At 34.1% G+C, this 144,179-nt stretch overlaps 5 protein-coding genes and 1 long non-coding RNA gene across 6 annotated transcripts; 3 read left to right on the top strand and 3 right to left on the bottom strand.

The window, feature by feature from the left end:
* Positions 1-508: 508 nt before the first annotated feature.
* Positions 509-1,339, bottom strand: LOC147406984 (uncharacterized). Its single transcript, XR_015175804.1, has 2 exons — positions 1,123-1,339; positions 509-756 (listed from the first exon to the last, which is right to left on the bottom strand). It is a non-coding gene; the product is annotated as an uncharacterized LOC147406984 (long non-coding RNA).
* Positions 1,340-36,135: 34,796 nt separating this feature from the next.
* LOC147406983 (basic leucine zipper 4-like) lies at positions 36,136-36,618 on the top strand. Its single transcript, XM_086432579.1, has one exon. It carries the CDS (start codon positions 36,136-36,138, stop codon positions 36,616-36,618), a length of 483 nt encoding a protein of 160 aa, XP_086288705.1.
* A 14,231-nt stretch (positions 36,619-50,849) lies between these two features.
* ZCF125 (P-loop containing nucleoside triphosphate hydrolases superfamily protein) lies at positions 50,850-60,722 on the top strand. The gene is made up of 19 exons (XM_086435350.1): positions 50,850-51,062; positions 51,158-51,247; positions 51,476-51,594; positions 51,685-51,798; positions 51,880-51,961; positions 52,050-52,117; positions 52,210-52,284; positions 52,721-52,863; positions 52,946-53,048; positions 53,140-53,220; positions 54,500-54,568; positions 54,655-54,714; positions 54,811-54,963; positions 55,200-55,253; positions 56,170-56,463; positions 57,699-57,785; positions 58,711-58,869; positions 58,968-59,237; positions 60,169-60,722. The coding sequence occupies exons 1-19, from the start codon at positions 50,918-50,920 to the stop codon at positions 60,610-60,612; spliced, it is 2,610 nt and encodes an 869-aa protein (XP_086291476.1). The 5' UTR covers positions 50,850-50,917; the 3' UTR covers positions 60,613-60,722.
* Positions 60,723-67,052: 6,330 nt separating this feature from the next.
* On the top strand, positions 67,053-68,677 carry LOC147406981 (uncharacterized). The gene is made up of 3 exons (XM_086435349.1): positions 67,053-67,854; positions 67,919-68,012; positions 68,097-68,677. Exons 1-3 carry the CDS (start codon positions 67,369-67,371, stop codon positions 68,651-68,653), a joined length of 1,137 nt encoding a protein of 378 aa, XP_086291475.1. The 5' UTR covers positions 67,053-67,368; the 3' UTR covers positions 68,654-68,677.
* A 7,678-nt stretch (positions 68,678-76,355) lies between these two features.
* On the bottom strand, positions 76,356-109,765 carry LOC147406980 (pre-mRNA-processing protein 40A-like). The gene is given in 30 exon segments (XM_086435348.1): positions 76,356-85,917; positions 86,006-86,296; positions 88,568-88,670; positions 88,771-88,835; positions 88,949-89,056; positions 91,505-91,597; positions 91,679-91,726; positions 93,404-93,502; positions 93,886-94,002; positions 94,097-94,150; positions 98,172-98,264; positions 98,389-98,469; positions 100,486-100,591; positions 100,738-100,772; positions 100,859-100,896; positions 100,899-100,944; positions 101,077-101,154; positions 101,232-101,300; positions 101,380-101,478; positions 101,787-101,859; positions 101,985-102,298; positions 102,904-102,961; positions 103,092-103,144; positions 106,305-106,374; positions 106,554-106,630; positions 106,759-106,956; positions 107,047-107,373; positions 107,490-107,555; positions 107,659-107,714; positions 109,552-109,765. Coding segments are annotated over 29 exon segments (3,030 nt in total). The 5' UTR covers positions 107,692-107,714; positions 109,552-109,765; the 3' UTR covers positions 76,356-85,779.
* A 15,663-nt stretch (positions 109,766-125,428) lies between these two features.
* Positions 125,429-129,814, bottom strand: LOC147406979 (growth-regulating factor 6-like). Its single transcript, XM_086435347.1, has 4 exons — positions 129,190-129,814; positions 128,396-128,617; positions 127,741-128,092; positions 125,429-126,470 (listed from the first exon to the last, which is right to left on the bottom strand). The coding sequence occupies exons 1-4, from the start codon at positions 129,593-129,595 to the stop codon at positions 125,555-125,557; spliced, it is 1,896 nt and encodes a 631-aa protein (XP_086291473.1). The 5' UTR covers positions 129,596-129,814; the 3' UTR covers positions 125,429-125,554.
* Between the last annotated feature and the right edge of the window lie 14,365 nt (positions 129,815-144,179).

Here is a 144,179-nt window from a genome sequence, read left to right as displayed (position 1 = left end):
CACTCCTTGAAAGTGGTCTTCTACGAATAGCTTAGCATAAAATAAAGTAGAAATGATTGACATATCCCCAGCTTCAAATTAACAGTGGTGTATTCATCATTAAAATATTTATGCGATTGATTTGTTTATTTTTTATTTTTTCACAATTAATTTGGGAAGCCATTTCCCAGATAACATTTATCAGGTTTCAACCGCAATGGTGGATTTTTTCTAAAATCTCAAGATCATTAAAACTCGAAAAGTAGCCCAATAAGCATTTCAAGTAGTTAAAAACTATTAGATTTAAGCCCACATCGGATACTTATTGTCTTGTCTCTATCCTTAAACTCCTGGGGGTCTCTCCACTCATTGTCAATTGATTTTGAGTTAAACCCTCAAATTTATCATGATATCAAAGTAAATCTTTATTTCCTACACATGATTTAGCCCAATCTAGGCCACACGTGTAGGGACGTGTTAAGTTTAGTCTCACATTAGACACTTATTGTCATGTCTCTATCCCAAGTGGTTAATGTAAACACATCATTTATTTATTTAACCTAAGATTCATATGTTTACATAATTAAACCCAAATCCATAACAACGAACACAATGCGATCAAATTGAAGAATTATTTTATTAATGCCGAAGGCTCTTCAACACAAATATTCAAGGCTTGTCAATCGAATAGATATAATCAATGTCGGCCCCAAGTTCCCTCCTCTTCAAGCATTCCTCCTTCCCAAATCCTTCACAACTTTCTTCAACGTACTCCACCTTAATTTAACCATTAAAAATAAAATAAACGAAGATGAAGAAATAATTAGATAAATAAAAGGAAAAAAATTCAGCATGGTAAGAATTCGGCAGTTTTAAAGTGACTATTTTCAATTTGTCACTTTAAACCTAAACCTCTGAATTCGTTAGCGTTCACATTTTGATAATTAAAATGAACAGTAATGAGTCAGAATTGTAAATTTATTAAAAGTTGATCACTTTTTCGTAAATATCCCTAAATAAAATCACCTAAAATACAAAAAAAAAAAAAAAAAAAAAAAAATTGAACATAACCCATCAAATAAAATCGATATTAATTAAGGTAGAAAAAGTGGTTTTTTTTTTTAATCAAACGAAGCAACGTACCCCGTATTGGATTTTTCCAAGAGAAACCTTGGGAAGTGCAGGCTCAAGGCGAGCTGCGTAAGTTAGCGAGACGAAGAGGAGAAGGGCTATGATGAACAGGGATGTGGATTTAGACATTTTTGTGTCGAAATCTTCAACTTGGAAACCAAGTAGAGATGGGAGAAGAGAAAAGGATGAGAGAATTTATTTATAGGGAGAAACAGAGAAGACTCATGTCTCAAATAGTAAATATCAAATCTTTTGGTAATAAATATTATGGGCTGAGATGAGAAGGAAAAAAAAAACGGCTAGATTTCGTATGGATGAGATAAGTTTGACACAGTAGAACTTTCCTATTTTGTAAACGTAAAATTAGGGACTGAAACGGATCCGTTTTCATACGTGGAGATTCGTTGGCATTTATGAATTGAAAAGTGCTGGACTGACACAAACGGAGACAAAAGTGACACAAATGACGTGGTGGCACGCACGTAACCGTAGATGCTAATGTGCACGACACCAGGTGTTTTTGTCACCTTGTGTCACCCGAGCACGACTGGAATTGGATTTATTATGTCTAGAAGATGGATTGGGTCAAAAATTTTGAGAGTAAAAATGAAAACAAAAGTTACCAAAAAAAGAATTGCAAGTAAGGTTTAAAATTATTCGAATTTTATCTCAAATCCGAATTTAGCAAGTTTGATTTCTTCAAGTATATTTGAATTAACAAATGGGTTGGATATATGTTAATATCTCTGGACCAGAATCGGATTCAGGTTGGATATGGATCCATTTCTATTCGCTTAAATCTGAATGATATATTATTTTGTAAATTATATTTTTAAGATAATTTTCTTCAATAAACAAGTATTTCGAATGATTAACACCTCCCTCTCAAAAGGAGGGAGTTCTTGAGTTCAAATCACCTTACCTTTAAATATTTAGTCGTGATGAATACATATAGTTTGGTACACGACTGACGTGACAAATGCACATAATCATATATCTTTTTCATGGGGATACACAAGAAAAATATATGCGCTTCTTTGTCCTTGCCATGTTAGCCGTGTACCCAATCATGTGCATTTATCATTATTCTTAGACATTTTATTTGCAATAGCCTTGAATGATTTGAAACTATCCGACCCAAATCAATTAATTCAATCGGATTTGATATAGTCTCAATCTAAATAAAAATTTTGGATTCAGATATGGATATACTCATATCCAGCACGAACCTAATCCGTTTTAAGCCATAATGTTGCATGATTCAACACAAGTCTTGGGTTTGGATATCCGAAGGTTTATCGAATGCCTAAATGGGTTGGTCCGTTTGCATTAAGCTATTTCGAAAATTACTCTGTTTGAAGTGATAAAAATGTACTCAATTTTTTTTATGTGTGTGCACCATTTTCAAAGAGAAAAAGTCCTAACATAATGTAACAACTAACAACATTACCCAAATAAAAAATACGACAAAAATAATTCAATAAATCGAAATACGAAAAAATTTTAATATGTGAAAATTTTGAGTTTCATTTGATTTTGGGTTATAAAAATTTGGTTAAACATTCGTTAAATGGAAAATATGCGGCATGTACTTTATAGATCACACATCAAAAAATCGGAAACAAATAATTCGGTATACTTCGAAAAGGTGTTAACATGCATCGTAATATAATTATTATAATCCAATGGTTTGGCTCGGTTCTACGGATTGTCAATATCCTACAAACATGCTTGGAAACAAAATATTTTTAATAATAAATAAATAAATAATAACAATGAAATTTATGTCCTAACTAGATTAATGGATAGTCATTAATCTATTTATCGAGAAATGCCATTAATTTATCTATAAAAAAAAAAAATCATTAATCTATGTCTTAATTCCCAAAATAATTTATAAAAAATTAATATATATTTAGTTCTCATACAAGGGTTTGGATGTCGGGTTGGTTCAATTCTATACAAACCTTGAACCAAACCGAGTTGATCAGCTCTTCATTTTCCTAACTCAAAATCAAACAATTACTTATTCTAAACTGAATCAAACCAATCCAAAGCTATCGACTTGGTTCGGTTCTCGATCTAAATCGGACCAAGTTGCACCCCTAATACATACACAATCTTTAGGTGCAAACAAAACTCTGCCGTCTCAAAATCGAATATTTGTTAACGCTTTCTTTAATATAAAAAATAGTCGTGGTAATTTGACTCCCCCGCTAACATATGCCCTTATCATAGAATTGAAGATCATTTGTCTCGGGATACACAAGAAAAATATTTATGATTTTATGAATCCTAAGGCAAATGATCTACAATTCTGTGATGGGCGTATGTCTGAATGGGTGTAAGAAAATCATTATTCTTTGAAAAATATGCCAAGAATAACATCCAATGAGATTTTGTTGTTCGCATGCATAAGGTAAAACAAGTTCGAGCGGCCCACAAGTGGAATGAGTAGAAGCAATTGGATGGGAGGGTTGAGCTAAAAGAAAGTTAAAACTGATTAGAAGCTTCTGTACGAACTCTCTGTATCTCCCCCTCTTGGGTCAAATTTTTTTTTTTTTTTTTTTCATTTTAAAATCCATTTTTCACGAGCGGGCTTTGAAATTAAAAAATCACGACCTGAAAACACCAAACATTTGGTCGAGCAGATGTAATTATCAAATTTCAAAACCACCAAGAAAATTAAACGTTCCACGTCATAGAAGAAGAATCCTCTAGAACCTTCAATAGTTTTTGAGCTGAGCTCACTATTGAATTAAACAACTTCTTTACATCTCTGTAAACCTAACCTAGGAAGTAGAATGGTCGTAAGAAGGCAAACCTACCACAAACTAAAAGTCTAAAATCAAACAAATTAACATAAATTTGTTACGTTGAAGACCTTAATAACAAATTTAACAATCCTAAGGTCTAGGCCAGTCCTTATATATATTAACCTCTATTGTTTGAACGGGGAACAACGATTCTAGATAAAAAGTTTGTATACCGTACCGGCTAAATAGTGATTATTAGGGACCCAACTTGCTTAGTATTCATCGACTTTTGGTAGAATAAATTGGAGAAAATGACCTTCAAATAGAAAACAATTTTTAAAAAAAATTAAAAATAGACGGGTGGGGTGAGGCCAATGGCATGTGGTTAATGAAATATCAAATTATGTTTGTTTGGGCATACCTAAGGAAGTTCTCATCCTCATTAAAATTTAAAACATTTAAGGTCAAGGTGGAAAGATTCACCTATGGGTCCCATGAACCCACCCTTCGGTGAACCTAAATTCACCAAAATTCAGCTTGGTCTAGCCATTGGATTTCCCTATGATTTCTATAAGTGTTTTAAAAGTTGGAATCAAAACCGATGGTGGTCTAATTGGATGTTAAAAGAAAGCCAAATTGATAGTCAAATTATTCAAAAGGAGTAGGTGCCGTGTGCAAAGGCACATATATTATTATGCGTGATTTAAATTTTTTATAATTATTTTAAATAGATAATTTAATTTTATATCATATTTCATCATTTAACGTATTATAAGAATCTTTTAACCTTTTAAATTATTAATTACGTCGATTTTATAGATTTTTTTGTAATTTTAGAAAGCAATACACTAACTATTATGGTTATAAAGTTCTTAGGGTTGTACTCTTATTAGTTTTGGATAAAAATAACCTTGATAATAGTAAGGTTAAATGTAAAAGAGTGGACATTTCTGCTCTTCCAAAATTTTGATGTCAACAAACACTTAGTCAACTTCTCTCATTATAATGGTAAAGAAATTTAAAAATATATATATTATTTAAAATTTAAAAGACAATTTATTGTATTTAATGAAAGATTCTTTAATAATCAAATCGTAACAAAACAAATTTATTATTTATATAAGTCTTTTAGACAAAAGATATCCTTATTCTCAAGTAGTCTACTTATCTGGCCTAGTAGGAAACTTGTTAAAAGGATATGAAATTTCAATTCAAACTCTAGATTTGAAAATATTATATAACCACCTAAGGTTTGTTTGTTTCATAAGTAAACCAATCAAACACTTTTTTTTTTTTCCATAATAAGTGCAAATTGATTATACCAAATCAAACCAATTTGGTCTATACTAAATACACAATATACAAAATATTATATATAAATAGAGAGAGAGATAGCTAAATACAACAAAGTTTCAACAATTTCTTGTTTTTCTGGCTCATAGTGGGACTAATCCCACAGTCACTCACACCACCCCCTTGAAAAGTCCTACGTGCAACTGGTTGAGTCGAGGGTCAATCGGACCTCAAGGGTGGCCCATGGAATTCATAATTTTGTGGGATTTTGAACAGTTGACCTACTCTTCCTGAAGAGCTTATTAAGGAATGCCTTGCCACTAGACCAACCCCTTGGAGTTAAAGTTTCAATATATATTAGTCATAAAAATGGCATAACGATAACAAAACACGTTTTTGTATTAAAACTTAAACTAGGAAGGTTGTTTTGGGACATTTGAAAAAGAAATGACGTTGTGGAAGAGGATCCTAATAAAAGTCCCACTTTAAGTCTTGAATGTGAGAATTTCCAAATGCATAAGTGCTCGAGTGCGTGCCACAAAATGAATTGAGCAAATACTTGGCTGAGACTCAGATAAGGGAACCCTATCAAAACTTAAATTGTAATACGTATAGTCTATTAACTATCATAATTAACCTCTCACTACCAAACCAAATTCAACTATCACAATAAATTCTGCAGATTCAAGACCACTAGTTGCCCTTTTCTTCGATAGAAAAATAAATTGCTCTAAAGAGGTATAGAACAAGACAGCATTCAACTTTGACCACAAATAGACACCATTCACATTGATCTGTTGTCCGTTATATGATTCTGAATTTCTAATGAAATTCATGGGCCCCATCCTTCTTTGTAAATTATACTTGAACTCTCATGTTCTATTATATCAGTGGGAACAAACATTAGATTGGGTTCATAACGAAATTTTTACAAGTCTCCTAACGACAAAAGCCTTTTGTCCTTCGTTCAATGGTTTTTTTATGTTGTGGACTCCAACAAAGAAAAACCTTATTGGTGACATTTTTTTTACTTAGAATCCCACAACCCCAATCTTACCCATTGTCGTATAAATGTCCTGTATTTTGTTACGTTATGCAGAGTTGCGAATTTTTAAGGGATATAAAAAGGGTAATCGTATAATATTTTCGTAAGGATTTTCTTTTTTTTTGAGATATTTATTTTAGGAAATTTTACATGTTTTAATAAATCTTAGTTATATAAATAGAAATCTCTAAGACTGTAAAACTTATGAAACAATAGTGATTGTTCTTGTTCTATTCCGTAGACATAGGCACATTATCGAAACACGTAAATCCTTGTATTTTGTACGATTATGTTATCTTTGCTATTTCAATTTTTTCACACCTACAATTTTATATAATCCACTCAGCTCAATCAAATGTTTAATTTCATGTGCAAAAACCTCACAACAGCACGGTGACTTGGTAGATTTACCGGGCATCTCCTTAAATTTTTCTTAAGAAAGGCATTGAATTCATTTGGTTAGATAATACTAGGTTCTGATCTTAAATTTTCATAATCAAAATACAAAATTTGATTTTCCAAAACTCAGAAACTTGTTTTCCTGTGGTAATTATGGAATTTGAAATCACTATCTAAGATCAAAATCTCCTATTGTTGAAGCCATTTCTATATTAGTTATACAAAATATTTATACCAAATTAAGTACAAAAAATGGTAAAAATATATTCTACACTTACAACAAATATGCATTTCTGATGTTCCAGATTATAGGAGAATTATAATCCAAATCGACACCCTACCCCCTTAGATATAGAGTACTTCGACTAAACATATGGACACTATGACATTGACTCGATCTATGCGCAATAACTTACGGGTAGTTGATTTGAATTATTAGCGCTTGGATGAGAGTTGACATTAAACTGCATAATAAATTGTAAAGGCAAATGTCTGTGTGAACGCTAGGAATTAATAGGCACAGCTCCTCTCTCATGTTCTCACATATTAAAGATAAAGTAGGTCATGAGAATAAAGGCAAACAGACTGTCTCATTTGTCAAGAGCGTACGTTTGTGGTGTTTGAGGTCCTCGGCCTCATTTGTACCCTACCACATCCAAACTCAAATGATCAGGATTTGTTCTCATCAAATTCACTTATATCACTTATATTGACACTTATGCCTAATCTCTTATTAAACTCAGTTATTATATTGAGCTTGGATTCAAATCCAAGACCAACTATTTAATTTTTCAAAAGAAAATCACTAATCAATTTGGTGCTTAATGAAACCTTAAGACCGAGTCGATGACATTGGCTATACAAACACCACTTCATGTTATAGTACACAAATGGGAGAGCAAATAAATCACGGGGCCTTAAGTTTCAAAAGAGTAAGGCTCGAAAGTGAAAAGTGTGACACCATAGTAAAGAGACTTCTTTCGGTTTCATTTTTTTTAAGCCTCCCCTACCTTTAAAGACCAAGTCCTTGACATTAGCTACAACCACAATTTCAAAAGACTCATCAACCTTTATTATTAAAGCCTCCCGTCGTTTCTTTTGACTCTCTCTCTCTCTCTCTCTCTCTTAATGTCACAGTAGGACCAGTAGGGTTCCATCTCACATGGGACATCATTTTAACCAAGCAATTTTCTCAAAAACTCCATCAAATCACATTGGATTTTTTTTTGGGAAAGTCGAAGATCATGGAAATGGTGATTTATATGCCTATACATGGACCCAACTTTGAAACTTTTATAATGAGTTTTAAAAGGCTTAAGATTTGTAGACATCAAAATTACTTTAAGCCCTTTGAGGTCATAAAAATGCCAACACATCTCAATTGGGCCCAATAGCAAAAACAATGCCCAATAACTTGGGTTTTAGTTTTCATGGATGAAACCCGTGATCCAAAAAAGTTCAAGTGATATGCATGCCAACTATTGGGCCACCACACCCACTAAAGCAAGTTAGCCAATAATTGGGTCAAGAAACCTATCAAATGGGTCAGCCCAACACACAAATAGTCTGGTAATTGGCCTTATACTAAAATAGTAGGTGAGTCCCGCCAAAAGCACTACTCAATAAGCCAAACGATCATTCTCAACCAATGAAATACGGGATTCCAATAGAATAAATCTACAAGCAGCACCTCAATATTGTCTAAAAGGATTAACTCAAAAAAGCCCCTCTCCTAAAGCCAATAAATCATTCTCGACCAATCAAACGTGAAGTTTTGAAAGAAAAAAAGTTACAAATCATCACTCCATTAAGCAAGTGTATTGAGACCTATACGACCATCTTTTTGTCTAAATCATTTGTCCCCTTGTTTTTGCCATAAAACCTAGCTAGCAAGCCAACCCACCTAGCTGGTAAATCTATAGGGAATTCAACCTAAAATTCTCAACCTGTGAGAAATAAAAATATAGAAAAAGCACACGTCGAAAAAGAAAACAATCACACGCACAAAACAATATTTATGTGATTTGACAATTTGCCTACGTCCACGGAGTTGCAGAGATTTTACTATTATTGAGAAGAATTACAAAGTGCGACTCAAGTCCCAAAAATGACAACCAAGACCTTAAAAAATCCTATCACCAAAAACCGCTTCTATATACTGCGCACAGGATTCACAATGGGTTACAAAACGGGCCCAAAAAATGTTTTCGAGAACGTTGCCCCCAAGCCCCCAGGAGACTTGTCCATGAACACTCCGGCTTGGCCCAAGCCTCCACTCCATGAACTAAACCTCAGAAAATCTCTCATCAAAATACCACGCAAACATTATTTGGATCGGGTCGGGTTGTCAATCGGATCAAACATAATTAGGCTCCACAAAGCCCAACAAAATCTATGTCAAATGACCCAAAATGCCAATCAGTCCTTCATTTTTATTGCAAAAAAGTTCTACATTGTATAGGATAAGGGTGTAATTAGGGTGTCAATTTTATCAGTTTTAGGGTTTCAAATTAATGGAATCAGAATAAAAATCATCAAAAATGCTCCTTTAAACAGCTCTCGTTCTCGGATATTTTACCAATTTTTATTTTCAATTGATTCATTTCTAAGATATCCGATTCTAATTGATTCCAATAAAATGGGATCGAGAATCAAGGTTTTCAAATCAGATTTGGATCCAATTAAACGCGAACACATAGACACCCCTAAGGGTTAAATTTATAAAACCTTACAAACAGCTTATGTGGCCAAAAATTTCAGGTACCCTGACCCCTTGGTGGACCTAGAAACTAGTCTGATTGGTGATTTATAAATATGCTGGAGTTAGGTGTTCCTTTATCATGGACTTGTAAACCATCTATGAGGCATGAAAGAGAGCCACGAGGATTGTTAGGCATGTCTAATTTCTTTCCGTCAATTGCGAGAAAATTAATGTAAGGAAAATGCTGGAATGACACAAAGGGAGATATAATTCTCTAAGGCACTGGAAAAAAGTTGAAGAAATGGAAATTCCTTGCATGTGCATGTGCATATGCATATGCATATGCTTGGTTCAATGTACATTATAAAAATGTAATAGAGAAAGATTTTACAATTAAAGATATAAATGGAGAAAATTTCGACAAGTTGTAAAATCTTGGGGGAGTTACCAAAAATTTCTCAATTTGTAAAAATTTGACAAAAATGTGAAAAAGGGATATTAGAGAAAAACTTAGAAAATTGTTCGCTTTTCTTTTTCATTATTCAAAATTAAAATATTTTAGGTAAGTGGAGGAATAAATTTACTATTTTATAAAGTGGAATCGTTAATTTAAACCATTTTAACAAAATTAAAGAATAAAAAATATTTATTATTTTTACTAAACAGAAACACCTGCACCTCACAAGCATCAGGTAAGTAAGAGTGGGCTCTCGCGGGTGGTCCACAAGGAAATATTGGGTATTGAACTCACAGCCTACTAGCATTAATATTGGTCCGAAACTGCCATTGAGCCAACCCCTCGGGGTTGCTCTCTCTAAGTCTTGATCTATATGTGATATAATCTGATCTATCTAAAATTTGATCACTCGACCCTCATCGCTCATCATCAGAAAATCGAGATTCTCCCATCTTCGAATCTTTGAGAAAGATATAACATCCACCAATTTTGAAACTTCTCTGCAGAAAAAACAAAAAACAAAGGAAGATTAGGATATTTAATGATTTTATAGAAAAAAATTTTAAGCAAGAAAAAAGGAAACCTTGGATTGAGAGAATGCATATGAGATTTGGAGAAATTAAGATGGATCACCACTGAGACCAGATTTTCTAAAAAAAAGTAAATAAAATATATTGTTTTAGGGCTTTGCCAAGAAACATCAATATTTCTATTTCAGAAAAACCTCCATCTTGGATGGATGCTCACTTAAAGCGTTTCCTGACATCTTTTTGCCTCTTAATTTTGGTTCCAATTTATTTATATTTTTAATAAAGTAGGGAGAAAATTAAAACACCTTTGTAATTTAAATCCGTCAAAGATACCAAATTCGGGTTTTGTGGACATTGTAGCAGCCCATGGGCCTATTTTATCCTCACAAAACCGACTTTTAAGGTGAGGATTGCCCCAGATTTATGTATGGCCCAAGGTCATGATACCCAGGAAATGTGGGACTATCTATTATACTCCCACTCACATGGGACATGTGTCCTACATCCCTCCGATACCATGTAGAAGCCCATAAGCCTAACTCACTCTCACTCTCACTCTCACTCTCACTCACTCACTCATCATTACGAGTTATGAGGAGAGTTAGTTAGAGCAACTCCAACGCCTTAGGGCTGCCAGTACTCGCTCTATGTCTAACTGTTGGCGGTAAATAACAATGGCAGTTGTGAAGCATTTTACTGTAATTGAATTTGTGGAGAGTAATTTTGACTAGTACTGTTGGAGTGAAGATCTTTTGAATTGGCAAAATCACTCTCCACGATAAAAATGCCTAGTAGATATGCCTATTTGCGTTGGAATTGCTCTTATTAGGAGTGACAGTTATCAAATATAAGGGATGCTTCCTTTTGAAATTTAAAATTGACAGATTTACTGGGTAAACTTATTTGTTGCAATTTTATTACAAAAACTCCTTTAATTACTTCTTCGAGTTTGTTACTGAACAAACCTTACTTTATGAATCAAGTTAGTATGGATTATTAAAGTTTGATTCATAAAGTGGCAATCCATCACGACAGACTTCTTGATTTCACGGAAAAACTCAGTTTCAAAAGAAAAAAAATCACAAAATATTCTTTCTTGAGTGTTAACGATTCTATTGAAAATGGATGGCTACCAAACTCCCAAATTTAAAATTAAAATTCAACGGTGAAAATTAATTTTTTTTCAAAAATAAAAATGAAAGATCTTAGAATTATCGGTTCCCCTCTGGAAGGTTGGGTGGGTAACAAGCTTGATAAAGTAAGGTTTGGTGTGCAACAAACTTCATAAAGTGAGGTTCCCTTGCAGTTGTCAAAACTCCAAACGAGTTTTTGTAATAAAAATGCAACAGTTAGATCTGCCGAGTAAATCTCTCTTTAAAATTTAACACATCGTCTCGATAGACAGGTTCGGGCTGGGTTTGGTTGGCCCTTGAACCTGACCCTTAAACATATACCAGTGGGCCGGGCTCAGTTAAGCATTGTTAGACTCGAACCAAACCTGAATTTAACGGGTTGAAATTTTTTAGTCAACCCTACTTTCACAAGGCCCTAATCCTTCTCTCTTTTAACTCCCCCATACTCTCCTCATCGGGAGAGTATGGGGGAGTCAAAAAATTACGTCTCTAATTAAAATGAGATCGATTGATTATAAATGACTTAGTACCCAATGTAATCCGCCTCTCTACTACATTGGTATGATTGCACTTGAAAAAAAAAAATTGTACACTTCTACAGAATCTTAAATTAGTCTATGGTCTTTGTTTGGAATGATCAAGCAACAAACTGGAGAAAGAGGAGAAAGCAAGGAAATTTCCATTTCTTATATTCAAAGCCAAATATTGGAGAAAGAGAAGAGATCCATCGAGTATTTCTTACTTCAAGAGATAGAGAGACGACACCTTTTTTTTCTATCGAACATGAAGCTTTTTCTTTGAAAATAAAATAGTGGTGTTTTCCCTTGTACCCTCAGTTCTTTCACTGCTCAGGATCGTAGGGATTTTCCTTTTATGAGATTGTAGCTGATCTAGGTCTGCTTTAACCCTATTGACCATTTCAAAAAAAAATAGAAAAAGACATCCAACAATATTGGGTATTCGATTGAGATTCCAATGATCATAAAATATTTTAAAATGATAATTATAGTATTCAAGAATATTCAAAATGGATATATTCATCAAATAATATTATAAAAAATAATTACAGAGTCCTTGTTCAATTGAAAATTAAAAATAGATGTATTTATTCATGTCTTATTGCATATATTGAAGTGTAGGGTTTATGACACGGAAAGAGAGAAAACGGATCTGAAAGGATTCAACATTTGTTCAATGAGAAATAGAGAATAAGAAGAATATGGTTTGGGGTAATTGGCCACACCAATCAAGACAGAAGATGTTATTTTCACTCAATTGGTAATGAGTCGAGTGTACATCAGTTATTTAAAAATAGGAAAAATTACTAAAAAAATCTATTACAAAAATATTTTCTAAAAAAATAACAATTTTTTAGAATTTATCAAAAGAAACCAAAATCGATCTTTTAAGAATCAATTTTTTTTTAATTAAAAAATTAAAATTTCGGCCATTGAATGACCAAATTTTTTTGTTATTATTATAAAATTCAAAATTTTTACTCTTAAAAGCGCCGAAATTTTTCTTTTTTTAATTTTATATTCATGTTGCATTTATATTACTAAAATGCCTTCGGAGTTTTGAATTTGTTAGCTAACATACATTGGAATGGATTCTAACACATCAATTTTTGGCATCCAAAAACATGATCTGATTGCACAATATTATAGATGACAAAATGTTGAAAACTTAGAAAAAAAATTACTTTTCACCATTGAATTTAGTTTTAAATTTTGAAATTCGGTAGCCATTGTTTTTCAATAATACAATCAAGCTCAAAACAATTTATTTTTTCAATGTTTTCTTCTGCATACGAGTTTTTCCATGAAATATGCAAGGCTCTGATGTTAGATTTCTAATTTGATCATCCATGTGGGCCCAACATTCATTAGTAACATTTTAAATCTTACTAAGTTAGTCACCCTAGACTAATTCATAATCAGCCGTTTAAGCCCCATTTTTTTTTTTTTATGACTAAACCTCACTTTATAAAATTAGGCTAGCATGACTAATTCAAAACTCCAAGAGCATTTTTATGACTACACCTTACTTTATAAGTAACGTTGCAGTGTCAAATATTTGCGTTAATTCTCGCCCAAGTCAAATAAGTTAGGTATTTTTTTAAAATCAATTTTTTATTTATTTAACGATTCGTAATCTACATAAAGTAAGATTTTGTGATTGAGCATCTACTAATCTTTGTAGTGGCTTGGATTGAGGATTGAAAACTACTAGAATTTGTGGTGCACCAAACCATATTAATCAAGGATTGATTTCGGTATCTTGATCAGATCAAACAAACATTGATGGAAAGGGTCAATATTGTTCTTTGATGGGTGCATTTCAGTCATTGTTTGTCTTGATTCCTTGAGAAAAAAAAAAACCATGCACAATTGGATACACAATGCCACCAAAAGTTGGAATAATGTTGTCCATACTGAATTATGCTAGTTTGTAAAAACAAGTATAATGTGACCTTTTTTCTTTTCTTACTCTCATGCTTGCCATGATCATCTTCATCGCCATTATTTATTCTATTTTCTCTCAATTTTAGCTTTTATTTTAATACCCATTATATTCATTCTTCTTCTCCATCCATACCATATAACAAATCACAGCGTTTCAATGCAATATGGATTACAGATCCTAGTGATCCCTCCCCTAGCGGACTTCTATTTCCAAGAATCGTATAAACAAATTTGCAAAATTATTATTGTGTGAGAGTTAATTTATGAAAAATAGTTTCGTGGATATATGTGAATAATATTTTAATTATTAAATAAATAAAAGTATTATTTATCAAAGTAATTAATTTTAAAATTCCATCAGATTCCTGCAAACTTGGTAAGTAGAATGCAAATCAGAGTCACTTCTCTCTTTTGACCATTGTTGGCATCTCACCCATGGGAACCTAGGTAGGGCTGCAACTATTATCACCCCCTGACCCACCCCACACACACAAAAGATCAACCTAGTCGGTGATTTCTATTTATCGCCAGCATTTCTTATCATGTGCTTCATTCAAAGGCCCATTGATTGGGGTTTCAATTATTTGACGTTATATGTTCACATCCAACGATTAGGGATCAACAATCACGACGAATTTGTATAGGTGTACCTAGGTAAAATCAAAATTTTGAAATTCCTGATAAGAACAAAAATCTATATAATAAAACATAACTGAGTTATTACAGTTTTATAATTTTTGAATTGGAGATAAATATCTTATCAACCTATACCATATTATTTTACTTCCTTTAAATCATTCTATTTTTATTTTTATTTTTTATCTCTTAATCTCAAATATTTTAATAATATTTCTCTAATTTTATTTTATTTTATAATTTTACCCCCTTAACCCCAGAGAGGATACACGTGTCATTGGCACGGGTGAATTCTGGTAAATAAATAAAATTGCAAATTAAGAATGACCCAAATTGAAAAGAAACTGCATCTTTTATGAAATAAAAACCCCTGTCATCATGTCTACAATATTATTTGATTATCCCAGAGTATGTCCTACTTATGGAAGACAAAATAAAACAAAAGATTCCCCACGCCATAAGAGAAAATTCAATTACTCATTTACCCTTATTTTTTTAATTTCTCAAGTGCCGCTGGAAGGACTCGAGACATGTCTTTGAGAAAGACTCGTGGGTTATCCCCAGCTACCAGACAACCCAACCCCAAGCATGCATGCTTCAATCCCATTAACTTCCTAACTTCCATCATGAGTCCCTCTTTTAAAATTTATATAACCATCACATTTAATCATCTTGTAAACAACTCCCTCTCTCTCGTAATGAATCGGTCGAACCCAAAATTCAATCCAATGCAATAACATACGGTTTCGATCATTGATCTGGATATGATAAGGGTTCAATATGATATCTTATTGGATCAATTATGAATCAATAATATCCCAATCTTTTAAGGGTTATGCATTTCGTTTAAGCACATGATATTATTTATTAGTTTGGGTATTTTTGTTAATCGAGTCATAAAATAGCTTTAGATTTGATATGGATCTAGACCTGACCCAACTTTTATTGGATCAAATTCAAATCCATATCAATCCCAATAAGATCCGAATTGAAATCAAATCCGTTGACAAAACCTCTGTCTTGGAGAGGGAGAAAGGATTTAAAATTTCCAAAAAGTAAAATGCTTTTAGATGAAAGCTGATGAGTAGATTGGGGGTGGTGAAGGACACCCCTCTATCATGACAACCACTTTAACCTTTGGGTCTCATCATTCTATACTGCCCTGTTATTATAATTATTCTCATTCTCGTCCTTTATTGTCTTTAATTTATTTCAATCTTTTCATCATTATCTATATATATATATATGTATAAAATAAAAGAATTTTTATGATTAAAGGCATCTTTATTTTTTTCTCTCACTTCCACAATAATTTAACTATGACAATAATACCCTTGATCAATTTTTTTCCAAACTCCCAATATTTTCATAGATCGTGTGGCCATGTAATCTCGATCATTAGCTATGTATCAGTTACTTCATATAACATATAATGTGATTCTTGCATTAATTCTTAGGCAAAGGATGACTTTTGAAATATTAGTACATCTAATGGTTTCAGATTCTTAAGTAAATTCTCAAAGTGTTGTTGCTTTACAAGCTATCCTTGTTGTAATTGTGTTGGTTTTTACTTAAGTAAAGGGTGTTGTTACCTACTACTTTGGCCTCACATACAAAGAAGCTAAAACAAAATAAAATATAAAAAAACCCAACTAACCCACGGGAGACGTTACAATTTCATTATGGAATAATTACAAGTTAAAATGTCACTTTCACTGGGGATATAATTGTAATTCAATAAAAGTTTGAGGACATATGTGGAATATACCACATTAACTGTAAACAACCCTTATTAGAGGTTTTAAAGACCATAGAGACAACTTGAAACTTCTCTGCCTTTCAATCTCTCTCTGTGGCTACAAGGTTTGGTATCCCAGTAATGGCTACCACAACATCTACAAGTTGCACCAGCCTTTTCAATCTAAGGAGCAACTCGGTCGAGCCGAGGGTCCGATCTACAACGACCCATGGCTCACCCGGGTGTGGAAAGGTTGATGGTGTGGCTATGTGGTTCATAAATGGTGTGGCAACAGCTTTTTTTGCCTCTCTAGAGAGATGTTCCTGTATCCGTATCTCCACTCAAGAAGATTGTGATGAGGCCAACGACGTGCCTTTGATTCCAAATTATGGGAATTTCAGACGTGAAAGTGGGAATGGAAGCAGAAGAAGAACAGGGAAGGGAAAGAAGAGAGGTGGGTTTGTTGAGGATTTCATGGATGATAAGTAGATCAATATATATATATGTGTTATGTTAATTAATAATATAATTTCCATGGGTTTTTATGGATTTATTATTAAGTTTAATTGTTTTTAATGGGTTTTGGTAAGATGGAGAGATGATCAAGGGTTGGTTGGGGTTTATATTTACTTGTCTTGGATCTCAAATGGATTTGATGAGGATGCTCTATTATTGTTGTTTTTTCAGTTATAGATTTTACTTAAAATTGTGAATTATAATGTTGAGATCTATAGCTTTTTAATGAATTCATATGCTCTCTCTTATGTAGAAAATATGAGATTTAATGGAGAAATTATAGGAATATATTTGTTAAGTTTTTCTATCTCAAAAACCAAAACTTATACCAAATCAGAATAACATTTGACATGTTCGATGGGGAATCAGAATTAAAATTGGGTTTTTTATCTTTTTATCTTAAAAGAATTAGAGATATTTTGCTTTACACAACTATTTATTTGTTTGCTATTCTCCTTTGACTTACATCAAAATGATTTTGTTGCTCTAAGTATTAGTTGTTTGTTGAAATGAGCAAAATAGCTCTATATCACTTTGTATTATGCCTCTTAAGAGAGATTTATTAGCATAATCAAAACATAGATCATCTTAATTCACCTCAATTAACCACTAACAATTCATAAAAATTTAGGGCCATTTTAGAGATGTTTTAACACCTCAACGAACGCGGACATCGACATTCACAAATGTCTCTAATCCACAAATTAATTTCTTAAACTTGATTTAGATCTTCATTTTTGACATAGGTGGAGATACTTTCAAAAGACATTCTAACCTTCAAATAAGATAGAGAATAAACAATAATGTCAAATTAAAAAAACTACTAAAATTGAATTCTACATATATTTTATTATAATACCTTTTTATATGGATTCTAGGTGTGCCGTTTACAACTTTTGTTATAAATGGCTTTTTAATGGGTCATGATCTGGGCCTTACTTGGAATTCTGTGGGAATCAAAAAATGGTTTAAGCTTGAGATTCGTTTAGGAGTCCTTCCTCATCCATCTGAGGATGACAGGTCCCCATCTTACTGGTTAAACGTCTGTGACACTTAGATTGAACCGTCAAAGAGGGAGACACCAATAAATTAACAATGCTGAATTTGTTCCTAATTCATCTAATTCACTATGAGGGCAATGGACGAAAAAAGTTTGTCTCTACCACATCTAATTAATATAACCAATAGATGCGAATAATTAAAAATCTCATCCAAGCCAATAACTTAAGGTCTAGATTGAGTATTTGGTCTTATAAGGACATGACTGATATGTATCCAATTTGGGGATAAGATTCGGGTCTAAATGTCGATAAGCGATCTGATTAATGGTTAATAATTAATAGGTGAATATCGGATTTTGAATCTAGACTATGTTTGGTAACACTTCTGAAGTCTGAAGTCTAAAAATTAAAAATCTAACTTCAAAGTTTCATTTAATGTCCCTTCGTTACTGGTTCAAAATTTTTAAATTTTATTATTAAAATTTAAAATTTAAAATAAAATAAATAGAAATAAAATTTATGAAATCTGAATTTTAAAAGTGGACCACCTTCATTCAAACTTCAAAAGTGTTATCAAACATACACTAAGTGGTGGAATCGAAACAAGTGTCTGATTGTCTATGTCGTGGGGATATTAGCCCCAGCCACTCCCTTTTGGAGTATGAGTTGGTTCAATCCTCCTTTGGCTAAAAAGTTTAAATCAATTTGAAGTAAAGTGAGTGATCAGATAGTCAAGTCTGATCAGATTAGATTTTGGTTCAATAATTCTTCTAAGTGGGACTCCTGGTCTGGACAATCTAGATCTGTCTGAAAGGGAAAGAGAATGGCATTAAGACCCTTTTTAATTCTTCTTCTTCTTCTTCTTTTCTTTTTTCATCGAAGAAACGTTATCTTTCTTTTTTCTTTGTTTTTTTTCTCTTTTTTCATTTAATATCTTAGCATATGAATCATAGTTATCATTTCAGTCATCAAGTGGTCGATAAAAGTAAAAGAAACATATATATCTGTAATCTGTCAATAGGACGGGTTGGCGCACTAAGCCAGTCCACCCAATTAAAACTACAAAAGGGATAAGGAATTGATGTTGAATATGCAGAGTAGGTCGAAATCATAATAATTCATAAGTTCGAAAAAATCTGAATTGGGGCAAGACTTAAAAGTCAAAATCCTGTCTAACCTGATTCAAAATATATATATATATACACACACGTGAGAAAAGGTTGCGTGAACCAAAGGATAATGTAGAGCCTACACTGAGCTCCTCATTTGGGTCAAGTAGATTGACATGTCAGTCAAAATGATAAGATTTATTTTTTTATTTTTTTCGTAGATTGGCTTTGAAAAAAGTTACAAGAGAGATGGACCTTTTTTAGTTTGATCTTAATTTTGAAAATAGATATCCAATGAACTTTCAAATTAAAATTTTTAATCCAATGATAAATATAAAAAAGGTCTTTTTTTTTTTTTTTTTTTCAATTTTGTTTGTATGGGTGTTCATTGAATTTTATGCTCTGCATCCATGTGTCATCCGATCATATTTTTGGCATCACATGGACATACGATTCATCATAGATAAACGGTCCTTCAATTCATATATATATATATATAGAGAGAGAGAGAGAGAGAGAGAAGTTCCATTGGCAATATTGTAGATAATGTTCTAGACAACGTATTTTGTCTTATAAAAGTTAAAAGTTTCGGAATGAAATGATTTTTTGTGAGGATGATCTCTATAGTGAAGGGATCATCCTTGCAAAAAAATCAGCCCATTCAAAAATTGCTAGCCTCGGATTACAAGTGGAAGAATCGTGGATTGTTCATTTTCTACGGTTAATTTGTAATCAATTTTCATAGGGTTAGAAGTTTTAAAATCAACTAATCTTTTGTGAGGGTGATATCCTCACCATAGATATCAATCATCCCTGCAAAAAAATATCAACCCATTTCGAAATATTTTTGTCATTGTAGACACTCCAATTTGAATGGACCAAACTCGAAAAGGGCCAAAAAATTTATATAGTTTGTCAAAAAATCGTTAACAAGTTTAATGGCTCATATCTTCAAAATTCGACGTTTTATTCAAAATAAATGCCTTAGGACTTCTAAATAGTACTATGGGTCCACTATGAGGCTTACATAATTTCTAAAACCTACATCCCACCATAAACCTAAACCGTATCACCTCAATCCTAAACCCAACCCAATCTTATATATTACCTTAATCCAATCAAATCCAACCCAATCCCTAAGCTCATTGTACTTAAACTAATCTTAAATCCAACTATTACCCAATATTCAAATCCATAAAATTCAAACCCCAAAACCATTATCTCAACACATTCCTTAAATCACTCCACCACCCTATCCTACTCTATCCCTTACTTTACATGTAACCTATCCTCACATGTCATTCTCAGAACTAACCTCTCAAAATCCTAAGATAAATTCTATTCATACCCTCATATAATTGAAAAATTCAAAAGAAAAATAAAATAAATAAAATGTCATTTACATTTATTTTAATATTTGACCATTTTATCCCTAAAAATTATTCCCCAACTCTATATAAACTCCCATTTTCTCACAAATCAAAACACACCCTCTCTTCCCCAAAAATACTTTCAACTTCATCTAGAAACCCCACATACTCTGAACCCCTTCCCCTCTCAAGTCATCTCTCTCACTCTCAAGTCATCAACCACACACTCTTGACCTCCCCAAAAATATACTATCAACCCCTTCTTAATCTAAAATATTTACTCACCTCAATTATCTCTTCTCCAAAATTTAACACAATTATATCATCAAGATTAAGAATTTAAGAAGAAGAATAAAAAGAAATAATACAAGCTTCAAGATAAGGTATAGTAGGAAATAATTCTCCCATCTCCTAACCTCCTTTCACTTCTTCATTTTCAATTTTTTTGGAGTTCTACCTCCATAAAAATGTAAATGTTTGTTGTCTTATCACCATAGGGTCCCTCTCTTAATGAGGTGACCCCCATAATCTAGATCTAAAATAAAATTCCTTAAAATTTAAAGGTACAAAGTTTCATTTCCAATAAAAAAAATTAAATTAAAAAAAAAAAAAATGACCATGTCATAGGTTACCACCCAACGTGAAGAAATAAGGCGCCTAACACCTTCCATATTTCTTAAATGGACCTCCTAACCTAAATTTTAGGTAGACTAGTCCCTTATCTGTATGAGAGTAACTACAAAAATGATTTCTCAAAACTATTTTCTGAGTGTTCATTCACACTCTTTTTCTAAAAAACGAATGGTGACGACGCCAAATTCAAGTAGTAGAGATCTTTAGAAACGAAAAATCTATATCTACAGCCATATAAGACAAAACCTTTTCTAGAATGTTATCCATAGACAGCCTTCTGGGAAGCATTCAGAGACCTTAAAGAAAGCCAAACATTGTGACAAACAGTTTTCAAAATATGGGTTAGAAGTTTCAGAATGGGCTTATTTTTGTGAGAATGATCTCTATGATGAGGAGATCATCCTTACTAAAAATTAGCTCATTCCGAAACTTCTAACCCTAGTTTACAAGTTGAAAAATCATGGATCGTCTTATTTTTGTAAACCATTTTTGATGGGGTTAGAAGTTTCAGAATGAGCTGATCCATACATTAAAAAAATGTTTGACACAATGTTTGACTTTCTTTAGGGCCTCCGAACGCCACCCTATATTTATATAGTAGGTGGCATGTGCAAACGCACGTGAACTATTAGGTTTTTTTGTAATTTAAAATATTAAATAAAGTGATATTAACGATAATAGTAAAACAAGATATTTTTATAAACAAAAAATTTGAAAAAAAATCTAACTAATGTGGATATAGGGTGATGGGATTGTAATTTATTGATTTTTTACCAAATTGACCTCAATTGTATAAAGTTTAAACTAAGAATGACTCATGAAAAAACACATGATCCCAACCCATTAAATGCAAAATCCAATGGTTGAGATTTATCCTCGGGATAAGTATCCTTAAGATTTGTGTTATCAAGATACTACATGTATTTTTTCATGAGTCATTCTTAGGAGTCAAGGGATCCCGACCTTATATATATATATATGGGTCCCGTTCAACAACAAACATTTTGGCAAAACATTTTTCAAAACATGGGTTAGAGGTTTTGGAATGGGCTAATTTTTGGTGAGGATGATCTCTACGGTGAGGAGATCATCCTCACCAAAAATCAGCCCATTCCAAAACTTCTAGCCCCAGTTTACAAGTTGAAAAATCATGGACCATCCATTTTTTGTAAACCATTTTTTATGGGGTTAGAAGTTTTGGAATGGGCTGATTTTTGGTGATGATGATCTCCTCACCGTAGAGATTATCCTCACAAAAAATCAGCCCATTCCAAAATCTCTAACCCATGTTTTGAAAAATGTTTTGCCAAAATGTTTGTTGCTGAACATTTCCCTATATATATATATATATATGGGGGGCGTTCAATGGCAAACTTTTTAGCAAACTTTTTGGCAAAACATTTTTCAAAACATGAGTTAGAAGTTTTGGAATGGGCTGATTTTTGGTGAGGATGATCTCTACGGTGAGGAGATCAGCCGCACAAAAAATCAGCCCATTCCAAAACTTCTAACCCAATCAAAAATAGTTTACAAAAAATGGACGGTCCACGATTTTTCAACTGGTAAACATGGGTTAGAAGTTTTGGAATGGGCTGATTTTTGGTGATGATGATCTCCTCACCGTAGAGATCATCCTCATCAAAAATCAACCCATTCCAAAACCTCTAACCCATGTTTTGAAAAATGTTTTGCCAAAAAGTTTGCTAAAAAGTTTGCCCTTGAACGCTACCCTATATATATATATATAGAGAGAGAGAGGGGGGGGGGAGAGAAGAGGCGTTCGGCTTACAATCTTATTCTCACAAAAGTTGTCCTATATGGTGTAAAAGTTTTGGATTGAGCTGATCTTTTATGATGATGATCTTTATGGCGAGGGAATCATCTCACCAAACATCAGTTGAATCTGAAATTTCAAGGTCCACTAAAACTAGTTTACAAATTTTCGACAAAAAATCAACAGTCCACAATTATAAACCACTTTTGATGGACTTAGAAATTTTATATTTAACTAATTTTTGGTGAGGAGGATCTCCTCATTACAGAGATCATCCTCACAACAAATCAGTTCAATTCAAAACTTTTAAGCCACATATGACAAAACATTTGTGAGAATAAGATTGTGAGCAAAATGTCACCCATATATATATATATATATAGGGGAATGCTAACATCCAAGATCTCATAGTGACGTTAGCATTGTCCAACATTCTTTTTTCAATAATACCCTTTTTCATTTTTTTCTTTTAGTGAAAATAACAAAGGCCATGTTAGTCATTTACTCAATAAATACATTTATTATATTGGCATTGATTATCAAAGCATTTACAACAAAAAAGATATTTAATTCAAAATACTTAAATGTTAGAAGCATTTATTATGTAAACAAGTATTTGTTGTATAAAAAACCCATACACCCTTGTCTTTTTCACTAAAAGACAAAACGAGAAGAGTTATTATTGGAAAAAAAAGTGTTGCACAATGCTAAAGAATGCCAAACATCTCTTTCAATGTATGGGTTAGATGTTGCAGAATGAGCTGATTTTTTGTGAGGATGATCTCTATGATGAGAATATCATTCTCACCAAAAATCAGTCCATTCCGAAACTTATAATCCCATCAAAAGTGGTTTACAAAAATTGGACGATTTATGATTCTTCAACTTGTAAACTAAGGTTAGAAGTTTCGGAATGGACTGATTTTTTTGAAAAATGCTTAGCACAATGTTCTGCTCTCTTTAGGGCTTCTGAATGTTTTCTTATATATATACGTATATATATCATGCTTAATCATATCAGTATCACCTCCAAGGAGTTAGCTCATTGGTAAGACTAGTGGTAGGGGTTTGCTCCTTCTAGTCGTGTGTTCGAAATTGGGTGACTTCTTGACTACCTTATTACACGTACATTGGAAAACTTCCATGGGGTTGGAACTTGCAATTGTAGGGATTAGTCCATGTCTCGAAAGGAGTGTGCAGTACCCTAACATCCAAGATCTCATGGGGATTATAGCATTGTCCAACACTTTTTTTTCAATAATACCCCTCTTTGTTTTTTCTTTTAGTGAAAAAAAACAAGGGCATCTTAGTCTTTTACACAATAAATACATTTATCATGTTAGCATTGATTGTCAAAACATTTACTACAACAACAAAATTTAATTCAAAATACTTAAATGTTCGAAGCATTTATTATGTAAACAAGTATTTGTTGTGTAAAATTTTAATACACCCTTGTCTTTTTCACTAGAAGAAAAAAATGAGAAGAGGTATTATTGAAAAAAAAAAAAAAGTGTGTAATACCATACGTTATCCCCCCCCACCCCCTAAAAAAAAAAAAAGGTATCATTCTAGATGAACCCAACGATTCAATGAATTATCCATCCATTGGAAATCATCTAAAATTTCAATCCATTCCAATATTCATAAGCTCAAGAAAACTTTATTTGACCTTGAAAATTATAGATCAATCTTTAGCCATTACTCCAGGATCAACATTCATTTCTTAATAATAATGTGAGGTTGTATTGCAATTTTGGAGATACTAATTTAATAAAAATATGAAGAAAATAGGAAAGAAAATAAAGAACAAATCAAATAACACCAAGATATATGTGGTTCGGCAACAATGCCTATATTTATAGGTAGATCCAATCTTCTTCATTAAGAAAATTAAATATGAACAATAAAAAAAATCACTCAAGATTTTAATACCAAATCGAAGCCATGAAAAGCTTGTACACCCATCTCCTTTTCTCTCTTAAAACCTACCAGAAGAAAATCCTAATCATATTTTTAAAAAGATAGCAACATTGCAATTTTTGGGATTATAAAAGTGAAACTTATCCTAACCGTTCCGTTGGATTAAAGCTTAATCCAACGGCTGGGATAAAAGACGCATCATAACAGATTAGAATGATTGTTTATAGTGACATCATGGTGGGAATAATTCAATGTAAAACTTTTATTATCAATTTTAACAACCCATAACTCCAGTCCGAACTCTGTTTCAGCCCATCTGATGTGGATATGGGCTTGGCAAATTCAGACCTAATAAAGGTTTAGGCCTTTGGCCAGTAGGGCCTTGTTAGCAGTTTGGAATATGGAAAAAATTTGATTCGTGAAAAATCTGAGTTCTATTTGATTTTGGATTACAAAATCCTGGTCTAAAATCTGGCCAAAAATTCGATAAATGAAAAATATGCTACATATGTTTCACACGTGTATTATCTGATTCATTTCAATAATTGGAAAATCAAAAATTCGGCCTTATGATAGTGATGTTAATAATGATGATGATGGTAATAATGATAGTGGTGATAATGAGGACATTGAGATTATTGGTAAAAGAATACCAAAGTCAAGTGACAAATCATCAATTTGGAAAATTAAGATGCAATGTCATTATTTTTTTAAAGATAAAAAGAACATTGGTGATGTAAAGAATGTGGATTCCTCCACAACTTTGATGCATGGCTGCTTCAAAGTTGGCCTTTGTTACACATCACAACTTACAAGTTTACACTTTGCAACATACAAGAAGTTATAATAGCATTTTTTTTCCACCAAGTTTTATAAAATTTGAGCATAATACTTTCATCGAAAAAAAAAAAATTATTGAATTTTTCAATAATTAAACGGGAGATTGCTAACAAGGCGTTATGGTCAGTGCAGATTACTCAAGGAATTGGATAGATACCTAACTCCAACTTTTTTTTGTGCCATGTAGCAGTCTCTTGCTGTAATTTTCTGAAAATTAAAAATTAAAAAGTCTGAGGCCTGTAATATTGCTACTCCCTTGAAGTTGATTATTTAACAACAACAAAAAAAAATTAGATGTCATTGAGATTAACAAAGAGGTATTAAAACCGCAACAATATCCTTGAGATTCACAGAGAAACAACTCGATAATATTGAATGATCTTGATCCCAAGCTTATGCACTCAGAAGTCTGTCACGGACGAATTTCAGATGTCGTTGCCAAAAGAGGGTATAGGCTATAGCCCACAAATTAGGGGTTTCAATGGGTCGAGTTTGGTTTAGTTTCACCTATTTGCCCGGATTCGAAACCTAAATAAAACATCAGTTCAATTCTGACTTTTATCAATTTCGGATAAAGTCGTGCTGGGGTGACACAAACGGAGACACAAAGGTGACAAAATGATGTGGTGTCGCACACATTACTCTAGACACTTTTCCGCGAGATACGAGTAAAAAGAATCTACGGTTATGTGCACACCACCACATCATTTTTGTCACCTTGACGTCTCCATTTGTGTCATTTCAACATTTTCCTTTCGGGTATGAAATCAAACCTGAGCCTATCCTACGGATACTTGATTCTTAATGGGGCCCTAAGATGGCTACCCTTAACTGAACCGAAATGATTGGACCCATGACGATATACCTAAAACTGATTAATCAGTTCCGAATGCATGGGTAAGTGGAATTAGTTGCAGTTATACTTGCAAAAATCAAGAACTTCTCTTATATTAGTCGTATTTGATGTTTGTGATTTTATTGGCTGTAGATAATATATTCATCCTTGAATAATCTCAAATAATACTGTTAAAGAGCTTTACTTATAAACAATTATGTGGCTTAAGATGGTGAGTTGTATCATACTGGATTGGCTTAATTCTCCTGTTCTGCACGCAGGTTGTCACCTAGTTCTTCCTTATTTACTTTACTTAGTTAAGGAAATTTTTTTGCTCACAGAAAGTCAATCCATGATTCCACATGATCTCGAATGACCAACTGCTTGAAATCTAACAATGACAGTTTTGCTCTTAATATATGTGGGTTTGTGTGATTAGTCGATCTTAAATTATGTAAAATTTTGGATTGACTTTCTAGTGAGTAAATTTTTTTTCTCGGTTTATGCCAAATACAATATTGACCGAAATTCTTTAGATAAATGTTGTCGTTTCCTTCGTCATATTAAATACAATTATTTATTATTGAATATGTAATATATGATTAAAATTTCATTATTTCATGTATCATCTATCAGTTACTTGATATCTACTTCTATATTACTCAAGGAGCTTTTCTTAAAGTAAAACAAGAAACAAGGGAAAATCATTGACAAAATTGACGTATAAATATACTTCATCTTAATTCTCCTATTTGTTCTTCATCAATCTTTTTGATTATCTTCATTGGGTATTTCTCATTTTCAAGGCATGAGTTATACTCAATAGTTTTATGATCGGAAATATGTCACTTACAATTTTGTAAAATCTTAGAAACCTAAAATTCATCCCCTCTTAGGCGAGAAGTAGTAGAAATTAATTAAAACAATAATGCCATTCACCCAAGAAAATGATCAACTAACATGGATAAAAGGTAACCCTAAGGGGGAGGCTCAATGGCAATTTCAAATTCAACAAGTGGTGAGAGTCCATAGGTTTTGAGTTTGATACACAGTAGGAGCAGTATTTCCTTTGGACCATCTACGAGGGTGCACCTTCACTTACCCATTGTGTGTGATGTGTGGGTGTTGCACGTGACCGGGGTGGGATTCATATGCCTTGGTTCCGGCCCTGACTCTTTCAGTCCCCCTAGTCGGACATAAGTTTGGATACCACTGTCATAAAAAAAAAATCATGGGTAAAACGGCAATGATCGATTCATCAAAATACGGCCATCAGATGGTAGGCCAAAGTCATGTGACCACAACAAAATAACAACACCGCCCATCATCAAATCCAATTTTCCACAAATACCCCTTTTGGGTCCATTAATTAACATACTCTCTTCGAAAATTATATAGAACTTTTAACTAGCAACAACAAAACGGTTGAATACTTAATGTTCCCAAACAAGTAGGTTGTAGCTTTAATTGCTTTACAAAGAGTATCTCTCACATGAAGCCTACTCCAGACATTCCCATATAACCTTTAGTGAACTAAAGTGGGTTCGAACTTGCTAACATGTAGTCCAGACATTCCCATTGCTTTTTATATAGAATACTACAACTATAGATATATAGATTTTATTTTGCTAACTGAGATAACTACCAAGAATATTCTCTGATACATAAGTGGGTTATAACGTGCATGGGGAACGTAGCCATGCTATGTGTCAATTAGTGATTTAACCCCCAAAACCATTAACATAAACAAATTAATGTTATTTACAAAAGGACAAATAGCTAAGAAAAAGCTCATCATTTTAGAGAAATTAATAGCTTTCCTTACTTAAATTTGATATAACTTTTCGTATATGTATTATATACAAACTTTCCAAAATACTCTGATATTTTAAGTTAGTAAATAATAAAAATTATTTTTAATGAAAAATATCCTTCATGATCACAAGTCACAACAAATAAGATCAATTTTCATTGTCAATTGTTCATCATGCACTTTATCTGATACCTAGTATGAATAGTATTTCCTTGGGGTCACCCGTGAGTAGGGGTGCACATTGGATTGGATAAATCTGAGATCCTAACCAATCCGAAGCCTTTGGATTGGATTGGTTCGGATTAAACACACCCACGGTTTGGGTACGGATTGAAGAAAAAAAAATCCGATTAATTTGGTTCGGTTCCGGATTAGGATATAATAGAACCGAACCAATCCGAATCCGAACCAATTATATATATATATATATATATATATAAAATAAAATTTTCAATTTTTTATTTCTTTTTTCTTCTTCCTATTCGAAGAATTCTGAAAACAAAACCCTAGCAACTGTCGTTCTCAATCTCAGTTGTCTCTCTCACTCACCTCACCTCACCGCCTCGCCAACTTATCGGAAAATGAAGATTGAACTCTCTCTCTCTCTCTCTCTCTCTCTCTCTCTCTCTATGATTCAAAAAGCTTTGATAAATCTCAGAGCTATCGATCTCTCAGGCGCCTTCAATTAATGGTAAACAAATTTAAATTCTTCTCGAATAGATCTTCAATATATTTCTTATTTGTTTAGGAGAATAACATAAAATGACTTAAATGCCATTATTTTAAACCTCAAGCCAAAACCTCTTCATTTTTCTTTGAGAATTTTTTTCATTTTCAACTTATTGAATTAATCCTCTATCTCATCTTCTATAAAATATACTGTTTTCTACTTATTGAATCTCATCTACATCAAATTTCTTAAATGAAATATAGAAATTTTTTAATTTTTTTATTACCCCAAAGTCCACGCTTAAAAAAAGTCCTACTTGTTTTTAAGGTTTGAAGATTTGAGGAGATAGAATATTTGGATTGAGAAAGAAGGTATCCATCTTCAATAAGTATGAGAACCGAGAACCGATCCGAATCAATCCGAACCAAGATTGGATTGGATTGGTTCGGTTCTATAGGGTAATTGGATTGGTTTGGTTTCAAATTTGTAGAACCGATCATGTTTGATTTGGTTCCAATTTTGTCAAAATCCGAACCAATCCGAACCATGTGCACCCCTACCCGTGAGGATGCACCTTAACTTATCTAGTGCATGTGATGTGTGGGCGTTGCACATTCCCAAGGGAGGGACCCATATGTCTTGGCTCTTCCGATCTTCCTAATCGGATGTAAGTTCAGACACCCCTGTCATTATAAAAAAAATGTAATTTATCCATATTATTTGTCACGTTTACATTACCCATTTACCTCATCTACTGAATCAATTAAGAGTCCATATAGAATATTAAGTATTATTTGATTTCACCGTGTAACCATTAAATACTGTTGTTTCTAACCATCAAGTGTGTACAATCAAATTAAAATACCATTATTCCTATCTTCTATCAATCAATTGATGTTGGTTATGGTTTAGTTCTGATTAAACATCTTCCAATAAAGATGGGAGTTGAGTCTTTTTACGAAAATAATAAATAAATTAAAGTAGTAAGAGATAAAATGAATAATGTAGTAGCAATAAATATGAGAATATTTATTTCTGTAATCTCATCGTGTCTTTTTTTCTTTACTTCACAATAACTCGGGATCTAAATTGTAATTTTTTTCCCTACCAATAAGGGAATTGACTTTATTTATTTGGACAATATGACTGGTGTGTGTGTTTTGTATTAATTGTTGACTATATCTCATGTTTCATTACAACTTGGTTAAAAGTTTTAGTACATTCTTTCTAAGCAAGATGATTTACATCCTATCATACAAATTTTAGACTTCAAAAGAACAACTACCATGTACCATGGAACTCTTAAAACATTTATACACAAATATTGGTAGAATTGGTATCTAATAGATTTCATTTTTGTCCCAAAACCACCCATTATTTTCCCTTTTTTTCCAACCATGTACCCTTCATAGGACATTTAAAACAGAGCATCAAACAGAGAGCTGAGATCAGAAGATATTCCTATAATAAATTTCTAGGTATTCTTTACAGATCCTTAGGAAATGTACATGTTGTAGTACATTTCCTACCATCTCAACCGTACATTTTATATACTCTTCCTCAAAAGGTAACATTTTGTTTGGTTGATTTGTTACATCAAGAATAAACAGGAGAGATGCTACACAATAATTATGCCCATAAGCTAGCCACCCTACCACATCTCTTTTTTAAGAGGAAAAAAAAAATAGATGGGTGAGCCAATCCTAACTGTTAATCTGATTTCAAGCGAATTCCAACCGTAATCAGATTTTGATCACCCCATTGTGTCACTTTCTTGGCTGACGTACAGATCTCCAGCCAATATTCCTCTTCTCTAAAACTATCTTCCATAATATAAAAATCATAATTATATAGGAACTATATATATATAGGGTCCCGTTCAGCACCCTAAGTTTTACCACACACTTTAACAAACGCGTTTTGTCCTATATGGGTTAGAAGTTTTGGGATGGGCTGATTTTTGGTGAGGATGATCTCTATGGTGAGGAGATCATCATCACCAAAAATCAGCCCATTCCAAAACTTCTAACCTCATCAAAAATGGTTTACAAAAAATGGACGGTTCACGATTTTTCAACTTGTAAAATGGGGCTAGAAGTTTTGGAATGAGCTGATTTTTGGTGAGGATGATCTCCTCACCGTAGAGATCATCCTCACCAAAAATCAGCCCATTCCAAGACCTCTAACCCATGTTTTGAAAAAGTGTTTGCCAAAATGTTTGCCAAACTGTTGGCCACGGATAGGGACCCATATATATATATATATATATATATATATATATATATATGGAATTGCTCAGTATCAAACATTTTGGCAAAACATTTTTCAAAACATGGGTTAGAAGTTTTGGAATTGGTGAGGATGATCTATACGGTGAGGAGATCATCATCACCAAAAATCAACCCATTCCAAAACTTCTAACCCCATCAAAAATGGTTTACAAAAAATAGACGATCCACAATTTTTCAACTTGTAAACATGGGGCTAGAAATTTTGGAATGGGCTGATTTTTAGTAAGGATGATCTCCTTACCGAATAGATCATCCTCATCAAAAATCAGCCCATTCCAAAACTTCTAACCCATGTTTTGAAAAATGTTTTGCCAAAATGTCTGGTGCTGAACATTTCCCTATATATATATATATATATATATATATATATATATATGGGTCTCGTTCAACACCAAACATTTTGGCCAACATTTTAGCCAATCATTTTTTTCCTACATGGATTAGAAGTTTTGGAATGGGCTGATTTTTTGTGAGGATGATCTCCTCACTAGGGGTGCAACTCGGTTCGGGTTGGTTCGGTTTAGAGTAAAATTAGAACCGAACCGATCAAGATCGGTTCTATTATATGGGAACCAGAACCGAATTAGTTTAGAACCAAACCGACCTTAATTCGGTTCGGTTCGGTTCGGTTTCATGGGTTGCTGAGAGATTTTCTCATTTCTGATCGAAGAGCAAAATTTCCCCCATTTCAATCGAAATCCAATCGTCCAATTTATGGATTAACCATTTGAGGGGCACATGACACAGGTATAGAGAGAGAGAAAGAGCGAGTGAGAGAGAAAGAGAGAAGGAGATAAACGAACCGGTCGCAGGTTACAGCCGCATGTCTAAGGTTGCAAGTGCAGGCGTAGTCGGAGGTTGCAGGTGCAGGCCCAGTCGGAGGTTGCAGGCTCAAGCGCAGGCGCAGTCGCAATCGAACGCTGCAGGGGCAGTCGGAAGTTGCCGGAGCAGTCGAAGGGCCGGAGGTTCCAGGCTCAGTCACAGTCGGAGGTTGGAGGTCGCAGGCGCAGTCGGAGGTCAGCTGCAGAGAGAGAGAGACTGCAGGTTGCAGTCGCAGCCGCAGCTCAGCGAGAGAGACGAGAGAGAGAGTGAAGGAGAGAGAGTTTTGAAAAAAAAAATACATTTTATTTTAAAATAAAAAATCTTGGTTCGATTTTCGGTTCGGTTCAGTTATTTATAAATTCTGAACCGAACCCATCGGTTTTTATTTTTTTAAAACCGAAACCGAACCGTATTTAATTAAAACCGAAGCAACCCAACCCAAAACTCACGAATTGGTTCGGTTATCGGTTTGAACCGAATTAAGTTGCACCCCTACTCCTCACCATAGAGATCATCCTCACCAAAAATCAGCCTATTCCAAAACTTCTAACCCATGTAGGACAAAAATGGTTGGCTAAAATGTTAGCCAAAATGTTTGGTGTTGAGCGGGACCTTATATATATATATATATATAGGGAGCGGTTCGGTAGCTTTAAAGTTTGCCAAACATTTTTTGTAAATCACTTTTGATGGGGTTAGAAGTTTTGGAATAGGCTGATTTTTTGTGAGGATGATCTCTACGGTGAAGAGATCATCCTCACCAAAAATCAGCTCATTTTAAAACTTTTAACCCTAGTTTACAAATTGAAGAATCGTAGACCGTCCAATTTTTGTAAATCACTTTTGATGGGGTTAGAAGTTTTGGAATAGGCTGATTTTTGATGAGGATGATCTCCTCATCATAGAGATCATCCTCACAAAAAATCAACTCATTCCTAAGCTTTTAACCCATGTTTTGAAAGATGTTTGGCTATATATATATATATGGGGGCGGTTCAATAGTCCTAAAGTTTGCCAAACATCTTTCAAAACATGGGTTAGAAGCTTTGGAATGAGCTGATTTTTTGTGAGGACGATCTCTATGATGAGGAGATCATCCTCATCAAAAATCAGCTTATTCCAAAACTTCTAACCCCATTAAAAGTGATTTACAAAAATTGGACGGTCTACGATTCTTCAATTTGTAAACTAAGGTTAGAAATTTTAAAATGAGTTGATTTTTTGTGATGATGATCTCTATGAGTTAGAAGCTTTGGAATGAGCTGATTTTGTTGTGAGAATGATCTCTATGATAAGGAGATCATCCTCACCAAAAATCAGCCTATTCCAAAACTTCTAACCCCATCAAAAGTGATTTACAAAAATTGGACAGTCTACGATTTTTTAATTTGTAAACTAGGGTTAGAAGTTTCAAAATGAGCTGATTTTTGGTGAGGATGATCTCTTCACCATAGAGATCATCCTCACAAAAAATCAACTCATTCCAAAGCTTCTAACCCATGTTTGACACAATATTTGGTAAACTTTAAGACTGTTGAACCACTCATTATATATATATATAGGGTCCCGTTCGCCACCCTTAGTTTTACCACACACTTTAACAAACGCGTTTTGTCTTACATGGGTTAGAAGTTTCGGAATGAGCTAATTTTTGGTGAGGATGATCTCTATGGTGAGGAGATCATCCTCACCAAAAATCAGCTCATTCCAAAACTTCTAACCCCATCAAAATTGATTTACAAAAAATGGACGGTCCACGATTTTTCAACGTGTAAACATGGGGCTAAACATTTCAGAATGGGCTGATTTTTGGGGAGGATGATCTTCTAATCATAGAGATCATCCTCACCAAAAATCAGCTCATTCCAAAACTTCTAACCCATGTAGGACAAAAAACATTTGTTAAAGTGTGTGGTAAAACTTAGGGTGCTGAACATTTCCCATATATATATATATATATATATATATATATATATATATATATATATATATATATATATATATATATGGGTCAGGTTCAAAGGACAACCATTTCTACACACATATAGATAACGTGTTTTGTCTTATATGGGCAAAAATGTTTGGAATGGACTGATTTTTTGTGAGGATGATCTTTGTGATGAGGAGATCATCTTTGCCAAAAATCAGCTCATTATGAAACTTCTAGACCGTCCAATTTTTGTTGAAAAATTATAGACCGTCCAATTTTTGTAAATCAATTTTAATGGGGATACAAGTTTTGGAATGGGATGATTTTTTGCCAGGATGATCCCCTCATCACAGAGATCATCCTCACAAAAAATCAGTCCATTCCAAACATTTTTGCCCATATAAGACAAAACACGTTGTCTATATGTGTGTAGAAATGGTTGTCCTTTGAACCTGACCTATATATATATATATGGGAAATGTTCAGCAACAAACATTTTGACAAACATTTTGGCAAAACATTTTTCAAAACATGGGTTAGAGGTTTTGGAATGGGCTGATTTTTGGTGAGGATGATCTCTACGGTGAGGAGATCATCATCACCAAAAATCAGCCCATTCCAAAACTTCTAACCCCATCAAAAATGATTTACAAAAAATGGACGGTCCACGAGTTTTCAACTTGTAAACTGGGGCTAGAAGTTTTGGAATGGGCTGATTTTTGGTGATGATGATCTCCTCACCGTAGAGATCATCCTCACCAAAAATCAGCCCATTCCAAAACCTCTAACCCATATTTTGAAAAATGTTTTGCCAAAATGTTTGTCAAAATGTTTATATATATATATATATATATATATATATATATGGGTAGCGATCCATGGCCAACAGTTTGGCAAACATTTTGGCAAACACATTTTTCAAAACATGGGTTAGAGGTCTTGGAATGGGCTGATTTTTGGTGAGGATGATCTCTACGGTGAGGAGATCATCCTCACCAAAAATCAGCTCATTCCAAAACTTCTAACCTCATCAAAAATGGTTTACAAAAAATGGACGGTTCACGATTTTTCAACTTGTAAAATGGGGCTAGAAGTTTTGGAATGAGCTGATTTTTGGTGAGGATGATCTCCTCACCGTAGAGATCATCCTCACCAAAAATCAGCCCATTCCAAGACCTCTAACCCATGTTTTGAAAAAGTGTTTGCCAAAATGTTTGCCAAACTGTTGGCCACGGATAGGGACCCTATATATATATATATATATATATGATGAAAATGAGGTTCCTCACTCATTCTCACTTGCCTCCATTCATGGCTGACATGACCAACCAACCCTATCAATCATGACTGATAACCAATCAGACTTAGCTCAATTGAACTCTTTAATGAGGGGTGCTCTTCATCCAATACAAATCATTGTTATCTTTAACTATTTAGATGCTCAGAGTTTTATTGTTGTAATGTGCCAACTCACTCTCATTGATACAGGATCTAAATACAAAGACAATAAATTAGAAATATCACATCTATTATATGTAATTGACAAAAAGATTTGCAAAAAATTGATGATCGTCATCACTCTCCTATGTAACATAAGCAGAGGTGTTATTATTATTATTATCGTTGTTGTTGTTTTTTCGCGATTCCAAAGAACAATTGTCTTTGAATTTAACTTAAAGAAATGGAGTATGTTTCGGTATCACACAATTGCTCGAGGGCAGAAATTTTGTGAAAATTAATAGAAAAACCCTCAACAAGGTCTTCAATTGTAAAAAATCCTCTCACTCACGATAGAACACTAATCGAAATGGATATTTTAGTCATTTCAGTAATCTCATTCGTAGTTTATGACTTTATTTATGAAAGAGACCGACACTCCCAGGAATCCAATGATTTGTATAGTTGCATAAGTACGAAATTACCCTCACTCTACGATCTTCCCATAATTATCCAAAGAGTGCTGAAAACAAAAGCTATGAGTGACGTCGCTCTTAAAGTTTATATATCTGATCAATGATATGGCGTCTTCGTGACAACCCACGTGACTCCACCACGTCAGCAATCGACAAGTGGACATGTGGATCCCTCATCTTTGTTTCTTCGTGATTAAGCCAAAACCCGCCTTACATTATAGTGCCAACTGACTCAAAAGTTCCATAACGCGCCATTCACACGGTCTGCAATTTTTTATATTTTATTGGACGAAAATGTCCCTGCGTCAATAACTTTTGTTCCGAGTGGGTCGCACTTACTCTCCTCACTTTACTTCTATAAATGACGCTCGCCTGCGTTATGTTTCTTCCCTTTCTCCCTCTCTCCCTTCTCTCATTAGCGATTTTCTAGCCATGTTGTCTTCAGTAGTCCTCGGGATTCCATCTCCGGTTTTCGATGGCGGTTGGGAAAATCATGAACCATTTGTGTCTACACTCCAACCACAAAACCCGGTTTATTCAATTTCAAACTCCGGTTCGGATGAACCGGATCGGGCGGTTCATGTTGCGGACCAGCGGAAGGAGAGGCGGATGTTATCGAATCGTGAATCAGCGAGGCGGTCTCGCATGCGTAAACAGAAGCATTTGGAAGACCTTCGGAACCATGTGAACCGGCTTAGAATTAAGAACCGTGAGATAACGAACCGTTTGGGCTCTGTTACTCATAACTGTCACTTATTACAGAAAGATAACGATCGGATGCTATCTGAAACCTCCATTCTCCGACAAAGATTATCGAATATTCGTCAGTTTCTGCTTTTCCGACAGCTTCAACACTTGTCCTCTTCGTTGCCGTTAAATTCCATTAATGAACATTCACTTTCGTTAATTGCGTAATCTTAACGACAATAACGGCCTCGCTAAACCCTAGAAACGGATAACGGACCTAAGTCTCTCTACTATTCTTCTTTAAATTGGAGACGTTGCGGTTTTTTGTTGCTTTGGAAAACGGTGGTTTGGAAAAACAAAATGTGGTTTTGATGGAAATGGTATTATTCTGTAAATATTTAAATTTGCGTTGTGTCCTTATTTGCAATTATGGAATTTTAAAAAATCTTTTTTAAGGAGTTGTTTGGTTGCTTTTCTTTCTCACTCTCTCATTCGCTTCTCATCTCTTATAAATTAAAATTTTGGCGTTATTATAATTTAATAAGTTAAGTAAAGAGTGGCATAATTAGGGTTAAAATATCTGTTATAACGACAAAACGTGTTCTTGCATGACCGTTATGACGGTCGTTATTTACATTTTTTTTCTAAAGCCATATCTCACCATCTCACGCGTGTATTCGTGTACTTTGATTTGAGAGGAGTTCTTCTTCTGGGGTGACGGAAGATTCCATATAAATCTTTTATTTATTTATCTATTATTTATAATAACAGAGTTAGAGTAGATGGAAACTTTATTGACAGACACCATTAGATTATCTTAATTCAGTTCAAGGACTTTAATTTTGTAATATTATTCCAACAGGCTTACGTTTGAGATGTAACATAAAGTTACGCATTTCATGTTACTTTCTTTGAAGATTAGGGTAATACGAACCATATAACAAAAGCTAAAATTTATTTAAGTGTAACCTTCTTTTAAATGATATAATACGTTGCAATCAATAATAGTAGGCCACGACCACAACAAAGTCTTTATACTCGAGAATTAGGTTCAATTTACATTTTGTTGATGTGGAGGTGCATACAGAATCTTTTATTGAGATACGAAAAAAGTATTTATGATTGTGTGTGCACCTCCACATCAACAAAGTGTGAGTTGAGATCAATCTTGAAGTTACCCTAGCACGACTCCTTAAAAAATTTAACTCCTCTATCCAAAATCAAGTCTTTGGTTATTTAAAACAACTTCATATTTTATTTTACTATCTCTAATCGATTCTTTTGGACCTTTCTCTGATTTTTGTTAGACCTTCCATTTGAATATTTCTTCTAGCTAGGGCTCTGATATTCATTTGTTGAATATATGTCCAAACTATTTCAATCAACTTTCTCTTAGTTAGGATTGTCAATGATTAATTAATCTAGTCCTAAAGAGGAAAATCTTAGACCAACATTATACCCCCTAACGTGATTAGACTGAATAAAAATGACTAATTAATTGAAATATATATATATATATTTCAAACAATTTTTGTTTGTGCCTGAACATTATATCCAGTCAAATTTGAAATTTGTGACTTGTTTAACCTTTAACAGGGTTGAATTGCAACTGTACAATATATTTTACTTTTAATTAACTTTGGGCACAAAGGCATGCATCTAACTATATATTATACATCTATTCATAGGCTATGGTAGTGAGCTAGAGCAAATTTGGCACTATTAAACTTTATTACCGAACCCAAATTTGATGGGTTGGAAAATTTTGAACTGTAGATCAAGGACTTAACCCTTGTTTTCTCAAATGAGCCAAGTTAGTAGCCAGTAGGCCTGATTAACATCTCTACCTATTGCTTATTGAAGTTACTTCTATATTTTTTCTTTTCAAATGCGTACATTCCTTTTTTTTAATCATTTATAAATAAAGCATTTATTTACAAAAGCAAGATCGACCAAGATGACCTACCATGCGCAACCAAATACAAAAAACTATTCTCCAGAGATACAATATATTTGTTCCCAACTCACTACACAATCTCCAAATCTTACATTTCTCTGTTCTTTGAAGACTTTCAACCACAAGAATAACATACCTAACATGGAAAATATGATAGATTGAGAATCCAAGCTTTTTTATTCAAAATTGTGTTTGTTTTGCTCCAACCAAGGACTCTAATTCCAAAATGGGTAATGCTTCACAAATGTTCTTAACTCCAGAGAAAGAATTTTCAACAGCTAGCCAAGTCTCAAAAAGAGTCCTCACGATACCCGGTATGCTCCCCAAACGAGCTAAAGAAATTGTAGGGGCGTCAATGGATAGTCGAAAATTCGAATCCGATTCGAATTCAAAAAATTGGATACTATTCAAAAATTTTGCATATCGGATTCGAATTCGGATAATTTTATATATTTGAATCCTTATTGGATATGGATTCAGATATTAGCATCTCGAATCCGATAATATCCGATTTGAAATAATATATAATATATTATTTTATTTTATTAATTTTTTTATATAAATAATATATTTTATTTTTATTTATTTATTATATAAATAGTATAATATATAATAAGTTTTTTTTTTTAATAATGAAAAATCATTTAGATAAGGAAAAATTATGTTTTTTTTTTTAATACAAATTATTGGAATTCGAAACAGATATTATCCGATATCTAATAGGATAATTGGATTCGAATTTGGATATAATTTTAGAACATCCGTTGGATTCGAATTCGAATTCGGATATTAAATAAAAATTTCAAATTCGGATTCAGATATTGTTGTGTCCAAATCAATAAGCAACCGTTGACAGCCCTAAGAAATTGTGCCCAAACCTCTATTGCAACCTTGCAATGAAATAAAATATGCTCAACAGACTCCGCATCACGTAAATAAAACACACAACCGTTGGCTCCGCAGAACCCCCTACACATTAGAAGGTCCATTGCCTGAATCCTTGGCAACATTGTTGTATAAGTAAAGAATATTGTCACCTTTGAAGGCACTCTAGGCCCCAAATTTTGACATTCGAGAAAGAACCAGTACAAACACTAGAAGGCACAAAGTGTAATCATGTTATGGAGGAATATAAAAATGTGAATGGAGCTCGTAAAGGCAAGGATGTTGAGAAGGATACATTCACATTTTTATTTGACTCCTTGGCATGGTAACACTTTTTTAGGACTTTTAGATTTGACTATTTCTTCTGCTTCTAATTGGGACTGTAATCTACCTTTATTGATGAATATGTACAAATCACCTCATATAACTTCCTCTCAATTTATTGCATATTGAAATTATATTTACATTTTTTTAATGTATTCATATTTAATTTTATCTTTTATTAACTTTCTATTTATCCATCTCAACGTCCTCATCTATACTTCACTCAATTTATTAATATGATACTTCTTGATTGTCCAACATCACATTTTAGCTTCAATGTGGAATTGGAGTATTGTCAACTTTAGATGGACAATTGCATTTATAGTACCATATAACTCCATCATCTCCCGAAAGAAAGACAAATGCCCCTAAAATTGCACCCCCACAATCCATTAAAGTTTGATGAGGTTGGATGAGAGAACTTTCAATCAAAAAGATATACACATAACACATCTATGTTAAAATCCTTATCCATATGCTTTATAAAAAGCTCAATGTGTCACTACATCTTTAAAGTGCCTTGTCACATTTTTTCCCCAGTAAAGATGATATTCATAGGTGACATTTAAGTACTAGACTCACACATTTTTCATGATATTTCTAAGAATTTTGATAATATGATAATTTGGCTAAAGCACATTTTCTCTCTCCTGCCCATAGTAAAAAAAAAAACTTTCTGATTTTATCATCTTGTGATATTCAAAAACATGATACAATGCAATGGAATTGTAGAGGACAAAATTTATATGAATTTTAAAAAAATAAAAAATAAAAAATATAATTTTCACTGTTGAATTTTATTTTTAAATTTGGGTGCGTGTTGACTGTTCATTTTCAACACATTGGATCAAGTTTGAATTTTTTTTTTTAATATGAATATTTTTATAAAATCTAAAAGACTGTTTTGTTGGATTGTAAATGTGATAAGCAATGTGGCCCAACAAGTTTTTTTAAGATTTGAAATAAAAAATAAATAAATATGTGGGCAGCAAGCAAGAGAAAGAATCTCTCAATTATTACTGATGTCATTTAAGTCACATGTCAAACATTTGCTGGGCTGTGACCAAGGCATCAAGCGCGTGGGCCAAAATCACCTCATATTATTAGCAGTCTATTTCTGATCGTTGGATGTGATGATATAATACATACTAGATATTTATGGATCCGTGAGCCCAAAAAATGTGATATAAGCTATTTGTAGGAGTTGACATCCAACTTTAAGTGACATGATGCTTTTTGCTATATTTGGTTATGGTCGCTTGATGTTTAAAGCCATTTTTATAGCACCCATCAAATCATATGATAGAAAGGAGAAGAGGATGAAAGTGTCAGGTCTTTGCCTCCAATATTCGTTTCTTCGTTCCCACGTTCTTAAAAATTGCTGGAGTGGGATGTAGACTTTCATTAATAGAAGCTTAAAATCTTCTTTAGTTCTTTCTAGTGTCGAGTTTGGATAACTGTATGAAAAATGGTTCTTTTGAGTGTCAAGTTTGGATTAGTCTTTCGAAATAACAACGGGCATCTTTGTACTTTGGCCATGTTTTAAACACTCCCTTTGTCTCCCTCCTCCCCGCACCCCCCCGACCACCATTGTGACTAAATATTGTTTCTAATTGAAACTGTAACCAAATTATTAAGGTTATGTTTGGATTGAAAGAAGTGGAAAGAAGAGAAACATTAAGAAAAGATAAGGGAAGGGAAGAGAAATTAAAATTTTCTCCATCATGTTTGGATTGGTAGGAGAGAACTTGAGACAATTTTAAAATTTTAAAATATCTTAAAAGAGATTTAGGAGTAGAGTTGGGATTAAGAAATAATTTTAAAAGGGTTTCTCTCTTTTTCTCTCCACTTTGGAAAAAAAGAAAACTCACATTTTTTTTTCTCTTTTCTTCTCACCCATTATTTCCTCTTCTCTCCCAACTTAATAATCTAAACAAGAGAAATGGAGAGAAATCCATTTATTTTCTCTTCTCTTCTCTTCTCTTCTCTCAATCCAAACACAACATAAGAGATAAATAACATTTTTGGACTATATGATCAATGTTTTAAAAATCGGATCAAACTAGGTTCAACCAGACCCACTAGCTTTTGTGGACTGAGTCATTCGAAAAAAAACCAATTTTAAAAAATCAATTAGCCCACCCAATTTGATCTGTCTAGTCGATTTGACCAATGATCCGAATGGGTTTAGGAACAGACTGGTCCAACTGTTAGGTGTTTTTTATATACTCCGCAATTTGGTGAATATTTGAGATGCTTCATGTTTAAAATTGCTAACATGCCCTCTTAACCTAAGGTTTTTTCTCATAAAATAACTAAAATTCAATTGTGATTGGCATGAGCATCTTCTTTAGGGTTAGGGGGGGGGGGTGGTTAAAAGTGAAAAAATAATAAAATGGCAAGAAAATTATTATACAATATTTCGATTGAAAGGGTAAAAGAGATAGAATAATAAAGTTGAAGAGGTATCAATAGAAAAGAGGAGAAGAAGAAAAACTATAAGGTGGATTAAACAGGTAAAAGAAGAAAGATAGTGAAGTAAGAGGAATATTATTGAAAAAAATGTTAAAAGAGGAAAAATAATAAAATTGGAGGGATGTTATTAAAAAGTGGGAGGAGAGAAAATACAATAAAATTGAATGGGTGAAGAGAATAGAGAATAAAGTGGGATAATGTGGACCCCGTTTCAATGTAACTAAAGTGGGACGTTTATACCCACAAAACTATAGTTAGGGTAGGACCCACAATTGTCTTTTATTGTGTATCTGGAAATTGATCAATCTTAGTGGAGTTTTAATTGTTAGGTCAACATGGACGGCCACAGTGGGAAAATAACACTACCACTAGAATTCATGCATAGACTAGATTTAAAATAAAGAAATTATATAAAAACATATTTTGCTTGATCCATGCTTTAAAAATGAATAACCATTAAATTCTTAAATTTCAAATTCAAATCCAAATACAATGATGAAAATTTTTCTTTTTAATTTATCATTTTTTTTTTAAGTTTTTAAAATCTTTTATTATGCATCTTGCGACACTGGATCATGTTTTTGAAGTTGAAGTTACTTGATTTTGAGAATAAACCCAAAAATACGCACTTGATATTTCATTTTTTGGTTCAACTATTTTAACCCGTCGGTCCTTTTTACCAACTCAATCAATCATACGAGTGAATGATCGGTCTGGTCTTCAAAACATTGTATATGATGATGTCTAGAGCATACATTGGATTATATATGTATATGGGATAAATGAATATATAGAAGATGGAGGTCCTCATTTGGATAAGGTAGATTGTTTCATTGGACCAAGTGAACTTTAGAGTAAGCATAATTTATATAGATGCTAAAGTGCGCCCGTGCCTACGGCATGGGCATCCTCTTTTGGTTTAAGGGGGTAAAAATGATCAAATAAAAAAGTTGGAGGGAAATTTGAGGTTAATGAGAGTAAAATAGAAAAAATAATAAAGTTGGAGAGGTATTATTAGAAATGAGAGACGAGGAAAGACAATACACTGAGTGAAAGAGGTAAAAAATCAAACTCCCCTATCCAAAGTCAAGTATTTTGTTATTGAGAATGATTCCATATTTAATTTTACTATCTCTATTCAATTCTTTTGGACCTTTCTCTGATTTTTGTCGAACCTTCCATTTGAATAATTCTTCTAACTAGGGCTATGATATGCATTTGTTGAATATATGGTCAAACTATTTCCCTCAATTTTCTCTTAGCTAGGATCATCAATGGTTAACCCAGTCCTAAAGAGAAAAACCTTAGACCAACATCATACCCCTAACGTGATTAGACTGAATAAAAATGATTAATTAATTGAAAAATACATATTTCTAACAATTTTTGTTTGTGCCTAAACATTTATATCCGGTCAAATTTGAAATTTGTGACTTGTTTAACCATTAACAAGGTTGAATTGTAACTATACAATATATTTTACTTTTAATTTAGTTTTGGTACAAAGGCATGCATCTAACTATATATTATACATCTGTTTGTAGGCTATGGTAATGAGCTAGAGCAAATTGGGCACTATTAAACTTTATTACCGAGCCCAAATTTGATGGGTTTGGAAATTTTTGAACCAAAGATTAAGGACTTAACCCTTATTTTCTCAAATGAGCCAAGTTAGTAGCTAGTAGGCCTAATTAACATCTCTACCTATTGCCCATTGAAGTTACTTCTCGTTATTTTTTTTTCAAATGCGTATGCTGGTGAATCGTAGCCACAATTTCAATATTCATCGATGATCTCTGTCGATCGAGAAAGAGGTGATCCCTACGTCCCCTGCGGAAATGACTATAATCGCAATTTTTTACTGTGTTTCCCAGTTTTGAACGTGGTTAGTTGTTCTAGTGGTTCCTGTGCAGATGAGATAGAAATATTGGTTGGAGAATGAAATGATCAACAATTTCATTGCCTCACCCAACGAGTGAAGTCGTCGAAGCGAGTCTAAAGGCCAAAAAATAACAAGCGGTAAGCAACAAGCGTGCAAGTGTAGGCGCCTAACGAAACTACATTCTAAATAAGTCAATCAAATCGGGGAGCCACAACGTGTCAGGTTACCCATAATGACAGAACCAAGATAGAAATCACTATGCATAGTTACATTATGACGATGAGAGCGCAAGATCAACCGAGATGACCTACCTTGTGGAACCAAATAAAAAAAACTATTCTCCAGAGATACGACATATTCATTCACAACTCACTATAACATCTTCAAATCGTACACCCCCATATTCTTGGAAGACTTTCGATCACAAGAATAACATACCTGGAATAGAAAAGACGATAGATTGAAAATCCAAGCTTTTTCTTTCAAAAATGTGTTTGTTTCGCTCCAACCAAGGACTCTAACAAATTGAAAAATGGGTAATGCTTCACAAATGTCTCTTGACTTCAAAGAAAAAACTTTCAGTAGTTAACGAAGTCTCAAAAAAGTTTGAATAGTACCCGATAGCACCCAGATACCCCAAACAAGTTAAAAAAATATGCCTAAACCTCTACCGCAACCTCGCAATGCAATAAAACATGTTCAACAGACTCTGCATCACGTAAATATTAGCATACAACCATTGGCTTTGCAAAATCTCCTGCGAATTAGAAGGTCCATTGTCTGAATCCTTTGCAACACTGTTGTCTAAGTAATGAACGTCACCTTTGAAGGCACTCTAGGCCCCTGAATTTCGACATTCGGGAAAGAAACTAGAAGGCACAGAGTGTAATCATGTTATGGAGGCATGTTCAAAGTATCCATCTCAACATCCTTGTCTTTACAAGCTCCGTTCACATTTTTATATGCCTCCATGACATGATAACACATTTTTAGGACTTTTATATTTGAATATTTCTTCTACTTCTAATTGGGACTGTAATCTACCTTTATTGATGAATATGTACAAATCACCACATCTAACTTTCTCGCAGTTTATTGCATATTGAAATTATATTTACATTTTTTTTAATGTGTTCATATTTAATTTTATCTTTTATTGACTTTTTATTTATTCATCTCAATGTCTTCATCAATATTTCACTCAATTTATTAATATGATACTTCTTAATTATCCAACATTATATTTTAGCATCAATGTGGAATTGGAGTATTGTCAACTTTAGATGGACAATTGCATTTATAGTACCATATAACTCCATCATCTCCCGAAAGAAAGACAAATGCCCCTAAAATTGCACCCCCACAATCCATTAAAGTTTGATGAGGTTGGATGAGAGAACTTTCAATCAAAAAGATACACACATAACACATCTCTGTTAAAATCCTTATCCATATGCTTTATAAAAAGCTCAATGTGTCACTACATCTTTAAAGTGCCTTGTCACATTTTTTGTCCATTAAAGATGATATTCATAGGTGACGTTTAATTACTAGACTCATGCATTTTTCATGATATTTCTAATCATTGGATGTGATGATATAATACATACTAGATATTTATGGATCCGTGGGTCCAAAAAATGTGATATAATCTATTTGTATGAGTTGACATCCAACTTTATGTGATATGATGCTTTTTGTTATATTTGGTTATGGTCGCTTCATGTTTAAAGCCATTTTGGGAAAGCCATGGATTATCAAATCATGATTGAAAGGAAAAGAGGATGAAAGTGTTGGGTATTTGCCTCAAATATTCGTTTCTTCGTTCCCACGTTCTTAAAAATTGCTGGAGTGGGATGTAGACTTTCATAAATAGAGGCTTAAAATCTTCTTCAGTTCTTTCAAGTGTCTGAGTTTGGATAAGTGTGAAAAATAGTTCTTTTTAAGTGTCGAGTTTGGATTAGTCCTTCCAAAGAATGATGGACATCTTTGTACTCTGGCCATGTTTGAAACACCCCCCTTTTTCTCCCTCCTCCCTGCACCCGACCGACATTGTGATTAAATATTGTTTCTAATTGAAATTATAATCAATTACTAAGGTTATGTTTTGGATTGAGAGAGCTGGAGAGAAGAGAAACTCTTTAAGAAAAGAGAAGGGAAGGACAAGGAAGAGAAGAGAAATTCAATTTTTCTCCATTATGTTTGGATTGGTATGAGAGAACTTGGGATAATTTTGAAAATTTTAAATATATTAAAAGAGATTAAGGGGCAAAGTTCGGATTATGAAATATTTTAAAAGGTTTCTCTCCATTTCTCTCATCTTCTCTCCACTTTTGGAGATAAAAGAAAACTCACCTTTTTTTTCTCTCTTGTTCTCTCCAATTCTTTTCTCTTCTCTCTCCACTTAACAATCCAAACAAAAATAAATGGAGATAAACTTATTTATTTATTCTTCTCTTCTCTCGATCCAAACACAACATAAGAGATAAATAAATATTTCTAGACTATAAGATCAATGTTTTAAAAATCATATCAAACCAGGTTCAAACAGACCCACTAGCTTTTGTGGATTGAGTCATTCGAGAAAACCCAATTTTAACAAATCAATTGGTCACCTGATTCTATCTATCCAACCGTTTTAACCAATGATCCAGCTGGGTTTGTGAACAAACCAGTCCAACTATTGGGTATTTTTCACATACTCCACAATTTGGTGAATATTTGAGATGCCTCGTGTTTGAAATTGTTGATATGCCCCCTTAACCTAAGGTTTTTTCTCATAAAATAACTAGAATTCACTCATACCTGGCACAAGCATTATTAAGAGATGGGGAGAAGAAGAAGATAGTAAAGTTAGATGAGTGTTGTTCAAAAAAAAAAAAAAAGGTTAAAAAAGGAAAATTAATAAAATTAGAGGGATATTATTGAAAAGATGGAGGATAGAAAAGACAATAAAATTGAAGAGGTGAAGAGAAGAGAGAATAAAGTGGGGTATTGTAGACCTCGCTTCAGTGTAGTTGAAGTGGGATGTTTATATCCCACAAAACTATAGTTGTGTTGAGACCCATAGTTGTGTTTTATTAGATAGATGGGAATTGATTAATCTTAGTGGAATTTTAATTGTTAGGCCAACATAGATGGTCACGATGGGAAAATAACACAACCACTAGAATTCATGCATAGACCAAATTTAAAATAAAGAAATTATATTTAAAAAAAATTGCTTGATCCATGCTTAAAACATGAATAACCACTAAATTCTTAAATTTCCAATTCAAATCCAAATACAACGGTGAATATATTTTTTTTTTAATTTATCAAAATTTTTTTTTTTTTTTTTAATTCTTAAAATCTTTTATTATGCATCTTGTGACATTGGAACATGTTTTTGAAGTTGAAGTTACCTGATTTTTAGAATAAACTCAAAAGTACTTACTTGATATTTCATTTTTGGGTTTGACAGTTTTGACTCGTTAATCCTTTTGATCGACTCAATCAATCATACGAGTGAATGACCGGTCTAGTCTTCAAAACATTGTATATGATGATGTCTAGAGTACATAATGGATTATGGGTCCCGTTCCCCACCCTAAGCTTTACCCTACACTTTAACAAACGTGTTTTATCCTACATGGGTTAGAAGTTTTGGAATCGGCTGATTTTTTGTGAGAATGATCTCTATGGTGAGGAGATCATCCTCACCAAAAATCAGCTCATTACAAAACTTCTAACCCCATAAAAAAATGGACGGTCCACGATTTTTCAACTTGTAAACATGGGGCTAAAAATTTCGGAATGAGCTAATTTTTTGTGAGGATGATCTTTTAATCATAGAGATCATCCTCACCAAAAATCAGCTCATTCCAAAACTTCTAACCCATGTAGGACAAAACACGTTTGTTAAAGTGTAGGGTAAAGCTTAGGGTGTTGAACATTTCCCATGGATTATATATGTATATGGGATAAAATACCATATAGAAGATGGAGGTCCTTATTTTGGACCAGGAGGATTGTTTCATTGGACCAAGTGAACCGTAGAGTAAACATAATTTATATGGATGTTAGAGTGCATCTATGCCTATAGAATGGGCATCATCTTTTGGTTTAAGGGGGTAAAAATTATAAAATAATAAAGTTAGAGGGAAATTTGAGGTTAATAAGAGTAAAAGAAGAAAAGTAATAAAATTGGAGATGTATTATTTAGAAAGAGGAGAGGCGATAAAAGACTATACATTAGGTGAAAAAGGTAAAAAAGAAAATATAGTAAAAATAGAGAGGTATCATTGAAAAATAGGTAAAAGATGAAAGGTAATAAAATTAGAGAGATTTTATTTAAAAAGAGAGAGGGGGTGAGAAAAGACAATAAAATGGTTAATGTGGACCCTACATAAAGGTTGGATGAGACGTTTATCCCCCACACCATAACTGTAACAATATTTGAGCTACAATTGTATTTTATTATATAGGTTGGAGGTAGGCACGAGCATCCTCTCTGGGAGTAAACATGATAAAAGAGAAAATAATAGTAAAATTGGAAATATATTATTAAGAAAATTTCGGGGTTAAAGGCGTAGAAAAGATAATGTAATAGTTAGAGAGATATTATTGAAAAAAAAATGGAGGGAGGAAGACTAGGAGTGGGGGAAGTGGTGAAGACGGAAGGTAATAAAGTGGGGCCCACATAAAAGAGTGGATGAAACATTTATCCACATGACTATAGTAATTGTGGGGCCAACAATTGTGTGTGTGTGTGTGTTTTTTTTTTTATATTTTAAATATTTATTTATTGAACCCATAAGTTAAAAATGCATTGATCAATGGTGCAAAAAATCATTTTTGACATTTTATTTTTGTTCTTAAAATTTTATATTCTATATCATACAAGCCCGAGCATCTCGAAAGAGTGAGAGAGAGAGAGTCACATCTCAACCTTGCAACTAGAGGAGTAAGATTATCAAATTGGCTCATTGGTCGATTAGCTTGATTTGTAAATTAGGAATATGCCCTTTGAAATTTTGGTATCTTTTCTTCGTTTAATACTATTTCTTGCTTGATTAGCGACTTTTTAGAAAATGTTTAAATCCAATGAATAGAAATCATCTGTGAAAATTATCTGAATCCAAATAGAATTCATTAATGACCCTTTTTTTAATGTGTTGACCAAACATGAAGTCGACCAATCATTGTTAGGGTTAAGGTAGGTGATCGATTGTAGATCTTGCTAAATAAATGCAGAGATTAAGATGTGAATTAAGACTTTAGGCAAGTCGAATTCGTTCCACAGGGACAATGAAGATTCAAAGATTCATTCGGTTAGAAACAAAAACAGAATTAGAAAACAGATTTTTCTTAAAAACAAAATTGATTTGTTGCACAAATGAAATGAAAATTACTTGCAATTGAAATTAACAACAGAAAAGAAAGATTGAAAATCTAAGAGAGAGAGATTAGAGAAGTCAATCAAACCATTGCAATTCATCCAAAATGCTGATTTATTCTAATTATAACTCAATCCACGTAGCAAGTCATTGCTCGTGGATCGGATGATAAATTGAATTAAACATTGATGGTAACCGAAGAGTATTCATGAAAATCCCAACTTCAAACAAGTGTAGCTGACTTATACTTCAATCCTTCACATAGCATGATTGTTCTTGAGCTTATCTAAGTAACAATCATCTAAGCTTGATTTGAATGTATAAGTTTGCTAATCTTATCCTAAGAGGATTTTCAGAATTAACATGTAAACTAGAAATAAAGAATCAAATAACATTGGTAGGATGAAATTGCTCCGGCATTCTTGACCTCTCTAAGGAAGGTCTAGCCGATCATCGCAAGAATTAAAATTGCATAAATTAATAAAAGATCAAAGAACATGGGTGAAGAAGATGAAGATGATGATCGATCCGAATTGCTTCTTTTGTAGCTCTCCCAACAATTACACAAACAATGAATGGTTCCTCTTGATGTTCTTACTACACTCAAGATCTCACCAAAAGGAAAAATTACAGAGAAATTAAAAGAAAAGAAAAATCAAAAATTAGAGAAGAAGAGAGCAAGGAGAAGACCCATTCTCTAAAATCAACCCTCCAATTTATAACATTTGTATTCGGGTAATCGAGTCAACTTTTCGGATGATTCGCTTCGAACTACCCATTCAGTTACAACCACCGAAGCAATTGGAAGCTTCTGTGAAAATCTCGAGGACAAATTCCTCGAGATGACCGAGGTGCGGTCATGCCTAGCCTCGGCGCGGTGACGTGGCGCCCAAATCCTTCGAGGTTTTTCTGGATGCTTCCTTTCGGCTCGTGTATTGTAACCGTAATTGTTTCGCGATTTGATAACTTCCACGTGCGCTACAATTAACACTAATATATCATTAGCTCTATTAATTTGGATAAATGAAATAATTTTGCAATTATTTAAAGGAACTAACATTTATGCAATGATAATTTTAGTACAATTACGGTCCCAAAATCGAATAATTGGGACCTTATCAGTAGGCCAAACTAAATGTCAAGTAGTATTTTGAAAACACCTTCACCAAACAAGATAATAATTTTGGTTGGAGGAGAAAGATGCATTTGGGCAAAAAAAATAAAAAATGAAAGATATTATTATCTCTACACCGATGGAAAAAGGTTGAATAAGTTAAAAATACTTTATAGACATATTTTTGGAAGAAAAAACAAAGTTGAAATTCAAGACAAGGGCCTTTAGATCATTTTATAATAGTCTCTCAACAAAACCTAGGTCAAAGGGGCTTGTCATCAGCTTGAAGACACAAGGGTATCTCTAATATTGATCAAAACGAAAAGGGGCATTTCTAAATTACCTTACAAAAGGCGTGAAGCACTCATTTATAATATATATTAAAAGCGAGGGTGTTTCACTAAATTAAAGTTCAAAATAAAAAAGCCCGCCTATTGTACTTGTTATGTAAGTCTAGGTTTGAAGTTTGAATCGCTCCCTTTGAAGTTTGAAGAGATTGAAGAGATTTGGGGATGGAGAAGATTTGCGTAGCAGTTAGGGTTAGACCTCCAACAACCGAAGAAATCTTAAATGGGACGCATTGGAAGGTTGAAGACAATCGGATCTCTCTGCACAGGCTTCTCGGTACTCCTATTTCTGGCGCCTCTTACACTTTCGGTACTCCTCTTCTCTCCTCTCCTCTTCTTCATCTTTGTTTTCGATTTCTCCACTTTTAGGAAAAACTTCATGATTTCCTCGACTTATGATCTCAGATCATGTATTTGATCAAAATTGCACAAATGCGAGGGTTTACGAGCTTCTCACAAAGGACATTATCCGAGCCGCTGTTGAGGGTTTTAACGGTACGGTTACATTTGATTGTTTGATGATTAAAGGTTATATTATTGAAGAAATTGATGTCTAGGGTTTAGTACCAGCTTGATTTGCTTTAGTTGAGACTTGAGATTTGGTCTTGAATTAAGGGAACTATCATCAATTTCAAATTCTGAACTAAAAGTTGAAAGGTTTTTCTTTAAATTTCAAACAACAATAAAAAGGTGGAAAATAAATGTGTTGTTTTATAATTTCAGGAACTGCATTTGCATATGGACAAACCAGCAGTGGCAAGACCTACACCATGAATGGTTCTGAAAAAGATCCCGGAATCATTCTCTTGGCTGTTAAAGACATTTTCCATAATATTCAGATGGTATTGTAATTTGCTCTAATTAAAGATTATTTAAATGTAATTAGATTCCCAAGTTTCGGTTTTATATAATTTATACCCTAATTTCCTCAGATGGCCAATCGAGAATTCTTGATTCGTATTTCTTACATGGAGATATACAATGAAGAAATCAATGATCTGTTTGCTCCAGATAATCAAAAACTCCAAATTCATGAGAGCTTAGAGGTGTGATACTGAATAAGATTTGGATCTTAGAAAGATGGTTTGGTATAATAGATTATATAGCTGATTTTCATGGTTTTCTAGCGGGGCATTTTTGTTGCAGGTCTCCGTGAAGAAATCGTGAATAGTGCCGAACAAGTCCTTAAACTCATTGAATCCGGAGAAGGTCTGATTCCTTGATAAAAAGTACAATATCCGGACTTCTCTTATTATTCTGTTAATTTGACTACAAAATATCGACTTGTTTCTTGTAGTTAATAGGCACTTTGGCGAGACTAACATGAATGCTCGAAGTAGCAGATCCCACACTATATTTAGGATGGTATTATCCGCTGCAACACATGGCTTCACTTTCTTTTGTCATCCTTCTTACACTTCTTTGAATGGTGTGCCTTATTATGATATATGAATTAGGTTATTGAAAGCAAGGGCAAAGATACAACTTCTGGTGATTATTTAAGTTCAGACGCTATCCGCGTTTCTGTCTTGGTTTGTAACTCTTTCCGAACTATTTTTTTGCATTTTCCAGCAGTTGCTTTTGAATTGTGTTATGTTCTAATTTACTGTTTTTTGCTGTTTTAGATGATGGATTTAATTTGGTATCAGAAGTTGGCATATGCAAACGCACATGTATCAAAAAGGGCTTATTTGTAAAAAAATATGGATTAAAGGGTTTTGAAGATTACATAGTAAAAGTGATACTTTTGTAAATTTGAAAATTAATCAACATTATTTTAGGGACATGGGATTGCGATTTTCTTGGTTTTTGACCAAAATGACTCTGATTATATTAAATTTAAATGTTAAGGTGGGGGCTTTTTGGGAATCCAAATTTTGGTGTCCAACCACATCTACTCCACCTTCTCTCATTATAATAGTAAAGAAGTAAATAATCTATATCTTTTACTTTCTGGCATGCGTGTAGAATCTGGTTGACTTAGCTGGGTCTGAGCGGATCGTTAAAACGGGAGCCGGTGGAGTACGTTTAAAGGAAGGAAAGCACATTAACAAGAGCTTGCTTGTTCTTGGTAATGTAATCAACAAACTAAGCGATGGTGGGAAACAAAGGTACCTAAATCTTCCACAATTAGTGGCCCTGTTTATCTGATTAAACTGATGTATTGTTAAAGGGAGTTTAATAATGATACAGGGGACATATTCCATATCGCGACAGTAAGCTAACTCGCATACTCCAACCAGCTCTTGGTGGTAATGCCAAAACTTCAATAATTTGTACAGTAGCACCAGAGGAGGTACCCTTTTATTTGTTTTCACATGATTTTGCTTGTTATATTAATTTATCAAAATGTGACTTTGGTTTGATCAAGTGGTTTATGTATTTAGGTTCATGTAGAGGAAACAAAGGGAACTCTCCAGTTTGCTAGTAGAGCCAAACGCATTACCAATTGTGCTCAAGTTAATGAGGTTAGTTGTTTAGTTTATATGTTTTTCCCTCTTGTTTCACTCGTTTTTTACCACTTGAGGAGATTTGGATCTTGGTTTTCATGTTATTTATCTTTTTTCATTTATACAAAACCAAGCGACTATATCGTTTTGAAATTTCTCTTGGATACTTCATTTCTACTAGTGCAAGCATATATTGAAAATACTTTTCTCATAACAAGAAAGGTTCGGAAATCTTGGACAATTAACAAGGTCACAGCATCTGATTCTATATATTGAGACATTCTTTCTAGAATGAAATGAGAAACAATTTTGAGAAATATTTGAGGGAAAAAAAGAAGATATTACATGGAATAGAAACAATTTTAAATATTCGTCAATTAACTTGAATATGACATCAAGTGTATCATAGTGTTCCCTCCAAAACTCTGATTACATCAGGAATTAGGTAGAGTACCGACCGATGATTTGATGTATGATTATTCTTTTATGGGTCCTGCAAAATTGCGAGTTCACGAATGCTTTTTAATTTATTTTTTTAAATAAATAGTAAATTGGGAACTCAAAATATAATATATATTTCCTTGGTTTTTCAATCTGGTTTGCTAACTCTTTTGCTTCTTTCTATGCAATGAATTTGTTTACACAGTTAAAAAAAGGAAAAAAAGTAAGAACCAAAATTGACTTATCTCAAAATCCTAAAGGAATGACATTGCCATATTATGATCATCCTTCCTTCAAGGTTTTGTATCCCAAACAATCTAACTACTTTTATTTTGATTGGGAGCGACCTGATCTATTTTCTTATGGGTTTTAATGGGCTCATAGTTGTTGAGAAACAGATGCTTACTATTCTAAACATTATTGATTACCTACTCCTTTTTCTGCTTTGAGAAAAACAACTGAGGCACTACAACCTTTAAGTTCATTTTATCATCAACTGAAGGTTGAATGAAGGAGTTACAGACTCCACAGTTAACATATTGTGAAACGTAATATGAAATAACCCCACCGCCCTCCCCTCGCTGTTACATTGCCAGCTTGCTACACTGTTATTACAAGGATTGCTTGAAGGAGCTATGGACCATGCAATTAAATAATTGAACTTGACTTCAAATTTAATTTATTTTACTTTTTTATATTGACATTTTATGCTGCTATTGGCTACCAGTTCGGCTCGATTTTCTGAAGCAATACATTTTTGAACTTTATTTATCTTTATCTTCTAGAGCTGATAGCCTTTTATTTAGGTCTATATATCCTTTCCTCGTGTTCCTATTATGGTTTTTGTTTTCCCCAGGTCCTGACTGATGCGGCCTTATTGAAGCGACAAAAGTTAGAGATAGAGGAACTCCGTAACAAACTTCAGGTGATTACTCATCTTATTTCTATTTGACATCATGGCAAATTGTAGGTTACAACTTACTAAATAAATGTAACAAGTTTCTTGTTTAGGGATCTCGCTCAGAAGTGCTGGAGCAAGAGATTTTGAAACTTCGGAATGACATGCTCACGGTAGATTGACACCATTTTCTTCTGCCTTCAGTTTGTGGACTACTAATTATACTTTTAGATTCCATCCATTTATGTGCTTTGCATTTTAATCATCAGTATGAACTAGAGCATGAAAAGCTTGCAATGGAACTTGAGGAGGAGAGGAAATCACACAAAGAACGAGAACAATGCATAAGGGAGCAGCAAATGAAAATAGACAATCTCAGTAGCCTTGTTACTAGTTCAGATCATGATAAAAACTCAGCTCAGGTATGACTTATGCAAAATAATGCCAAAAATCTTTAAAATTTATTGGTCTCACATCCTTATCATTTTTTACATTGGTGAAGCTAATGCTAATGCTAATGATATTTTATTTGTTTATTTTTAGCATACCCATCCTTTTCTTATTAATGATTCTTTTATAAGTCATTAATAAGAAAAGGATGGGTATGCTAATGATCATTAATAAGTCATTAATGATTATTTCACTATTGGCTGTGTAGAATAGCAATGAGCTTTCATTTCCTCAACCCCTTAGCAACGAAAATTGGGATCAGGTAAATTGCTATTCAATTTCGTTATTATTTGTCTTCTTGGCAATATTCAGTTGCTACCAAGTGTATTTACTTTGCAAGTGTTATGAGTGCAGTTTAAAGGATGCACCCTACTTTACCATTTCATATGTCAAGATATTACCAGAAATTCCTTGACCTTTTATACTTTTATTTCTGCATTATTTAAGAAGAATTTATTTTTAATTTTTTTTTATGAACAATTACTTTTGCCTTCCTTCTTCTTCAAGGAAACAAGTGGTAGATTCCTTTTGATTTATTTATTTAACTTTAGGCTGTTGGAAACGTGTTGGTAGAAAGTCATGTTTATTTGAAAGTCATACTCAAGCAGTATATGGATTAGATAAAAATCTGTTCCCCCCATTCACCCCTCCAACCAAAATAGTTGTGATAAGATTATCCCAATTATTTTAAAACTTGCATTTAAGTTTGAGATCTTGATTTATAGTCTACCTTACCTACCAATGAAAAACAAAGATTGCTCTCGTGTCAACTTTATTCTTTTCTAACAGCCACAACTTATATCATTTGTTATTATCTTGTTTTTATCACATATTACTGATTTATTTATATTAGTATTTCAATTTGTGGGTTTCTTTCTTTTACTCTAGTAGTTTGGCATATTAACTTCAAAGCTTATTCTTTTCTTTCCAATCATGAGTAATTTGAAGATGCCTACTCACTAAGTTTGTAAGGTCTGTGAGCGTTGAAACAAGGACTAGTGCTTGAAATCCATCTTTATTTACCCACTAAACGTTGACTTGCTTGCTTACCAAACTTATGATCATAGTGGGAATGATTTCACTCTTGTGCTTTACCTAATTCTTGTTAAATTATTTACTCACCTTTTCTGATCATTCATTCTGGGATTGTTCATTTGGAATTGGATATTCACTGGCAGGGAAAGGTTATTATTAGGCAAAGCCTCAAGGAAGAAAATGCTGATAATCATAATATATGTCAAGCGGATTCTTTTCACACGCCTTGTTTTAAAGCAATACCTAATGGGTTTGTAGCAAAACGATCAAATCATTCAAGGCTACCTGCGTTTAGTCCTCTTCCAGTTAATTTTAGTTGTGTAGCTGATGAAGACATGTGGTTGAAACTGAACAATGGTTACACTGCTGACCTTGACGCTCTTCTAATTACTCCTGCGAGGAGATCTCAATCCATGCCTTCAAATGATATATCTTCTGTGAGTTTGTTTTCATAAGCTCTCCCCTAAATTTTTTTCCATGAACTCTGTATACACGATCTTAATTTATTTTTCTTTTGCTGTTCTACATTTATTTTCACTAGTAGTCATTATTTCGTCATGGTAATAACTTACCATGTTTTTTTTAATTAAATAACCTTATCACTGGTCTAGTTGGGTCATTGCCATTTTAACAATATTTCAAAGATTTGATCTTGCCATAAGCACGGGAGTATTCTCTTTTCTCATGATGATTGAGAGATACTATGGAAAAAAGTTGCAATGTTTGTTTTAACCCATTTCTTGGACCATGTCATTTTATAAATAAGCATTCCAACCAAATGGATAAAGAAAATGGGAAAGTTTTGCTCACAAAACATTTCAAGTACGTAAAAAAATACATGGAAGCAGTGTTTTTAGAAGTTTGTGAGGCTTACGCCTTGAGTTGCACCCAGGCGTAAGGTTGAATCATAAAAGCAGCTAATGTTTCAAATAGAATTGAATGGAGGAACATGATTAGTTCAACCAAACCTGGATTTCGGGATAAGGCTTTGATGATGCACAAATGTGTCTACATTGGGGCTGCTTGAAGCCATTGTGAGACACCTGGAATCTGTGCTTGAAATCAGTACACTTTTTTTTTTTGGATGGTTAAGCTGCACTTAAACCCATGACCTCAAAGTTGCATTGCAATATGTCAACCAACTGAGCTACGGGTCTAAGCCAAGCCCATTTGAAGGTTTCCTCATCATTTCCTTGGACCTCTTTAGGTTATGGTAGCTACATGAAACTCAACATCAATGCTGCACACACAGGCAGAACATAATAGCAGACCACAAATTCTTGTCGATCAATCTATTTTAGGTTAGTTTGATTGTTTAGTATATGGAGGTTTATGATTTAGATCTCTACTACTGCATTGCTATAGGAATCATCTTATGGTAGATAGAGCACTGCCAGGTTTCTTAAATTGGTCATTTCTACTTCCTATGTTTATTGCCATTTTGTATTTTCTAATGGGTGGTTTTTATCTTCTGGAATGATAGTTGTAATTTGAAATGGTTGGCATGTTGATTATATATGTTGAATGATGTTCGAAATCCTTTTAACTTGGTTATGCACTTAGTTGACAAATGGACTCTTTTTGTGTGTGTGTGGCTTTTTTGAATGAATTGTCCGGTGATAATATTTATTGTTTATACATTCTCATTGATACTCATTTAGAAATATTTCAGGGGTACTCAATAGAGTATTACAAAGACGAGGTCCAAAATCTTAAGAGACAATTAGAAGATGCTATTGGAGAAAAGCATGAGCTTGAGGTGAGTAACTTAATGTAGCTTTCAATTTCTTTAAAGATTTAACTCACAAATTAGTCAAGGAGTTTTCAAGTTTATTAGAGAAGTCCCTGTGCTTGGCATCAATTAATGTATTGGACTCTTGTACTTTTTCATTCTATTTGGCTGCTTTAATTGATGATATATCAAAGTGAAAAATACTTCTAAAAAATTGTATCACCTTACTCTATTTAAGAAGATATACTTTTCATCCGGCAATGTTTTCAAATAATATATACTATGCCATAATTAGCATGTGTTGTGTGCATATGGGATTGCAATAGCATATGCAGTTGCATAACACAATGTTATTTTATTTTTTGTTTTTTAATAAAAAAATAAAAATGGAAAAGTAGGGAAAATTTGCAATTATTGCAATACTCTAAAAAAATAATCTTTTTAATCCTTTTTTTTATACCAATTTTATTGTGATTTATTATTGAGTTTGTAAGAATGCATAAACTCGAGAGTTTGAAAAAGAATAGTGAAATTAAGATTTAAAGAGAATATACACGAGAATAAGGGTGAAAGAAATTTCTTAGTGATGTAGGACTAATGGTGGGAATAGTTGTTATGGAAGAAGATAGATAAAAAAATTCAACGTCATGCTCCGATAGTCAATTTTTTTACCATTGGAGTAGTATGTGATGGCATATTGTATTGCAATCACAAATTGCACCATGCGATCATGGAAGATGCAATTTGGTGACAAAAAATAGCATAAGCGCTCACATACAACAATGCCATCAAGTTTAAGCTTTTGGAAAATTTAATATTTATTCCTTTTATCAATGAGATATATTTTCCATTCAAACTCAATTTTTTATTCTTAAAGGTTTGTTCATATTCTACTTCAATTGAGACTTTCCTTTGTTTTTATCGTTTGTTACCTTGTATGAATGTTTTGTAGAGAGATCATGGAGAACAGCTCCTATTGAACAATCAACTAATGAAGGCGATATATGAGCTTCAACAAGAGTCTTTATTTATTCGTGAAATTCCACAAATATTGTGTGAGTCAGTGGGAAATTGCAAGGACATCTATAAGGATATTTTATCAATTATGCAGGCAAGTATTTTACAATATGTATTAATAATTTTTACCCTTTAAGTATTGCAAAATGTTCTTGGAAATAATTTTCTGTCAATTTTTGTTAATGTGAACAGAGTTTTGTTGTCGATGAAAAATCATCTACCGCAAGATTGCTTTCTAGCACAAGTGAGATCGGTATCAATCTTTTGTCGACCTTAGAAGCCCATTTCTCCATGGCTACCGATCGTCACAAAGCCTTAAGTGGGGAGAATTCTCTAGTTCAAGAACAATGCAAAGTGCTCTTTGAGAAGTTGAACGACTCAATTTCAACTTTAGTATTTTCTCAAGCACCAAGTGTCCAGGATAAGCATTCAACAAATCCCGAGTGCACTAGCGAATTTAAGGTAGTTGCTTTGTCTCAACTATTGAGAAGTGGTTCTTTGACTGCGTTGATATTCTTCTTCATTATATTAGGATCTTTTATTTATTTTTTCAATTTTTGATGTGGTAGTTGTATCTAACATGTCTAAAATATTTCATGGATTATTAATCCTTTTTAGCAATAAAAAACAAAATGTCCCTTTGTCAAATTTCCTTTGCATGCTTGGTGTTATGCGAACATTATTTGTATCGATGCAACCTGGTTAGTAATTGTTCTTGTTCATCTCAGTTGAGTTTTAAGTTGGAATCCCTTCCAGAAAGAGTCTATTGATTTTTTATTGGAATCTTATGAGTCATTATTTGAATGTTACTGTTGGTAACTGGATTTTGAGTTAAAAGTAATAAGATAATTATATCTAGGATATTTTTGGGTATCTGTTTTTTACTACGTAGTAGTCGAAATTTGGATATCATTATATATATAAGCAATCATTTAGTGGTTAGTAAATAGTAGGTGAAGGTGGGTTTTGAAATCAGGTCGCGGTATCAACACTCAGACTTTAACCAACTTGGCAAGCTGGCAACTTTTTTCGTATGTTGATTTGTATTCTTTTAGAAAAAAGAAAGAAATAATGGTACGATCCAATCATGAAATCCATTAACCTTCTCATGACAAGTCAACATTGAACTCTGGAAAGGTAACTCTTCATGGTGGAGTTTTGGGTGTACTTGGGATAAGGACTCAGCAGCTTCTCAGATATGCTTCATGCCTTCATTGCAGTTGATTTTCTTTGATTCATGGGTTGAAAAAAATGATGAATTATCATATTGTGGACAATTTTGTCCAAAATTTATCTTTTTCTATAGTTCTATATTTTAGTTCTTTTTAATTTTAATAATTATTTTAAAACAAAGTCTCATTCTATTTGTGAGTTTCATTTACATGTAATGAAGGGACTAGCTTTGGGAGCAGCAAGCGTTAGTTGGAAAGATGAATTGAGCAATGAACTTAACTCAATTAAGGACAAATACCAGATTTTGGAAAAAGAGTTCGACCGTAATGATCAACTTCTGATGGCTTCTAAGGAAAGGTTCCACAGCTTGGAAAGGGAATGTAACAGATTGAAAGAAGAAAGAACCTCTCTTGTCCAGAAACTCTCCATATCAAACCAAAACCTTGCACTGGCTACGGACGAAAAGGACAAGATTGTGAAGGGTTTGAACATGGAAGTACAAAAGAGGAAAGATCTCGAGGAACAGATCAAACGGTTCAGCTTGGCTTTTGCTTGTCGGCAGAACAAGTTCATGTCCTTTAATAATGAGTTTAAGGCTAAAATTGAGAATTTGAGAGCCATGAACCCAGTTCAATACCCAAACCTCATGAGTATTGAAGATTAATTAGTTGTTGCTTGTTTTATTGAATGAATGCCCTTGAACTACTTTTCCATGGATGTTGTGTTTTCTTGTCTGTTGATGAATTGAAGTAAATAAAAATTATTTTGTTAGAATCTCTACTGTTCAGAGACACTACTTTTCCATGGATGAATTTGCATCTACTTGTATGATCTTTAAGACAGATGGGATGCCTCAGCTTCTGTGTTGACCCTTCATAGTAGTAGTATATTATGTTAACTTTTGGGTCACACAGTCTTCAAGACTTTAGTTTCTTTGATAAGATTGCTTCTTTGGTGAGACTCGTTCTCTGATAAATTTTTTCTTCTCTAATTAACTATGTCTGGACTTAGGTATGATGTTTGCTAAATTAAACTTCAACGATCAAGTCAAAATATATAAAAGGGAGGTATATCAGGAGGCACAGAGCCAAACATATATTTTCCTAAATTGTTAGGTGTTCCTCAGGTTTACTTGCTTAGTAAAAGTCCCCTTCGCCAATACACACCCTTTCTGGGGACATGTGGCATTGATAGAGGGTGCCTTCCTGACATTGAGGTTATTAAATCACGGTCACTTAATGTCCGATGGTGCATTCTGACATCGGACGCCTCATCCGGAGATGGGGGATTATTCTCAATAATTTGTTTATGGGAAGTTGTATGAATATCAGTTTTGACATTGATCCCATGTTAGACTGCCAGTGAAGGCAATATCTTCATGTCAAGGTTTTAGGTAGTTTGCGTTTGGTCGAGATGAGACCTCAGCCTGTAGAGTGCATGCTTCCTCAAATTATGTCATATTGGGGTACCGTTTGGGATCTTCAAGTAACCCTTTAATTTCCCAGGGCTGCCCTTCAACTGATGCCTTTGCTGCTATTCTCTGATGGTTTTCACTATGATCGCCTTCTTTTTTAGACCTCCATTAATTGCTCCTTCCAAAGTTTGAACACGAGATAATTCTGCATATAACGTGCAAATTATAATTAATCTAAAACTCTTAAAACAACTCAATGACTCTAAAATGATAGTAGGGTTCCCAACATTAGGTGAATTGATCATCATCATCAACATCAAAGACTCGTTTGCAAAGATTTGAGGTTAACTAAATGAATTCTATAACTCCATCTCTTAGGATTTACTTTATGAGGTACAATTTTATTTACACTGGTTGCCAACCTGATGTAATCCTCCTCTATCTGGGTTTGGGACCGACCATGTAGTGTAGGTAAAATAGGTATCGTCCTTAATGCTATGTTTGGATTGAGAGAAATGGAGAGGAGAGAAGAGAAAATAAATAAGTTTCTCTACACATCTCGATTGTTTAGTGGGGAGAGAAGAGAAAAGAATTGGGGAGAAAAAAATGTTAGTTTTTATTCTCTCCAAAAGTGGAGAGAAATGGAGAGAAATCCTTATAAAATAATTTACAATTCCAACTCTACCCCTAAATCTCTTTTATGATATTTTAAAATTTCAAAGTTGTCCCATATTCTCTCCCATCACCTCAAACATGGTGGGGAGAGATAGAGTTTCTCTTCTCTCAATCCAAACATAACCTAAAAGCCTTTGCATGTTGATGAACATAATAACTATTGTACTGAGGTACAACTACCCATAAAACTTGATTGTAATAGTGCAACATTAATGTTTTGAGAAATGCTAAATGAACGTCATTTTTTGGTTTTTGCCTACCCTCAAAAGCCAGACGCCATCCGACGTGTTGGCTCACAGCCCAACAAACATTTGACATGTGGTGCAATGACATTAGCAATAGCAGGAACTTCTCTCTTGCTCGTTGTCCTCATATTTATTTTTTTAGATTTCAAATCTTAAAAGGGTTGTTGGGCCCACATTGATTATCACATTGACAATCCAACAACATAGTCTTTTAGATTTTATGAAAATATTCATATTCAAAAAAAGAAATTAAAAAAAATATTATTTTTCGAATTTGATCCAAAGTGTTAAAAATGAATAGTCACCAAGCAATCAAATTTAAAAATAAAATTCAACGGTGAAAAATAATTGTATTTAAAATTTTTTTTTTAAATTCATATAATTTTTTTCTCTACACATCAAATTAGAAAATTTGCTTTTTTTTCATTATGGACAAGAGAGAAAAATGGGCGTTGGAAAAAAAAACAGAAAAAGAAAAAGAAAAAAGCCTCTAATGTTTTACGAGTCAATTCTATCGTTTTCCTTGGGATACACAATTTACCTTGAAAAGTGAAAGACATTTTCATTTAAAAAAGGATGTTTTTATTCATTAAGTTTCTTCCATGTTTGCATCGAACACTTTATCCAAATTTTTATACTCTTGTGGGGACGGAGTGATTTAAGGGATGGCTTATTATTGGATGGTGATGGATGTGGGGCCCAACGTAGTCCCATTAAACCAGGAGTGATTTAATACTGTTATGACCCGCATTCCATCACCAATCCATTTAGGATTAAATGGTGATGGAGACTGCAAGAAAATCTCACTTGAGATTTTTTTTAGAGAGTTTATAATGGCACACCAACTTTTTTTATTTTTTAGAAATTGCTAATATGTTTAATGTACTATTGATTCTCAGGAGCACCATAGATTCCTTCCCCTTGGTTAGTATCTCTCCCTCTTCTAACTAGCCCCTTGTTTTGTTATCAGAGATTGATTAGCATGGATCCTGTCAAATTTTGTGATTGGATTGAGCCTATAACTCAACATGACGGATAAAAATAACTTGTAAATGACACAAAGTTAAAATGTTTGGGTTGAGCCTAATCGTGTTTGGGTTGTATTCACCTCCGTTTGTCTAACCCAATTATCAAACAAGTTGTGTCTGAGGTAGCGACATTTATCCATTTAACCTATTTTGAACTGTCTAATTACCTTGACATATACGTGTCTTGTTGATCTGTGTAAAATCTAATCTATATAACTCATTTAAATCATAAGACATAGGAAGTGTCTCAAATATCAATAATTATTTAAGGAGTGTCTAAATTTTTTTCCTTTTAAGATTTTTTAACTTGAACTGTGTTTTGTTCGTGGGTTATGCATGTCAACCTGAACACGATCCAACCAATTTATTAAATGGGTTGGGTTGTGTTGCTTGTTCAATAAACGAGTCGGGTTCAGGTTTAAGGTTTTGACACAATTGTTAAATGGGTCGGGTAAATTTTAGAATATTACCTGTGTAGATTGACTTTTCTAAGTACTTCTGACTTTTGCGGGGAGACAGAAACACTTTAAAGGTGTTTGGATAAATAACTCCTGGAAGGAACTATTTTACTGTGGAGTCATTTTAGTGCTTTTTCACGGAGTACCGATGGTGCTACTTCTTTAAACTACGCTTGCGCGGAGCCACAAAATATTGTCAAAATGACAGGATTGGGACAAGTATGCTACTCATAAATTATGAAAATTACAAACCTACCCTCAAAAAGGTAATTGGAATAATATTATATTACTATCCATTGATATGGTGATAGTCTTTTGGTATAACATTAGGCACAAGTATACCCCTAATAAATTTTGAAAATTACAAGCATACCCTAAAAAATGCAATTACAGTAATACTATATTACTATCCATTGATGTGGTGGTAACTTTTTGATGTAGCATTTGGGATAAGTATGCCCCTCATAAATTTTGAAAATTACAAGCATACCCTAAAAAATACAATTAAATAATATTTTATTATTATCCATTGATATGGTGGTAGCCTTTTAGTGTAGCATTTGAATTTCGATTTCTAGTTCTCCTAATTGCTCACTCAATGATTTATCCATGAGCATTTCAACCATGGTTGAAATTTTTTTATTGCAAGATTGATGTGAACAATTACACATAAATTTACTATCCATTGATGTGGTGAAAACTTCTTCATATTTTTAGTGGTTGTATATATTTGCTCACAATATCTTTTATTTATTTATAATTGTTGGGTGTTTATATTAGTTTTTATGGATAAAAATAATCACTTTTATTTATTTTGAAAAATAATTTGTTAAGTTATAATGTTAAAAAATAGTAACTGATACTTATAAGGGCATTTTGATCATTTTAACAAAATCCAAAATAGTTTCCAAACACAAAACTCTATTAAAAGTACTTCTGACAGTACTTTTCAGAACTTGCATCCAAACACACAACAGTTATCCACCTACTCCAGATAGTACTTCAAAAAGTACTTATGAAAGTACTTATGTTCTAAGTACTATTTAAAGATTCTTACTTGAATATGTGTAATTCTTTATATGAAAAAGAAAAAAAACAAAGTCGAACGACAAACTACTATGAGGATGAAAGTACATGGAAATTAGGGATATTAATTGTATATTGTTGTATGGTCGTAGTCTTTATTTGCTTTTGGATTATGTGGCTATGGTTTTTTAAACAAATTCTTCTTTCATTGACTCATTAATCTTTTAATGTCATGATTACTCTTCTTTACTAGAGGATGAGAAAAAAATTACAAAAGGATAATTATAGGATGCAATAATGTTGGGTCTTAAATCTCCAACGCCATTAGTATATTACTTGTTTCAAAAGGCAAAAATATCCTTCATTTTTTAAATTGATCTTTATGGTATTGAGATTAGTATATTGTAAACTTGAAAATCATTGTATACTTCATCACGCTCTAAAATTAGGCTGCAACTCAAAAGAGTTGGAACCCATGCATAACTTGATCTTGGGTATAAAATGTCAACCCACGTCAGGTTGGTTGGGTTGATCGGATTGGCTCATTCCTCGTTAATAAAAGATAATTTAGTAATAATATTGATTTATATAAAGATAAATGGTATGTAAAAAAATATAAAATTAATAATTGTTTGTCCTAAAGAAAAGATGATGGTAATTAATTAAAGTTTGAAATGTGAATGAGAAAGAAACAAAGATATTAAAAACATTTTTAAATTATAACCATATTAAGTTTGGGTTTGGACAATCTGACGTCTATGCCAAAACCCAACCTGATTTGATTCAGCTATAGTTTTTTTTGTCCAAACCCTAACTAATTGTGCCCAAACTTGACCCCAGGTCAGGTGCCTGCCCAAGTTGTAGCCCTATCTAAAATAACACAAAAGAGAGAAATAAAGTTATACCTTACTTAATTTAATTATTTAAAAATGTTCTTTTAGAAATTTTATATAAAAATGCTAAACTATTTTTGTACAATATATATGGGGAATGCAAACGTCCAATACTTCATGGGAACGTAAGCATTCCCCCATATATATATGGAGAGTGTTCGATTGTCAAAATGGAAGGCAAATTTTTGTCCTATATGGGCTAAAAGTTTTGGAATGAACTGATTTTATGTAAGGATGGGTAAGTTGGGCTTGAACCCATGACCTTAAAGTTGTTTAGCAATGTGTTAAACCAACTAAGCAATGGGTCTAAGACCATTCATATTTTTGTTTGTTACTTAAAAAAACACTTAATTATGAAAAAAAAAAAAAATTTACTATTATAATGAGAGTAAGCAGAGTAGAGGGTTGTTGACACCTAATTTTTTTTTCTTCAATAAATGCTCGCACATTACAGTTACATTTGCTAATTAGTAGGACTTTTGGGTCAAAATGAATAAACTAAATTGCAAGTGCTCTTAGGCTTATAACCATAGCTCAATTGGTTAGACACAAAAATTATTTTGCAAGTTATCTTACCACCATGTTAGTTAATTTGTAGAAATTACAAATATATTCTTTTAATCTTCAATATTATACTGAGACAAGTGTATGTTGCACAGCAAATTTATTAAATTTACAAAAATACCCTTTATAATATATTTTTTTTGAAAGGTTACCCTTTATAATATATGTGCCTCATCCACTGCAAACTATGGGTGTTTTTGTCATCGGACCATATGATTATTATTTTTAATTTATTACTCAACTGTTGGAAAGAAGGGTATCATGTAATTTAAAAATAAATGATCCAATGAAAGAAGAATTTGTAAATAAATTTAAAAAACTAATGTTTGGGGGGACATACCCATCTCACCCTAATAAAGAATAATTTACACTAGAGTTGGAACCTACCCACAACCACATGAATACATTCCAATAGCCCATCTGCTTTTATATATAACAGAACGAACACAAGATATAAATAATATGCCAAATGACAGACATTGAAGAGGGATTCGAGGTCACTTTAGTTTAATAGATGGTTTTTTTTTTTTTATATATATATTAAATGTGAAAGATGGTGTTATTATTTGATCAAATAAAAGAACTGAAAAATAGATTGCTTTGGAAGTCAAATCATTTATAGTATAAAATACAAATTCATGAGAGATGCTACCAAAAACAACCTTCCCTCTTCCATGCTAAAAACATACAACATTCAATTTGCCTGTTCTCTTCATTGTTTTTGTCATGGGTACTCTCCACTACATGACAAAACTTTGGGGACCATTCATAGATAGATAGAGAGAGAAAGAACCTTACCTTCCAAACAATTTCAAACAATATTCAGATTCTATAGTTTTTTTTTTAAACTAAGGCCTGTCTACAATCAATTACAAGATTGCCTGGAGTTAAGATGACTTCATTCTCGATCTAGTCTCTTGGCAAAAAAGCTGTAATTAAATGCCTTCACCTTCCTCTCTCTTTCTCTCTATCCCTATCTATCTATATATAATGGTTAGTCTCTCAATTACTACTACTGCAACTTATCATATCTTCTCCCACACTTAAAGACTTTGCACCAACCCACATCTTCATTCTCATACCATCAAAACCAATCAACTTATATTTTTGAGGTTCAATGGCTTCCTCTTTACCAAAACCAGTCCCCGTAAAACGACTTGGCGAGCTTCTCCAAGAAAAACAAGAACCATTCCTTCTTGAAGCTTACCTTTTGGAAAAAGGGTATTCAAAGAAAGCCCTGAATTCAAAGGGTAGAAATAGTTATGGTTTTAAAAGTAGTAAAACGATCTCACACTGTCCAAAGATCTTTAAATCAGTACTTAACAAGTTTGCTTCTGCTAACGACAACCCAAAAACGTCGACTTTTGTTAGTAGAGCTTATCTAGATGGAAGGTTTAGATTTTCTGATATTAGTGGAAAAACCCAGCAAAAGGCAGATTTCGATAGATTTTCTTCTGCCAGCAGCATGACTGTGTTTGATTCGTGTTCGGAGAGCGATACCGAACAAGAGTCCACCACTTCACATTCCCAGCAAAATCCCAAGTTATCTACATCTGAAGATACTTTCAAGGCCTTCAAACATTGCAATTTGAGAGATCAAGAGGTATGTAGGTTGTTTATAAACCTTAAATTTATATTCTCAATTTGATTACTCACAAAGTTAACAGGCCGACACAGATAGAACGCATCGAAGCGGATGTGTCGAAGGCAGTAAGCAGCACAGCCCTGTTTCAGTACTAGAAGAAATGCCATTTGATGAAGGTTAGTCTTACAAAGTCTTGTTGAATTAAACCTTTTATGTGATTAAATTTTCATTTTATGATTGTTGTTTTTATGCAAAAACAGCGAGATTCTGCTCAAGAAGAAATGAGAGGGAGATTCCATCAACTTCAAGCCTCAACCTACCCAAGAAAGTAACCGATGACTCGATATTCTCAGCTTCTCTATTTGAATTACTAGTAAATTCTTTGATAGAGAAACAGAGTTATTATGTTGGAGGTGCAGAACTACAAGGGGTTCTTGGGATTGCTTCTGCTTCTCAGTACTTGAAGACCAAGAGAGCATTAGAGCAAACAAAACAGCTTCTTTTCGATTGTGTACGGGAGGTGGTAGCGACCCATGGAAGGAAGGGTAGGAAGCAATGTGTTCATGAATTCTTAGGGGCTGAGGAGCTTGGGAAGATCATATGTGAGAAAATTTGTTTGTTGGGGAAACAATCTGGGAATTTAACAAACATAACCCAATTGATAAATTCAGATTTTTGTGATTCAATTGAAGAATGGAGTAATTTCCAACCACAAATTAGGGAGATAGAGATGGATATAGTAGATGCCATTCTTGAAGAGATAAGGAATGAGATTGTAATAGATATGAATGATTGTTGTGTAATAAAGAGATGTTGAGCAATTAATGATAAATTCAGAGGATGTTCCATGATCATAATTATAATGGATTGCATGGTAAAAAAGATAGAGAAAATTCCGAAAAATGTGCTCAACTTTTGACGAAATTCCCGTTCCAGCTCAATGTTCAATTTAATCCCAAAAACATGAACTGCGAGATCACAAGGATTTTAAAGTGACGGTCTTGTTGATAAAAGGTAGTGAGATCGTGGATTTTTAATTGAAAAGTGACAATCTCACTACCTTTTATCAACGGGAGCATCACTTTAAAATCAATGCAATCTCGTAGTTCATGTTTAGGGAATTAAAATGAATGAGAATTTTGTCATATTCACAAGAAATGGTAATTTACTTTAGAAAATAATGATATTGTAAGTAGTTTAACAATCACACATACAAGTTATTATGATAATGAAAGAATCAATCCAGAGATTAATATATATATATATATATATATATATATATATATATATATATATATTTCACATAATAATATCTCCTTCGCTATCATGTTCATATCGATGACAGTGATAGGTAGGGTTTGATGAAGAAGGAAGTTCTTTCACTATCCCCAACCACCCACCACACCGACAAGTAAGAGGAGGGTCTGGTGGCAGGGGCGGAGCTAGTAAGGAGCTGGTGGAGGCAATTGCTATCCCAGAACTTTGAGACACCCCTATATTTTCAATTAATTACATGCCCCCCCCCCCCTAATTTCTCCTAAAAATCATTCATCTTCAAGTTCTTCAACCAAATAACCAACCATAGTTTGCCCCCACTACAAGAAAATCTTGGCTCCACCCCTATCTGGTGGTTGTGGGGGAGAGAGGTGATGGGTTGGAATTAAAAAAAAATGATAGATGACAAACTTCATTTGTTTTCGTTTATTTTTTAAGAATTGGTACCGCTAGAAGAATCAATTTTAAAAATATATTAAGCTTTGAAAGATGGAAATTCTCCCTATGTTTCATCTTCTTGTACCTTCACTTAATCGAGTAAGTGGGGGTTTGCCCTCGCAAGTGGCCTCAAGGATCTGTTGCTCATACTAGGTATCAAACACAACCTATGGACTCTCACCACTTATTAGATTCAAAATTACCATTAAGCCAACCCCTTGGGGTTAATTAAGTACAATGATCATGTGATCTATGATCAATATAACACATGATTAATCACATATCATAGATTTAGCACATTAAACAAACAATTTTTTTGGGCTCTAGGGAACCAAAATTAGTGTTGAGTTATTTATAGGTGAAGGTGGGTTTTGAACCCACATCATGGTATCGGCGCTCACAGACCGGTGAACTAACACCAAAGTAACATATGACTTCACATGGATCATGTGATCTATATCAATGTAATACATGATTAAACATAAATTGTAGATTTGGCAAAGTAAACTAAACTTATTTTTTAGTATATTATAAGTAGAAATACATTATTTTCTTTATGGGAAGCTAACACTTCGGCGCAAAATGTGCGACCGAGTCGGGTTACCATACGACACCGAAAGAGACATAGATGAAGACTTTCTTTATGAATCTTGATAATCTGACTACCCCACGAGGCAAATTCAATCGACTATCCTGACGTGACAAGTTCGAACCGTAGATTTGCACTCCGTGGGATACACAACGATGCTTCCCCATAAAAAGTGTATTTCAAGGAACCATGTATCCCAAAGAGCACAGATATACGTTCCCGAGCTTGTCATGTCAGATAGTTGACTGAGTATGCCACGTGGGTAGTCAGATTATCGCCTATTGCATGTACTTGTCTCATTTTTGAACTGTGTGGCTGTAGTGAGATTTGTGGCTGCAGGGTAAACCATACTTTCGCTTCATTGTCTCAAAGGCTTTGTACATTTAGACGTTGATATATCATCCACCAACACCAATCATCAAATCAAAAAAGGTGAAATATTAAAAGCACAAGATAACTACCGCTCCACATTTAGGGCGAAAGTTGCATTTCTATCGCATTGCACGTGGGTTTGTCTAACACCTGATCAACCCAGTTTTTACTATAAAATATCATGAATTTAAACTAGAACAACTTCTATTGCCACATCAAGTTTTCTGTATAATACACCAATTTCCATGGGTACCCATTCTTTATTTTCATCCCAACCTTTTTTTTTTTTTTTTTCCCTTTTGTACTAACCTAAAGTCTGAGGACCCTATCATCACTTTGTTCTTTGCCAATTACTAGTTAGTTATTAGTCACCATCTAGAGATGGCCAAACTTCCCAGTTTGCAAAAATCACTCTTATCTCGTTTGTAGATCTATCATCTAAAAATCTACTTAAAAGATTTTTTTTTTCTTCAAAGAAAACCTAAAAACCATTTACAGATGAGATAGGTTTTTATATTTTGAACTGAGGTATCCAGGCTCCTTGGAGCATCCGACTAATCCTTGGGGCATGAGTAGTTTCCTTCCTCAACACGCACTAAGTACAATTGAATTCAAAGACCTTGACTTCCTGAGGTGTGGTCTTGGCCATCTCAAGAAACCTTGGGGGTTCCACGGATGAGATAGTTGGTGTGCATTTATTCTAAATGTGTGATTTAATTTACTGATTGATGTGAAATGAAAAAAAGTTTGTGTGACAATCGTTGTCGGAATCAAATGTTAATCTCAGTTCATTCTAAATTATACATACTTAGTTTTCTAAATAAGTAGTAAGATTAGCAATAGCTTAGTGAGGAACCTGTTTATGAAGTATGGTGTTTTGAGTAAAGAAATAACCGCAGTACTTTCTATTTAAAGTGCAGCGACAACCCTCTTTCCTATGATGGACAACAAATGTGTAAACCTATCTCAAAGTACATATTTCCACAGAACATGAGTAGTAGAGGAGGCACTGGAACTTATTGTGAGAGACTATTCTATGTTATAGTTATACAAGTTCCACCTTTGGAATGACAACGCGTCAGTTTCATTTCGACTCCACATATACCCATAATCGGAACCCAAATAAAATCTCAATTGCTTTATGAGATCCTTGGAGCCAGAATCAAGTAACTATCAGGTAACAATAATGATAGATCATTTTTTAATTTAAAAAAAAAAAAAAAAAAACCATCAAACTTGCAATTCCTCAATTGAGAGTTGTTATGGACACTGAATTCTTCAATCAAATCGAATTTTTGAGAGGAAAATCTTAAAAAATATATGGTATGGTTTAATCGTTTTTAGTTGAAATTGAAAAGAAATATGGATTCTAGAATATGAATAAACAATCATGTAAAGAAGGGGAAAAAAAAAAATAAGGACTCCACATTTTCTTTATATTTTAATTTTGATTAAAGTACATTGATTTGCTTCAAGATACCACTTGGTTAATATTTAATTAGATTACTAATTTTCTATAATTAGTTCTGATAAAATAAATTTACTAGTCAGTTACAATAGACATAATTCTAATAAGATCCCTAAGGCTATGTTTGAATTGAGATAAGTGGAGAGAAGAGAATCTCATTAGAGAAGAGAAGAGACTCAATTTCTCTATACCAAGTTTGGATTGACAAGAGAGAACGAGTTTGAAATTTTAAAATATCTTAAAAGAGATGTAAGGGCAGAGTTGAAATTATAAAATATTTTAAAAGGATTTCTCTCCTCTCCCCCACTTTTGGAGAGAAAGAAACTCACCTCTTTTTCTCTCCTCTTCTCTCCACTTCTTTTCTCTTTCTCTCCCTACTTAACAATCCAAATAAGAGAAATGGAGAGATTCATTTTCTCTTCTCTCAATTTCTCTCAATCCAAACACAGTGTAAGACAGCCACCCAGAACCGGACCCAAAAATGATGGGTAGGGTAGACCCACAACCAACTAATTGGTTTGCATATGAGGTAATTGGGTACCCATTGACACCCTTACTTCAAAGTTCAAACTTGGTAAGAACTAACCATAGAGTACCAGCTTATAGCAAAGAATTAATATGACTTGAATGAGAATAGAAGTCAACCCACATCTTGACATTTGGAATAAAGCTCTGCAAATTGGAAAAGTAGGGATCTTCCTTTGTGAAATTTTCATTAAATGTGGATTGCATACATTTATGTACAATCATTCTCAAAGAAAACCTTAGCAAAAACTCCAAATCATCTGGGAAAAAGCTTAGATGATGATTCTCAATAGAGAGCCCTGTATGACATATAATCCAACTTCGTAATTGTATCACTAGTTATAAGATATAAACAATGATATATTTTACACACATTAAATTTCTAAATAAAATGTACCACAAAATCTATGAATCTTATTTTTCAGGATTTAACAAATGTGTTTCTTATCAGTGTAATTCAGAAACTCGTATTCATACCTGTACAATACGAGTTTTTATAAAAAGTTCTCATACAAGGGAAGTTATTTGATGCATTATCCCTCATATATATATAAATAGCTATCACAATCCATTCCGCATATTACTCCATACGGCAGGCTTTTACAAACTGATGAACGCAACATGACCTTGGATCAAAGATGCTTGGGCTTGTCAAGCAGGATTTTCTCTAAACATTTCAATGTTGTTTTATACTTCTCTGGTACTGCAGATGCATCTAGTGTCAGCTTTTACGAAGCAATATAACAAATCTTCCAAAACCCCCAAACAAGATAGAATCCAGTTATCACTTAAGGATAAAAAGAACCCTGGCAATTCTACTTCTTTGAAAAATAAATATCCTCCTTTAAAACTAAAATATAGTCATTCCAATATTCAATGGGTTGCAATTTTAAGTCAAATAACTGTAATTACACTAATGCTCATAGGGATGGTATACTTGTTTCGTGTTTATTCACCAAGAGGTCCTCATGTATCCTTCCTACTATACAAGTAAAATATGATTTAACTTGATAAAACAATCATGCATTCACATTTAGGGATTGATAGTGTTTTGTAGAAGGGCAAATAACCTACTAGAACCAAATTCAAAGGAAAATTCCAAGCAGAAATCAACTCATCCCAACAAACAACAAAAACACAAAATGTACTCTACTCATCCTGCGGAGAGAGACTTTTCAGTAGGCCATTACACATTGTAAGACCACAAGTGAACTCTTTGAAACTTAGGTTTCCTTTTCCTCACTTGGGGCTTCTCCAGATTTCCAAAAATGATGGAACTGTAGGGAACCACTACAGATGAGGTGAAGAGCTACTAAGAATGGCTATAATGAGTGAATAAGATTCAAAGATCATGGCGACAGTGGCTCCACCAAATGATATAATGATCTCCATTCTCCAATTCTCTACTGCGGTCTCTTGGGGCTTACTTGGTTTTTGGACGTTAGCCAGAAAGATTGACCCAATTGTTGATTTTTAGGTGGGGTTATCATATACTTCATGGCAGTAATAAGCAAAGCCAAATCAGTGAAAAGATAAGGTGTCAATAGTCAATTCAGTGTATGTTGGGAGTTCTACTCAATTGCTTTCCCATTTCTTTAGTGGAAATTCTATACTTACAGAATGCAAGAAATCATACCAAATTGCAATTAAAAAATGTCACAAATGGAGAACTGAAAAACTAACGAGGACTCGTCTCAAAAAGAATGGAGTACCTGGCAAGTCAAAAATCAATGCTCTCAAGGGACTTGTGAATACAAAGGGGCCCTTTAAAAAATGACCCCTTCATGCATATGAATCCTTTGCATGTTTAGAGCTTCAGTTGGACTAGCCAACTCCTTTACCAAAACAATATCACAAAATCAAATGCTTCTTGATCGTTTCTAACACAATGAATATCTGTTTTGTTTGGGCTTGGACCACATTGAGTATACGAAACACGTCATCTTCTTTCAGCCGGTAAAGGGCAATCATGATACATAAAATAAATTGGAGTAGAGGGAGAACACCCCCTGCCACCCTTTTCTCCTTTCATCATCTTCTTTACTTCATGTACTGATCATGATTTCAACACAGATACTTTCACTAATCTGCAATGCAAGAGGAATTTTATTGTTCTCTTGGAGCTCTTCGGTTTGGTTTAAGTCTCACCTGTATCTAACAACATCATTGTTGATGGAAGGATGCTGTATGGATGAAAATGGCAGACCATACATCCCACTAGCAAGAGAATGCTAGAACCTAGTTCATCACAATTTACAATTAGTTTCAGTGCTATTTGATTAAGGGTTTGAGGTTCTTTTGGAAGATTGTTGAGAAGTGCTTTTGAATGCCTTGCATCACGAACTCAATGAATATTTGTCATTCTTATTGTTAACTAAAAATGTCATAAAGCTCCTTGTGGCTAAGTAGTGCTTTGTAGGCCAAATTTCCACCACTACACCTACCACCACCCTCAAATAAAATAACTATATCTATTGGCCAAATTTCTATACAATATGCATCAATGACAATGTTGTTAGTTGCTGGTTGCTACTTTGCAAGCCATCTAGCATGAGATTTAACACTCCTGACCCTACCCATGACAACTATTTCAAGGTGCAGAAGAACCAAGACAGTGCCTTGAGAAAGGTCATGTATTCAAGTTACTTGGAAGCCTTAGATATGAGCACGAGACAACTTTTCAGATTAGTATTGCTCCTCTATTTGTTGCTTTTACTCTGTCCACCAGCATATCCTTTTGTGTGTAAAAAACCCACTATTGCCTTGTTTGTTCATTGTAGGGGAGGTAGACAGGAAGAGATAAATCTAGAGAAGATGTACTACTTCTGGTAGGAGATCAATGCAAATCAACATGGATGGTGTACATTGAAAAAAAGCTAAACCTACGTTACTGAATTTGCTACTACTGCAAATTGGTACAAATCAAACCAGCTCACTGTTCAATTTGCACTGGGTTCATGAAATGCAGAGAACCTATCAATATATGATTAATTTTTTACATTTTTTTTTGCAGGTAAACAAAAATAAATTAAAAAGAACAGGCAGTAGAGATGACCAACCAAAATACAAGAGACAAAAGAACCAAGATAATATTTCCAAATCCCTCCAGACTAAATTTTTTACATCTCTCTCCACCTTCTGATAATGTTTGAGATATCCCCCTAAATTTTCAAACTGATGGCATGCCCATTCCATCCAGGAGATAGGGGGTCAAAGAAGGAGAGAGAGTCGCAAGTGGCATGGTTTTGGTCTTTCTAATACACTGAAAAATGGCCAAATGTCCTCATTTTCAACCTCTTTTTTATTCTACTCTTCAATCCGTCCTTCAAATGCCCTCATCTATCTATCCCTATGAACCAGGGTTTTTCCAGGGTAGCGACCCATGAACATGAATTCGAACTAAAGCAAACCACGTACTAGGTAAGATAAGTCAAACAACATAAGGACATAAAACACCAATTTGGACGAACTAAGTGGGGTTTGAGAAAGGCGCTTTGAATCTCAAGTTGAGCTAGGTACTGGATTTTAAAGCCTACAAAAAATGGGTTGTAGTCAAACTCGAGATAACGCTTCGGTTAAGTTCACAAAACTGAGCCATACCTCCATTTATTATACTCACAATATATACAACGAAACAAAAAGGGATAGGTTTAACTACATTCTCTCTTTCTCAATCTCTCACTCCCCTTTTTGATCAGCCATTACCCTCATGCATTAGTGGAAAGACCTTTTTCCCTCACCTTTTCCAGTTTCTTTCACATCATCTCTTCCCTCTCCTCTTTGTCACTTTATTCTCTTTGTCTTCCCTCCCTTCTCTTTATCTATCTTCCTCATCATTGCTCCTTTTCTTGCTCTCTATCAACCTCTTCGCTTTCCCTTTGTTTCTCATTTCCTTCTTCATGTCCCACTCTTCTCTTCTATTCTCCCATTTCCTTTCATCTTTCTCTTTCCCCTTCAACTTTAGAGAATTTTGTTCATTAACCCAACTTGTGTTTGAGTTGAACTATGCTTGCTTCGGGTTGGGCTTGAACCAAACATCCCTGGTCTTAACTAGGGAATATTGATAAACCAACCCCAGTCTTACCATCTATAGACTCATACTAGCAACCTCAAGGGACAATTTACAATTTCTACAACAAATTTTAAGGAACAACTGTGAAAACTCACAACTAGATTGGTCCATGTTGAGGGATTTCAATTGCTCCCATCTTCCATTTGTCACTCAACTATAGATGATGACATCGGTCTTCAGTTAGTTTTGGATCATAGAGTGTATCCTTGTTATTATGAGACAGAGCATTTCAACAATATTATTAGAAAAATTAAAAAACAAATGGAGAGCACACCAATCAAATTAAAAGAAAAGCTTTACAAGATGGTAGTAAGACTAGCTATGCTTCATAAAAGTTGAATGTTGGTCAGTCAAGAAGAATGATATTAATAAATTGAGCGTAGTAGAGATGAGGATGTTGAGATAGATAAGTGGAAAAAGTAGAAAAGATAAAATTAGAAATGAACACACTTGAAAAAATGCATGAGTAGCTCCAATGGGTGATAAACAAATGCTCTGTTTGTTTTTGCTGTGGGAAGGCGCTGAATGTGCCAAAAACGTTGGTCCGACGTAGCAAGCATGTTTGGCTTGCCAAGTTCAAAGCTAACAGTCGATCAAATGCGATTATTTTTTTTGCTGAATCAGTCGACCAACAAAAGTTGAACGAATCCCTCGGCTACACAACACCTCTCTCTCTATCACTCTCACTGTGTAAGAATAGAAGGTGACACTGGAACTCATCTAAATCCATTCAACAGCTCTTCAAAAACATGAATTTCGAGAAACTTATAAAGAAGAACAAGAAAGAAAGATAATGGGTCTGGAGAGAGGGCCAGGGAGTAGTCGAGGAGAAGTGAGAGTAAACCCTAATTGGTTCACCATTTCAATTGTTGATGATGTGAGAAATTAGGGAAACCATTGAGAGGAGATTAGAAGGAGACTGGGTTTTAGTTTCAACTTTCAACTGGTGGGAACATTGTGAAATGGGAGAGGAGAGGCAGACAATAGGATAAGGTACATAAGAATGTGTGGAGGGAAATTGAACCACTCGTCCTGCCCTGAAAAATACCATTTCCTACACCCTATTCATACAAAATATAAATTTTTGGGTGATTTAGACTTGCCCCCATATGTTATTGTCAATACTAGAGATACCCCCTGCATTTTCGAATTGATGACATGCCCCCCTTGACCTAAGTCTGTTGTGAGAAACATATATAAGTGATCAAAATGCCATCATCTTCAACCTTAAGCAGATTTTTTTTCCCAAAACCCAATCATCACTCATCTTCAATCTTAGGGTGAAGTTTTCAACCATTTTCCTCAAACTTAAGAGTCTACTTTTTCAATCTTAAATTTAAAAAATCACACGATAATCGATAGAAATAATTTACCTTAAGACTTTACCAACTTGAAATTTGAATGTTTTACCTTTGGTCTCAACCTTAAGATTTCATCTCCTTCAACCTCCAAACCTCATAAACAATATAAGATTTTGGATGAAGCGAAGATGATTTTTGAATAGAAAAATCAATGATTCTTTATAATACATGGAAGATGAAGGATTAACAAGAGGTTGAATAAGGTAAAAGTGATTTACCTTATTGGTATTAAACTTGAAAATGATGTTTTGACTTGAGGTTAAAGGCGATGCCATTTACACAATCGTAGTTAGTCTCTTAGATAGAACCTAGGTGAAGGGGGTATGTCATTAGTTTGAAAATGTAGGGGGTATCTCTAATTTTGATGAAACATAGGGAGTAACTCTAAATCACCCTAATTTTTAAGGTGCATTATTATTAACATGTATTAAAATGCATATTTCATCGTGGTGTGATCATTTGATCATAATTTTTGTAGATGGTGGGCCCCACAATCATGGTGTATAATTGGAGGGATCCTTGAAAATAATTCTTGAGAGACCTTACTTGATTTTAGATTTTTTCTCAAAATTTTTCAACGTGTTATGAGAGAGAAAGAGACCTAGAATAATTTATATGGAGAGTGGAAACTTATTTAAACTCGCTCTCATTAGTAAGAAACGTAATTATGGGTATGAGGCAACCAAAAAAATAGATTTGATAAACCAGACTCCAAATATTTTGAGTTAAGGCTTTGTTGCTATTGTTGTTGTTGTTGTTGTGTAATATTTTTAGAGTCGTGATTTTCTAATTCAAAATTTTCACTTGAACTATACACGGTTGACCTGGCAAGGGCACAAAGCCATAGATATTTTTCTTCGGGATTCACAAGGAAAACGATCAACAATTCTATGCCCTTGAGAATAAGTAAAAGTTGGGGTGCCAATAGAAACTCTCATTTAACAGCACAATTAGACAACACTTTTTTTTTTTTTTTTGATCAGTATGTTACCAAACAATATACTCAATTCAACAAATTGCTTTAGCAACAGCAACAACAACTTTCTCTCAGCTTCAGCAACTTAATTCAGTATCAGCAACTTTACATACAACTTTTCCAAATAGAGCAAAAGAGAAAGTCAACTAGGATGGTTTGGGGAATATTCAAGTTGAAGGTTCAAAGAGAGTAAGAGAAAAACCCAAAAGAAAGTGGATGGAGATAATGAAAGCATATATGAACTCATTTTCAAAGACAAAAGACTAGACTCTGGACAAAGGGATGGAGGAGCAAGATTCATTTAACCAACCCCAAATATTTGGGACAAGGCTATGATGTTAATGTCAGTGTCGTTACTATTGTTGTATCTGTTAAAATACTTTACTTGAAAAAGAACAAAGTATAATCAGAAACTCCCAAGAGAATAAGAAGGAAGAAAGATATTGGAGAAAAGACTGAACTTTCGGTAAAGTGGCTTTTCCTCCGTTTGCTGGGCCTGGGCCTACTCTACTCCTTTATAGTGTAGTTCCGTCAAGTACCGTCACCGTCTGCCCATGGTGCGTAAGATGGGGCCCCTTCTCTGAGTAGCTCAAGTGAGATAGGTTTGAACAGGCGTTTATGCGATCGACACCCGGTGCAACTAAACCTGAAGCTTGACATAGCTAGGCCTTCCTTTACTGGTAGATCTAGAGCCAAGCGAAGGGAAGCTGCTTCATCGAAATAGACTTATGCCTATACTACTTATACTTAGAACTTAATTGAGTGCACCCTAACCTTTTTTTATTATCCTACGTCCTACTATCTCGCATGATGATCGATCCTATGTTCCCTCATTGGAAGGCTCTAAACTCCTCTTCCCAGCCAGCAATTGATGATCGAATGACGGCTATTCCTTAGGCCTGTATATCCTATGGGGAATTCTTCGGCTTAGCAGCCCAGATATCTTAGTTCCTCGGTAGGGTTGATTCCTATAAAGTAGAAAACCAAAGAAAAAGAGGCTGGCTGGGAAAGGAAAGAGTCAAATAAGACTCCTCTCACCCACGAACCCTATTTTTAATAAAAAGATGGTCTTGGGACAAAACTGCCCCATATACACTTAAGATATGATAAGGTGCAAATGGGTGCACCATAACACAATGCAACGACCTAAAAGAAGAAAATAAATTAATATTTGTAACACTCCCCCTCAAGCTAGTGCATAATTGTCATACATGCCCAGCTTGTCAATGGTCTCGTGTAAACGGATCCGAACCATTGCTTTGGTAAATACATCGGCCAATTGTAACTCTGATCGAAGAAATGGAGTACAAATGATATTAGCAAGTACCTTCTCCCGAATAAAGTGAATCAAACTTTATGTTTTGTCCTCTATGAAAGACTGAATTTGTAGCAATATGAATGGCCGATTGATTGTCACAAAAAAAAAAAAAAAAAGAGGCACAGGAGTAGTACAAGTAACACCCATCTCTGAAAATTTTCCCTATAATTGATGATTTACTTCAATTAGATTATCAATTGGCTTTGCACCAAAATGCCCTATATTAGTTAGATGATCCAACATATATTTTCTTTGAGAATTAGCAATTCCTTTGCGTGACTGAGCAACTTCAATGCCTAAAAAAATTTAAGAGGGCCAAGGTCTTTCATATCAAAAACATAACTCAGATACCTTTTAACCTAGTCAATCCGCCTTTGATCATCTCCTGTCAATATGATGTCATCTACGTATACAATAAGTATCGTAATATGCTCCTGGACTTTCTGAATAAAGACACTATGATCAAACAAGCTTCTCTGGAAGCTAACACAACAAAGAACATTGTTGAACTTTTCAAACGAAGCCCGAGGCGATTGTTTAAGTACATATAGAGATTTGCGCAGCCGACAAACCTTATCCTTCTCATTTTCTGTATAGTAACCAGGAGGTAATTGCAAATAAATCTCTTCATGAAGATCCCTATCAAGAAAAGCGTTCCTCACATCTACTGATACAATGCTAGGAAAGGGTAACAACAACAGAAAGAACCCGGATGGATGTCAATTTAGCTATTGGAGCAAAGTCTTGTTGTAATCCACCCCATCAACCTGAGTGGATCCCTTAATAAAAAGATGGTCTTGGGACAAAATTGCCCCTATACACTTATGATATGATAAAGTGCAAATGGTTGCACCATAATACAATGCAATGAACTAAAAGAAGAAAATAAATTAATATCTATAACAGTATCTTCATTAAAGACATTATCTAAACTTGAGTGATCCAAGCTATTGAATAAGAAAAGGACACCCCATGAAGAATTGAACTTGTGATATTGTAACTCTTACACATGGGAAGAACCAAATGAACAAAATGGGTCTACATTCTAAAGTTCAAAATATATGAATCTATTACAAGACAAAGTATGTTGTTGTGAAGGGGTTCATTCAGATAGTTGGGGTTGAAGATTTTGAAACATTTCCCTATTTGAAAAATAGTCACTAAGTCAGGGTTGGGAGTAAATTGGTAAGGAAAAATTTAATAAAACCAAAAATATATATATATATATCAAGCTAGGGTCAGGGCCATGTATTGTTCCTACTATGTGGTGTTTCATATTTTATCATCAAATCCCATGTTAAACTACAACAATAAATAACCAAATGCCATAATGATATCATCCATGCATCCATAAGTAATCACAAGCCTACAACATTTCAATGTTTATGTTATTTAAAATATATAAAAATTCCAATCATAGGTCCCAATAATTCATTAACCGGTCAAAATAATCAAAATCAATGTCATCCTCATTTGCATCCTCATTATCTAATGTTTCATCGGTAAAATGACCGCCATCATCTACATCAAGGTCTTCTTTTCTTACTAGTGTATTAGGTTATCTTTTGTTTATCTCGATTTAATTACAAAGTTTGCGATTTAATCGCAAAGCTCATAAAAGTGGCAACTTTTTGAAAATTTTGTGATTAAATCATAATTAAATATGTGAAGACAAGGTTACGATTAATCACGACTTTTTCAATAAATCATAGAATTTGGTAACTGGTGGTTGTTTGACAAATGCATTTCCATCAGTTAGAAGTGAAAAATGCCTTTATCCATGAAATTTTGCATAAAGAAGCCCGCATAAGCCTTCCACCTAGGAGGCACGTTTGCAAACTCAAGGAAGCCTAATTTTTCTTTCCTCCTCTTTTTGATGAGTAAGGTAAAGGATTAAGGTAGGCCCCTACCATAAAAATATATTAATTAAAAGTTACAATCTATAGTAATCAGACCTGTTGGAATTCTTATATTAGTTATTTATGGAAAAGAAATTGTGTTCCTGGAAAGCAAGGTATTTATCTAAGGGAGAAAAGCTCACTTTGATCAAAACTACTTTGGAAAGCATATCAGTCTATCACCTCTCTATTTACTATCCCCAAGAGCATGGAGGAGAGATTGGATAAATTGGTTAGGGACTTTTTGTGGCATGACAAGAATGGGGCCAAGAAGCTGCATTTAGTGAATTGGAAGGTGGTGTGCGAAACCAAGAAGAATGGAGGCTTAGGAATTAGGGGCTTTAAGGTTTCTAATAGGGCGTTGCTTAGGAAGTGGTTGTAGAAATTTGGTATTAAGAATTCAAGTCTCTAGAGAAGAGTCGTCAGGGCCAAGTATGGGGAAAAATTGAAGAGTTGGGAGTGAGGAGGTCAACACTCCGTACGGGTGTAGCATGTGGAAAGGCATAATGAAAGTTGGGCCGGATTTCAAGAGATGGGTGAGGTACAGAGTGGGAAAAGGCGATAGGATCAGATTCTAGAGGGATTGGAGGTGTGGGAACTCAGCTCTTTGTTATCAATTCCTCTGTCTCTACAACCTATCTCTAGAGAGGGGGTTGCCTTGTGTTACTTTCTTGAATCTTGAGAAAAAACGAATTTATGTGGAACTTGGGCTTCAGAAGGGATTTCAAAGACTGGGAAGTTCAAAACCTCGAAGACCTAACTACTCTCCTTGATTAGGCTCGTTGGGAGTCCATGGCAGATGATGGGAAGGAGTGGACCCATACCAAAGGCTTGATTTACTGTTAGATCCTTCACTTTAGGATTGCTTGCTTATACTAGTTCTTCTCAACTCTTTCCTTCAAAGTTCATTTAGGGTTCGAAGACTCCTCTAAAGGTGCGCTTTCTCACTTGGCTTGCTAGCCTTCCCCACTCTAGATCACCGAATGAAATGGGGTTTTATAACCCAAAACTTTTGCTTTCATTGAAAGTCGAATGGAGAGTCAGTAGATCATATCATGATTCATTGTGTGGTATCTCATTCCATTTAGTCCTATTTCTTTGAGCTTTTTAAAGTTTCCTGGGTTGTTTCAAATTCGGTAGTGTCTCTTGCACAGAATTGGGATTCTTCTTCGTTCTCAGGGAGAGAAAATATTGTGGTGGCTTCTTCCTTTCAGGATATTTTGTTAAATATTTAGGGATTGTTGTTTTTCTATTATAAATTTTTCTCGAGTTCCAAGGGTGTTTTCTACGAGGACTTCAGTATAAGTTGGGGCACTACGAGTGCCTCCTAGTTGGCTTGCTTTGTTTTGTTTTGCTTTTTGGCTAGTCAGCTCAACGGCCTATTGTAACTTTGCTTTTCTATTATGTTCCTAAATAAAAATTTATACTCGTAAAAAAAAATATGTATCACTTATTTTTTGTTCACCATAGAAGTCAGGGGATTTAACATCAACAATGGATTAGATAATTAAAAAAGGTTACCCATCACCTAACATGTGTTATTTGTGAAAGAAAAATGCAGAGTCAAACGAATCACATCTTGATTCATTGCTCGGTAGCGCAGTAGATTTGGCCCCATTTCTTCTCCTTATTTAGCATTGTTGGGTGCTTTCCATCTACTTCGCAAGCTTTGTTTCAATCATGGCTGACGAGGATCCTCATTCTCGACTTACAAGAGGATCTTGTGGAGCATTAGCCCATTTGTGATTTGTTGGGGCCATTAGGAGAGGAAAATTGCATTTTTGAAGATAAGGAACCATCTTTGCAAGAGATGGCCATGTCAATAATGGGTCTTTTGTATTTTTGGATTAAAATCTTAAGAGTATAGGGGGTGTTTTTGAATATAGGCAAGTGGGAGGGGGTTTGTAGCATTGTACATGTGTAGGTTTGTTTGGGGTCCTTGTTCTAGGTTGGTCACCTCAACTTCCATCTCTATTTCCTCATTGAAGTTAGGATGATTGGGACTAAACACAGTGACACTCCTTTTGAGACCAACCGTCATCTATATTTAGATGACAACGATCCTCTTTTACAATCCAAAAGAATTTATTAGAGTGTTGAAAAAACCATTTCATCTTGTTAAGGACACTTCGAGAGTGCCACATATGAAGCCAATATGTCACATTCTTCAATAAATCAAGTCCACTCCTAGTCAAGGCTCTTTGATTGCATTTGGAGTTCTATTCCTACTGAACTAACTCTACCAGCTCCAATCACGATCCAACATGCTCTCTATTGGTCCTTGCCATCACAAAAAAGAGTCCAATGTTTCAATTAAGGCATGAGACAACAGCACCACGGCATTCATGATCCTCCTAATTCTATCTATCCCATCATTGAATTTTGCATAAAGATCCTTCCTTATATTATCTGTGAATAGTGATCTTCAACCACACAATTCACCTTCCCACTTTCAACCATCTCTATGTTTCAGGCGAACACAAGGCAGAGAGATCCAATCACAAGTAGAATCTTTTGCCATCCTAGGAATGGCAAAGACTTGCCTTTAAATGCCATGCCTGATCAAACCTGTTGAACAGTATATTCTCAGTTATTTGACTAAGCTTTAACCTATGGAATATTGGCTAGTACACAAACCAGCTAGGTGAAAGTCAATAGAACCAGTCTAGTACAGTTAAACAAACTAACAAACATAAAGAACCTATTAGTTGGTTATTCCCACACCTCTCAAAGTTCAACATAACATATTTAAGCCTGTACAACCCAGATTAGGATCAAAACAATGACTATTTTATATCCTAAGTGTTCCCTACAGAGTTTAATAGGAACAAAATACTTTATTGAAGTTCAATCAAATACTGGCAACAACTGCATGCAATAGTCAAGTGATACACTGAATACCAGTAGTAGTCAACTCAAACCAACCATATCAAACCTACATTACACAAAATTATTCACCGGCTATGGATAAAGACCATATATTGTCAAAAGATCAATCTTTGCAGTTCTCAAATTGAATGAAAGCTATGGTTGATTTCTGTTGCAAACAATAGTAATCAGAAGAAAGAGTAGCTACCTGTGTTTTTCTTTTCCTTCCGTAGCTAGGGCAATTTTCGCAGACCAAATATGTGATTTATGAGTAAAACACTATCAACTCTAACTACATGGATCAACATTAGAGCTGTGCATATAAACTGATAAAAGAGTATATGGTAGGCATATATATACGTAAAAGACGAGTTTTCACAGGCTGATATGTTACATAAATATAGCATTATCACACCAACTGTACCAAATTATTCTTTTTGATAGGCACATGCAACCAAATTATAGCAGCAGATATCCTTTTTAGAACTGAATTTGTAAGGAACCTCCAAAAGTCAGAAGCCATCAAGTATTCTAACACCAATTCACTTTAAAAAAAGTCAGAGGCCATCATGTACTGTAATATTTTACGTGCCATTTCTTATGCAATAAATAATGTATGAGAGAGGTTGGAAATACAATTGATTAAAAAAATATCAATATCCAAAACTGACCACAATATCTAGCAGATGTAATCAAGTAAGCTGTAAACATTAATATCCTGACAATGGGAAAAAGTGAACAAGAGTAGAAGGAAAAGTAATCTGAAGAATAGGACAAAGGGAACTACCGTATTTCCCCATCCTCTCCAAGTTCCCCATCTTCAAGCTCCTCATAAGCACCATTTCTACGGGAACCATCCCGGTGGTCTCTCCTATGTCTCTTATGCCTGCTTTCTCCATCAGATTCAGGTGTGTACGCATGCTGCCCACAATTGGAAGGATAAATTACAAATGCAGGACTTAATTTTAGTGAGAAATAATGAAGCCAAGAAATGAACTCAGACATGTACCTTCCTTGATTTTTTGCGGTCACCACTATGCCTACGGGACTTCTTAGAATCATCTTTCTCATCTTTTTCAGAGCTTACATCATCTGCCCCACTTCGATTTCGCTTTCGGTGTTTCCTATCCTTGTCCTTTTCCCTTTTTTTGTCCTTCACATCGATTACATCAACATTTTCACTCTCTGTTTCATCCTTAGATCGTTCCTTTCCCTTTTCTTTTTCACGTTCTCTCTCTTTTTCCTTTCTTTCTTTCTCCTTCCTCTTCTCCTTATCCTCTCTCTCTTTTTCCTTCTTTGCCTGAAGATTCAAGTACAGATATCATATAGCATTAATTACCAAACGTCATAAGACCTCATCATAAATAGAGACAAACAAAGTTACAAAAAATAAATCATTTGTGAAATGATAGTTTCTTTATAGAAAATCAAAAAAATTAAATGTTCTTGTAAATATACTAACGTATATTCCATGTGAGAAATGATACCAGGATATGAAAATACCACTAGAAAATTAAAGATTTCATGCTTACAATTTAATGAAGACAAAATGTCTTCAAAGCTTCCACATGTAATCCCCTTTTTTACAAATTTTCCTTTGATGGGCAAACTTGCTGGACACTAGTATTTATGTCGGACATGCTGATACTCAATATTCAGATGAAACTTAATTTGGCAAAATATGGTTCAGCTACTATTTATTAACTTGATGATGTGAGTTCCGTGTATATTAGCTTACCTCTTCCATTGTTTCTTTTTGCCCACTCGCAGGCAAAGCCCTTTACAACAAAAAAATATACGAAGCCTAAAATAGAGAAGAAGGAAAGAAAAACTCACGACAAAGGTACGCTGGTATTTAAATGGTTCCAAATACCTCTCTTGTTCTTCCTTGAAATTTCAATCTTTATTTTTATTTTTGTTCTCAAAGATAGGTAATACCTTTCTTTCTATCAGTAGGTAATACCTTATTTGTGTATCTGTACTTATAACATCAATCACCTTCCACCTTATCCCAAATATTTAGGTCAGCAACATGAATCCCATTTCGCCATTTCACTTTGTCTTGGGCATATCATCGATCAAGACACATTAATCCTTAGGATACCAATCCATGTCATTCTTGGCCTCCCTCCTGCCTTTTTCCAATCCTTCAACCTGCACCAAACCGCTACATCTCATTGTTGTTATTTTTTAATCTTATTTGTGTAGGACAAATCATCTCAAACAACTTTCCTTTATTTTATCCTCTATAAAGGCTATTCCTATATTTCTCAAATGTTCTCCTTCTGATTTTTTCGTTTCTAGTCCAACCAATCATCCATCTCAACAGCCTCATCTCTACTGTGCTCATTCTATGGACATCATGTTTCTTTACTGCCAATATTCTACTCCCTAAAGCATGGCTGTCTAACTGTAGTCTTTTGAGGTTCCATTTATTCTAATTGGCACATGTTGATCACATAAAACTCCAGAAGCACTCCATTTTATCCACCCATAGTTGATTCTGTGGGCAACATCCTCATACTGTATAGTAAAAACCATTCTTCCAGAACTATACATTTTCTTGAAAGGTGCAATATGTATATTGTATACAAAATCAAGTTAAAAATAGGGGTCTAGATGACCAACCAATACAAGAAAGGGCCTTGAACACTACACCTACAGAAAAAGTTTCATCTGAACATGAAGTCTTCAAAAAAGAAAGAAACCCCTTAAGTCTTTATGCAATTTACAGTTCAAAAAAAAATTTATCAACCCCATGGCAGAAATAATAGTATCTTGGAGAGGTTCCTCATTCCCTTCAAAAACTGGCTGTTTGTTTGTATCTCATAATATATTAAATAAATTGGCCAAACACGTCAGCATATTAGGTTTCATGAGATCACTCAGTTAAGCACTTTAAATCAGAAAATGGAGAGTGATGTGCAAAAAATTCACATAGCAAAGCCAACATTCAAAATCATGTTCAGATAGCTACACCGTAAAATGAATTCAGCAGAAATTGTACCAAAGATAAGCAATCACACGCACAATGTTTCCAATTCTCATTAAACATATCTTTGTGATGACCTAAATACGAAAAAAAACAAAAAACCTTAAAACCCGAATGAGGCTGTGCTTTCAATTGGAGTTCAATGCAGATTTGATAATAACACAAATTTTCAGAGACTATTAAATATGTGCAAGATACAGAGAACTGGGGAAGGACCCATCGGCGAAATCTATCATCTTTTTTCTTGATAAGCATGTAAGATAGTGGTTAGTAATCAGCAGGTGAAAGTGGTTTTTCAACCCAGGGTGCAGTATCAACACCCAGAGACTTTAACAGACTTAGCAGGCTGTCACCTTCCATAATCTATAATCTTTAACATGCAACTAGATTCAATCATAGCCAGTATGGCTCAACCCAGATTCAGACACCTAGATTTCCAAAAAAAAAATGAGAATAACATGGCAAGGAGGAGACTATTTACATCGCACACAGTCACATTTCTAGACCAAAGAGCAAGATTAAAAAAAGAAAAAGAAAATTTGTTAAAAAAAAGTCGAAATAATTCAGACAGGTAGATACCTTTTCTTCCTCTCGCTTTCTCTCCTTCTCTTTAGCCTTTTCTTGCAAAAGGGTAATGTATTCCTCAAAGATCTCCTTCCTGAAGCTATCATCCGCGATGGACCTAACAAGTGCATCCCATCAATAATATTATTGAAACCAAAGCTGGATAATTGAAATTAGGAATTGCAAACAGCGAGGTTTGAACAATTGACATCAGATACCTGTACTCTTGGCTGTCTTCAAAGAGTGGTTTGCAATCCTCCCATTTTGAAGATGCAGTTATCTCCTATAATGAGGCAAAACACATGGAATTTACTTGTAGATAAAAGTTCTACTATTTTCCCGAGTAGTGTGAAGTGTGGATCTAATACAATAGTTTAACACATATCCTTGCTATACCTTGATGGAGTATAATAGATCAGAGAAGTCATCTGCCAAATGCTGACGCTTTTTAGCTTCTTTCTCCTCCTTCTCCTTGATCCTTTCTATCAGCTCATCGAATACAAGCTACAAACAGGTTGGCATATCAAATTAGATTGTTGGTGTAGACAAAGAAAATGGACACACCAATACAACAGACATGGTATTACATTTCCACGAAATATACCGGAATATTTCAATTTCTACAGATCTTGACAAAATATTCAACTTTTAAATTTTTTTACTTTTGAATATATGTAAGTGGAAATCACTGTTTATTTAGCAAAATATTTTTGTGAGTAAAAAATTGTCTGAAATAATCAAATTTCAGCTAGTTGTTTGACTTTACACCCCTTGCTAGTACTACCCCCGAATGGCTAAAGGCCGTGCCCGTATCTACTCTAATTATATTACTTAAATGTAAATCATTGTTGGTAGTCCTAAGGATGGTATAGAAAATTTTAATATAATGATTTTACATTGAAATAATAATATTCAAGTAATGGATACCATAGTGAAGCCCTCAAAGAAAGCTTTCTAAAGGTATTGTTTTATTGTAAACAGATCGGTAGATTGGAAGTTGAGATATTTTGAAAAAATCAAGCAAAAATAAAACTATTTATTAAATGAAAAGGGGGGAGGCGTGACTAGGTGGTACAACTTGAGCGGGATAAACACAACCACATGCTGAGTTCAACCTCAATTTTCAGGTCTTGGGTTATAATAGGAGCTATTTGGACTGGGATCGGGTTAAACCCTTGGACTAGCCAACTAATCTTAGCAAATATAATACATAGATGCATAGATTGGTAACTTCAAATTTAACACGACATTCTTTTACGCTTCCATCTTCTTGGTCTCCATCCTATGCATTTGCTAATTGGCTCTTAAATTGTCAGAATTTGTGAAGATGCTTGCTCACTAAGTTTGTAAGGTTTGTGACTATTGATACCACAACCTGGGCTCAAAACCCGACTTCACCCACTAATTACCAACGACTACCCTTTTGGCCTAAAAAAAAATTGTAGGGTTTTTTAATCAACGCATTTCTCTCAAATATTTACCACCATTACACCGATTGTTGAGCTTTGTAAATTGTCGTTGCCTCCATCCTCAAGTTGCCTCACCTTTGGTTTACAATTAGGGCTCGATTGGCATCCAACATTACTTAGCCAGCCTAAGTTGGAACCTAATATGTGGCTAATGTAAGGGATGGTTTGCATGTCTTTTAAATGCCAGGCAACAATCTTAATGATATTACAAAACTCCCTTCCCAATAATTTTTTTTTTGAAAAGGTATAATATATTGATAAGGGCAAATGATACAAGGAGACCGAGAAAGCCTCACGAGAAACAAAGAAAAGAAACTACAATCTCAGTGATTACATAGAGAATGCCATCTAAATACGAAATCATCAAAAGAAATTCCCGCAAACTCTATGTTCTGTTTGGACCAAAGGTATAAACAACACAACATCTCCAAGAAGGTCGCATAAAAGCTACTATTCTTGTTATTAAACACTCTATTATTCCTCTCTTTCCAAACCCCCCAAGAGATAGCCGAAGGAAGCATAGCCCACAGAATCCGCTATGAAAAGCATTACTGGTCCATTCTTCTAACAACGAGGAGAACTTACAAGGAAGGACCCGGACCCAATTAATACGGAACAGACCAAGGAAAATTGACCAAAAAATATAAGAAAATGAACAATGGATTAAAATTTGATCAACAGATTCCCAATAAAATTACAATATTGTGCTCAGTTCAAGTGAGATAATTCATTAAATACTAATAGTATAACAGCATTTATTTATTTTTATTTTGTTGTTATTGTTGTTGTTGTGTGTGTGTGTGTGTGTGTGTGTGTGTGTGTGTGTGTGTGGGGGGGGGGGGGGGGGGGGGTTGAATAAAAACTTCATGCCACATTATATATGCATCCTCACTGAAATTCAATAAAATAAACTTCTCACTTTGAAACATGTCCAGAATCTCTAGTCTTGTTTACTCTTCTTCCAACAGCATTTCTCCTTTGAGCAACACCCCCTCTTATTCTTTTAATGGATTGCAGACCAATCAAGCATTTTAGAAGAAAGAAGGGAAGAGGATCCGAATAAATAGGCATGTTGAAGCACATATTTATTTATGCATATATATAGGAATCCGGTGACTCATGGAAAAAAAATGATCACATTCGTGTAAACACAAAATCTAATGGTCGGGATTTATTACGTATCCTGATAACATAGATCCCAAAGATATTTATCCCGAGCATAAACTCTTTAACTCTTGGATTTCGTGTTAGGAGGTTAGGATCATGTGTTTTTTAGTCTTCAAAGCCACCAGGAACACAAAAACCTCATGTGTTTTTTATATGCATTTGCATGTGTATATAAACAACCACCAATGAGCAGGCACCTAGGGAACAAAAGATACAGTCCCTTGGGTTACGTATTTTAACAACCTTTTCTTTAAATATAACATGATTGCATCCTACAGAAAAATATGCATGTTACTAAAGCAATAAGGCAAGTTACCTTTAAGTTGGTGTTTGATATTGGTGGTGAGCTAACTTCATCTGAGATAGAAGCCTTAAAGTCTTCGAGAGTCCATGTTGATGCCAAAGTAATCTGAAAATCCTTAATATCAGAAAATCATTATAATCTAAAATGCATTGAAGGTTGAAACAAGAAATCTGTATCAGATGTTACCCTTCCCAACTTAAGCGCATCTTTTATTCGAGTTTTGTCTTCATGATACTGTGGAGAACACAAAACAAAAGATTTGGATAAAAGTAATCATAAATACATTAGTTCTGTCACAACTTTAACTATGAATGTTACAACAGTTCTTACAATTTGATCTCACACAAACGATAAACAGATCCCATAATGTAAAACAAACAGAATTAAGTTCTCAGCTAAGCCATAACCAAATCTCAAAATCACAGGAAAATTCTACTAATTTACTCCACCCAGAATAATTCATAATATCATAGTAAACTAAGAGAAAAGCCTTTACAGATAAAAGAAATTTACATGAAAACTACAAGCATTCTAACAACACATAGCAGAAATTATTTAACAATTAACACATATGTAACAACTAATAAGGACAGCATCTGTACAGTAGCACTCAAGGGTCCCCAATTCCCGTTGAAATTACAGGAAGCTCCGAAATGATTGAGTGGATATTTCCATAGTGTATCATTATATACAGTTTGGCCAATACCAATCAAGTTGAGATTAGATTTCTTTTTCAATGTCATCAAACCTTCAAAGACAGTTTCTAGGGACCCTTTTTTTCAATAAATAGTAATTTTATTAAAAAGCGGCATGGTCGACATGACCAAGCAAAAAAAAAACAGTACAAGAAAGAAATAGAAAACCAGGCAAAAGACAATTACACAACAATATTACAAAGCCACTCCCATCTACCAAGGAAGTCCTCGAAGAAGACATATTTGGACTCCTCAAAGATCTTACTCCACAGGAAAAGGAGACTCAAAATGGAACTAATAATATCTTGGCCTTGGGGCAGTGGTATTGTTGTGAAAGGGTGGAACTGAGTCATGGATAATCCTCAAAGATTAGCTAATGTTGGTACATTTCTCTTGTTAATATATGTCAGTTACTTACCAAGAGGGGAGGAGAAACTACTTTTTACCAAAGTTCTAAAACTCATCAAGAAACCACAAAACTCATCGAAAAACCTCAAAACTCATCTGAGCTGACTCGACTCAAACCAATGGAATTTTGGGGTGACAGGGTATACAAAGATAAATATATAAAATAGTCAATTTATCAAGTCTACTTGGAGACTTTCCATCTTGACTAGGAAAATATCCAAGAAGATTGGAAACTTGGCCGAGTTATGTAATATATACTTAATGTTCCTTGAAATCAACATATAAATGCTATTTTAAATTTTGGAATGTTAAAATATTTTAACATAATAATCATTTTTTGATTGGTAATATAATAATAATTTTTCGATAGGTAATATAATAATAATTTTAATATATAGTATATTGACTCATCTGAGTTGACTTGCAATCACCAAATTGACTAACTCGATGGATATCTGAGCCGAGACGAGTTTTAAAACATCGGTTTTAACCTTCACATGGAGCTCAAATTCATCTTCCACCTGCTACCGATCATTTATTCCACAAAATCACATCATCAAAGGATGGGAACATAATTGTTTTCTGTGAAAAGTGTAAATAATTGTGATTATTTTATATTCTTAATGCACAGCAGAAATATCAATAGCATAATTGCAATTTTTTGGTACAAACATAGTTCTTTAGATCCTAATTGCAATTTGTGGTAAAAACATAGTTCTTTAGATCTTTGTTCAGAAAATCAATTTCTAGCAAAAAACAGTGAACATCCATGATATGAGCAGTTACGAAATGTGCATGAGAGAGTAACCTGCTTCTCAAGTTCTTCAGCAACATCTTCAAACAAATCTTTTGGAGTTGAACCAGACGTGTTTGATGAAACTGCCATATACGCTGGTGAATCCTTTACCTAAAAACCCAAAACAAAGAGAGATCACGAAAAAGGTGCTATAGAAGCTATAATTAAACATGCATATTATGATCCTTCAAAAAACATGAGTCCAGATAGTACAGACCCAGGTACAAGGGTTAAAACCCACCCTACTCAGGCCTATGGGTCCAGACATGCCCGTAATTCAGGAAAAAGAAAAAAAAAACCCCGCCTCCCACACCTCAGATCTTACCACATAGATCTCTCATTAAATACAGCAGAAAAAGAAGAATCTTCAAAATCTATGTGGCAAGATCTGAGGTGTGGGAGGCGGGCATTAACCCTTCTCCCTGGGTGTATGCAATATGGACTCAAAAAATTAGTATTCCGTTAAAAATGCTAAATAAACTAGGCTACATTACCTTCATACAGTAGTCACGCCAGTGAGTTTTAGCTGTGAGAATTCCATCAGTAACATGTTCTTCCATCAACTTGCGAAATTCATCGCGATTCTTTCGCTCAGCACGTCTCAATTTTTCCTGGATTTTTAGTACAAAGGAAATGAGAATAGAGAAAGACCCCAAAAGGGTCTAATGAATAATTACAACCAACAAAAGTAATACTTTACTGCACCTTCTGTATCTTCATCTGCTCCTCATCTTCCTTCTCTAAATCACGTATATATTCCTGAAAATTTTAGAAAAGGTCAGCATAAAGTCCAACGGAACACATTTTATCAGTGTTTTAAAAAACTCACACCTTGAGGCATGAGGCGTAGGCTTCATGCCTTGAGGCATAAGCCTGAATCTCCCATAAGTAAGGCTTACAGCTTAGAGGCCTCCGCCTAAATTTGGTCTGGCAGCACTCAAATCGTGGGTCCAAAAAAATCAATTTAAAAAAAAATGCTTTATTTTACACAAATAGCCCCCCCCCCCCCCAAAAAAAAAAAAAAAAAAAATCTCTTACTTACATAATCTTACTAAATAGGAGTGTTTTTTGTCTTCTAAACTTGGATTATTAAGAGATCTCTCAGAATCTCTCTTTGAAACCCTAAAATCTCCGTACACCAAGATTTATACCTAGAGGCTCCAATACTCATCCAAATTCGAATCCATCAGTTCCTACAACTTTCTTACGAACATTGTGATCAAATAGAACCAAGAAATCAAGGATTTGCTAAAGTTTTGAGGTATGTGATTTTTCTATGTACATTCTTGAACTTTTTACCAAAAAAAATTTCAAAAACTCATATTCCTCACCAGGGGCGGAGCTAGGATTTTCTTGTAGTGGGGGCAAACTATGATTAGTTGTATAGTTGAAGAACTTGACTGGAGGGAGGTGAAGGTGTGGGGGCAAAAATTGGAGGGAGATGAGGGTGTGGGGGCAAATGGGGAGAGAGGTGAGGGAGTGGGGACAAATGGGGTATGTCATTAGTTGAAAATATAGGGGTGTCTCAAAGTTTTGTGGGGGCAAGTGCCCCCACCAGCTCCTTACTAGCTCCGCCCCTGTTCCTCACTTTTTTGTGTTTGATTTTTTTTTGTTTTTTGTTCTATTCTACCTATTTATGATTATGGTTGTGGTTGATAATGGTTGAATGCTGATGGTGGTTGATAAAATGCCTAAAGGAAGTGGTAAAGAAGAAGGGCAAAAAAGATGGGGTAATAGAAAAGACCCCACTTGGAAGCATGTGGTTGAAGTTGATGGACCTAATTCGGGTGGCCCAAAAACTTATTTGTACATAAAAAGTTTATATTGTTCGAAAACCATAACGGGTGGAGTCAAGAGGTTGAAAGATCACCTTGCGTGTACTAGAAAAAACGTTGCTCCATGCCCATGTGTACCCGAAGATGTGAAAAGGAAATGAAAGATTACTTAGAGAAGAGGCAAGGAAAAAAAAAAACCATGACTCAAAGACATTTTGAAAACTTGGCTAATGAAGGAGCATATTTTGGTGGCCCTATAGAAGATGTTGCCTCCACACTGGGTATTGGAAAAGGTAATAGTGGTGTGCGTTGGTGGGAGGAGATTATTCAGAGTTTGGCGTTGTTTCTTCAAGAGAGATTAGGGGACCTATGGATAGATATGTTGTTAATGTTGACGAAGATGGTGAAAATTCATTGCCCTAAAATGCTCCTTCAAATCTGATTACAAATCAAAAACAATTGAGAAACCAAATTTGCTTGGATATTGGGAGGTTTTTTTTTTTAAATGTCATTTCTTTCAATGTATGTAATAGTCCATCTTTTGTCAACATATTACACTTAGTTGGTATTTAATGAGAGGGGTTTGAAGCCACCAACTGGACATGAGATGTGTACTTGGATTTTAAAAGAAGTGAAAATTGTTGATAAGATGATTGATGAATACAAGAAAATTTGGATACAATCACGAGTTACCGTTATGACGGATGGTTGGAAGGATATTCGAGGAAGACAATTGATTAACTTCCTCGTTAATAACCTAGAAGGGAGTATGTTCTTGAGATCCACTGATGCATCTGATGCGGTTAAAGATGCTAATTTGATGTTCAAATTGTTAGATGCAGTTGTTGAGGAGGCTGGGAGGAGTTAGTTATGCAAGTAGTTACAGACAATGCTTCTAAAATGAAGGCAATCGGGGCAATGTTAATGGAGAAGAGAAAAAAAATGTATTGGACTCCATGTGCAGCCTATTGCATCGACTTGATGCTTGAGGAGATTGGTGAGCTACCTAGACATGCTCTTGCATTAAAAAATGCAAAGAAGGTAATGAATTTTATTTATGGTCATAGATAGGTGTTAGCTTTGATGAGAAGTTATACAAAAAAAGAGATTGTTCGACATGCAGTGACTTGATTCGCCACTGCTTATTTAACATTGCATAGCATGATGCAATGTAAACAACCACTTGAGGCCATGTTTGCATTCGAAAAATGGACTACAAGTTCTTGAGCAAAGAAAAAAGAAGGAAAAGAAGTAAAAGATTTTGTTTTGATAAACAAAAGTTTTTTGTCTGATATTTCTTTTGCAATAAAGACCACGAAACCCTTAGTAGGTGTTTTGAGAAATGTGGATTCGAAGAAAATGCCAGCAATAGATTTCATTTATGAGTCTATGGATGCTGGAAATGAAGACATTGCAAAGAACTTGGGTGGTGATGGTGGTGATAACGACAAATATAAACCCATATGAAGATAGTTGATCGGAGGTGGGAATTTAAGTTGCATCAGCATCTTCATGCCGAGGCATATTACTTGAATCCCCAATACCATTATGATCTCAATTTCTCTACCCACCATGAAGTCAAGTATGGATTATATAGTTATATGGAGAAGTTGATTGTAGATCTACAAGAGAGAGAGGAGGCTCACTTGCAGATTGATGACTTCACATATAAGAAGGGCTTCTTTGGTCTCTATCAAGCAATATCTACCTAGAACAAGCGTAGTCCTGGTAAGTTTTTAAAAAGATTTTTTTTACTTCTAAGTTTTAATTATGTCAAGCAATATGCTAAATTTTTAACATTTCAATATTTTATTATACTTATATCTTGTTAATGTCAATTATGTTATAGCAAATTTGGTGGATTGCTTATGTAGATGCAACGCCGACATTGACAAGTTTTGTCGTGAGAATCTTAAGCCTTACATGCACATTTTCAGGGTGTGAAAGAAACTGAAGTGCATTTAATCAGGTAATTTATCATATTTATCTCTTGTTAATGTCAATTATAGTGTCATTTTACTCGTGTATTTTCTCTTTCAATAGGTGCACACTAAGAAAAGAAAACGATTGTAGTAATCTAGGCTCAACTCCTTAGTATATGTCATGTACAAATGAAATTGAGGCAAAGACAATTGAAATTGTGAGAAAAAACAAATGAAGATCCATTGTTGGTGGAGCAAATTGAGTTGGATGATGAGTAGCTTGTAGACCATGACCATGAAGACGGGTATCATGGGGTTGATGAAGACGAGGCCCACGAGTGTGAGGAAGCCAGGGCGAAGATGAGGACATTGAAATGGTTCCCTCTTCAATTCCAACATCTCAGACCACATCAACCACTTATAATAGGAAGAGAAAAAAACCAATGAGTCAGCATATGACAAGAGGTGGGTAATTAATTAATTTACTCTACGTTGTTCACAATTATACTTATACAATAATTTCAAGTTTTCTTCATTCAACTCTATTTTATAGTAATTGTGATAATTTTGAATTTGTTTAGATGCAAGAAAGGGCAAAGGCACAGCAATCAAGCCCTTGCATTTGATAGATGAAGAGGATTATGAAGACCTAGAGACAAATCTAGAAGATGATAGAGGAATCTGATATCATGATGATTCTTTGGAAGACCCTACTAGTGATGAAGATGGGGATGACTATTAGTTGTTTTAATTCTTCTATAGTTTATAATAGGGTCTAAAACTTTATTCTCAGGCCTAGAGTAGTTGTTTATTTGATGTTTGATACTCTATGAGTGATGATACATTGATATTTTGCTACTATATTACATTGCTACTTCCCAACATTGTTAATGTTTAATTTTTATTTGATGCTTAAAGGTTGTTTACAATTTTTTTTTTTTTTTTCTGAATTTGTTATGATTTTTTAGGATTTTTTTATAAAATTAATTGAGGCTTACGCCTTGCCTCAAGAACCCAAAATGCCTCGAGTACGCCTTAGGTACTTTAAAACACTGCATTTTAAACTAAAATGCGGAACGTCACCTGAAAAATTTCCAAGCGATCAATTTTCTCAAGCCGTGAACATCTTTCATCATCTTCCAAGCGATCTTGAACTTTCCGCCATTGGCTGTTCACCTGGAGACAGAAGGGTTAAAAAAAACAGACCACTATCAAACTACCCAGTCAATATATGTATGAATTAATCGATATAAAAAACATTTGAACAAATTAAATAAGAACCCAGATTTTCCTTAAATACCTTAATAAAATCACAAGATTCCAGAAATTGCCTATATTCCAATATATTTCTCTTATGATCTTCCAGTGCCTTCACTCTTTCCTGCATAAGAAAGGTGTGATATGGACAATAAGTACAAAGAGCATTCACACTTCCCCCTGCTTTACAAAATAGTAAAAATAAAAATGGAAAACAAATACACATAAATTAAGGCATAAGGACCAGTTCAAATCATAGGGGAAATGATGATTAATTGATAATCAAACGAATTTTAAAATTATTCATCAAAATCATTATTTTAAAGTTCAGAAGAAAAAAAAATTAAGCCTTTGTGATGTTTACAAGGAATAGTAAAAGATTTGGAGATAGAAAGGATGATGGTGGCAAAAGATAAACTTCCAGAATATACGTACGTGTGTGAGTGCATATATATATATATATATAGAGAGAGAGAGAGAGAGAGAGCTTGGGACTAGAGCATAGGTAGCAAAAATTTGGGACCAATGTGCACCCACCATTCAGAAGTAGAACTAGGTAAGGATGCACATCTTATTTTCCTAATCATCAATACAAGAATTAACTAATCAATGAAATGAAAATGTATAATCCCTTACTAACTGCATTTCATGTCAATAAAAATAGTTAATTTGTTGATTCATCAAAAAGTTCATAAACATGAACGAGAAATTTCTACTCATACTAGTCAAACAATCTCCCATTTAAACAAGACCTTCCACCATCAAAGAAACAAATGTACTTCAGGAATTATTTTCACAGAACCAATCATCAAAATTTCATTAAAACAATCACACAAGAGATAAACCTTTAGAAAGAAGAAACCTACATAGACAATGGAATATAGTAACTTGTTAGAAACTTAATGGAAGGCCTTTTCAGGGATGGGGGAGAGCAGACTTAGGGAATACTTCATTTGAAAAATCAAGAGATATAGTCTGCACGTACCACATAAGTTCTCAAATCTCAAGAACACTTAAAATGAAAGATAGTCCATCCCTAGTTTGCAGAATTTTGTGTTTTTTTCTTAAAGATCATGTAGATTGGTTGCGTGTAAGTGCCTTTTATTTAAAAGGAAATAATTCCTCTCATCACTATTGGAAATAATCTAAGTTGTTATTTTAGTTCTAGTTGTTTTCTAGTAATAGCTCTTTTATTTATTTTGTATATGTAAGGGCAGTTTTGTCTTTTTACTCTTTTTATTATTATAAATTCCTGCCAAGGTCTCAGGTTGAGACTTGAGTTTATGTCTTCTCAAATTCTTCTTAGTATAAGAGACAAGGAATTCACCCCCCCCCCCTCCTCTCCTCCTTGGTTCCTCTCCTTCTAACCTAGAGCAGCCTCATTCGATCTTCTCCCCTTCGGGGGTTTTTAATCTTTTTTTTTTCTTTTATCACATGCTGCAATAACCTTTCTGCACTGTGTTTCTACCCTATGTTAGGGTTTGTTCCTTCAACTTAACTTTTTTTTTGGATAATAACAGCAGTTGCTGTTTTTGGGGTGTGCGACAGCAACTGGAAGTGCTGTTGGCCCCTACTAGGAACTTTACAGCCCTGCGGCAGCAATGGGAGTGCTGTTGGGAGCTTTACAGCCCTGCAACAGCCCCTCTACAACAGTGGGTGTTTTTTTTTGGTGCCCTAGGAATTAAAATATCTAAAAACATGTATGTGTATGATTCGAAGTCCACAGGGAAACAAATGTAGATCAAGTACAGGTGAGTCCACAGGTTTGGGTTCAAAGGATAAGAGAAGGGGAAGGCCAAAAGTAACACAAACTGAAGTATAGATAAATAATTCAAGGCGTACAGAACAAAGGATATTGCCCTAAATAGACAATAATGGTGGCATGGGTCATATAAAAGAAAAGGGGGCTAGCTACTTAGGTCAAATAGCATAACGTTGTGCTTGCTTCTTGCACATGAGGCAAGGTCATTTTATGTGTAAGAACCCCTGGTTGAAAGGAATTAATATCTGATAGTGTATATGTCTTCGACTTGAAGTTTACATGGGAATGTAGGCCAAATAGTGGGGCAATTTTGGATGATGGTGTTTCGGGGAGTACCATAGATCTGAATCTGGCAATGTGATAATTCAAGTTTTTTACCTTCTTCTGAAGTTCTATCAAATAGTTTTCAAAAAGATCCTGCCGATCCCTAGGGCGCTCAACAGCCTTGTATCGCTCATCATCCTCAAACATTGTTATAGCTTTACTGAACAACAATGCAAAAGTTTTGATTAGCACATAAAATACCAACAAATGTTGTTTACCATGTTATAGGTAATATAATTCAGAGAAGGCACAAACTAAAATTAAAGAAAAATCAAATTTCAATGCTACATAGGGAAAAACATGAACCTCCATCTGGTGGATGATGTGAGCTCTCTGGACTCCTGATGATAAAAAAAATTCAATCAAAATAACCATTAGTTCCACGGCACATAATAAAACAGATTTTAGGGAAGTTTATATAACTTGCCTCTAACATTTTTGTAAATTCCTCCCGTGCCCTTTTTGCTTAATGCGCCTCTCCTCAGCATCATGCTTTTTCCTTTGCCCCAAGTACTAATAATATAATAAGAATAAGATTAATAACAGTGATAATGATGAAGAAGAACAAAAACAAGAACCAAAGTTACTAAACAACCAAAATGTGTACAGAGTTTCACAACAATGCCCATCCTTGTGAAGGCTTACCTCGTTAAAAGCTTGCTTGCGCTCTCCAAGTGTTTTCAGGGCACCATATCGCTTGTCATTTATTATTACTCTCATGGCCTGACAGTTTCCTTTCAATGTCAATGTAAAGCACTAAATTAGAAGTTGGAAATATAAAGGAGCTATAAGTAAGCTACCTGTTCCCAAGAGCAGTCAGACTCAACATTTGCTGATTCCAGAAGTGCTTTAAATGCATTTTTCGCTTCCTGAAAGAAATTAAGTGCGTGTCATTTAGCAGAATACAAAACAATAAATCAATTGTATGGGGAAATTCTAAGTATGAACCTGCTTATTAGCATAAACCAAGGGTTCATCATCAACTTTTTTCTCCTCCATTGGGGTAACATTAGTCTTTCCAGCAACCGCCATGCCTTTTTTTGCTTCCTGCAATGGATAGATAACATCAGCATGTCATTGCATGCATGTCAAATCAGCAATTCTTAAGTGTTGTACAAACTGAAAAAGAAAAGCAGAGAAACAAGATGTTGTAACGCCAACAGTCCTACTCAAGAAATATCAGATACAATATCATGGGCATCTCTTACCATCAAGCATTTAGAGCATTGTGAATAGCATTTCAACCATCAAATTGAACACATTTACTCATACTATAAATGCAACTGTTTTGGTAAATGTTTTCAATATTCTAAGGCCTAAGTATGTTTAAATCGGACTAAGAAAACTAGCAGTACCTCCAAATCCTGAACAGATGCTCCACCTACAGAATTTGCAATGTCTTCAGTATGTATATTCTCACCAGTACTCCTACAAATGCAACGATTTGAAGGAAACAATCAAATAATTGAACATAACAGCACCTCATAACTCAAATCTGTAAAACTAATAATAATAAGAATACGAATAATAAAAGAAGTAAAAGATGTCCGTACGTTGTTGCAATGGTAGTGACTGAAGAAGCAGGAAGTGGAGTAACAGGTGCAACAGGAGAATGACCTCCAACAGCATTCATTGTTACAGCAGAAGACTCGGAATGAATAGATTGAGAATCAAAGGCCACCACAGGTGGTGGATCCGCTATAGCAACAACAGGTGTCACAGCAACTGGGCTTGACGCTACTCCAGATGTTGCAGCCGATGGTGTTTCAACTGAAGAGACAGTGACAACACCTGGAGATTGAGAAGTCAATGCAGTTTCTGACTGAATTCCATGATTAGTCATATTTTCTGCTTGCTCGCGAGCTAACTGGAAACATTTGCAAACCAAGATTAGAAAATATAAAACTCAACATAGCAGAAGTACAAACTAGGATAGGCACAACCTCCGCTTGGGCTAGAATTACCATACAATGGGTTGGGCTCAGGCTGAGATTTTATACACACTTGGAATAAGAGGAGATATAAGCCCTATACCGAACAAAATAGAGGGATAAAGTCCCCTAGAACATATGAATCCCTAGACCATATCTCTATACAATTTCTCTCGATCTCTTCCCTTTGCTCCTCCACACCGAAGAAGGCAAAACAGAAGAACAAAGAAAAAGGAGTTAGGAGAAATTTGTGCTTTCTGTCATTTGCTTCCTCACTCCCCACTGAGAAATAAGGATTATGGACAAATAGAACAAAGTAGGGAATGGACGGGGATTTGGAAAGCTGAGCTTTACAAATTGAGCTCTAAATATTCTCCTTTTAACCCAAGTAAACCTAACCTGAGTTACAGGTAGGATCGAGCTACTCAGGCTTGACATCGGATTTGGTTCAGTTTGAGTTGACCCAACCATTGAAATGGAAGCCTACAGAAAATTTGAGATACTTGACCAACTTTAGTTGTACAAGTCAAGAAAAAGAAACCTTCAGTTCATCAGGAATTGTCCATTTAGATTGCTTTGTGATCTTGTTGTAATAATACCTGCAAAAAAATTCCCAGATTGAAAATGAGATTGTTTATAAACCAATAACCAAAAGAGTGCCCCCAACCACATGTTGAAATTGCAGTGAAGAGTTAGAAAGAACTTGTTGGTTATCAGAAGCTCACTTACTTTCTTCCTTCTTGGGTTGTAAATTCCTTCCATACAGTGGATGCATCTGCCCTCTGTAATGTTGATAGAGATTGAATTAAGGGAAAAGTGAACATTTAAATACACAATAAAACCTTCTAGTTCTAAAAGGGATGGTAAAAGCATATTAACTGCAGACCATTGAAGGTCATAATGCACAATAGGACTGAAAGTCAACCAGAGGACCTGATTACATGGACTAAACAGATTATAAATGCCAAAGGAAGACAAACATAACATCCTAACAGTAAGTAGAGCAAGAGAGAGAGCAATCATGAAGTATAACAATATTATGATGTTTGCACTTAGATCCAACTGGCATCCTTAGTGTTTTATTATTTTCATAGAATTGCATAAAAGATGTGCATTGCTTCTCCAGTGAACGCAAGCTTTACATCTTAGAGATGCCTGTCTCAAAATGCAGGTTTGATTAATAATTAGAAAGAAAATACTGAACTGGAAAACGTTTACCAAAAAAAGAAATAGCACAAATGAATCAGAGGATTGATATATAAAGTAATAAAAGGAGTACATGCTAAGAAGAGTGTCAGACTCCATTAGCAAATGGAAAAAAAATCAACAAGACAAAATGCAGCATTTGAAAGAAATTAGGAACCAAATGAAACTGGAAAACTCACCATGGACAAAGCAAGTTCAGGGGAAATGGTATATGCCATGGTCCCCAGAATCATAAAAAGAGACAAGAAAAGATTATCTTTTCTTTTTGGCTAGTTATGGAAAAGATAGAGCATAAGAATGCTAAATTAATCAGTAGAGTTTCTATTTCAAATTAACTAAGGGTAAAAATTTATTCACTGGAAATCACAAAAGGTTCTCAACATAGAAATGCATGCAATTAATTTACTTTTATCATATACAGTTAATAATATTATTCATGACAGTAATGTATCCATCTTTTGAATCATTCTTTGATTCATAGCATATTGATGTACGAAGGCATGAGTACTACAGAAAGAAGTATGATTAAGAAAAATCAATTTCTCTTCCACTTATAAAATCCAATTTCAATTGCCAATAATGCAACTATGCACTAAATCTAAACAATAACAGCACCCCTACCATAATTATGGTTGTCTTATTCAACGAAAAGCTTTTTTCAATATGAAAAGCACATCAAGGAGAATGCTTTCCCCTGAAAACTAAACCCTATACTATTTCTAAAAAAACAAATTTTAAAACTGTTTTCTCAAGTGTTTGGTTGAGTGTTGGGAAAACCAAACACACCATGCAGCAAAGGAAATTGGAAATTTATCCCAATCTACACTAACCCTGATTGCAACAAAGAATGGTGGAGATATGATGCCCCTCAAAGTATACCAATGTCCCCACCAAGATGTAACACCTTCAGCAGTTTCCTGGCTGTAAAAGCCACAGCAGGCGCATTGGTTGATCAACTCTCTTCATTTTCCTGCAACACTGCCAGTTAAATAACACCACCCAACTGCAATCTTCACAGGACAGTTGCTATATTAAGGGGATTTCTGGCAATGGGAAGTAATACAGAGGAAGAGGAGGATTAGGGTTTAGGTTCTGGCACAGAGGAAAAAGAAGGGGTCGAGGGAGGGACATAGAGAATAAGAGAGGTACCTTTGTTGGAGGTCAGGCTGTTGTATGTGGCCATTGTAGAGAGATCTTTAATCTTGGGGTCGAGAAAATTTGTGCAATAAAAAGAGAAAACTAACCCCATAAAATGAAACAGGAGAGGAAAGTGATGACATTTTCTCAAAGAATGGACCCACTTTCTGAGACTTGAAAAAGCTTTGGAAGCAGGCATTTCACTAGCCTAAATTTAGGAGCAAACCAATCATGGGTAAAATAACATTTTCTGGAATTTGTACTCATTTCCATACTTTTCATGTGAATCAAACGAATCCTATGCGGATGCATCAAGGTATGACATTGCAATATAAGGTACTTAACGGTGGAAAACATAGAGATTCTTCAATAATGTGACTGGTAAAAATTAGAACACAGATATCATATTGAAAAATTGCATATGCAAAGGGTGCCTCCATTGTAACATCAGAAAAGGAATGGAATCACAAATTGACACAGAAAATAACATGAAATGTTATATAACGAAGTATGTTGATGAGAGCGCACAAGTTCTACTCTCTTTTTTTGTAAGTAGCACAAGTTCTACTCTGAAAAAGTAAGTGACCAAGAAATTCCCTATCTACAAGAGAACCATGAGGCAATCCATGTAAAATGAATCATCACAACTGATAAAGTATAAACAGAAAAAAATAATTGGGGAGAGGGGGGTGGGGGGGTGTTAAGACATCCAGAATATGCATCAAGTAGCATATATCCATAGCCCTTGTACCATTAAGTTAGTAGCGCTTACAAATGACATGTTATTTGAGAAACATAAGAAGGAAATGATAATTGAATAAAAAAAAGACATCCAACAAAGCTTGTCGATAAAAAAAACAGGCATCCAGTCTGCTTTATATGGCACATAAATGCAGTCAGCATGTTAAACATCATCATATATTTTCTCTTTGCTTTCGAACCAACCTTATTGAATGTAATAGGGTGGATGCTAATTCAACAACCTACGGGCCTAAAAATTAATATTTATCATCGAATTGTCAGCAAACATGAAATTGGCAACCCTAGTAGAAAGCATAAGGCGGTATATCTAGCCTGTAGCAGATGAAACCAAACATGAATGCAGACAACTGAAAATATAAGAAGCTTCATCTCATGCCAAAAGCTTTAACATTACTAGCAAGAACAGCAGCCTTTTCTTGGCTAATCTCATCCAACAATAAATTGTATCCAACAACCAATTTCATAGGAAATCTCCCTAAATGAGAAATAAAAGGTAAAATAGCAATGATTGCCTGTCGTGAGTACGAGAAACCCCGCCTTCAAAAGTGAGCATAATGAGCAGTTGTTTTTTTTCTCCTGACTTTCCATGGCATCTACAAACCAGTGGAAGAACATGCAAAGAAACAGAGGATTTGAATAAAACAATTCTGATCAATTTAAGTGAACCACGATTGCCAACATCCACAGAAGGGAAAATATTTCTAGATATTAAAATGCTATTTAGCATAAAACATGGTAAATGACATGTCAATTATAAAAAAAACAGTATGAAACCTGGTAAATGACTTGTTCAATTAAATGAAAAACAGCCAGCAACCATCCAATGATATGACTCACCTCAATAGGCGTCATCAATTCTAGTGGCTTTTCCCAACTAGATTGTCTTGTCTTCTTGTTGTAATAATATCTGAAAGTAATACATATTAAAGAATATTAAGACTATCTACCAAAAATTCTACTAAATTGGCTCTATTAGAACATAAAAAGCAGTTATAATTATCACCGTACCATTCTTATAGTGCAAATACTATAAATCAATTAAAAATTCAAGCCCTGCAAGAATTGGTTTTTCATTAAATCACTTACCGTCTCCCATCAGCAGATGTGTGCTCTTGCCAATCCGATGAAGACTGTGTGTTGGAGTTAGGTTGCACATTTGTGGCCTGGAACCACGAAAAACAGAAAATGCAAGGAAGAAATCTCAGTTAACAACTATAAAGCAGCACCATTATTTCACATGGCTAGAGAATCACTAAGCAAAAATGAAAGGAAGTAATAGAGAAAGACTTACAGGAACAGTGGCAGCCGTAACTGATGGTTGTTGGCCAGACTGCTGCACATGTGTGACAGGAAGTGCATTCTGGCTTCCAGTCATCGACCAATGTTGTCCACTAGCAGGAATAGTGGGAGCATGCATTTGAGATATTTGTTGATACTGGGATGAGGCATTAATGTTATTTTGTGACTGACCATAAGAAGATGGAGCGAACTGCAAAATAAATAAAAATTGAGTGTTAAAAAAAATCCACGAACTCAAAACAATCAAGTCAACTACGAGTACACTATTACATAATCTTACAGTATATGAAGAAGAAAGAGGCATTCCCAAGCCACCTACACCAGGCATATGATTACTTAAAGGCTGATTATTTTGCTGAGGCTGTGATGAAGGCCTGTTTGGTTGAACATGAGGCATTGGAATTGATTGTGACGAAGGTGTACCATGACCTGGCTGGCCAGTTCTAGGAGGTAACTGCTGCATCAGTTGAGGAAACTGGAGCTGTTGACTTTGAGCAGAAGGAAGTCCAACATTTGATACAGAGATACCTTGACCAAGAGGCCGAAATTGTTGGGAAGCAGATGGCATAAAGGGCTGTGCTTGTTGTTGTGGGGCAACGGGTCGGAACTGTAATAAATATTGAACCACAAATCATTTTCATTTAAAATTTTAATGGAAATAACATGAATGAAGAATCAAAATTTGTTTTACAAAATAAAATGAGAAAGAAAACAAGCATCTACCTGCATAGACATTGGTGGACCAAAATTTTGATGGCCTGCAGATCCAACTAGAGGAGGCCTAAGTGGCTAGTTAAAAAAACAAGAAAGAGAAATGTATCAGTCATGCAATAAAGCCAAAGTCAAAATACATAATAAGAGTTCGCGTAACAAGGAGGAATATTTGTGCTACCTGTGCCCCGGATGATTGTGGGTTACTGGCCATTTCTACAAAGAATGAAACCTCAGCTAGACACAAGTACAAAATCAACAAACAAATTATCAATAATCATAAAGGTATGCATGGGGGAAGCCAAATATTGGCCGCAACTAGTATAAGACAACGAGTAAAGAAAAGAAAGCATAATGGGGGGGGGGGGGGGGGGGGGGATAATAAGTGCATGGAAAGTATGGTTTAAAATTTTCAAGTAGAAAATATTAATCACCAAGATATGATTATGATAAAAAATGAAAACCAAGAACCTAGAATAATCACTCCTACATGCTCCAAAATGTGAAAACCCTCGGTAAAATATTAGATAAGGTCATAGCTCAACGAGTATAATTTGTAACCAGTCAAAACATAGATGGGGGAGGGGAGGGGAGGGGGTCTCAAATTAACCTGCCAAAAAATAGAGAGGGGGATGAAAAGATCTCAAATACTCTTATCCTATTTTACATAAACAAAGAATATGTATGATAACCTCCCTTTCCTCGCGCTACTTGCCATTTATCCCATCGGGTTCGTCTCACTACTAATAATCCAACAGATCATAGGGAACAAGATCTCAAATCCTCTTATGTGATCTGAACAGAATGAGATCCAAACTTTGGATAGAAGTCAGAGCAACATGATCAAACCCTTTTTTTTTTTTTTATCAAACCCATTCAATAGCCATTATATAGAGAAAAAAAATGACCAACTTGCTCTGGCAAGACTACAATGCATGAGAATTCAATCCACAAACTTGCCACCCTCTTTACTTAAAGAGCAAAGATTGACAAAGGAATAACATCTGAAATAGGATTATCCATGGTTAAGTATTGTCTAAAATCACCCACATGATAAAATAAAAATAAAAAAAAAAAAAAACCTTTGACCCCCCTATTGCTATCATAACCAAGTATAAACATATAATTGTTTATACAAAACAATCATAATGATTTCCAATACATAACACACTTGTATTTTCATAATATTTGTTTGATAGTTCGAATAACAATTACTTTTCTATTGGCTATGGGAACCAAGTGTAATTATATAATTGTATGCATAAAGAAATCAGACTGCTTTTTCATATATGATGATACATTTAATATTCATTTATCCGGATTTAATAGTAGATATTGCAATACCAGTTATTTTCACAATCATTTCGGCTCAGCAACAATAATCCTATTCTACCGTATTCACACTGTTGGAACTCAACATCTACTAAACTTTTTCTATGACCTTGTTATTTCTTGATTGAGAAATATTCTAATGAAATATATAACTGGTTATATTATTGTCCTCTAAAAAAAGTCCCTAGTTTGATCAGCTTTCATCAGTCGCACAGAAACCTGTTTTAACATGCCATGGTGCCGCTGCCACACAATAGAGTTGAAAACTAACGACCAAAGAAAATCCAACAAATTCTAAAAAAATTCATATAAAAAAAAAAAAATTACTGTTTATCTCAAGTTTCTTCTGTCAATAACACCGTTTCATAAATTCTGACATAATCTCAATCCAAAACCCTAGCCTTGACTCTAAAAGAAAATTCAACTGCATGGCTCAAAAGCCCTAACCTGGAACCGTTCTTCCTGACCGAAAAAACTAAAACCTTCGCTCTAACCTTCCTAAAAGCCCTAACTTCGCATCTCAAACAATAAACCCTAGCTCATTAATCAGTGCATTGTAACATCATGAACCGAAATCTAAAAAGTTCGTCACAGTATCAATGGAGAATCATTCACTGTAACAGAATAAAGGTTTTTTAAAAGAAGAAGATAATGAATTCGACGTGAATAAATTGAGATGAAAAAATAAAAAATCGGAACAAAAACATGAAAAATAAGAAACTAAAAGGGGGCAAAAAGGTACCAGTTTCAGGGATTCGAAATAGAGGTGATCTGAGTAAAAGTGTTCTCTATTTCTCTGCAACAGGCAACAAGCCCTATACGGAGACAGAGAAACACTTATGAGTCTTGAGGACACCCTAATATGGTTTCCTGCACTCTTAGATTCCCACGAACAACAACTGTTCTTATAACTTTGGACTTGGACTTAAAACAGATGGATACGAATTGGATGCATCACGTAATATAGTTTTAAGATGTCACCCCTAAAATTGCGTGGACGCATCCATTGGTCCCAATGATATATATTATAAAATGATTGTAAATACACCAATCACACTGATTTTGGGTAATAGATGGGCCAAAGACGCATGAGTTCTGCGGGACCATAAGTGTGCCATGAATTAGGGAGTGATAGAGCACATTTTGGGTAAGAATATGCAAACTTTTTGTGGTCTTGATAAAGACACCTTTATCGAATAGTAAATGTTATGGGTCTGACAAGCATTACTAAGTTAGTGAGGATTTCACCTATACTAAAAAAATCTTGGGCTCACTTTGTGACATCTAAAAACATGATCTGATGCTTAAGCATTGTAGTGGACAAGATTATATAAACTTTAAAAATAAAAGATTTTCATGGTTGAATTTTAATTTTAAATTTAGTGATTAGGTGGAAGTTTGACAGTTGTCCTTTCTCAAAATCTTGGATCAAAGTCAAGATAAATGTTTTTGGTTTTTTTTTTTTTTTTTATCAAAGCTTTTTCATGAAATCTAGATTTTTGTGATGTTGGATTGTTAATGTGGCAATCCATTTGTGAAAAACAACCTTCGTAAGAGTGAAAATCTTACTTAAGGAAAATGTTTCTCAAATGTGAAAGTATGCATGATCTCAACTCTCCTTTGAAACCTAGACTAGATGTCCTGCCTGAGTAATTTCAATATGGTCCACTAATTAGACAGAATTATATTGCGTCTCGTAATCTCATTTGACAAACATGATGACTAGGGAAATATTTGAAAATCTTGGACGAGTTGTAGAACTCAATTGAGTCCATTGGGATTTTATATTTTTTCATTAAAATAATTAAAATTTTAAAATTTATTATCTAAATGAAATATCATTTATATATATATATATATATATATATGGTGGCTTTCAGTTGCCAAATTCCTAGTCGAAGTGTTTTGTCTTTTATAGGCTAAAAGTTTCAAAATAGGCTGATTTTTGTGAGGATGATTTCTATGATGAGGACATCATCCTCACAAAAAAATCATCAAATTATGAAATTTCCAACCTAATTTATAAGTTGAAGAATTATGGATTGTAAGTATCTACATTTGGTTTATAAAACACTTTTGATGGGGTTAGAAGTTATAGAATGAACTGATTTTTTATGAGGATGATCTCTATGATCAGATCATTCTGAAACTTTTAGCCCGTATAAGACAAAACTTTGGCTACGAATTTGACAGTTGAACCTGACCCATATATTTATAGGTTGAGATCCATTGACTCCTAAGAATGACTCATGAAAAAAATACATGATCCCAAACGTTTAAACACAAAATTCAATGATTGAGATTTATGAGCATTTTGATAACACAATTCTCAAAGAAACTTATCCCAATGATAAATCTAGACCATTGAATTTTGCATTTGAAGGCATTGGGATCATGTATTTTTTTCATGAGTCATTCTTAAGAGGCAAGGGATCCTGACCCTATATATACATTTATGTGCGTGTGTGGATAAGGTTCGGTAGCCAACATTAGGGAGACAACAATGGGAGTCAAATTTTGTATTATATGGGTTAAAAGTCTCAAATCGGGCTGATTTTTTTGTGAAAACAATCTCTATGGTGAGGAGATAATCTTTAAAAAAATTCAGCCGCTATGAAACTTCTAACCTATCAAAAGTGGTCGACAAAAAAATTGCAAAGATAATGGTCTACAATTCTTCAACTTGTAACTCACTTTTGTTGGGGATAGAAATTTCAAAATGGGACGATTTTTTGTAAGGATGATCATCTCACCATAGAGATCATCCCTACAGGAAAAAAATCAGCACAATCTGAAGCTTTTAATCCATGTAGGACAAATTTTGACTCCCAATGTTGGTTGTCAAACATGACCATCTCTCTCTCTCTCTCTCTATATATATATATATATAGGGTCATGTTCAAAGGACAACCATTTCTACACACATATAGACAACGTGTTTTGTCTTATATGGGCAAAAATGTTTGGAATGGACTGATTTTTTGTGAGGATGATCTCTGTGATGAGGAGATCATCCTTGCCAAAAATCAGCTCATTATGAAACTTCTAGACCGTCCAATTTTTGTTGAAAAATTATAGACCGTCCAATTTTTGTAAATCAATTTTGATGGGGTGTTACAAGTTTGGAATGAGATGATTTTTGCCAGGATGATCCCCTCATCACAGAGATCATCCTCACAAAAAATCAGTCCATTCCAAAACATTTTTGCCCATATAAGACAAAACACGTTGTCTATAGGTGTGTAGAAATTGAAATGGTTGTCCTTTGAACCTGACTATATATATATATATATATATATATATATAGTATATATATGGGTCCCGTTCAGCAACAAACATTCAGGCAAGACATTGTGTCAAACATTTTCTCAATGTATAGGTTAGAAGTTGTGGAATGGACTGAATTTTGTTGAGTATGATCTCTACGATCGAAACTTCTAACCTCATCAAAGTGATTTACAAAAATCAGACAGTCCACAATTCTTCAACTTATCAACTAGTTTAAGAAGTTTTGGAATGAGCTGATTTTTGGGAGGACGATCTCTTCACCATAGAGATCGTCCTCACAAAAAATCAGTGCATTCTGGAATTTCTAACCCTTATTTTGAAAAATGTTTGTGGCTCTCTTTAGGGCCTCCAAACGTGTTGTGCGTGTGTGTGTGTGTGTGTGGATTTGGATCTTTTGACTCATGAAAATGACTCGGAAGACACATGATCCAAAGCATTAAAAAAATAAATCCAATGGTCAAGATTTATCATAAGGATATATATTTGTAGGATATATGTAAACTTAGATTGTTGGATTTCAGGTTTTTAACAATCTAGATCATGTGTTTTTCCATGATTAACCCAATGTCAACCTCATAGATATACAAGAGAACCAAAAATAACTCATTTACATAAATATTATAGATACACGAATCTTTATAAAATGATTATGAATAAGCATAACCAACAGAAAATGTGTATAAAACTTGCACCCTACCAACCGTAAATCATAACAAAATTTTATGAAGTCCGAAACTCGGCCTGAGTCCTTATGGCCCGTATAAGGACTAGGCTAAAGCAAGCCCAATAAGATGTTAGGGTTGGACTACACTTTAGAATTGGGCTTCTTCAGAGTTGGGCACTAAAGGCCCACTAAGGATGAAGTTCGCCACTTTAGGATTGGGCTTCTTCAGGTTTGGGATAGGCCTCAGCCAATTTCAACTATTTTGATGTTTGTCTCGTTCTTAATCTTAAGTAAGAATAGCGCCTACTTAATCTTAAGTAGTTTAACGAAGGTGGAATCCCACCAAATATCTAGGATTCCACTTTCCCAGTGAAACTCCCCCATCTGACGTCCTTGGTTTTCTCTTTAGTAGCAAATCTCCTAGTCTCTCTATCTTTCCATCACAAGTCTACCCTTACTGACTTAGTAAGGTTTTGAATCTTACAAAGGGTTATTGAGCTCATCTAGTGGCATCCAAAACTATGATTCGAGGCCATAGGGATGTAGAAGACAAAAAACTATATGAACTTTAATAAATAAAAAACTTAAAAAATGATAATTTTTCATTGTTAAATTTTAATTTTAAATTTGAGAGTTTTGTGGGAGCTCAATAACATCCATTTTCAAAATCTTGGATCAATTTTATTTATTTTTGGATATGATTTTCTTTTTCATGAAATTTAGAGGGCTATTGTGTTGGATTACCAATTTTGGCAGTCCATGTGAGCTCGACCAACGCTTAGTAAGGAAAGTGTTTCTCTTCTATCATCCCTAGCCCCTTAACCCCAGTCCCCATTGGACTCTATTTAAAAAGTATTATTTTAGAATACTGATTTTCTGACGCCCCTCTAACACATACCCCCATATGCCCCTGATGTGGCATGTGTCAGAACCATAAATTCATTTTCTTTGAATACACAACTGCATATATTTATGGGGATGTACAATTATGTATCTTGAGAGAAAAATATATGATTCTAACCCATGCCACGTCTGGGAGCGTAAGGGTCATGTGTCAGAGGGGGCGACAAAAAATCACGACTCCTTTTTTTAACCACCTCTCTCATTCAGCTCTGTTGTAAAATACTATTTTTATTCACAATTTAATAGTTTTTTCCACATTAAAAATGTTTATCTTTTAGTAATTTGGGATTTAATGTTTTTCCATATTGCATTCAATAGGTTTGGCGCCAGCATTGGGCAAACAAATTCCTCTCTGTGAATATTGATAAAAAAAAATAAAGTAAATCTCAAGATAAGGTTCTTAGCTCGTAAGACAAACAACTTTGACAGTAAACCGGCCCGTGAAGGTTTTATCATTACTAGAAGTAAAAAAAAAAACCTTTCCAGTTTGGTGGGCTCTCGTTTTTGGTGTGGCCAAAGTGACTAGTTCACTGAGGGCTTAAATTGACGAGTAATTTGGGCAACAATGGGTTTTCTTGACTGCCTAACGTTATTTGCCCTCAAACATCATTTTGAGGATGGCGTTACGGTGAAAATGAGAGAGAGAAAGACAGATTTGTCCAGTAGGCCCAACTGTTGCATTTTGATTACAAAAATCCCTTGGAGTTCCAAGGGAACCTTCCTTTGTGAAGTGTGTCACCCACCAAACCTCACATTATCAAGCTTGTTACCAAGCAAACCCTAGAGTCGGATCCACGTCATACAATTCAAATTTATGGTGTTCAATTTTTTTTACTTAACATACATTGGAGTGGATACTAACTGCATGAATTTGTGGGATCCAAAAACATGATCTGATGCTATAAGGTTATAAAAGATAAATTCTAAGAACTTCGAAAAAAAATCACCATTGAATTTGTGTTTTAAATTTGGGAGTTCGTTAACCATCCATTTTCAACACTTTTGATCAAAGGTCAAAAAGGATTTTTTTTATTTTTTTTTTGTTCTTTTGAATATGATTATTTCCATGAAATCTAGAAAGCTGTGGTGTTGTATGCCAATTTGATCATCCATGTGGACCCATTGACCCTAAGTAAGATTTGAAATCTTACTAAGTTACTCATGTTAGCCCTATTCATAAAGTAAGGTTTGTTCTGTAACAAACTTTATAAAGTAAGGGGATTTTTGTAATAAAATTGCAACAGATAGGTCTACTCGATCAGTAAATCTCTTGTAAAAAAATAAAATAAAATAAAAATGTTAAAGTGGTTGTAAATCAGATTGTAATTAACTAAAAGTTAATTAGAGGGGTTTATAATAGGCTAGTTGAACAAAGGGATTGGTTAGAGAGCTGGTATAGTTCTTTAACCAGGATGAAATTAACTATCATGCAATCCAACCTATGATGTGGGAGATTCTATGATTTTGGCTCAATAATAGAAAGAGTATATATATATATATATATATATATAGATAGATTCAACAACAAAAGCACAAACTTAGTCTTCACTCTCTTCTTTTGTAAGGCTTATTCTTACTGTCATAAAAAAAGGTCATTTCTTTGATTCTTTCGAGTGTCATGAGAGATGTTTTGCTCACAGAAAAGTCAATTTGGGATACAAAGGCTAACTAGGGTATGTCCTCAATACATGCAACTTCGTGTGATTGGTCGATCCAGGATTATGGGAAATCCCGATGGACTTTTGAAAATGTGCACAAAAAAAAAAAGTTACAGTGCCACTCATTCGCTTCTTTTGATTTTTTGATCAATTCCTCTTTGATTCATAGATAGTGTAGCTTATGCTTTTGCATTTCATTTGCTACTTTTTAGGGTTTGGATGTCTATGACCAAGAATCCCCAATTTCAAATTGTAAAATCAGTGTCTTTATGCTTTCTAAGGATCAAAAAATACAACCTTTAACCCTCCTTGTAATGAAGGGGCTTTTGATCTGGTAGAGCAAGAACCATATAAAACTAGACCTGGGATTATTGGGGTTGTAAACTGTAATAGAGGTGTTGTTTTCAGGTAATGCTGAATAAATCCCATCATGCCATGACATAAATTATTGAGAAATTTATCAAAACGGTACAATTTTCGAAATTAATTATCAAAATGGTAGACTATAGCAATTAATTTCGAAAATGATAAATTTACCTAAATTATAAGCATATCATAGAAAATTCCTAGGGATTCTCTTTCTATCTCATTTGTTCGTGAATCCAACGTCGTTGTGCACTAGAATTTCCCAAATCCAACCCACTGTATGTAAATTATGGATTTTTCATATATAATTTTGTTGTGTCGGACAAATTTACATGAGGAAATAAAAAAAATTGGGACATAACAGCTACAAACATCCCTCGTTAGGAGATTTTCATATCAAACAACACATGATTAGTTGAACTTTACAAAACACCTTCTCGGACAACATATCTCGCTCCCCAATTGAAATGTGATTGCCTTTACATAACCCTTTGCACCAATTGTCTTTGGTCCAAGGATATCCACATCCCTCCTTAACCATCCAATATGGCTTGGATTTATAGGAACTTCACACCTTGAAATAAGGCTTGTAATTCTTAAATAATATTTGTTGAACCTTTAAAATATGCATAGAATGAAATACATGAAGCATCTTCAAGTCATACATAGCGACACAGTAATCTTTAGTGTCTCAGAGAGTGCATTATCACACCATCTGTGACCAGACCTAAAGCACTTGATTTTTAACTAGTTGGGCATTCCTTTGTTCTTGGATTGAATCACTCAATAGAGTTCTTGGTAATTGGTTATTAAGATGTCCAAGAAGGTGGAAAGATAGGATTCAAAATTGCTTTCTAGCACATAAGGGGTCATCTTAGACATCTAGAGCAAATACATAGGGAGATTTGGAGAGAAATCCAATATTTTTAGATGACATTCTTGGTGTGTTTGGCTGATTTTGATTTTCTTAGATTTCTAATCAAAATCCAATCAAATTAATTAAGCATCATAGCCATTTAATCGGGCACTGATTTCACCAGTATAATTAAAGGTTGGTCTGTTAGTACTTCTCGACGTTTTGTTGAAATTTCTACTTGCTATATTTTATAATTCGATTTTCAGACACTAAATTTATATATGGTTCTGATGAATTTTTCTCCATTTTCCATTTCTTTAATAAAATTAAATAGCTAGAACTGTAATATATGTTTCTCCATTTTCTATTTTCAAATTTCAAATAGGAATTTGGAAAAAAAGATATTATAATTTCATTTGGTGGAAATTTGTTCTAGTCATCAAATCTTAATATTTAATTCATATTTTAATGTGATACTTTAATGAAAATAAAAGATAATAGTTTAGGAAAGAAGAAGAAGAGTTGGTAACAGAAGTATTGGAGAATTCCAAAGAACCATCTTCTCTCAAATTATCATATATAATAGAACTGCACATCATGGCCATGGGTATAATTATAAGAAATGGTCTTAAAAAAGAAAGAAAAAATTAATTCATTCTAAGCTTCTTACATGTCAAACTACATCACCTTGATCCATATCCTCCTTTAGATGAATCTGACTTCCTCTCTCTAGAAACAGAAGGAGAAAGATGAGACACCCTCACCAAACTATCCTCTCTAACACCACAAGACTCCTTGCAAGAAAACATAGACCCATTCCTCCTCACTCTAGACCCACCAACTTTCTTACCTTGTCCAACACTTTTGGTGCACTCCTTGTAAGCAGCAAGAAATGGGTCTTCTTGTTGTCTAGTTATTAGTCCCTTTCTTGATGAACTCCTAGATGGAGGCTGAAATGGGCATGGTGGAAGAGGGATCTGTAGGTCTTGTACTAAAACTTTAGGACTATCCGAGGGACAAGGCGGCGGTGGTAGCGACATAAGGGCGTAGCGACCTACATCGGTAGGGCACGGTTCCTTGTGTGTCACTTTGGATATCCCTGGTTGGTTCTCCCATGCAAAGGGTACCCTCACCACTTGTGAATCTTGAACCTTTCTATGGCTTGTCATTCTATAGGGTTTAATTGGTTGAAACTTGAAAGAGATAAATTGGTTTGGGGAGGTTTATAAAGAAGTGAGCATACACTCCACGCTTTCTAACTAGAGAATTTCCTTATGGGGGTAGCGAGTAAAGCGTGAAGGAACATATCATATATGGTTTTGCTTTTAAACAGAATTTGAAGATAAGGGATGATGGAGAAGAAGAAAAGATGACCAAGTTCTCTTGGGTCCACGTCATGTGAAACGTATAAAAGATGGGAAATGAGTTAAGTTGGACTTGTAGACAAAATGGAGGAGTTGAAAAGGTCCTTGTAGGTGGGACGAATGTTTTAATTGAAAATTAATTAGAATAAGTTTAAATTTTGGAGTAATTATTGATGTGGAAAAGTATTTGGTGAGATTAGGTCCCATCAAGTTTGATGAAGTCTCCCAATGAAATGGAATCTAGCACACTCTTTCATTCCCAATGTTTGATCTGCTACTTCATGGATCTATATAGACTAAAAATCAATAAAATTGATAAATTCTTTAGACCACAGAGTGAAGGCTGAAAAGTCATAGTGCTAGTAGCAAAATTCCCATCCTTGATTAGGATGGTGGAAGCACAATTAGTTGTATGTAGATGGGCCTACTCGTGCCGGGTTAAAGCCCAATAACTTCACATGCTGGTCTGGCAGCACTGAAGTTTTATTAAGGAACTCAAATTCAATGGTTAGAAATCACCAATCAAGCTGATATTTAGTTTACTGGTTTACTCTGAGTGGGCCTAAAGTCATGGGTCAAAGCCATATGTCATCTTGGAGGAGGAAACATCAAACTTATATATATGCCTTGACACCAGTTGGTATGAACTTTATTACTACACATTGTGTGTCAAATGTGATTTTAATTGTTGTTATGAGGACTAAATCCATTGTCCGCAAAAGTTTGTTCATGTACGACAAGCACAATATTAGGTCTCTTAATTGGGGAGTCGTGGTTCGTTGGCGTGTCAATACTTGCATGTTTCGGAGTCTTTGTAAATTGTCATGATAAGTGTTGCACATTTCAACAAAAATAAAAAATAAATCTGGACCATCAAAATTGTAGGTCCTACCAAAGTGATATCTAATATACAATTTTAGGTTTGATTAAATGATCTTAACAATCCAATAACTGAAACCTAATTAGTTGTGTAGTCCAAATGAATATAATTGGTTAAAAGTTCAGGATCATGCTTGTAGAGATTTTTTTCACTGATTTCATTGAACAACTTAAACTCTTTGAAGATGGGCTTTCTCTCCTCACGAAGACATTGAGGTACCGATGTGATATCTACTAAACACCCTTTCAACACTCAAATTAAAATCGTAGTTATAGAAAATAATAAGTAAAAGTCTTTCTGATTTTCAAAATTCCTTTCCTCCGAGATCTTCTCTTCTATTTATAGGTTCTCCCATTTCCTTAATCATCCACTCTATTACAACATCTCATTTTCTTATTCGTGAAGATTTGAATTTATCTCCTTTTGAATCCTTCGAATAGATAAAAGAAAGATCCTATAAAACAAGAAATTATCTCTTTAGGGAAAGGGTTATCCAATTTATCAAAAAAGAACCGAACCAATTCACGGTACGATTAGTTGTGGGTTCATTAAATATAACTGACTTCGATTTTTCTTCAATTATTATTTTTTTAAATCCCCTCCCACATGTTAATATTGTTCGAGATATCCCCCTAAAATTTTAAACTAATAAAATGTCCCTATGACCTTGGTCTTTACGAATAAACTAATGAAAAATGATCAAGTACCCTCATATTAAACGTATAAACAAAAAAAAAACTTGATCTTTTTCTTCCCAAAATCTGTCATTTTCAATTTCTTTTTAATGCTATTTATTACTTCCACCTTCAAATATCTTCATCTCTATCTACCCCTACGAATTGGGTTCATTTTTTAGTGGTGAATTCGTGAACTCGAATTCAAACCAAGTGAATCATGAATCACGTAACATAAGGAAAATCTATGATTAATACTATCCTATCTCAAGATATTTTCCCAAATAAAACTCAAACATAACATGACAGCTCATCCTGTTCCGCAGCTCAGGTCTACCACTTCTTACCTAAGGATGAGTGGATACTCCGCTCAATAGGCCAAGACATGCCAAATGGAACTGTTGTGCTTCACAGGTACCATGGGTTTGGGCAGTGTGTTTGATCAACTTGATCATTGATCCACTCTTAAATCCAAAACATGTCTGGGGTCTAGATTTAACTCCAGATTTATCTTATACAATATTATTTATGAAACCAAAAAATCTAACTTAGAATATATCGCCATTTACTTCAGCTTTATTAATCAAAGAGGAGTTTGTGATTAGATTCCTGTAAAATTGGGTTTTATATGGGGTTCAGCCAAAATTCGCAATTAAACTTACAATCCTAATTGGTAAGTTTATGAAGGTTGAGTTTATAAGGAATACCCAATAACCAACTTGATTGGTCATTATTGTCTAATTACGATTTTTATAGACTTTATGGTCCTAAACGATGTTCCTTTTTCTCATTATCCACTGATCTCAAGAATTAATAAGATCTTTCAGCCAGATCAAACCCACTAACTTAATGGTTTATGAGCAAAATATCAGAACCCATTTTTTTTTTTTTTTTGTTAAATCCAAATAATCACAAAATCCACATCTTCTATAAATTAAATGATTCCACATTACTAATAAACAATAGATTCATAATTCAACATTCAACTTTTCTAGACTATCCTCATCAACATCAAAGTCTTATTTCAAAATCCTGAGGCCGGCTAAATGGATCAGATTCTTTCATACTGTATTTTATTTTCCTATACATTTTCGATACTCTGATAGTTATATCTTTGTCATATTTGAGTCAATTTTTTCATGCCAAATTCAGGGCCGGCCATGTTTGTAATCTATTTTTTTTATACAATATTATGGGGATAATGTTACATTGGGGCTGATTGGCAGATGAGATTTGGAGTCATGTGGAAGTAAAGGATGATGAAGTCATGGAAATATCATGGTCAGGTTGCGTGTCTTAATAAAAAATCATAATTTTCTTGTAAAGAATACGAGACTTGTAAGAGATTAATGACTAAGAGTAAGACTAACAGAGAGTTAAAAACAAGGTACGGAAATTCAACATTTAGAAAAGTAGAAAATAGAATGGTACAAAGTCTTGTACCAATTAAAGAATAAGAAGGATTAGAATAAAAAAAGGAAAAAGAACTTTCAAACCCGGATGTTGGATTTTGAAAGGTCTTTGAGCCATCTCTGCTCTCTAGCTCCAAATCCAATTAGATGAATATTTTGATCTTAGGGGGTGTTTGGTTCATACTATCCCAAATCCGGATGTGCCAATAGGCAGTCGGTGTGAAAAATCAGCTACCTTCTAACATTTATGTTGTGTAAATTTCTTGTATTCTATTAACGGTACGTTGAGTTCGGGGGCAAAGGGGCAGCGTCCCCAAATAAAAAAAAAATCTGGGTTACCAGAAGTACTATTATGTAATATTTTCTTAAAGATTTTATTTTTATTTTTATTTTGAGGGATTTCTATTCTTTAGGAGACAGACCTGTTTTAGTAATTCTCGATTTTATAAATAGAAATATATATGACTATAAAATTAGAGAGAAAATAGTGATTATTCTTGATATGATACGTGGACAAATAGACACACTGTCGAATCATGTAACTCTTTGTGTTTTATGGGATTCTTTATCTTCTTTGTTGTTTTGGATTTTTTTTCTTTTTTTGCAACATGAATCATGAATAACACCATGTTCGTATACATAAATTTGGTTGGAATTGCTAGACACGTTCCTCTGGATTTTAGTGAACATTTGAAATATTCAAGTGTTATCACAATGATGACGTATCCCTTGACTATGGTCTTTTATGTGAGATTAATAAAATATGACCCAAATGCCATTGTCTTTAACCTATTACCAAAATTCCTTGATTTTCTCCCAAAATTCTTCCACTTCAAACTTAGATTTTGGTTATAAGATCATCATCACTAGTTCTCATTGACCATTTAATTAATTACTTGATTTTCTGAATTGTTTTCTCTTTTAAATCAATGAGAAGAGAATAATCAAAGTTTTACTTATTTATTCATTTTATCTTAATTGACTTTGCCAAGAGGATTGAAGTCCAAATTATCCAATAATATAAAAGCTTTTACCCTTAAGATCCATGTAGTTAAGATGTTGGATTTTGTAGAAGAGCACGGTGAAGAAGCATGTCACCAGTTTGTAGACATCAGCTATATAAAATACTCACCTAAAATAGAGGGACATAACTATATTACCCATCATTACATGGAATGAGTCCAGCTACCGTCATCACCCTAATCAAAGCCTTACCCCAAAGATTTGAGGTCAGCTAAATGAACATGTTCCTCCATGAAATGTAGGAAGTAAATTATAGAGAAAGTCACAACTCATTAAGAATAATGATTAAATGACTCCCCCTAATGGGGATGTATATTTGAGTATCCCGAGCAAAAATTTATGATTCTACACACAACCACGTCAGGAGAGTTTAGGGGGAGTTAGAAAATCACAACTCTAAAATTAATGTTCCTGATAGAATCCGAGCCACTGTATAATTGATGGATACTCAACGAGTCAAAAAACAAAACGTGACTTGAATATTGATTTAGTTTGACCCGAGATAACAAAACAAATTAAAATTGGCTTTTATAGCTTGTTTAGAAGACATAATTGAAGTTGCAACTCTCATTGACTCGTTGACTTGTTGAGATTGTGAGAGCGACGGTTTCGCAACTCTTAAAACCTTGACTCAAGTTTTTTGGTGTCAAAGAGGATTAGCATCACCGACAACCATGGCGGCCACGCGACCCTATGGCAACCATGTTGATATTTTGTGTCGGTTAATGGAATCATGTTAAAAGTTGTTACCAACTCTCAATATTCTAATTCCTATGATTTGGCACGCCTTCAAATAAGCCCTTTAATTGTTTATATGACTTGTTTAACTTAAAATAAATAAATAATACTTAAGCCCTACTTGGTACACTACAAATCATTTGCATTTGCAGATGATTGGCCAATTTTGTGCCTAATGGATTCATGTCAAAAGTTATTACCAACTCTCAATATTCTAAATCCTACAATTGGGCACGCCTTCAAATAAGCTATTTAGTTGTTTACATGATTTGCATAATTTAAAATAAATAATTAATACTTAAGCCCTGCTTGATACACTAAAAATCATTCAATCATTTGCATTACAAATATTTTGCAATGCAAATGTTTTGTCCTTAGAAGAAAAAAAAACTGTTATTAGCACCCCAAGTTTTACTTAATACACCCAATTTCTTCAATTATTTCTCACCTGAGACATTACAAAGGTGTGGCTCAAATTATAATCTCGACATTACAAAACATTACCATACTCTTTCAAACAATTTCAGTACTTGTTTACAATTATGCCCCCCTCCCCCCTAAAACCCAACTTTTACTTTTTCTCTACCATTCACTTATTTCCTTTATTTTTAATTAGGGTGTAATAAGTAAAGGTTGGGGTGCCAATAGCAGCTCTCTCAGAAAAATTTACATGATAGCCAATAAGAAATCTCTTGCAAAATCATTTTTTATATGTTTGGTTGATATTTGCAATGAAAATTTTTACTCTGATTTCTTATTATAATTAAACATGAAACCGATTTTAACCTATTCAACCTCATAAAATAAATTATTCAAATTACAAAAATGCCCTCAATACTTGCTACATTTACAAAAATAGCCCTATCATATGTAGGTAACCCACATATTGGAATAACAAAAATACCCACCATTAAAGAAACTATTTAAATTACAAAAATACCTTAGGTACTTATTAAAATAATATGTATATGAATTTTTTTTATTTTAAAACCCAATAATGAGGGATGTTTTGTAATAAGACTGACAAGGGGTATTTTTGTAATTTTATATGCAAGTAAATGTACCTTTGGTGAGATGAATATTTATGAATTAATATGCATGTTAGTGTAACAAGTACTTAGGACTATTTCTATAATTTAAAATTTTCTTTGATGAAGGGTATTTTCATAAATTTATATGCATATGTTGTAACAGGTACTGAAGTTATTTTTGTACTTTGATTAACTTCTTAGATAAGGGATATTTTAGTAATTTTGATATGCACAGGTTGTAGTCAAGTAATTATGCAAATGATTTGCAATGCTTTTTGTGCCGCAAATCATTTACTGAAAAATCAATTTCAAAAAATTATCTCGCATCTACAAATGATTTGCAGCATACCAAGCAGGACCTAAACTCAAATTTGAGTCGGCATGGACTTGAATAATGGAATTACCCACAACAAGAATAAGTAATTGAAATAACTATGTATTCTCTAACTATTTGTCACTCCTAATGAATCAATCATCAAGAGTGATATAGCAGTTTGAGCGTGCTTATGTGAGTAGAGGTAAATCAATACACCTCAACATTCATGCCACGAGTTAATCGTTTTGTTATCTCCTTCTGCAATGCCTCGACTCGAAGGGTTGCCTTTCAATTACCATCTAAAACCTAAGCTAGAATATATCTTGCAATATTTATGCAGTAATAGTGCATCCTAAATCGGATTGACTTGACCTCATGATATTGGGATCATTAGGGACATCTTTTAATTATGGGCTTCTAATGGACTTGAAAGATTGCAATGTTTTGAACCAGAAGGATTTTCCACATTGTTTAAAACGCCCCCTTAAGCTAATGAGTGACGCACGAACCATGAGCTTGTCCCGAAGTAATTTGAATCTAGCAGAAGTCAGACCCTTCGTAAAATAATCAGTGATTTGCTCAACAGTAGGAATGTATTTGATAGTGATATCTTTCTTGACTACTTTGTCACGCACAAAGTGGTAATCGACTTCGATGTGCTTTGTTCTTGCATGAAACACAAGATTAGAAGCAAGTGACAGCACTAACTTTATCACCCCACAGAACTGGTATCAATGATAGTGGAACATAAAGATCTTTGAACTTTGATACCATGAAAGATTACAAACATCGAAGGATTTCCCACACATTGGTTAATAGGTCTCATGGGCTCGCACTTGGAACCATCACGACTTGGATGATGGGTCTCCATATCCAAGTAGATCCCAACTTGGATAGCAGACGAGTGCCTCATTGGTCTCATCATCCATCTCGGGGCCTTTGGTGAAAATAACTAATTATTCACTCCTACCAATGATATCAAGAACTATATAGTCTACGACAGACATGTAGGACTGGGGATTAAAATGGTATTCATGCTCCAAAAGTTTGGAATATAACTTTTATGATTGGGTCAAAATAGTTAAGTAAATGGTCACAGAAAATTTATGAACTTTTTGAAATTTCATAAAGAGAAACATCGAAAATGGCCTTCCTCTTTCTCTGCTTAAGAAGTACCCAGAATTTCGGTCTACGATTGAACAAATAACAAGTAAACATAGCGTGGGATGGCAAAAACGATCTTCAACAAGTTTAATGGATCTTCAAGGGTTTGAGGTATGGGGTTCCTCAGTCACTTTGATACTACGAGAGTCACCAGCACACACTCAAACGTCTAAACATTCACAAGAAGCATGTAAGATAGCAAATTATTGTATTGATAAAGTCAAGAGACGACATATACATGAAATAAGTAAATGACAACCCAACCCAACCCAACCCAATGCAAAAGCGAAAACATCAAAGCAAATGGAATTAACAAGCTAACTCAAACTCCCAAATTAAATTGTTTCAAAGTCTGTAAACATATAGAACTTACCCTCCCACCGATCTCTTCTCACTCAGCTCAAAAGCTTAAATGAAAGGGATGGAGGATGACGTTTCACGAGTCGAACCAACGGAATTGTCACCCAACCTAGCCTCATCATCGATCTTATTAGTCTCAGCTCTTGGGCTGGTGGTCTTTTGTTGGACCCCTTCTGGGGACGACTCCATCTGAGCGCTAGTATCCCACCCTTCAGTCACGAGGTTAAGGGCTGATGAGTTATTCGAGTCTCCCACTATGTTATTGGTGTTGTTCAAGACCTCACCAAGTGGTCCCCCATTGGAAGTCTCCCAAGAGATAGGTATCCAGTTTGCCTGCCTTTGGGTTGGTTCATTCATGTTGCCATCAACCGGGAAGCCCATCCTCAGTGGCGACAATGTGAGTTTCCCACAAGTGGATGACGAGAACTCCGAAGAAGCCACGGGGATAGAAATTGAGAGCTTCGTTTGGTCTAAGTTGGTTTCTTCTACTTCAGGCCATGGAATGGTTGAACTATCATTATTGGGCCAATCGTCAATAAAATGGTAAAGGGGTTCTTCATTTTGGGGTTCTGGGCCGTAAAGGCTGGGGGACGAACCAAAGTTCAAGTAACCTATGTAGGAGTTTCCATTTGATGTATTCATAAGGGGATCAGTGGAGATCAATCCAAACTCGGTTCTAGAGGATTGTTCAAATGGATTGTGTTCTTCTGGGACTGAGAACTGAGTGTCATGGGATTGCAGGTTCATGGTGGAGGATTGTCCAAATCGATTGTGTTCTTCTGGGACTGAGAACTGAACGTCTTGGGATTGCAGGTTCATGGTGGAGGATTGTCCAAATCGATTGTGTTGCTTCAGAATAGAGATGGGAGCATCCTTGGATTTCACATTCATGTCGAGACGTAGCATGGAGAGGCCTTGTGAATTGTGCAGTTCACCACTCACATTCTCTTGGTTAAGTAAAATGCTACAACAGGATATAACCGATAAACATCAAATGTTAGAAAACAATTTAGAATGTCTTCATCATCAAAACCTTATACTAAAGAAATTATCTTTTGGGGTAGGTGCAAATGAATATAACCCAAAAACATACAGTTAAATGAAGAATGAGAAGTATGTTTTATGTACAAGGCTCAATTCTAACAAATATAATGTTGGGAAACTTGGAACCAAAGTGAAATAAGAAAGAACAAAATGATGACGACTTATCTTTGAGGCACGTTGAGATCACTGCAGTTTTAAACATTATTTGCACTATAGTTTGTAAAGTTCTAAATATAACTTTTTATGGTTGGGATGAAATAGTTAATAATGGTCACAACAAATCACGTTACAGTCCAAATTTATGAGCTTTTGAAAACTTCATTAAGAGAGACATTAAAAGGCCTTCCTTTTTCTCAGCAATAAAAAGTAAAACGAAATGTGACATGGAATTTTTTTTTTTATCATCAAGAAGTTCAATGGATCATAGAGATACTATCACCGTTTCAAGGACTTGAAGGTCTGGGGTTCCTCAGTTATGAACTGTGATAGCAAATAGGTGTATTTGGCAATACATTCTCAGGATAAAACAAACCCCGTTCCTTTGTGGTTTCTCTTTCTGTTTTTGTACAAATAGAAAGAGTTTATAAACTAAGTATTTATGATTTGTAAGTATGAAAAAGCTGTTAAAAAATCTATTTTGTTTATGGGAAAAGAGAATCCTAAACTCTACTTTCATGGTGGTTTGGGCGACTGTTCGAATAACTATAATGTCATATTTGAAAAGCTAAGATCATTTGGCTGTTCAACATTTTAATTAAAGCACCCCAATACTTGTAACAATGCATACATGCTAAGTGCCAAGTTTGCCACAATTGTGCTCAAGCTCAATAGCAATATGTGCAGATAAGAATGCGGCAGTTTTGCCTCCTTTGCATACTTGTTTATTCTCATAAACAAAGTTAATAGAATAGTGAAGACATATAAGTTCTATGAGCGGTTAACTTCTATATGACGTAGGACTAAAATATAGTTGGGAAACTAAGCCTCCAATTATCTCTCCTCATTTAAAAATTTTCATTTCCAACAAATATTTCAAGTTACTTTTAAAATACAAACAAACAAAACAAACCATATAGGAAGGGAGAGCAGAACAAACCATATTGTCTAAGATAAAGATGAATATTATCTAACTGAAAGTGATAAAACATATAGGAAAGGACACCCAAGTCCAATAGTTGTAGATTTTTCACCTGTCGGTATTGGAGTTCAGAGAAGGATCAGTGACATCGGACTGAAGGCTCTTTACTTGGTGCTGTGAGATGGCAAGGCTGCCAGATGGACCGCCACTGGAAGCCATTCGAGCTGATGAGGAACCTATGGATGTGACCCTTTTGTTGGATGTTGCGGAGACAGCATAGCCACCCTGGCCTTCCACAGGCTTTCTTGAACGGTGGCGGCTCCTATTCATGTGACGCTCACAGTACTTTTGATCGGGTACAACATCTCTTGAGCACCTCCATTTCTTTCCATCCGTTCGTCGACACCTCCCTGGCTCGGGATCAGTGTTTGCAGAGAATCCCAAGTGGAGAGTACCCCATCCATCTTGCAACATATAAGAAATAAGTTACAAAAATAAAAAAATAAAAAATCTACTGAAGGAAAAAAAATGCATAAAACATGATTTCAAGTTCAAAGCCAACAAGTTTAGATGCTGAAATCCCCTAATTCACGCATATTTTGGGTTAGTTAGAATAAAATCAAAATCAAAATCAACAAAAAAGATTGTCTATTTAACACAAAAATTCTCAGAACAGATTTAAAACAAAACAAAGAAACTATGTAGAATTTGTGTTGAATAAACTTTCTTCTACTCCAATTCACGAGGAAGAGAAAAAAAAAACTTACATGGATTGGGTCTAGAGGATCCGGCAAAGTGAGAAGACCCGGATGGATTGAGAGGTTTTCTGATATGGTTGAGCAAATTAGAAGGTATGGGCACTTTTGCAGTGATGTATTTGTAGATCAAGGCTTGCTGTTCTAGCTCCAACCATTGAGATGGAGTAAATGGTCCTCTAGTCCTTGTTAGAATTCCATGCAAGCTTGTATTCAAGCTTCCTGAACCCAAACCTGAAACATAAAAAACAATATGCCAGCATATAAGAAAGAGATTCTCTCTGCATTAAAAAGGACAATTGTAGAAACTAAACTTTAAGGAAGTTACATAAATCATGAAGAAGTTGTCTTTTACTCTTTTAGAGAAAAGAAGGAAAAGACATTAAAACCTATAAAATGGCTTGGCTTCTATTGTTCTTCCTTTTCTTTCCCCACTTTTCTTTTTTTTTACCCTTTTTTGTTTTTTACCTTCTGTAACTGTGGTGAAATGGTAAAAAATTCATCTCCCAAAAGAAGAATACCAACCCAAAAAAAAAAAAAAAAAATGCCCCTTTTGCTAAGTCTCAAATTCAAGATCTTCCCTGTCTCCACTTAAGTGTCCATGAAAAGACCCTTAAACAGTACTGAAACCATATGTTAATAACCCAATAAAAATTCCATCTTTTTCTTCATAAATTTCCAATTTTTCCACTCCCCTCAAACACCAACATTACTTTATATCTCACCAAAACCCAAATTCATGCAGAACCCAATGACCCAATTACCAGGAACAACTTCAAAAACAAAGAAAAATGTGATCTTTATACCTGTATTTCTAGTATAAGTAGGTAGTTCTTGAGGATAGAATGGCAAGGCGGAATTTTGATTGAGTGACATAACGTCTGAGTTTGGAGAAGAGAAACTGAGCATCTGCTGCTGTTGCTGTTGATGTTGATGTTGCTGTTGCTGTTGCTGGCCATCAAGAAAAACAGAATTAGATCCAAACAATGAAGGGTTGCTCTGTTGAAGCAACATTGTCCTTGAGGATGATAAATCATCAGTTCTGGCAAATTTTAAGTTACTCCAATCCTCTTCAGCAGCCTCATATGATCTCCCATGCTTAAGAAACCCAGATCCGTACCCATTCTGTCTGGTTTCAGCATCTGAAACTTGAGAAAGAAAATCACTTTCTGAACCCACAAAACCATCCAAGCACGTCATCCCAAAATCCATTTCAGCTGAACTAATTAACAATTTTAAAAACTGGGTTTACAGAGCAATCTAACAGAGAGAATGAAACATGGGTTCATAAGAAGAGTAGAGAGAAGCTTGAGAAGTGAGACAATGAGGGAAGAGAGGTACGAGCATTTTAAGTTTGGGTGCTTAGATGGTGATGCTTAAGCAGAACCGAGCGAGCGAGAGAGAGAGAGAGAGAAGGAAGGGAGTTCTGGAGCCAAGTACCTCAGGCTCTCTTTATATAGCTCGGGCAAACGAGAAAAAAAAATTTCTATGAATTTTAAACAAAAAAGAGTGAAGTTTTTGTCCTGGGAATATGGGAAAATAATTTCCATTATAATTAGTGTAAATTACTAAAATGTCCTCAGCCTATCAAAGAAATAAAATTATTGAAAACCTTATAGTAAAGAAATAAGTGGCATAAGTTGATTTGTTCAAAGTTTAAACTAATTATGCCGCGTGCCAAGATGAGCGCGATGAGAAATAATTTTTTTTATATCCAATATAAAAATAATATCTTTAAAATAACGGTTTTAATCATTGTTACTACTTAACGACAACGATCATGATTTCATAGACAAAAAATCTAGATGCAATTGAAGCTCTGACATTCATAATTAAGAAATCTGACAGTTAGCACGCACGTGAAATTGTTAAAATTGAGCGATTCATGATCGACACTGTGCATGTCCTCAACAAGGCACTTGGTATCAATGCAGACCTTTGCAGACCTAATTTGAACTGTACGATCAAGCCAAAACAAGACTTTTCATAATCATAAAAAATTATATCGAAATCCTGATGTATTAACACGTTACATGCCTTCGTTGAGACACTTTTATGAATTATGGATATCAATGCAGATCCTGTAGACTTAAATTTAAACTACAAAATCGGGTTGAATCATGATTTTTCAAAATGTATCAGTAGCGAGACCTGAATTTAATTTATTGATTTTTTTTTTATAAATCTAAGAAATTTTTATGTTTGTACAAAAAAAAAAATATAATTAGAAATATTTGATCCCATTAAGATGTTTTAATTTCTAAATCATGTAAGTATATTTGGTAATATTTTTATTTATTTATTGGGTTAATTTACTCATTTTTGGATCTTGGGAGGGTATGACATGATTGAAATAATATTTGAGGGTAGTTTAGTCATATCCTTTCATAAGGGTGGTTTGGGGATTTGGAAAAGTATTCTCTCTCATTATTAACTTCTTTTTGTCTTAATCTTAATTTTGGGCATAACCTTGCAAAGTCCGCTAAACCGTTTCGCTCAATCTGTCGCTAAATAGAGTTTAGAGAGACAAGTGGTGAACAAGGCCAAAGGTTCTCATTCGCCACGTAAAGCCACACGAAGCCTAAAGTCAGGTAAAACCCTACGGTTACACTGCCCCTTAGCCATTTGCACCCAACCCTCTGCACCAGGGAATCTTTACAAATATTTGAAAAAAAACGCTACTGCTTGGTACTGCCTCGTAAAATATTGCAATTGCAAATTATTTTGAGATATCATGGTTTGTAAATGCTTGGTTGCAACATCATAAAGTAAGTCTGCATGTAAATTACTATAAATTTATATAATTTATTTATTTATTTTGTGGAAAAAAAATCATAAAATGATCTTGTTTAGTAAAAAATTGAAATATATAGTTATTAAAACTAGTCTATTTAAATTAAAAAATAATTATAAAAATAGTAAACTTATCATAAGTCTCTTAAAAATAAGTGACAGAAAATATGTAAAAAATTATCAACCAATAATGTATTTAATTATTAAAATGATTATAATTTATTTATTTAATTAAAATTAATTGAAGATTTTTAAAATAGTAATGTTAGAGAATTGCTATTGTCACACCAAATCTCATGTAAATCACCAAAGAATTGCACACATTTGGTGCGGTGTTAGTAAAATTTGGTGTGGCAATAGAAACTCTTTTAAATAGTAACTCTCTAAAATTATCATAAAACTCAGAAAATTAGTGAATGACCAAAAAAAATGTGTAAAATTTTCTTTTAAAAAAACTAAATAATTAATTATAATTATTTTATCTAAGTATAATTAATTAAAATTTAAGAAATAATAAAAATTACTATAAATCTACAAAATTTGTTAAGCCACTAATAAAATTCCTGCAACATTTTTCAGCTAGAATATTGCATATATGTTTCTGTTTTTTGTTTTTTTTTTGATAACCAAGTACATTGTAAACTATGGACTGGGTCTGTATATGGGCTTTGCCCAGTCCATAGACCATGATCTTGTTCAAAGACTAGTCTTGGGGAATGTGCACTGCCCGCACATCACACCCACCAAGTAATTGAGGGTGCACCTTTTGGGTGGCCCTTGAGGAATTATTAAAGGGTTATGACTACATAATCGAATTGAAAAATCACTTTTATTTATTTTTGGATGAAAATTGATCAAGGTGGTTCTTTTGGTTTTACATATCTACATAAGTCGTTATGCCAAGTTTTTAGTTGATCTTTCCATGTATATTAGTCAAAAAAAAAACTCAAAAATTGAAAACAGATGGGTTTTACTAGCATCGAGCTCGCCATTTTTTATTTTTGAATTAAACATTTTTATTGTCAAACTCAACAATAAAAATTGGCGAACTCGACAATAAAAAGTGGTGAGTTTGACAATAAATAAAATTGGTGAGTTCGACAATAAATAAAAAGTTGTGAGCTCGACACTGTAATTTTTTTTAAATCTCGGATTCATTTTCATTTTCATTTTTATTTTAAAATAGATAATAATAAAAAAATACACCTAAATGTTCAAATTAGAAGTATATCATTTCCATTCGTCATTCACAATAAAAAAAATCGTAGGAAATGATTTGAATTACTGTTGGAAAAACCTAAGTATGTGAACAAGACGAAAAATGGTAAGTTAGGTATTTTAAAAATATTATAACTTGAGGGATCATTGAGAAAAGAAACTTTTACTAAATGGTCTATCAAGCAACCGCCCAAACCTCAGGGACTAATTAGAAAAAATAAATCCCTCTATTAGATCCTTTAAATAATTTTCCCTACATTATATGATACTAATGTTACATCTACGAGTGTCAATGGGCATCCAGGTGCCCGATTACTCTATGCATCCAAAATCAATTAGTCAATTTGAGTCTACCATCATGTACTTTGTTATTGTTGGTATCCATCTTACTCAGGGGTTTGAAGGTGGATTTCTCTTTTACTTGTTATTTATTTATAAGGAAATTAAATAATCTAATTAATATTTAATTAATGAGTTAGTTAAGAGGAAATGTACTTTAATTAAAGTTAGTTTTTTACAAACTTCTATTTATATTTCTTATTCCTCCTCGATCTCCACTACAAACAAAAACAAGATCTTAATTTTTCAAGGTTTTCTTTTTAAAATTTTGATTTACTTGAATAATTTATTGTTGATATCGACTATCAAGTGATAAATTACATATTAATTATTTTTATTATTAAAAAATCGTTGTCTACCTTATCACATACCCCAATGCGTAATCAATATGGTTTACTGATAGTCAAAATTAACCTATTGACACCCTAAGTAACATCCCTGTATGCAACTAAGGTTGCAACTTGGCCTTGTTTAGAAGTAACCCACACCCAACCCTAACTTGACAAACATTAACCCGTGCCGACACCCAACCCGACCTTGGGCATGAAATGCTCAATCCGAACCCAACCCAAGTCGGGTTAGTCCAATTGTTCGGGTTAATTCATTCCTCATTAATATTAGGTAATCTACTATTGAAAATGTTTATATAAAGATAAGAGGCATGTAAAAGAGCTTAAAATTTATAATTATTTATCCTAAAACGATACATAAAATTATAAGTAAATTAAAAAAGAGAGAATAAGAATAAAAAGATTAACTAAAATAATCATTTTGATCGATAATAGTAATTTTCAACAAAAGGAAAAAAAAATTAAAATTTTAATATAATCATTGTGTGACAATATGGAATTACAATGAAACAAATGCATTAATATCGAAGCAATTCTTTATTTAATGAAAATAATGACACATTATTTTTGACATATATATAAACAAAAGCATACATATTAAAATATTTTAAATTATAACCCTATAAAGTTCGGGTTGACCAATACCTATGCCCAAACCCAAACCAATTTGAGTCGGGCATATTTTTTTGTTGCCCAAACCTGAGGCCGAGCCCTAACTAACTATAACAAGTTGGGTTCAACCTAACGGTGCTATATTATCACTCCTTTTCCTCATATCATATGGAGATCCTTGTTATAGTGAAAATATTTTTCTTTGAGATATTTGGGAAGTACAATAAAAAGATTTGTAAGTTACAGGAGAAAGTCGTTTTTCTTTAGCTCAAGGCAATCGAGAAACATTTGTGAGAGTATGTAGTAAAAGTTAAATCAAGACAAAATATCTATTATTTCAAAGAAGGATAGATCAAGAGCGAAGTGAACGTGTTATGGTCAACCTAAAAGAGGGTTACATGTCTAATGTGGTTGAGACGAGACAAGATGGTTGGTGAGAATTGGCGATGACAGGTTCCCATATGCCTAAATATGTTGAAGAATCTAAATTCATGTGAAGGAGAACTAAGGGTCTGTTTGGTTTGTGGGGTTGTACTCTCGTTTGATTTGATTAGTGAATCATCAATTTTTTTAGACATTATCTTTTTATTACCATAAAAAGATGAGTTGTGCTAGAGTGACCTCAAGTTGGAATCACACTTCATGACATGAAAGTAGATAGAAATTTTAGATGCTTTTTGACTCGTATATTGATGAAACGCATCTATGGTTCTTATCACTTTCACGTCATGAAGTACGATATTAGGTTTCAGCTCGAGGCTACTTTAACATTATCTAAAAAAATATAGGGGAATGCTAGCGTTCAAGACCTCATGGGAACGTTAGTACTCTCTAACATTTTCACATTTCAATAAATATCCCTTCTAATTTTGTTTTTTAATGAAAAAGATAAGGCATGTTGGGTTTTAATATAATAAATGCTTGTTTACGTAATAATTACTTTTCTTTTACCTAATAAATGTTAAAGTTATTTAAATTTTTAGATTGAGTCATGTTGAGGTGACACAAGATTTACTGTGATTCTCACAATTCTGACGTGGAGATGCATACATAACCATAGATGGTTTTTACTTGTATCATGAGGAAACACATCTATGGTTATGTGCACATCCCACGTCAGACTTGTGAGAATTGCAGTAAATACCTTATGTCATTCCAGCATTTTCCTTTTAGATTTAAATACTTTGTTTATAATTAATGCTTTGATAATTAATGTTAGCAGAATAAATATATTTATTAAAGGCATAACAAATATATTTATTTTGTAAAAGATCAAAATACCCTTATTTTTTCACAAAAAATATAGAAAGTGGTATCATTTGAACTGGGATCATATCATGGTATGACCATGGTTACCTAATTCGTTGGTTTGATACTGAACTATGAACTACTTTGAATCGAACTAGTTCGCGGTATAGTTCACTCTCAGGTCGTGTAATTCAACGAATTAAATGAATGAGTTTTTTATTTTTTATAATACTAATCCCTTCACATGTTGATAATATATTAAACAACCCCCTAAAATTTTAAACTCATTGTATGTTCCTTTGACCTTGGTCTTTATTAAAAAATGACAAAAAATGACCAACTACCCGCATCTTCAAAATCTGTCATTCAAGATCTTTCACTCTACTCATCACTTGAACCTTCAAATACCCTCACCTTTGACTACCCCTACTAATCGGGTTCCTTCTTGAGTGATAAACCACGAATTATGAACTCGAATTTGAACTTAGCAAACCCACGAATCAAATAACATGGGTCGTAGGGTACGACTAGTTTGGCAAAATTTTGGTCCAATAGTCGTTTGGATTTTTAAAATGTTGCATTGATTTAAGTACTTTCCACCCATCAATCAGTAATTTGTGGAACAAAATTACTCCTCAAATGAAAATTTTATTATACTTATAAATTATTCTCTCTTCCGTAAAAGATAAGGATATTTTTGTCAAAATCATTAAACCATTATCAATTTCCTTTTTATTACCGCTTTCTAAAATAATGAAAGCAAATGACCATAATGCTATGAACAAAACTTTGATGCAGCTATTGCCTGAAGCAGACCTGTTTATAGCATGACACGTGTACCATGAGTGAAAATAAAATATCAAGTTTTTTATAATTTGGATTTTTAGATGATGAATATTGATTTTCTTATGCTCCACTGACATATGCCCCCTACGCCACCATCACAGGACCATAGATCATTTGCCTCGTGATATGCATAATTATAAATCTTTTTCTTGTGCATCATGATGCAAATAACTTACGGTTTTGTGATGGGGACGTAGGGAGGCGTACGTCAGAGGGGGCGTCAAAATTTCACGACTTATATGTAATACCCATACTAATATTGAAAGTGTATTTGAGTGTGCAATAAACCATATATACTTTTTTTGAGATACGATTTTATATACTCTAGGAAAATCAATGATTCTATGCACAAAGAGTACTACTTCTAGTATTATGTCGAGTGACTCTAGCAGGGTTTATTTGTCAAAAGGCCTTTGTTTCCCTTGGATGCCCCACCCAAAATTGGACTTAAAAAAATAACAATTTTATCAAATGTGTGGATTTGTTATTCAAGAGTACTGTGTTCTATTGAAAATAAGAGAGAGACAATAAATAAGAGAGTTGTTATTGCCACACTAACTTTTATTAATGCCAAACCAATTTATATAGGAATTGGTGAGCCATTAGTAAAAGTTGGTGTGGCAACAGTAGCTCTCATAAATTAACCCCAGAAAAGGGTTTTTTTTTTTTTTTTTTAAACAGAAAAAAAAAAAAAAAAAGAAGAAGTTGGAGGGATGTTTTGGTCATTTGATACGGTAACAATGATCTAGTTAAAGAGTAAGGACCACCTTTGTTTGTGAGGATCCAGCTCTGGCCCACTTGGCCCATTTACCTAATTGGATATCTTCAGTTTTAAAATAAGTTGCCCGATTGCACTTTGGTTTGTCTTTAAGCTCATTTTTAGTATTTTGTTGGTCAAACAAATGAAAATTGTAAATTACGCATTTCCACATGTAGCAAGAGTTGATAAATCAGAATTCTTTAAAAAAAGGGACAAATCAATGATTCCCAATCACGTAACATATTAGGAAAGTGAGAGTGATGGCCCAAAAAATAAAAGGTTGACTGCTGTTGGATTGTGGTGGCTACTGCTCCCTTCTCCATTTATTTCATAATTTCTTTCTTTTTTCACAAAATTTCATTAATTAGTATTTAGCACTGTAAGACTTAAAATGGATCAGATATGATTTGGATATGAGTATGTCCATATTTATATCCAAAATTTTATTCTGATTCATATCCAAATCCGACTTGGATCCTAATAGAGTTAAAATCATATCTGAATCATTTTAATTTCATTAAATTCATATATGGATCCGATCCGATTGAATTAATTGATTCGGATCAATTGGATTGGATATTATCAAATTATTCAAGATTTTTTCAAATAAAAATTTTAAAATGTAGTTAAATGGTGACTTGAATTCAAGACCTCTTTACTTTGAAGAGAGGTCTTGAGTCTTGACCACCACAACCAACTATTGTTGGTTGATGGATGATAGTTTGAAAATAGGAAAATACAACTTACAAAATAATATATTATTCGGATCTCAACGAATATAGGAATGGATCCGTATCCGATTTGGATCAAAGGACATCAAACCATATCCGAACTATATTTTAATTTGGATATACTTGATGGGATCAAATCCATTAAATTCGGATTCGATGCTTTCTGATTTCGAATAAAATCCATCCCATATTAAGTCCTAAGTAGTGGGTGGCAATAGCAAATATTAATATATTACAAAAGGAAATAACTTCTTACAACACTGTGATTCAAGCATCAATGGTTTTGTGCACACCTCTATGTCAACTCAACGTCGCAATGTCCTGCGCAATTACTCATTACAAAAATTAAGATTTGTGATTTTTTTATAATTATTTAAGAAAATTTTAAATAAATAATCTAATCTTATATCATTTATTACTACATTGTAAAAGTCTTATTTTAAAAAAATTTAGAAGATTAAGTAGTATTATTTTGAAGATAATATAATAAAATGTTATTTTTATAATTTTAGAAAACTACTTAATGTGATTATTAAGAATAGGGAAAAAAACTATCATACTGACAAAAATGAATTTAATAATAGTTAGATTAAATGAAAATGTGAGGGCATTTTGGTCTTCCAAATTTTGGAGTTGAACCACACTTACTCTGTCTTCTCTCATTATAATAGTAAATTAAGATGTAATAAAATGATTTGGCGATTTTTTTTTTTAAATTGTTTTTTTGATGTTTTGAGAGAACATATGTGTCAGATTCATTGTCGCATACATGAAATGGACCAATTTCAAGAGGACAACATATGTTAGGAGACATCATCCATACACCTTCTACGCTCTACTATCCTTTAGAAAATGAAATACCATTGTGGCTTCACCTCAAAAGTGGACGTATGTACCATTATATTGAGAAATGGGTGGTTTGTTGACATAAATCTAAATTTGTTAATTATTTAAATTATGAAAAGACCTATAAGTCATTTCAAATACACATAGATGCGTCAACTCTGCCATCGATGTTGTGCTAGTACAAGCTATTGCAAATGAGAACCAAAAGCTCAATGCGACTGAGAGGTGTGGTCCAAGAAAAGGAGATGGGTCACGATTCATGGTCAAGACGAATAATTTGGCGACGAGTTACTTCTTGACCTAAAAAAAACTCACGCCAAAATAGATAAGGTGGAAAGTAAGACAAACTTGCCAAATTTGATTGATATAGTGCTAAGAGTATAAATTTGGACGGACTAATCTAACTGCAAATTGCTTAAGTAGGAATGTATAATTGCGACTTTTAAATGTGAGGCAATGGCAACTAGTGGAACAACTTGATTAAGTTTACGGTCAAATCAGAACCAAACCGACCTAGGTCGGTTCCATTAAATGAAAACTAAAACCGAACCAAATTGTCATAGAACCAAACCAATCCGAACCAAGCTAAGGTCAGGTTGGTTTGGTTTGGTTTGGTTCGGTTCTATGGGTTGCCAATATCTTAAAAGTCTAATTGAATTAACATACTTTTAATAAAATAAATAAATCCATCCATTAAAAAAAATCATTATGTATCAATTACAAAAAAAAAGTCAATAATTTTTCTATCAATTAAAGAAAGTCATTAATCCATCCATCTTTTCAAAAAAAATTGTTATTAATCTATCCATAAAAAAAATGATCAATTTATCCATAAAAGTTGGGTATAGTTTATTAATAGAAAAATAATATTTATTTATAATTTTATTAATATAAGGATTTGATTCTTGGTTTGGTTCGTATATATACAAAGCATGAATCAAGAATTGAACCAAATTAGTCAGTTCTCTATTTTGTTAACCCGAAACCGAACTGAAGCTCATTATAAATCAAACCAAACCAATCCAAAGCTCTCAGTTTGAACCGGACAAAGTTGCACCCCTAGTAACAACCACTAGTAGATAATTTTAAGCCCTACCACATCGTATTTGACATGGGGCTTGAAGAAGGACTCGTGAGAAGCCTTTTGCACTAAGTTAAGGAATTGCAAATATTAACTAAAGGGATATTGAAGATAACATGTTAAAATAATATCTTTATAATTTTTGAAAATTAACTAAGATGGTTATAGGGTTGTGGGATAAGGGTGCAACTTGGTCCGGTTCAAAATGAGATTCGAACCAAACTAGCCAATAGTTTTGGGGAGTTTGGTTCGGTTTGGTTCTGGATTAAGAAAAATGATAAATGATCAATTTAGTTCGATTATTGGATCAAGTTTGTATAGAACCATACCAAACTGAGAACCAAACCCTTATGTAATATATATATGTCTTTATAGGGTGTTTTTTTTTTAATGTTCAACAAAAACTCATATGTTGACTTAAATGAATCAAATTAAAATTTTGACCCAAAATTGAATCCCTTGTCTTCGCTGTTAAGATCTATCTCATTCATTGGAGAAGTAAAAGATGATGAATTTTTGGTGAATAGATGTTTTAGCTTGATAATAATGTATTTTCGATGTAGAAAAAAAACTAAGGTTTTTCTTCAAGAAGTTGAAGTGGATGGATCGAAAATGAGATTGAATGGGTTAAAGTACTTGATAGCGATTTCAGCTTCCGAGAAAAATATGAGTTCAAAGTTGAGTGGGTGATTCGATAAATAAATAAAAAATGACTTTTTTAAAATCTAATTACAAGGGCATATGAGTAGTTTCGATCTCTATTCAACGGGCTTCCTATTTACGGGCAAAAAAAACTTATTTACTTTCACAATCTTGTAGTTGGAATATTTCTAGAAACTTTGAAGCATATTTTCATAAAACTACTTAATTTTAATGTATATTTTATTAATTAATCTAAGTGGGTTTCAGAAGTCATGGAGTTGACTTGACTCTATAGACACTTTAGTTGAGTTGAGTTTTCCTAGTTTTTACAAAATTTAGGGCATTTGAGGGAGGAGCTACTTAGAGTAGCTTGACAATTACATGATGTCTCAAGGCTAAAAAAAAACTTCTCCAAATGACTATAAAACAATAATAAAAATGAATATTTAATAATAAACATCCAAAAAGCGTGCAACAATTGCAAAGATTATAAAAAGTAAAAAAAAAATGTGAAAGAAAAAAAGGTTTCTTAGAGGTCACAACAAATTGGGCCCATCATCCATGGCTCTGCCCTGCCCATATTGCGCGCATGGGCTTGTGGTGCTTCACCAACTCTTTATGAGTATTACAAGTCTCTCCAACTAGTAAATAGTAACACAAATGTGTTACTCAGGGACTTATTTACCATCCGGCAAGATTAAAATCTCACAAAAATAAAACACATTCATTGAAGGTGCGCCTCTCATTCATCGAAGGGTGGGAGAATCCAATCTCGCTCATTCGTCGAGGATTGGGATTCCTCGACAAGTATGATCTCTCTTTGAAATCCCATACCAACATGAAATCTAACTTTGAAATAAACAAGAGGGACTAGTAGGTAACAAACACATACATGATAGGGTTTTGTTAATGTGTGCCCCGCACCCGTTAAATTGCAATAAATACACTTTGAAAATTAGATTTTTTTTACCAAATATACCCCTAAAAAATTGTTTTTTTATATAACCAAAATACCCTCATATTCTAATTTCAAAAGTGTATTTATTGCACTTTAGCATGTGCCCTCGGGGGCACACTTTGACAAGACCTTTCATGAAATTATATCTTTTTTCTATCAAAATTATTTCTAGGAGATTCTTATAATTGTTTTATTTCTTAAATGAGTGCACGGGTTCGAGATAGCAAATTATATTGAATACAAAAAGTATGTTGAAGATATATGCATAACGGTGGTGGAGGGAATTGAACCCCAAGTCTATGGTTAACATCACACATAAACTTTACCAACTAAGTTAATCAACACTTGCTAAAACTATGATACTCAAATTCCCATCAAGACAAAATTATGACACCAAGTTCTCCAGAGTAGCTCAAGGGCCTGCATTGTAAATTATCCCAACCCCCCCTCCTCCCACACCCACACCCACACCCACACCTCCCTATGGAAGTCTATCATGAGAATGATATCTACCTATCTAGTTTACCTCACGATGTAACAATGAAACAAACAATAAACAATCAAGAACAAGATGAGATTTTTGAAATAAACGATGATGAAAAAAATCAAGAAACTTTCGTTATATGTTTAAGGTGACATTGAAAATGATGAATTGAATAACAAGTTCAATCAACCCGAAGGGGTGGCTCAATGGCAATTTTGAATCCAATAAAGTGGTGAGAGTCTGTAGGTTGTGTGTTCGATACCCAGTATGAGCAGTATTTCCTCGGGGTCACCCGTGAGGATGCAACATCACTTACCCAATGCATGTGGTGTGTAGGTGTTGCACGTACCCGGGCGATGACCCATATGCCCTGATTTTTCGGGATCTCCCAAGTTGGACAAAAGTTCAGACACCCCCGTCATAAAAAAAAGTAGAAGAAGAAGTTTAATCATGACTCTCACGAAAAGAAGATGCTTCCTTTTAACCTTAAATGAGATTTGAGACTCCTTTGATTTCGACCTGTAGTCTAGTTGGTATGACAAATTTCAAAACATCTTTACTCAATTGATTTGACAAATTACAAAACATCTTTGCGGTCGTGAAGAAAAAAAGAAATATTAGAGATTCTATTTAACAAAAGAGTGTTGGTTTTCTATCTAGAAAATCTTCACTCGATCAATACTCGATTGACATGACATGAACACGAAATCATAGATCTTTTTTCCTTGGGATACACAACTGCACATCCCCCTAAAAGATGTGCGGTTATGTATGTCGAGGAAAAAGATTTTCATGTCCAAACCACGTCAATGAGTATTGACCGAGAGAAAACTTTGTAGTTAGAAAATCATATTTCTTTAACAAATGGTCAATATGGGAGACTACTCCAAAGATTCCTAAGAAAATACAAATCTATTTCATTTACTCTTATTAAAATTTCAAATCTTACTAACTTAGTAAGATTTCAATATATTTTTTGATAGGTAAGCATATTTTTAATGAGTTCAATAACTCGATGTTGACGGGCTTTGAAATCAAGTCTTTAGTATTATCACTCAAAGACTCTATCAACTAAACTAGCAGGCAACTAGAGTAAGATTTCAATTCTTTGAGTTCAAATAGATTATCAAATTGGTAATCCAACACCACAACCCTCAAGACGACTATTGAACACTTTTCAAACTCTCAAATCTCAAATTAAAATTTAATGATGAAAAATAACATTTTTTAAAGTTCATAGAATTTTGTCTTCTATATCCCTGTGTCATTCGATCATGTTTTTAGATACCACAAGGTGAGCTCAACAACTCTTAGTAAGATTTGAAATCTCATTAAGTTAGTAAGACTAGATTTACTCCATATTATTTTTTTTACGTTCGATGCTTCAACTACGGTACAAGTCCCCACGTAGACCCACTGCCTACGTGTCCATGGTCCTTTTCCCATGGCTAGCGGTTTAATTCACCAGCGTGAGATATGAGTGGTTGGGGTCTCTATTTTCCGCCTCCCCCTTTGCCGACACTATGGTGGGGTCAACTTCTTAAAGCGGTCAACACTTTCGACATGTTCCGTACGTTGTAGATCCCATGGGAAAAACATTTGGATCTGAATGATTTTATTTTCTATTTTTGGTTTTATTTTCTTTAATTGAGTGAACCAAAGATTACCAAACCTCCTTGCCAAATTTACAGGGGTGGTGGTCAAAAGAGTACAAAAGAAAGATTCAAAAGATTATTGAGAGAAGGTGGGGGGTAGAAATGGTTCCACAATAAAATTTATATCTCAGAAATGCCCTCACCTATACATTTAAACTTAATATAATTATTTTTTTTTTAAATTAAGAAAATTGTAATATCACAATCTTATAATCACACTGGTTAATTTTAAAAATTATAAAAATCTTTTAATTCATATTTTTAATTACAAATAAGTCATTCTGAAACATGTGTATTTGCACATACAACCCTCTAGTTTAATACAATTGAAGGAAGGAGGCATATGCAAATCCATTAGATATATATGTTGAGCTAACCCTACCTTTCAATTAGTAATATTCTTCAATGTGTCATTTTAACCATAGAGCCTTGCTAAAATAACTCGAAATAACACTCAAAGTGGCATTGTTTGTTCAGAGAACTATCGATTTTCCCTGAGTGTTTAACTCTCATACCTTGAGAAAAAATATCAATGGTTGGTAATTTAGTAGGTGAATGTGAATTTTTTTTCACATCTTAGTGCTCATATGGTAATATTACATGAATGTCAGGGGGATATATATTTTAAATAAGCGGATTAGTGGTTAATAATTAGTAGGTGAATTATGGCATCAATGTTCATTGACTTTAATTAACTTTGCAAATCAGCACATTGGGATTTATTACTATCTTAATTTGATAATATCTTATCACTTAAAAATAATAACAATAGGGAAGGAGAACAAAAAAATTGTAAAGAGAATAGAAGTTAGTTAATTGAATAGAAGGAGTCCAGACGAACCTTGTAAATAGGGTGTTTCTTTTCGCCTTCTTGTACTATTGAATTTGCTTCTAATACAATTTGTGATCATGGATAAAATCAGGAAAACCCTTCCCCCACCCCAAATTTGAATTATTTACGAGGTTACGATTGTAGGAGCAAATATGTTTGTGATGATAGATTGATAGGTGCTTGATTTTTCGCTTCCACGTAAGTCAAAATAAAAAGAAAATTGTCAAAGATTGTTTAATTGACATATGGAAAGAATATTTGATGTTATAGCACACTAATTCATATGATACTAACAAAGATTCATCACACATTTTGGGGTGGTCTTAGTAAAAATTAGTGTGGCAATAGAAGCTCTCTAGATTAACCACCTTATAGCAGAATATGAATCTGTATGAAGTTCA

Source organism: Akebia trifoliata, chromosome 3, assembly GCF_017979445.1.
Source record: "Akebia trifoliata isolate Shusen 1 chromosome 3, ASM1797944v1, whole genome shotgun sequence".
Taxonomy (NCBI): Eukaryota; Viridiplantae; Streptophyta; class Magnoliopsida; order Ranunculales; family Lardizabalaceae; genus Akebia; species Akebia trifoliata.
This window is presented reverse-complemented; position numbering and strand designations above follow the sequence as displayed.

Bases quoted from the DNA above. Each gene is read 5' to 3' on its own strand.
- LOC147406983 (XM_086432579.1), top strand. From the start codon at position 36,136: ATGTTGTCTTCAGTAGTCCTCGGGATTCCATCTCCGGTTTTCGATGGC.
- ZCF125 (XM_086435350.1), top strand. From the start codon at position 50,918: ATGGAGAAGATTTGCGTAGCAGTTAGGGTTAGACCTCCAACAACCGAA. The intron at 52,864-52,945 runs GTACCTAAATCT...ATAATGATACAG, and splicing joins AGCGATGGTGGGAAACAAAG to GGGACATATTCCATATCGCG. The intron at 55,254-56,169 runs GTAAATTGCTAT...ATTCACTGGCAG, and splicing joins GCAACGAAAATTGGGATCAG to GGAAAGGTTATTATTAGGCA.
- LOC147406981 (XM_086435349.1), top strand. From the start codon at position 67,369: ATGGCTTCCTCTTTACCAAAACCAGTCCCCGTAAAACGACTTGGCGAG. The intron at 67,855-67,918 runs GTATGTAGGTTG...CAAAGTTAACAG, and splicing joins GCAATTTGAGAGATCAAGAG to GCCGACACAGATAGAACGCA. The intron at 68,013-68,096 runs GTTAGTCTTACA...ATGCAAAAACAG, and splicing joins AGAAATGCCATTTGATGAAG to CGAGATTCTGCTCAAGAAGA.
- LOC147406979 (XM_086435347.1), bottom strand. From the start codon at position 129,595: ATGGATTTTGGGATGACGTGCTTGGATGGTTTTGTGGGTTCAGAAAGT. The intron at 128,618-129,189 runs GTATAAAGATCA...TTTATGTTTCAG, and splicing joins TACTTATACTAGAAATACAG to GTTTGGGTTCAGGAAGCTTG. The intron at 126,471-127,740 runs GTGAAAAATCTA...ATCCTGTTGTAG, and splicing joins CTGAACTCCAATACCGACAG to CATTTTACTTAACCAAGAGA.